The 143,727-nt window shown below is 47.5% G+C and overlaps 1 protein-coding gene, 1 long non-coding RNA gene and 1 other non-coding gene across 3 annotated transcripts; 1 reads left to right on the top strand and 2 right to left on the bottom strand.

The window, feature by feature from the left end:
* Positions 1-60,691: 60,691 nt before the first annotated feature.
* LOC141580957 (uncharacterized) lies at positions 60,692-64,888 on the bottom strand. The gene is made up of 4 exons (XR_012513385.1): positions 64,660-64,888; positions 62,269-62,394; positions 61,582-61,669; positions 60,692-60,816 (listed from the first exon to the last, which is right to left on the bottom strand). It is a non-coding gene; the product is annotated as an uncharacterized LOC141580957 (long non-coding RNA).
* A 388-nt stretch (positions 64,889-65,276) lies between these two features.
* On the top strand, positions 65,277-126,115 carry LZTS1 (leucine zipper tumor suppressor 1). Its single transcript, XM_003935589.4, has 4 exons — positions 65,277-65,505; positions 116,474-116,952; positions 118,507-119,310; positions 121,959-126,115. Exons 2-4 carry the CDS (start codon positions 116,608-116,610, stop codon positions 122,595-122,597), a joined length of 1,788 nt encoding a protein of 595 aa, XP_003935638.1. The 5' UTR covers positions 65,277-65,505; positions 116,474-116,607; the 3' UTR covers positions 122,598-126,115.
* Positions 126,116-142,958: 16,843 nt separating this feature from the next.
* LOC120360644 (U6 spliceosomal RNA) lies at positions 142,959-143,065 on the bottom strand. Its single transcript, XR_005577095.1, has one exon. It is a non-coding gene; the product is annotated as a U6 spliceosomal RNA (small nuclear RNA).
* Between the last annotated feature and the right edge of the window lie 662 nt (positions 143,066-143,727).

The raw sequence follows: 143,727 nt of genomic DNA, 5'->3' as shown, positions 1-143,727 counted from the left end.
CTCTTCCTCATTTCCCTCCTCCTTCTTCTCCTCCTCCTTCTCCTTTCTCTTCCTCCATTTCCTCCTCCTCTTCCTCCTCCCCCTCTTCCTTCTCTTCCTCTTCCTCCTCCCCCTTTTCCTTTACTTCCTTCTCCTCCTCCTTTTCCTCTTCCTCCCCCATCTCCTCCTCCTGCATCTCCAGTGCTTTCATTCCAGGGTTCACCAACACAGGCACTCTGCTGCCACCGTCACTGGGAGAGGACTGAGGTTGCTATCACTGCCACTGGACAGGCCAGGAAGATCAAGCCTAGTGGCCCCCTAGAGTCCTATAAACATGCCCAGAATAGAACCTGCTCAAATAGCAGCTGTTTCATGAAGCTATCCTAGGAAAGCTCACTTGACAGAGCCAACTCCTCCCTGTGGGTGGTGGGAATGTGGAAAGAGGCTGGACTTGAAGAGGGGAAGGGGGCGCTGAAGGCCAGGTCTACATGTGAATCTAGAAGGCCGTGTGACCTCGAATCACTTCCTTAACTCCCTAGACCACAATTTTTTTTCATGTTCAAGGTGATGCTTGGTTTTGAGTGTTAAATAAGGAAATATAAATATAGGGCGCAGTACAATGTCTGGCCAGGAGCTGGCACACGACACATGTGAGCTAAATAAAAGAGTGGATGAATGACCCTCAAATCTCAGGATCAGTCAAAATTCAGCTTGGGGCAAGCCAGAGGGTGCTCCAGTAAGCACCATTTTCAATTCACTAATCAGGGATTACTTGTCAACCCTCTACACAAAACCAAAAACAAAAACAGGGAAGAATCACTGAGGCACGAGGCTTGGTTGGGAAAGGCAGAGGACAGGTGACAGTGGATAGGAAGACGGAAGGAATAATCTAGAAGCTTTTGTTTGCCAAAACAAACAAAAAATTTCACCCCTCTGCTCAATATCCTTCCATGACTCCCACTGATTGACACCTGAATTACTCCATCAGCATTTGAGATCCTCCCCTTAGCCTGACCTGATTTAACTTCCACACTTACTTATTTCCCTCCCAACACCTATCCCTCACCTTCTCTAGACTAGTCTTGCCTTCATGTATGCTGGAAGGCGAACCTGAAAGTCTTTGCAGCTTCTCACCTGCACTCAGCCCACAGAGGTCACTTTTTTTTCCCCCCAAACAGCACTTTGGAGCTGCACTCATTTTTGTCTCTTAGTTATACATTAACTTTTTCATGTCACTTTTCAAATGTCAAGCTGAGTCTGTTTAATTAGACTACAAATTCCACAGGGAAAAGATGACGTGGCATGTATTAATATAAATATTTATATATAGATGCTCCTTGACTTATAATTTTAACTTAGGAGGGGTTTATGGGGACATAACCCCATTGTAAGTCAAAGAGCATACTGAATGCCTATTACATTCACACCATTGTAGTCGACAAATTGTAAGTTGAACCGCTGTAGTAGGGAATGGTCTGTATTCAAAAATATAGATCGGCCAGGTATGTTGGCTCACACCTGTAATCCCAACACTTTGAGAGGCCGAGGCAGGAGGGTTACAGAAGTCCAAAAGTTTGAGACCAGCCCTGGGCAGCATAGGGAGATTGTCTCTCTGCAAAAATAAAACAATTAGGACATGGTGGCATGTGCCTGTGGTCTTAGCTACTTGGGAGGCTGAGGTGCGAGGCTCACTTGAGTCCAGGATGTCAAGGCTGCAGTGAACTATGATTGCACCACTGCACTTTAGCCTGGGCAAGAGAGTGAGACCCTGTCTCAGAAAAAAAAAGAAAGAAAAAAAGATCTATCCACCTATCTCTATCTATACATCCGTGTCCAGATATATAAATATATAGAGAGAGACTGTATGTAGATATGTTATAGATAAAGAAATAGACAATGAGCATGAGAACAATCCCTCCTGCCCCTGTGGGCATGCCTTTAAACATGAGTCTATGGCTGTATCTATCAAATAATGGAGTCTATTTCCACTTTCCTTGAATCTTGGCTTGCCCTGGGACTTGCTTTCACAACCAGACATGACACCTAGAATGTGGCAGAGGTGGCACTGTGTATCTTCCTAGTCCAGGTCTCAACAGGACTCACAGCTTCCACTCTTCTCCTAAATCAGAACTCTTCCGCTGCCGTGTGAGGAAGGCTGGGCTGGCCTTCTGGAGGATGGGAGATCGTGGTGGGAGAGAGGCATGGAAAGCAGTCAATACCAACCACCAGATGCAACCAGGAGGCCACCTCAGACCAAGGGGCCCAGCTGAGCCACGCCATGAATACACCCATGTTAGTGAACTCTGGAGAAAGTATCCCCCATGGCACCATCTGCTCACCTTCTATTTCCTGCAGGGATATTTGTCCAAAGCTGAGCCCTGCCCAGAGTGAGAACCGCAGACTTGTGAGAAAATAAAATGGCTGTTGCTTTAAGCTACCAAGCTTTGGGGGTGGTTGGTACAAAGAAAAGATTATCATACGTGTGTAGGTATATTTGTGTGTTGCATGTATGTGTGCATGCATATTTGAATATGTACATATTAGCATCAGTACATATGTACACTTCACATCATATTAATGAAGTGAACAATTAGTGAATGAGTTCAAAGCTTTAATATGCTTGACTTTCAGATTTTTGCTTTCTAAGCCACTTGGCATAGAATTTGTTTAGTGGAATTGATTTTATTCTTTCTTTTCTTCCAATAAGAGAGAAAATTAAGCAGGGTCAGAAGGAAACTCACATAGTTCTTAGCAATGTCAAGGATATAGAGGAAGGCCCACTCTGCTAGTTTTTCTTTGATGCACCAAAATAAAAGTAAATAATCAGAGCTGTTGACAAGAATTCTTAACTTGACCAGTTGCACTGGCTCGTATCTGTAATCACACTACTTTGGGAGGCTGAGGCAAGAGGATCACTTGAGGCCAGAAGTTTGAGACCAGCCCTGGCAACATACTGAGACTACAAAAACATAAAAATTAGCTGGGCACAGGAGTGCAAGCCTGTAGTCCCAACTACCTGGGATGCTAAGGTGGGAGGATCACTTGAGCCTGGGAGGCTGCAGCTGCAGTGAGCTGTGATCACAGCACCGCACTCCAGCCTGGGCAACAACAGAATGAGACCCTATCTCAAAAATGTTTGTGTGTGTGTGTGTGTGTGTGTGTGTGTGTGTGTGTGTGTTAACTTTACAGATGGTGAGTCCCTCTGAGGCAGAAAATCAGACTCAGAGAAGGGAGATGAGACCACTAGATCATACCATAAGGCAAGAAAACCAGAGGCAGAAAGAGGCTCCACAGCTGCATTTTGGAGACTGGCCTGGGACACCTGGGCCACACTGGGTCTCATGTGCCTGATGGATCTCAAGTGACCTGACTAGCACATTTCAGCCGGAATTTGCAGGAGATGATGTTTTGTAGGATGACACTGAGCCAGCCTCAGAAACAGCTATGGAAAAAGATGACGTTTCACCTTGATGTGAGTCTGATTGGAAAGAGCAAGGAGCAATCACATCTGCTCTCTCTGCCCTCCATGTAAAGTCAAGACTGTGCCACTGCTCTCCAACCTGAGCAACAGAGTGAGACTTCATCTCAAAAAAAAAAAAAAAAAAAAAGAAAAAGAAAAAAGATATAGAAAGGGCTATAGAAGCTTGGAGTTTTTATCCGAAGCCTCATAAGATACTACTCATTTCCAGTCTCTCCTCCCAAACTAAAAGCAGCCAGACGACTGCTGCACATCAGGCATTTCGACAAGGGAGCATAAGACATGGTCCTCACTGTAAAAAAGCTTAATCTCTAGTCACATAAATACACACAAAACTAACAGCACTGAGCTTTGTGGTACCAACTTAATACAACAAGAATAAAGAAAGAAAGATCCCACTCAGGTACAGTGGCTCACATCCACAATCCCAGCCCTTTGGGAGGCCAAGGCAGGAGGATCACTTGAGGCCAGGAGTTCAGACCAGCCTAGCCAACATGGCAAAATCTCATCTTTAAAAATACATTTTACAATAGCTGGGTGTGGCGGTGTGCACCTGTAGTCCCAGCTACGCAGGAGGATCACTTGAGCCCCAGAGTTAGAGGCAGTAGTGAGCTATGATCATGCCACTGCACTCCAGCCTAGGTGACAGAGTCAGATGTTGTCTCAAAAAACAAGAAGGAAAGAAGGAAGGAAGGGAGGGAGGGAGGAAGAGAGGGAGGAACGGAAGGAGGGAAAGACCCTGAAGGAGAAAGAATATTTTACAAAACATAGGGAATTTGAGCTGGGTCTTGAAGGAAAATGTGTTTGGGCCAGAGAAGGAAAGGTGCTTCTGGCAGAGGGAACAGCAAGAGCAAAGGCTGGGTGGGAGGTATGGGCGCCTTCTGCAAAGGGCGGTGAGGAGACAGACCACTGTGGGGACTAGGAGGCAGAGAACCAAATAGCCCCATAGTGAGCTGGAAAGCCAGAGGTCAGCAAAAGGGAGACATCTGCTACCTCAGCCCCTTCCATCCCACTTTCCTGAAGACAGAGGCATGTCCCTCTACCCACGCAAGAGTGACAGACAGACGTACGCATGCGCGCCCTACTCTGTGTTTGCTCTTGTCAGAAACCAGCCTGCGAGATGATTGTGGATTCCAGAGGAGGGTGGGGAGGGCCAGGATAGCAGATTGCAGAGGCTCTAATTACATATCTTTGAGGTGGAAATTTAGTAAAACCACAGACTTGGAACAACATAAAAGTGCATAAAACAGCCTCATCCGTTCATTATGCAAAGGAATTGCTCATTTATGGAGTTTGGATTACAGTAGAGAACTTATAAAGCAGAAAGATGGTGCTTTATAGAATCCATAAGCAGCAGCATGCTAGCTTCACGGAGGCACACCTGTTGGATGCAGCCTAACCAAGGCACCTGGTGGCTCCCCCGTCCACCGAGGGGTGGCCCCAAAGTGCCACTACCACCCCTTCCTCCAGGAGTGATGAGAAAAGGCAAAGTTCAAGAGAAGCTTCCGGAGAGGACAACTGCCTGTCACAGTTCTGGGATCATAGGGAAAGGGATCCATTTATTATGAGAAAAATTAATGTAAATGTTGAGGTCATATTGGGGGCAAAGGACTTAGAAAACTATGATAAGTTTGGGCATGGTGGTTCTTGCCAGTAATGCCAGCACTTTGGGAGGCTGAGATGAGGGGACTGCTTGAGGCCAAGAGTTCAAGACATGCCTAGGCAACATAGCGAGACCCCATCTTTACAAAAAATTAAAGATTAGTCAGGTATCATGATGCACACCTGTAGTCCCAGCCACTCAGGAGGCTGAGGCGGGAGGATCACTTGAGCCAGGACATTGAGGCTGCAGTGAGTTGTAATTGTGACATGCACTCCAGAGCCTGGGTAACAGAGGGAGACCCTAGAAAGAAAGCAAGAAAGCAAGAAAAAAATAATAATAATTATGTGGGATTAGAATCCCCTATTGAAGGAAAAAAAAACTGAATCTAATTTGCCTTAATTTTTACATTTTATTACCTACTTTCCTTTTCCTTCAGATTAAAATTTCTTTAGAGATGATTAAGTCCCTAAAAGAGCGTTTCCCAAAGTGCGTCCTTAAGAAATGCTAGTTAACAAGGGAAAAAAATGTTCAGTGGTCAAATACATTGAGGAAATTTCAAATTAAATGTAACCGTCTCAGAATTTATAGCAAACGTCATTAAACTGATAAAGACTCTGAGAGGTCTTGTAATAAAGAAACTTGAATTTGTTTAACTTGGTATTTCTAAAATTTAAGTAATAAAAAAATTCTAGGGCTTTGTTTTTATTTGCAAAACATCTATTAATCATCCTGAGGAACAAGTGGTTTTCTAAAACGGGTTTTGGGAAATAATGATTTCTGTTAGGCTGTTTTGTCGGTTTCTGTCTTTGGAAGTAAATTTTGGAAACCCTCCAGTCATTCAAGACCTATTACTTGATCCTTTTGTTTTAGTTCAGCATGCGGAGTTCTGTCTCCTGTAATTCTGTCCTAATCGCTTATATAGGGTTGTATTATTTACTCTTAAGGAGATTTGATAACCAGGTTTCTAGGTAGAATCAGGGGACTCTTCATACACAGGCTTTCTGGGACTTGGAAAGTCATGTTCTGGTGCCTGGAGATGGAAATGAATCACGGTGCTCTGGTCAGCGGCACTCAGCCATACCTGGGTACCAGAGGGAAGATGCATGAGAGTGCCATGTTAAAAACAATGGTAGGGCCAGGTGCGGTGGCTCACACATGCCACCCAGCACTTTGGGAGGCTGAGGAGGGCGGATCACGGGGTCAGGAAATCAAGGCCATCCTGACTAACATGGTGAAACCCAATCTCTACTGAAAATACAAAAAATTAGCTAGGCGTGGTGGCACTTGCCTGTAATTCCAGCTACTTGGGAGGCTGAGGCGGGAAAATCGCTTGACCCGGGAGGCAGAGGTTGCAGTGAGCCGAGATTGTACCACTGCACTCCAGCCTGGGCAACTAAGTTAAACTCCATATCAACAACAACAACAAGAAAATAGTAAACCTGAAGACAGCCCCAAAGTCCATCAACAGATAACAGTATAAACAAAGTGTGGTATATCCATACAATGGCATGCCACTCCTAAACTAAAAAAGAATAAACTGTCAGTACAGACACCACCAGGAATAAATTTCAAAATGACTATGCTGAGTAAAATACTCCAGACAACAACAAAAAAGAATACAGATAATACGATTCATGTATACAAAACTCTAAGAAATGCAAACATGGCTGGGTACGGTGGCACTTTGGGAGACCCAGGAGGGAGGATCAGTTGAGCTCAGGAGTTGGAGACCAGCCTAGGAAACATAATGAGACCTCATCTCCCCTCCAAAAAAATTTTTTTGGAGAGATGAGGTGGGCAAGTCCTTCTTATTCTGACCTTTGATGATTCTTTGAATTTTTCTGTGCTGGTGAGAATGGCATGTGAACCCTCTAAATGAATAGATACAAGTTTGAGGAAAGAGTGAAGATGGAGACAACAAAATGGAGAATTGGCTGCATGTCTTGCTCTGTCACCCAGGCTGGAGTGAAGTGGCGCAGTTTTGGCTCACTGAAACCTCCACCTCCTGGTTCAAGATATTCTCCTGCCTCAGCCTCCCGTGTAGCTGGGATTACAGGTGTCTGCCACCATACCAGGCTAATTTTAGTATTTTTTAGATGGGATTTCATCACGTCAACCAAGCTGGTCTCAAACTCCCAGCCTTAAATGATAAATGATCAGGCCGGGTGCGGTGGCTCAAGCCTGTAATCCCAGCACTTTGGGAGGCCGAGGCAGGTGGATCACGAGGTCAAGAGATCGAGACCATCCTGGTCAACAAGGTGAAACCCCGTCTCTACTAAAAATACAAAAAAATTAGCTGGGCATGGTGGTGCATGCCTATAATCCCAGCTACTCAGGAGGCTGAGGCAGGAGAATTGCCTGAACCCAGGAGGCGGAGGTTGCGGTGAGCCGAGATCGTGCCATTGCACTCCAGCCTGGGTAACAAGAGCGAAACTCTGTCCCAAAAAATAAATAAATAAATAAATAAATAAATAAATAAATAAATAAAAATAAAAAAATAAATGATCCCCCTATCTTAATCTTCAAAAGTACTGGGATTACAGGTGTGAGCCACCGCACCCAGCCAAAAAAATTGTTTTAATTAGCCAGGGGTGACAGTGGACAGTGTGCTCCTGTTGTTCCAGCTGCTTGAGGCTGAAGTGAGTGGGTCGCTTGAGTCCAGAGGTGGAGGCTTCCATGAGCTGTGATCATGCTACTGCACTCCAGTCTCAGTGACAGAGCAAGACCTTGTCTCAAATAAAAAATAGAAAAGCAAACTGAAGTAATCTACAGTGACAGAAAGCATATCAGTAGTTGCCTGGGGATGGGAGTAAAGGGAGAGAAAGATTCTAAGGGGACACTAGAAAGTCTTTGGGGGTGGATGATGAAACTGCCTGGCATCTCACTTGCGGTGATGGTTTGATGGGTGTATACATGAGTCAAAACTCATTAGATGGTGCTTTAATGTACCATCATTACATGGCACATTATGGGTGCCATTTATTGTCTATAAGCAATATCTCCAAAAATGCCAAAAATAAAATTGGAAAATTTCCTCTGAAAAAGAATGGTGAGAAATTGGGCCTGGCTTGCCTCTCATTCATGATTTCTAAATAATCAAGGCTTGTAAGCAGGTGAGTGAATGTGCTCCGCGTCGTCTTGGGTTCCATTTCTAGGCACTGTCTTCTGTATCCTTTTATCGACCATGTAGGCAGAGATAACTATTCATCTTTGTTCTTTCATCAAAGGAAAGGACTTGAAAGAATTTCATCTGATTCTTAGAAACTGCAAGGAGGCAGAAGAAGGAAGCTTTTCATTTTTCATCAGCTTTTCTTGGATTATAAAGTTTTGCCAAAGCTTGTGTGGTCTAGGGGACTAACAAAGCTGAATCTCTCTGTCCAAACCTGGGCCATCCTCACTGGCCATATGTGCGTGACTTCTCTATGTCTTTGGAGAATCAGACACTTCAGAGACGTAACAGATTTTTTTAAGACACTAGATCTGACTATGTTGCCCACGATGCTCTCAAACTCCTGCCCTCAAACAATTCTCCTGCCTCAACCTCCTGAACAGCTGGGATTGCAGGTATGAGCCACTGCACCTGGCTGTAAGAGATTTAAAGGATTAAAAGAACAGCTCTCTTTGATGAAACTGAGGCAAGAAAAGAGTTTCTTCATTCCTAAAATGAAAAGGTGGGCAAGTTCCTTCTCATTGTGACCTTTTATAATTCTTCGAGTTTTTCTCTGCTGGTGAGAATTGCATTTGAGCCCTCTGAATGAAGAGATACAAGTTTGAGGGAAGAGGAAATGTGGAGACAACGAAAGAAGAACTGGCAACATTGAATGCTAAGAACCTGGTTTTTCATCATTTCAGGTTTTTTTGAGACAGAGTCTTGCTCTGTCACCCAGGCTGGAGTGAAACAGTCTTGCTCTGTCACCCAGGTTGGACTGCAGTAGCACAATCTCTGCTCACTGCAACCTCCCCGCCTCCCAGGTTCAAACAATTCTCCCACCTCAGCCTCCTCGGTAGCTGTGACCACAAGAGTGTTCCACCACGCTCAGCTAATTTTTGTCATTTTTGGTAGAGATGGCATTTCACCGTGTTGGCCAGGCTGGTCTGGAACTTTTGACCTCAGGTGATCCGACCACCTTGGCTTCCCAAGGTGCTGGGATTACAGGCGTGAGCCACTGCTGCAGGCTGAGTCCAGTCTTTGAAGTTAGTCGGCTTCATCCCTGGCTGGATCTCTGGTAAGTCATCTGACTGAGCTAATTCCCAGCTCTGAGTCTCATCTGTAAACTGGAGTTCTTAGCAACTACCATAGTTACTCTAAGGAGTAAAGTGTTTTTAATCTGTAAAAATTTCCAGCACAACAGTCAGCATACAGAAGGCATTGCCTTCTATAGCCTCTTCTAGACCACGTACGAAGAGGCAACTATTCATCTTTATTTTCTCATTAAAGGAAAGGACTTGAAAGAATCTCATCTGAAATTCAAAACATAGTTCTTTCCTCATCTTCCAGAGACAAATGGCTTATTAAACATTATGCCCTATAAATTCACTCACAAATTTAGGGCCAAAGAACCCCAAATCCTCAGACCTGATTCAATGGCAAAACCTAAGCCCTCTCCAAATCACAAGGCTCCAAGACCTTGATTAACTGAGCCCCTTATCACCTCAGTCACTTATGACTGAGCCTCAGTGACCCACTGCCTCTGAGAATGGCCCCACAAAGGAAGCAGGCCCTTCTCCCTCCGCTCCAGGCTCTTCATTCCCTCCCACCTTTCCAGACTCTAGGAAGTGCTGCTTCTGCCACCTTGCCCTCTGTTTCCACCACCCCACCTCATCTTCCACCTGACTTCCTTTCCTTCCTTTCCCTCTTTGCGTTTTAGGGGACAGGCCAGGTCTAAAGCACCTTCAGAGATCAAAGTGGTGAAAGTCGGCGGATAATGTCAAATGAGGAGACAGGGATTTCTGTGTCCCAGGAAGTTAAGAATAGCAGAGCTGGAAGCCTTCTTAGGGTCTATATTAGTTTCCTGTGCCTCCCAAAACAAAGTACTAAAAACTGGGTAACTTAAAATAACAAGAATTTATTATCTAACTGTTCTGGAGTCCAGAAGTCCAAAAATCCAGGTATCAGGAGGGACTTGCTCTGTCCGAAGGCTCTAGGAGACTGTACCTTCTTGCCTCTTCCAGCTTCTGCTAGTTGGGAATGCTTGGTGTCCCTAGGTTATAGACCCATTATTCCTGTCTCTGCCTCTGTCACTGTGTGGCATTCTCCCTGTGTCTTTCTGTATCTGAATTTCTGTGTGTCCTTTTCTTTTCAAGACATCAGTCATAGTGGATTATGACTCACTCCAATCCAACATGAACCTGGATTACCTCTGCAAATATTTCCAATAAGACCACATTCTGAGGTTCTGGGTGGACATGCATTTTGCCGGGACACCCTTTAACCCTTTAACCCAGTGCAGACTCCTCCAAGTTTAATTCACCTGAGGACAGTAAACCCTAAAGATTAAATGACTTGGCCGCGGGCCGTGGTGAACCTGTAATCCCAGGACTTTGGGAGGCTGAGGTGGGTAGATCACTTGAGGTTGGAAGTTGGAGACCAGCCTGACCAACATAGTGAAAACCCATCGCTACTAAAAATACAAAATTAGCTGGGCATGGTGGCATACATCTAGAATCCCAGCTACTTGGGAGACTGCGGCAGGAAAATTGATTGAACCCGGGAGGCGGAGGCTGCAGTAAACCGAGATAGCACCAAGCCTGGGTGAGACAGAGTAAGACTCCATTTTAAAAAGAAAAAAAAGATTAAGTGACTTGGCCTTCACATGACCAATGAATGGCAGAGCTAACACTAGAGTTCAGGCCTTTTGTTCCCATATCCAGGGTGATTTTTAGAGCACCAATCTGTTTCTAAAGAGGACAAATTTGACAACAAGTTCACGGGGGTGGGGGGGTGGCAATGCAATGATTTTTGTTTTGGGAAGTTTCCTGTGCTGAACTAGGCTTATAATAGTACTAGCTACTGTTTACCAGGCTTTAGATGTAATCTCTAATCTCCACCACAATGGTTACACCCAGAGAGCTTACTACGGGACAGCCATACCACCTAGCACTGAAATGTATACAGAATTCTCCCCTCATCTTTGGTTCCAATATTTTCAATTTCAGTTACTGCAGAAAACATTTTGCTTTCCATGGGTTCAATGTAGTCAATTGCTGTCTGAAAATAGTAAAGATATTTTGAGAATGAGAATACATTCACATAACTTTTATTTTTATTTTATGTATTTTTATTCATTTTTTTTTTAGATGGAGTCTTGCTCTGACACCCAGAGTGGAGTGCAGTGATCTCAGCTCACTTTAACCTCCACCTCCTGGGTTCAAGTGATTCTCCTGCCTCAGCCTCCTGAGTAGCTGGGTTTACAGGCACGTGCCACCACACCTGGCTAATTCTTTTGTATTTTTAGTAGAGACGGGGTTTCACCATGTTGGTCAGGCTGATCTCAAGCTCATGACCTTGTGACTCGCCTGCCTTGGCCTCCCAAAGTGCTGGGATTACAGGCATGAGCCACTGTGACAAGCTCACATAATTTTTATTACAATATATTAGTATTAATTTATTATTAATTGTTGTTAATCTCTTGCTGTGCCTAATTTATAAATTAAACTTTATTATAGCTACATATGTGTAGAAAAAAACATAGTATATAGGGTTCTATACTATTCATGGTCTCAGGCATCCAAAGATAAGGGACGACCTACTGTATTAACTTAGTCCTCCAAATAAGCCAAGGTCGGTCTGAACCCAAAGGGCATGCCCTTCCTCCAGCACCAACCTGCCTTAAATGAGAATTTAGGAGTGAAAATGGTACTTCAGGCAAACCCTCCCTGACTCCCTCCAATTACCTATGAATAATTTAAAGCTAGTAGAACTTTGAAAATGTCCACCTAGGCCAGGAATGGGATAACCACAAAGGACAGTTGTCTATCCAGAAGCCAGCTGGTAGCCAATTAGCTGGGAGCCTCCCAAAGCCAAATCTTTAGATGTCCCTACAGATTGAGACAAGGCATGAGCCATTAAGCCCATTTCAGCTGATTGCTGTGGTTTCTGGCCAGGGATGGCCAACAGATGTGCACCAGCAGCCTCTACAGATCCATCTGCAGATGTTAGGCAAATCTCCCCAGCATAACATAGCTCTGAGACAAGGAGGGACCGGGGGCGGGGGAGAAAGAGAGAGGGAGAGAGAGAGAGAGAGAGAGAGCAGCTCAGGCTACTCATGTGAACAGCTCAGATTTTTAAGGCCTGCTGGTTAGACCCTGGTGGCACTGGCTCACCACTCATTACATGCTGGGGAACTGTAGGCAGTAATTAAGAATTACCCAATGGCATCAATTAGTGCCAACGAGAGGGCTCAGTTGGATGTGTTGACTCTCCAAGAGAGAATACAGAGGAGGGGAAGGCCATCTCTTACTGGGCATTTGGAGAGAAGAAACGTTTGGGGAGGCCATAGGGAACAAAAAAAGAGAAGTAGAATGTCCTCTGCCTCTGCCACTCCCTTTATAATGATAGATCTTATTTGAGACAAGGCACATGTGAGCAATTTGGAATCTGAACAGGATTTATTTTGAGGACACATGCTGTGTTTCTAGACCAGATGTTTTTTAACAGGGTCTTGCTCTGTCCCCCAGGCTGGAGTGCAGTTGTGCCATCATAGCCTACTGCAGCCTGCGACTCCTGGGCTCAAGCCATCCTCCTCCTTCAGACTCTCAAGTAGCTGGGACTATAGGTACTTGCCACCACTAATTTTTTTTAACATTTTTTTTTTTTGCAGAGACGGGATCTCACTATGTGCCCATGCTGATCTTGAACCCCTGGCATCAAGCGATCCTCCTGCCTCAGTCTTCTCAAGTGCTGGGATTACAGGAGTGAGCCACCACACCCAGACTGGACCAGATTTTCAGAGGAGTCTGAGCTCATTGCCACTCTGGGCTGCTTTGCTCATTAAGAGGACGGGTGTGCCCCTTTTCATTTGTAAGGATGCTGAGGAAGCAGCAAAGAGCACCAACTCCGAACATTGAGACCTGTGGCCCCATGACAGTTCCATCCCCATGACTTTGGATAAACCAACAACCCAGCCATGGGAAACTGGAAAAGTCATCACAAAACTCTAATAGCAAAGGGCAGTCTTGGGCCATGAAGTTTTTTTGCAGATCTGTTCAAAGCAATGAACCCAAGGACCCCCAGGAAATGCCCATAGAAGCAATAATATTCGCAGATGACATCAGAAGCTTTTGTGGCCCTCTGCTAAGTCCATACACCCCAAGATTGAAAGCACCTGCACATAGGAGCATGACAGGAGCTGCCTAGGGCTCAGCTAACACATCTTGAGAAAAAACATCTCAATGTCACCAAGACCACTCTCAGCAGATTGAAAGTGAGAAGACATATTATTTCTTATATCTACCATCATTGTCATAAAAGTAATACTGCATATGGTGTAAATATTTTTCACGCAGTATTTGAGGGTAATCTGCTCCCACGTCGCCAGCAGCACTTTCCTGATCATGTTCTAAACTGTAGGTTGTTCTTCCATATGTTCCCTTCCACTTCCGTCTTTCAGAAATTCACCAGAATCTCTGGGCACAGAAGGCCACCCCTGCTGTTCTCAGCACAGTTATGAATTGATTTCCTTTTTATATCTTTGCTGTCATGTCAGTAGGATTCGGGAAGCAAAAGAGGGAAACATGCAAACTTGGGCTTGAGCCAGAATTTGCTAATTTCTTTTAGATTATGTAAAGGACTTGTCTTCTCCATCCCTGAAAGCTGGGATGGGAGGCACTGCCTAGGCTTGCTTTTGTAGGGTCATGTCCAACCATCTACTTCATTGCCCATCAGCAGCTCCTGAGTGCCAACATCCATGCAAGACACAATCCCAGCCACAGTGGCCTGGGGAAGAAGCAGAAGCAGGATAGGTCTCAGTTGCTACAGCTTCAGCAGGAAGGTCATAACTGACAGGGTACCTTTCCCAGAAATCTACATGTCCCTCCTGTGGCCAGAGGACTGGTGCACTCACCTGAGAGGCTGTATTGTCTCTGTTCTTTGGATAGGTGTAAACACTTGTTTTACGTTCAGGTACATGGGTTTGTACCCAAGAGGCAACACAGCACAGAGGTCAAGAAAGTAGACTCCTGGACACTCAGCAACTGTGTGACTTTGAACAAACTCGCCAAGCTTTCTGTGCCCCAGTGTCACCAACTGTAAAACAGAGACAATAATACTCACTTTTGGTTGCATATGAAATGTGTAGAACAATGGCTAGTAAGCACAGTAAGTGCTCAATAAATGAGAGTTATTTGAGAATGGGAATAACAGGGTGTTAGAGACTGAATGCTTGTGACCCCATAGAATTCATATGTTGAAACTCTAACACTCAATGTGATGGTATTTGGAGGTGGGACTTTGGGAGGTAATTAGGTTTAGATAAAGTCATGAGGGTGGGGATGCCATAAGAGGATTAGTCCCTTTGTAAGAAGAGGAAGAGAGACCAAAACTCACTTTCTCTCCATCATGCAAGGACACTGTAAGAAAGCAGCTATCTGCAAGCCAGGAAGAACCAAATCTGTGGGCCTCTTGATCTTGGACTTCCCAGTCTTTAGAACTGTGAGCAATAAACATCTGTTGTTTAAGCCACCTAATCTGTGGTATTTTGTTATAACAGCCAACACTGACTGATACAAGGGGGGTATATTAGTCAGAGTTCTCCAGAGAAACAGAACCAATAGGATATGTGTATTACATGTTCAGAGAGAGAGAGAGACATTTTAAGGAATTGGCTCCTGCAATTGTATTGGCTAGAAAATCTGAATTTTGCAGAATGGGCCAGCCGGCTGGAGACCCAGGGAAGAGTCGAGGTTGGAGGTCAAGTCCAAAAGCGGTCTCCAGAAGGAATTCCATCTTGGGAAACCTCAGTCTGTTTTCTCTTAAGGCTTGCAACTGATTGGATGAGGCCCACCAACGTATGGATAGTAATTTGTTTTACTCAAAGTCTGCTGCTTTAAATGTTAACCTCATCTAAAAATTATGCTGACAGAAGCATCTAGTTTGTTGTTTCATCGATTAGCTAGGGCCTATGGTATAGCTAAGTTGAGACCTAAGATCGGCCATCACAGGGGGTGACTGAAGGTTCACATGGCATATCAGGTCCACCTCCGTGGCAGGTTTAACCTTATTTTAACTTAATTACCTACTTAAAGGCCCAATCTCCAAATATAGTCACATTCCGAGGTACTAGGGATTTGAGGTACATATAGATTTGGAAGAGACACAATTCAGCCTCAAACAGGAACCAATTGGTCTCAAGGGTCTTTCCATGGACTTCAAGTGCCACAAGGCCCAGCACTGTTTCTGGAACCAGGGCTCCTGTGTCTAGCTCTTCCATGGGTAATTGCAGAGGCCTGCATAGGCCTGTGTCATTAGCACACACAGAACAGCGGGGATTCTCGAAGCCAGATGGCATACACCTGCTCTGAGGGCAAGTACAGACCTAGAGCCCTGTGTCCTGGATGGCATCCAGCAGGCTTCTCTGCAGGCCCCTGCCATCCTAATCATTATGCTTTCCACTTAGAGCTTGGCCTGCACTTTCTCCTTTGGTTCTCATGGCCACCCTTGGAGAAGGCTGGATAAGGATCACCGCATTTCACAGAGGCCTGAGGAAAGCTAGAGGCAACGCAACGATTAAAGACAGAGTCTGGACTAGAATTTAGCTTTTTTGGCCCCTGCTTCAGGATGCTTTACCATTACACCAAGCTTTCCTCAAAGCCACACACTGGGTCAGCCTGTAATGTCCCCTTTGGCAAGAGGAACAAAGGAATGAAGAAGAAATAGGATGTTAAGATCTCAAGTCAGCTCAGCCATCTGAGCCTCAGTTTGTTGATATGCAAAATGGCACAAGAAGCCCATAGGTTTCTAAATGATGGAAAAAACCTCATCTCTTCCCTCCTAATATATCCTCAACCCAGTCTGTCATGTATTAAGCATTCAGCAAATGCTTGTTGAACTGAATGGGTAACAGAGGACTGCATTAGTCTCCTTGGGATGCCATAAGAAAGCATTAGACTGGGTGCCTTCAACAACAGAAATGGATGCTCTGGCAATGCTGGAGGTTGGAAGTCCAAGATTGAGGTGTCAGCAGGGTTGGTTTCTTCTGAGGTCTCTCACTCCTTGGCTTGCAGAGAACCATCTTCTCCATTTGCCTTCCCACCGTCTTCCCTCTGGTTTATATCCTTACCTTAATCTCCCCTTCTTAGAAGGGCACCAGGCATCTTGGATTAGGGCCTGCCATGTTGACCTCATTTTAACTTAATTACCTACTTAACTAATTGGCCCAATCTCCAAATACAATCACATTCTGAGGTACCAGGGATTAGAACGTATACATTTGAAAGGGACACAATTCATCCCCAAACAGGGACCCACTGGTCTCAAGGGTCTTTCCAGCTCTAACATTTGATTTGCAACTTTGGCTAGGCCTTTCTCCCTGCAATGAACAGTTCCTGGTGAGAATGAACTGATTAGAGCACTGCAGACAGAGATTGGTGTGAGGCTCCAGACATGGCTAGAGTGGGCCTGGGTGGTATGATTGGGTAGGACATCCATGCAGTGGAGCAATCTTCACTGATAGGTTTGAATTTGTGTCCCCACTCAACTATCATGTCAAATTGTGATCCCTAATGTTGGAGTAGGCCTGGTGGGAGGTGACCAGGTCATAAGGATGGATTTCTTCCTTGCTGTTCTTGTATATGAGTTCTCATGAGATCAGGATGTTTAAAAGTGTGTAGTGCCACCCCCCACTTCTCCCTGTTCCTCCTTCTCTGGCCATGTAAGACATGCCTGCTTCACCTTCACTTTCCATCATGATTGTAAGTTTCTTGAGGCCTCCCCAACCATCTGGATGTGTGAGTCAATTAAAACTCTTTTCTTTATAAATTACCCAGTCCCAGGTAGTTCTTCATACCAGGTGTCCCCAAACTTTTTACACAGGGGACCAGTTCACTGTCCCTCAGACTGTTGGAGGGCCGCCACATACTGTGCTCCTCTCACTGATCACCAATGAAAGAGGTGCCCCTTCCTGAAGTGTGCTGGAGGGCCAGATAAATGGCCTCAGGGGGCCGCATGTGGCCCGCAGGCCGTAGTTTGGGGACGCCTGCTTTATACCAATGCAAGAGCAGACTAATGCACTCAGCAATCACAAGGAGTGAACTATGCATGCATACCACAGTTTGGATGGACCTCAAAGGCATGTGCTGTTCTTGGCCAGCAACAATCACAATAAGAATGATACACAGACACAAATTTAACTTCTTAGCAACTAAATGGATACGTTGTTTGCTTCTGCTTTTTATTATAAATAGAAAATTGTTCTAAACCTAAAATATTTGAATTGTCCAAGTAATGAGTGAGGGAAGCTGACCAAAAACATACCCTGCATATCCTATAATTCTATTTCTTTTTTTGTTTTGCTTTTTTGTTTTTTGTTTTTAGAGATAGGGTCTTACTCTGTCACCCAGGCTGGAGTGCAATAGCACAATCATAGCTCACTGCAGCCTTAAACTCCTAGGCTCAAGCAATCCTCCTGCCTCAGCCTCCCAAGTAGCTAGAACTATAGGTGTGCACCACCATGCCCAGCTAATCATTTATTTATTTTTTGTAGAGATTAGGTCTCTCTATGCTGCCCAGGCTAGTCTTGAACTCTTGGCCTCAAGGAAACCTCCAACCTTGGCTTCCCAAAGTGCTAGGATTACAGTCATGAATCACCATGCCAGGTATGTATGATTTCATATATGTACATCCTAGAAACTGCCAACCCATCTAGAGACAGAAAGCAGGTGGTCACCTGGAAAGGAGGATGTAGGAGGGATGGGCAGGGGGTCATTAAATTGTATGAGGAAGCTCTGATGGTGATGGACATGGTCATAGTTGTGATTGTGGTGATGGTTTCACAGGTGTATGCACGTGTCAAAACATATGGAAGAACACCCTTTAAATGTTAATTACACCAAATAAGCAGACACTTTTCAGAAGAAGACATTTATGTGACCAACAAACATATGAAAAGAAACTCATCATCACTGGTCATTAGAGAAATGCAAATCAAAACCGCAATGAGATACCATCTCATGCCAGTTAGAAAAAGTCAGGAAACAACAGATGCTGGAGAGAAGGTCAAGAAACAGGAGTGTTTTTACACTGTCGGTGGTAGTGTAAATTAGTTCAACCATTGTGGAAGACAGTGTGGCAATTCCTCAAGAATCTAGAACTAGAAATACTATTTGACCCAGCAATCCCACTCCTGGATATAGACCCAAAGGATTATAAATCATTCTACTATAAAGACATATGTATGTTTATTGCAGCACTATTCACAATAGCAAAGACTTGGAACCAACCCAAATGTCCATCAGTGACAGACTGGATAAAGAAAATGTGGCACATATACACCATGGAATAGTATGCAACCATAAAAAAGGGCATGGATGAAGCTGGAAACCATTATTCTCAGCAAACTAACAAAGAAACAGAAACCAAACACTGCATGGTCTCATTCAAAAGTGGCTGTTGAACAATGAGAACATATGGGCACAGGTAGGGAGACATCACACACTGGGGCCTGTCAGGGGGTAGAGGGCAAGGGAAGGGATAGCAATAGGAGAAATACCTAATGTAGATGATGGGATGATGGGTGCAGCAAACCACCTTGGCACATGTATACCTATGTAACAAACCTGCATGTTCTGCACATGTATCCTAGAACTTAATTTAAAAAAATGAGGCCAGGCATGGTAGCTCATGCCTTTAATCCCAGCACTTTGAGAGGCCGAGGCAGGTGGATCACCTGAGGTCAGGAGTTTGAGACCAGGCTGGACAACATAGTGAAACTCCATCTCTACTAAAAGTACAAAAATTGGCCAGGTGTGGTGGCATGCACCTGTAATCCCAGCCACTCAGGTAGGAGAATCGCATGAACCCAGGAGACGGAGTTTGCAGTGAGCTGAGTCCATGCCATTGCACTCCAGCCTGGGTGAAAGAGCAAGACTCTGTCTCAAAAAAAAAAAAAAAAAAAAAAAAAAAAAATCAGCACACAAAAAAAAGAATGCCTGGAGGAAGGGGAATTGATTTATCAGGTGACAAGTCTTACAATTCAAGGCCTTCTGAGATGAAGTCCAGACAGATAGGAAACAATTTGTCAGTAGATCGCTGAGAGGTTCCTGAGACCCAGGAGGCACAGGTGACTGGAAAAGGCAGCAAACAGGCAGAGTGGATGAAGTCTACACACAGAGCACTTGCCACTCAGTTTCCTCCCTGTCCCATCCACAGGGGTGACTGCTCCTCCAAGATTGTACTAAGGACAAAATGACTCAGCCTAAAGTCCCTGGGGGCTGGATTTAGGTATCCGGACTGAGGAAAATCCCTCCGATACCCACTGTCTTTTCCTCCACGACACTCAACCAGCTGAGTATGGCCCCTAAACCAGCTCATCTGCTTCAAATACAGGATCCAGCTATGATCAAGAGAAAGTGTCTTAACTCGCAAGCTCTGAGTCCTCCACAAAGCAGGCACAATCTTTGCAGCATGAATAGCTTCTGGCTAGAAGATTTCAGTGACATCCACTTAGAGCACTGCCTGGCACCTTGGAAGGATCCAGGTCTTTGTGGCATGAATAGCTTCTGGCTACAGGACTTCGGTGACATCCACCTTGGAAGGATCTGTAGCTGCTGGCACTTCCGTCTTAAGAGATTTACACAGAGGAGACTTAACATTTGTTTTTCTTTTCAGTCTTGTTGAACTGCCTGTTCTCTGGTAGATCTTCAGACCACAGGGCTTCCTTGTGGCTGTCCTCAGGATACTCTTAGCTTTTGAGTCTGAATCTATGTTCCATGCTGTCTCCTGAACTCCATGAAAGAGTGCCTCAAGGAACTGGCCACCAACCCCAAGCTCCAGCACCATAACCCACTGAGGGTAGGATTCCCATCCCCAGGCCCCTGTGGAAAGGGCAGGGCAGCTGGCTCTGCTGGGGGCACTTCTTAGTTTCTTGTCATTGGCATATCCAATGTCCAATTGTATTCTAAGTACTTCACTTTCATGGAGTTTATTATTTAGTTTTAACCTGCAAGATTTGCAGAAAGATCTTTGTTTTCATGAAATCCACTATCATCTGCAAATTAGAAACAGTTGCTGTCAAGTATGCAATCTGAATGTGTATGCAGGATGTTACCTGTTATGTTCAACAGGGTGTGAAGGATGGTCATAGGGGTTAGCGATTGCCTTTCACGAAACTGTAAACACTCTTGTCTAGCAAATGGCCCAGCTCTAGCTTGTGTGGCTGGTGGGTGGGGAGAGGAGAGAGAAAAGGGAAGAGAGGGAAAGAGATGTCCCGTGATGGGTCCCCAGCAAATTTTTTCCTCAGCCCTTACCCTACCCCATCCCAAAGCTCTTCCTTGTGATGACACAGGATTGTTTTTTGGGGGGAAATGTGAAAGGGAGGGGCTGAACGGTGTGAGGTAGGTAAGATGCTGGCATCATACTGCCTGAGTTTGAAACCTGGTCCTTAGTAGCAACTGACCTTAGGTAAGATACTTGACTTCTCTGGGCTTCAGTTTTCTCATCTGTAAAATGGTGCCATTAATAGTACTTTTCTCATAAAATTGTTACAAACTGTATAGGGGATAAATTATCTAGTCCAAAATTTTAAATTTAGGGACCAATTGGAGAGTCTAAGCAGACAGAGAGAGAAAGAGATCACTTCCGGGGGCGGGGGGCGGGGAGGGGGGCAGCAAAGGGTTAATTGCAGCTTGGGGACTAAATCCAAATCTCCAGACTGCCAGCTCAAAACACATCCCCCCACCAGAGCCTGAATGGCCCTAAGCATACTCTATTAAAATGCAAATGTTCCCTAGGAGGTCTAACTCCAAGTTATTAGCACCTTAATGTTAGGGATGTGAATTGAGTTGACCTGCTTCTTTTTTCTTTTAATTGAACTCGATCTGGTTCAAAAGGAAGGAGTACAGAAGGGGAGAGGAAGGGGAGACATTAAGCCCATGATTTTGGCAGGCTCTCATACTACATCTTGCCTCAGGAAAAGGCATCCCCTTGCCTACTCTCAGGGAACAAGGTGGAGATTCAGGCTCCAGGATCAGGCACACAGTAAAAAACACTGCTCCCGAATACTCTGCATCTGTGTCTTTGACTACCGCTGAGGAAGAAACTGGGATCAAAAACTGGAGTTTTAGATGGCCCTGGGTGTCTATGCAGAAGGAGAGGCTTGGGTGCCCATACAGAAGGAGATAGAGATCATTCCAGAGTCCCCAGCAGCTGTCTTGGAAGTGAGATGGCATGGGCAAGACAAGGCGTGAATTATTCATTCAGTCACTCACTCATTCATTCATTCAGCCGCATACTGTGAATGTCAGAGGCGTGCAAACCAGGGCAACTCCATCTTGAGTAGGGGTTGGGTAAAATGAGGCTGAGACCTACTGGGTTACACTCCTAGACAGTTAAGACATTCTAAGTACCGGGATGAGACAGGAGGTCAACACAAGATACAAGTCATAAAGACACTGCTGATAAAACAGTTTGCAGTGAAGAAGCTGGCCAAATACCGCCAAAACCAATGGCAATGAGAGTGACTTCTGGTCATCCTCACTGCCACACTCCCCACCATGACAGTTTACAATAGCCATGGAAACATCGGGAAGTTACCCTATGTTAAAAATTCATGCTTTGAATGAAGAGATTCCCCAAACAGGCTTTGTGTGAGCAACATGGCTGTTTATTCACCTGGGTGCAGGTGGGCTAAGGCTGAAAAGGGCATTAGCAAAGAGCAGTGGGATAGGAGTTCGTTTTATAGGTTTGGGGTGGGCAGTAGAAAGTTACAGAGTAAGATCAGTTACAGTGGTTGGGGTAGGGGCAAGGAGTATACATTACCATAAGTTCAGTTACAATGGAAGGTGGGCTAAGAGTAGTTAAGATGGTAGGGTGGAGTGAGGAGTATTCACATTATCATAATAACAGGTAAGATGGCAGGGTGGGGTGAGGGGAAGCCTTTGTCGGGAGAAGCTCCACTGGGCGATCTGGGATAAGGGCAAAGGCAGGTGGGGCTGGGGGGTGATCAGCCGAGGCAGGCAGGACTTTAGACTTTCTGGGTCTGGGCTTGCACATGGAGGCCTGACACCCTACATGTTTTAAAAGGGGGAGGCATGAATAATCTGCCCCTTGTTTAGCATATACTGAAGAAGTAACTACAAAAATAAGCAACCAGCAGCCCTGGGGGCTGCTCTGTCTTTGGAGGAGCCATTCTTTTTGTTCCTTTACTTTCTTAATAAACTTGCTTTCACTCACTTTATGGACTCGCCCTGAATTCTTTCTTGCGTGAGATCCAAGAATCCTCTCTTGGGGTCTGGATCGGGACCCCTTTCCTGTAACATGAGCATCTGCTCTATGCCATAGATCAGGCGTCTCCAAACTTTTTACACAAGGGGCCAGTTCACTGTCCCTCAGACCGTTGGAGGGCCGCCAAATACTGTGCTCCTCTCACTGACCACCAATGAAAGAGGTGCCCCTTCCTGAAGTGCGGCAAGGGGCCAGATAAATGGCTTCAGGGGGCCGCATGTGGCCCATGGGCCGTAGTTTGGGGACGCCTGCCATAGATGAATGGCTATCCCAGACCTCAGGGAATGGACCCTCTCGTAATCCTTAAGCACCAGCAGCCTCATGAGCTTTTAATGGTGGAAGTGGTGTCTAATCCAGGCATTGAACCCTCAACCCAATAACCAAGATGTAGCCCAAAAAATCCACTGGCAATCCTGAAGTCCCCTCCTTCAAGGAAGGCAAGGCTACAGTTAATTAGTTGAAGTTCCTCAGCTTCCTCATTTCTTAGAGAGAAAATATAAATAACAGGTTTTTTTTTTTTCTTTTCTTCTTAATTAAACCTTCTAAGCTTAGACATGCTTCTCTGAGATTGTTATGTAGGGAACAGAGAACTCAAGAAAATACAAGGAGGGAACTATCTTGTTAAAGAGGGTTGCCATCTTTTCATTATTCAACTCAAATTTACAAGGACTTACTATGGCTTTAAAATAATATTTCTTTTGATCCTCATGAATTTTATGAAGAATAAAGATTTTAAAGGGTGTGTTTGTTACCCAAGGCCTATATAAGGAGCAGAACTGGCATTTGAAGCAAGCTCAAGCTGACCCCAAAGCACAGGCTCTTCCTGTGTGTGGCTTCAAGCTCCCTCTCCATGGTGCCCCTCAGGCCCCCATGCATTTGTTCCTTCACCCTTTCGCTACTCAAATTCATTCCCTTTCTTTTCTTTCTTTCTTTCTTTTCTTTTTTGTAACAGAGTCTTGTAACTCCAGCCTGTTGCCCAGGCTGGAGTGCAGTGGCGTGATCTTGGCTCACTGCAACCTCCACCTCCCAGGTTCCAGCAATTCTCCAGTCTCTGCCTCTCCAGTAGCTGGGACTACAGGCACACACCACCACATCCAGCTAATTTTTGTATTTTTAGTAGAGACAAGGTTTTGCCATGTTGTTCAGACTGGTCTCGAACTCCTGACCTCAAGTAAACAGCCTGCCTCAGCCTCCCAAAGTGCTGGGATTACAGGCGTGAGCCACCATGCCCAGCCTCAAATACATTCTCTACACAATTTGCCCTGCCCTACACCGGTGGTCCCCACTCATCTTGCAGAGCTAACAAACCATCCAGCATCCCTACCAAGTCATCTCTGTTTAAGAAAATTCCTCAAACCAAAAGCCACAACGAACTCTGTGATGCTTTAAAATTAATCCATATTTTAATAATTACAACAGTATCTATACATATTTGAAAAATAGTCTGTTAGGGAAACATGATCTATTTACTCTGTCTAAAATGCTTCGTATGCCCAGGAATTAGAAAAATCCCTAGAAATAATTCACCATGAAGTCCCCAGAAGTTGGGACTGGCTCAATATACTTTCCATCCCATAGTCTCTCTACCTACTGGACCAGGGAGATCGGGTAGTTGAAAGTAGGGTGCATGTTTTTTCTTTCTTGTGTATTCTAAGCTGGCACCCCCCTTCCAGCATGGTCAATGCTGCTCTACCCTCTCCTGGCCTGGCGGAGCTCAGAAAAAGCCCACATTTGTTCTGATCATATCTTCTTTTGATAACTGTAAACAACTCAACAGCAAAAACATTTTATAGTACCTGGCGATCTACACAGTACATTTACCAATATTTACTCAATGTATGCTCAAACAGACCACGTGGAAGTGGGTGGTATGCCCGCCATTTTGTCAACAAACAGGCTGGGTGGGATTGAAGCAGCTAGCCCAAGGTTGTCAGCTAGTGAGAGGGAGAACAAGATCTCAAACCCCAGGTGTGAGTGTGACTCCTCCTCTTTCTACCTCTACTAGCTTCCCCTCCCAGCCACTCCCTCTCACCCTCTCCCTTCACTTCTCTAGTAGCTGTGGCCATGGAGTTTCCAGGCTGTCCCAGAATAGGCACCCTGCTTGGGAGCACAGGCAGAGCTAGTTGCCTTTATGGCCCACGCGTGGCCTCACTCTCCAGCCCTTTCGATGTCTAAGGCTCCACGCTGGCATGAAACGACAATCCTATTGGATTGGTGGAGACTGTTCCACACTTCACTTCCTGCCCCAAGCACCTTCGGGAGGCTCAGAACAGCCTGTGTGTGGTGGGAATGGCTGCCTCAGACAGCAAAGCCTGCTGGGAAGAGAGCAGCTGCCAAGCTCACTCTGGCCAGCTAAGCCTGACCTTGGCTCAGGAAGGTTTGCTCTGCAGTACTCCGAAGCCTTGGACCACAGCACACAGAGACTGGGAAGTGCCGACATCATTCTCTCTGGACCTCTGTCTTCCCCTCCAAGGCTCCCCTTCCAAATGCCCCCCTCACTCATAGCTTAAATGCTACCAGTGGTGACCAGGGTCTCAGCATCCCAGACCAGCCGTTGACACATTACAAATGTACGGACGCATAAAGTCCCATCTCTGCAATGAAGACTCCCCAAGAATGCTACAACACTCATCACAGTCTCTCTAAACTCCCACTGTGGTTTGGGATCTCATTTTTTGCTTTGTGTCTTTAAACAGGACTGTAAGTTTCTAGAGGGCAGAAATCATATCTTGTTTTCAAATTTCTTCATGATCTCGTGAAGTATATATAATATATAAAGTATATATATATATATATATATATATATATATATATATAAATTGAGGGATCAGTTTGCAAAAGACCATTTTTCTGTACTCTCACTCACGCTAAACTCTCTTCTTATAAGTTCTATGTACAAGCAAAATGAAGCTGTAACTCCAGGGAGACGCCACTGCCTCTCAGAACTCTTCCCCACCCACAAAGATCTCAGCAGCAGAGACAGCTGCCGGGCTTCGGCATCAATCTTGGGTGCCTTCCAAGCCCCTTGGGTTAATCAACAAACAAACAGCTGCCTAATAAAGAGGTGTTTCTCCTCCTGTACCCAAGATGACTGAGGTTGGGACAAAATTCGCACCTTGAGGCCCAAAGCCTGTGGCCCATCTGGTCTTTCTCCCTCCCTTTTCTATACTGAATGGTTTTGGGCAGGAGCTGGCCAGCTGGGCAGGGGCCTCTGGAGATTCCTCCCCCTAGACTTACCAGAGTGAGAACCCGTGCCCCTCAACTAATTCAAGGGCTGATGAAGGCCATCTGTGCCTGAACTCTGAGAATTGGGCAGGCAGTGCCCCAGGCCTCCAGGGGCCTCCAAGCTGTGAGGAAATTCTGCCAAGCCCCCAGCTCCTCCCCCAGAGTCTCTGACACTGAATATAACCAGCAATTTCCCTGCCTTTCCCCACTGCCAGAATCAGAGAGTAAATGCCCAGCAGTCTTTTCCTATCACTCACCCTGAGGAAATGCAAATGAAGCTTTTGGCTGCTGGTTCTACAGCTCTAGTAGCAGGCAGGCTATAGGGCTGGGGACAGAGGAGTGATGTAAAGGAAGGGTAAGGACCAAAACCCTGGAATTTGGAAGGAAACCATTGACCTCATAAGTCATCTGTAAAACATGTGCAGAAAAAACAACTTTAGTGTCATTGTGAAGAATATGAGATAATATCTATTTTTAAAATACTGTCTTGATAACTGTTAGTTAAATCTGTCTTTTACAGTACACTTAAAATCTGAGAATTTTTTAAGAGTTCTCTATTATCCTATAGACCCACACCCGGGCTGGAGTGCAGCGAAATAATCACAGCTCACTGCAGCCTCCAAGTCCCTGGGCTCAAGCTATCCACCTCACCTCAGCCTTCTGAGTAGCTGGGACTACAGGTGCATGCCACCACACCTGGCTAATTTCTTTTGTATTTTGTAGAGACAGGGTTTCACCATGTTGCTCAGGCTAGTCTTAAATTCCTGGGCTCAAGTGTTCCACTTGTCTTAGCCTCCCAAGTGCTGGGATTACAGGCGTAAGCCACCAGCCCAGCCCAGGCTTCTTATCTACCCAAATCTAAGAGGAAGGCCTGCAGGTGAATAGAATGGATGCATCTTCCTTTGGTTTGGGATCTCCTTGAAAGGTAAAGTAGCTTCCCCTGGGGCTCTGTCCATGGATAAATAGGTTATGCTCATCCTTACCTTGATGTCTGCCCTCCTGCTGAAATGATTCATGAACTCCCATCTCTGCAAGGAAGACTCTCCCCAAGAGTAGACCATCCCTCATTGACACTCTCCTTCTCCATGCTCCCCTGCGACTCAGCACCTCATTTTAAAATCTTTTTTCTTTTTTTTTTTTTTGAGACGGAGTTTCCCTCTTGTTACCCAGGCTGAAGTGCAATGGCGCAATCTTGGCTCACCGCAACCTCCGCCTCCTGGGTTCAGGCAATTCTCCTGCCTCAGCCTCCTGAGTAGCTGGGATTACAGGCACGAGCTACCATGCCCAGCTAATTTTTTGTATTTTTAGTAGAGATGGGGTTTCACCATGTTGACCAGGATGGTCTCGATCTCTTGACCTCGTGATCCACCCGCCTCGGCCTCCCAAAGTGCTGGGATTACAGGCGTGAGCCACTGCGCCCGGCGCAGGTAGTTCTTTACAGCAGTGTGAAGACAGACTAATATAAACAGTATGTACTACTTGAGGGTCTCAGTTTGCATAAGCCATTTTCCTGTGCTGTCATATGCCCTAAATTCTCTTCTTGTGAGTTCTTCTATATATAACCAAAATGAAGCTGTAATAGCAGGGAGATGGGCACAAAGGAGGACTTGTTCACTTGCTGGAAGATCTGAGGCTTTCTATCTTCATTAATTTATTCATTTTTAAAATTTGCTAAGGAGATGAGAGTGCCCACACCTGCCAAGCATAATTCACATGAAAGGGACTCTGGCCAGAGGTGGGCAAGTGCCTGGGAGGCACCATCAGACCTCAAGACAGAACCAACAAATCCTGTGAAGTCGTTTTTATCAACAGTACGTGCTACATGTTTTTCATGCGTTAACAATTCTAAGAGCTTTACTCATTTACACATAAAAGCCTTATAACTGTCTTTTGAAGTGGGGACTCTGATGACTCAATTTATATGCAACTGAGGCACAGAGATGTCAAGTCACTTGTCCAGGGTCTCATGTTAGGGAGTTAGAGTCAGGAAGAAAGCCAGGCATTCTGGCTCAGAACCCGTGTGCTTAAGCACCCCACTGAAATGCTTCTCAGTGGGGAAGTATTTCTTCATACAGAGTGTGTGAAGTGGAGGGACACTCAGGAAGGGGAGGACATCACTGAGAAACTGCAGAGTCCGAGTGGGCTGGGGGCAACTGGAGGGTGCCAGCACCTTAGTTGGAGCCACTGAAGATGCCTGGGTCCTGCTCTGCCTCTAACCCCTCCCTGTGAGACCTCTCCTTAAAAGGACATCCTGAGCCTCTCCAGGGAGCTGCCTTTGGGGCTTAGCTGACACAGGTTTCTTTTTTTTTTTTTTTTTTTTTTTTTTTTGAGACAGAGTGTCGCTCTTGTTACCCAGGCTGGAGTGCGATGGCACGATCTCGGCTCACCGCAACCTCCGCCTCCTGGGCTCAGGCAATTCTCCTGCCTCAGCCTCCTGAGTAGCTGGGACTACAGGCACGCGCCACCATGCCCAGCTAATTTTTTGTATTTTTAATAGAGACGGGGTTTCACCACATTGACCAGGATGGTCTCGATCTCTCGACTTTGTGATCCACCCACCTCGGCCTCCCAAAGTGCTGGGATTACAGGCTTGAGCCACCGCGGCCGGCCAGCTGACACAGGTTTCTTAGGGGCAACCCAGCAGTCCTGTCTGCTTGAGATTAACCTGATTTCTCAAAAACCCACCCTTTGCATTTCTAATGCAGTTTTTATATAACATCCTGAAAGACCTCTCCTCCACCTTCAGATCATCAGTGACAGCCACAGTGTGTACTTCCTCAGTCCTGTGGGCATGGGTGACAATGCAACGGGAAAGGTACAGCAGGAACATGAAAGATCACTAGAAGATGTCAGAAAGGAATGGATGCTCACAGCATTCGCTTCTGAGAAAACTGGGGTGGCAGGCAAGGCTTTCACCATCCCTTCTGCAGGTAGGGAACCAAGACCCTCGGGGTATTCTTAAAGGACAGAAGCTCACAGTAATTTGCAGTAATGCTTGGTGCAGGTACGGCTGTGCACTAAGACAATGTGAAGACACAGACCACCACTATTACTTAAGGCCAAACCAATGGCAAGGCATGACATGAACTGGATATAAGAATAACAAGACCAAAGGCAAACTTTTTGAGAGTGGAAATTGCCGACATTGCCCAAGTAGATTTTCAAAAGTAAAAATTTTTTAAGAAAACTTCACCAGTTGTTGGTAACGATTGTCACATGTGGAAAATCAGCGTTTTATTCATGAAGTCAAAGACAAGCATAAGCCCAGAAGCGGTGTAAGCCCCAGCCAGCTTCATGGCCTGTTGGTGTGAGATGAGCCCACAGGATAGAACAGTAGGAGAAGTGGGGCTTTCCTGAAAGAGATTTCATGTGAAAAAAGGAGCTGGAGCCACAGGCTCCCATGCCATCAGGCCATTTTGGGATTTGATTGCAGCCAGCACAGCTCACCCACGGGAATCACTAACTGCAGTGGAGCATGGATTGCAGTTGGTAGTGCATACGCTGGTACACCACATTAACTATTTTCCTCTGTGTTTTCCGAGGCCTCTCAGGATCTACCCTCTCCTGTGACTTCTCCGACTTTTTCCCCTGCCACTCTCCATTCTTCCCAGCCCAGATCATTTTCTTTTTCTTTCTTTTTTTTTAACACAGAGTCTCACTGTGTCACCCAAGATGAAGTGCAGTGGTGCCATCTCGGCTTCCTGCAACCTCCACCTTCAAGGTTCAAGTGATTCTCGTGCCTCAGCCTCCCAAGTAGCTGGGATTATAAGCACCCGCTAGCATGTTGCAAATTTTTTTTTTTTTTTGAGACGGAGTTTCGCCCTTGTTACCCAGGCTGGAGTGCAATGGCGCGATCTCGGCTCACCGCAACCTCCACCTCCTGGGTTCAGGCAATTCTCCTGCCTCAGCCTCCTGAGTAGCTGGGATTACAGGCACGCACCACCATGCCCAGCTAATTTTTTGTATTTTTAGTAGAGACGGGGTTTCACCATGTTGACCAGAATGGTCTCGATCTCTTTACCTCGTGATCCACCTGCCTCGGCCTCCCAAAGTGCTGGAATTACAGGCTTGAGCCACCGCGCCCGGCCTAAATTTTTGTATTTTTAATAGAAACAGAGTTTTGCCATGTTGGCTAGGCTGGTCTTGAACTGCTGACCTCAAGTGATCCACCTGCCTCGGCTTCCCAAAGTGCTGGGATTACAGGTATGAGCCACCTCGCCCAGCCCCCAGCTCATCTTTCATCTACCACACTGACCAACCAGTTGTTCTATGAATGCCCCACATGCTTGTGCCTCCGGGCCTTTGTACCTGCTGTTTCCTCTGCTTAGATGACACTTTCCCTAGATATCCAAATAGCTCACTCTCTTCCTTTTGGTTTCACTTCTCAGCAAGGTGACCTGATCTCCCTTCACACCCCCGATACACTGCACACTGCCCTGGAAGCTGCACTCCTGACTCCTGAGTACCTTTCCTTGGCTCCATTCCCTTTTTTTTTTTTTTTTTCTTTTTTGAGAGGGAGTCTTACTCTGTCACTCAGTCAGGCTGGAGTGCAATGGCATGGTCTTAGCTCACTGCAACCTCCATCTCCTGGGGTCCAGTGATTTTCCTGCCTCAGCCTCCTGAGTAGCTGGGACTACAGGCACGTGCCACCACACCTGGCTAATTTTTGTAATTTTAATAGAGACAGGGTTTCTCTATGTTGGCCAGGCTGGTTTCAAACTCCTGACCTCATGATCCACCCACCTCAGCCTCCCAAAGTGCTGGGATCACAGGCAGGAGCCACTGCACCTGGCCCCCTGGCTACATTTCTGCAGATGCCCATCACCACCTGACATCAATGTGTCTACGTATGTGTGTGCATGTATATATATATCATCTATGTGAACCTCATAGAACATAGCTCTATGAGAACAGGCTATGTTTTGTTTATTGCTGTATCTCTGTACCTAGACCAGAATCTGCAAAATCACTTATTGAATTGAATTCTCCTCCTTTGGTTTCCAAATGATTCCCACCTAACTGGGTCTAGTGGTTTTCTTTCTTGATGTACTTTGTTTGTTGGTACTTCTAAAAAACATTTTAAAAATGTTTTTTTAATGTTGTTGTACTTCTAAAAAACATTATTATAATTATTATTATTATTATTTTTAGAAATAGGGTCTCGCTCTGTCAGCCAGGCTGGAGTGCAAATGGTACAATCAGGGCTCACTGCACCCTCGAACTCCTGGACTCAGGTGATCCTCCCACTTCAGCCTCCCAAGTAGCTGGAACCATAGGCTTGTGTTACCATACCCAGCTCATTTGTTTGTTTTCTGAACCTATAAGCAAACTGTGGAAGGGCATGCCAAGCCATCAAGGCCCTTGAAAACAACGCTTCCCCTCTATTCCTACCACTCCCCCATGTGAACCTGATGCCCCAATGACAAATACATTTCCAACTTGTTCTTAGCTCTGGGTCCCAACCTGTGCTGGGTTGTACACCAAATATGAACCCCCTTCTGCTTAACTAAATCATACTCAAGCTTTCATACTCTGTCTCCCACTTTCTTTTTATCTACCTGTTCACCGATTTCTCCTTCCTCTGAGTCTCTATGTCACTTTGACATTGTTTAGCACTAAAAGTTAAAAATATGCTAGTCTCTTCTTCCTAATCAGACTATTGTTGTTTGGGGCCAGAAACCATGGCTTCCACAACTTACACATCCCCCTGCAGATACATGCCATGCACGAAGACTGTGCTTCCATGTTGACTGATATTTCAAAATATTAATAACATCATAGGGCAGTGTGGAACGGCACTGCTGCTTCTTGCTGATGTGGCTCCTGCTACCTCCATGTGGGTATCTCCGATCACTGAGTGAGATAATGAAAACCTCAGCAAGGGGAGAGTCTGAGACAGGGATCCTGTGGCCTCTTTGGTCACTCAATAAGTAAGCATTAATTTAGGGCCCAGCACTGCACTAGCTGATCTAAAGATAAATTCTAGAATTGCAGAACACTGAGCTACAAGGAACCTTGGAGAGCATCTGATCCAAGCCCTGGTGTTAGAGGCAGGAGGCAGAGAAACTCTAGCAGACAGAGACAGGTCTCCAGTGGAAACCCCATCTTCAAGCCAAAAGTAGCCTGAAACCTGCAGCCCAAAGTGAGAACTTCTATTCTTGTTTGCCTGCTCTCTCGCAAATGGTTCTTTCTGAATAGTCTTTTTACCAATTGAATGTTGCCTTTTCTAAAACTGCCTATTCCCCACCCCCTGCCCCCATCCTGTGCCTATAAAGACCCCAGACTCGGCCAGTAAGAGAGAAGAAGTAGCTGGATGTTGCAAAGAGGTGACTGACTTCAGAGAAGCAGCTGGACTTTGGGGAGAGGTGACTTGACCTCAGAGAAGTGTCTGGATGTAGGGAGAGGTGACTTGACTTCAGAGAAGTGGCTGGACATTAGAAAGAGGTGACTGGACTTCAGAGACAATGGCTGGATGCCAGAAAGAGGTGACTTGACTTTGAAAGAGAGAGGCAGTGAGACGACTTGACTTCATGGGAGAGTGACCTGCCCTTCCCAATCCAATTCCAGCTCCCTCTCCATTGAGAGCCATTTTCATCCTTCAATAAAATTCTCTGCATTCACCATCCTTTGATTTGTCCACATGACCTCATTCTTCTTGAGCAGTGGACAAGAATTCAGGATCCACTAAGTGCAGATACCCAAAAAGGCTGTCACACTGGCTCTTTGTCCTCACTGGTAGAGGACAGCCACCCCATGCAACAAGTCAAAGGACCCACTGAGCCAAAAACGCATTGCCGTCCACAGACTGCAGAGCTAAGAGCACTGTGACACACTCTCTGGGGACTCAAGGTTACAGGAAACTCCCCTGGATGCTGCCACAGGGCCTGCACAGAGTTTGCTCCTGCCAGCACCTAAGCAGCTGGCCTGTTCCTGCACTCATTCACTCACATGCTCCCTCCTGTGAATGGTCGAGCACTGCAGGCTAAGTAAACAGGCACCCCTGTCACAAGTCTCACGAAAAGGTCAAGAAAATATCCTGCACTGGCAGCAGTTAAGGTGCTTAGTAGCAAGCAACAGAAACTGGGAAGGCTTACATTACCAAAAGAAGGAGCATCTTCAAAGGACAGTGTGTGTGGTAGGGGAGCTAGAGTACCACTGTCCAGGAGCAAAGCCCAACATCAGGCCATAGTGCAGGCCAGGTGAAAAAGCAGGTGCCACTATCATGGACTCTGGGCTTTGCAGCTTGTACTGCAGAGGCACAGCCCTGTTTGGGACAGCTACCACCTGCAAGAGGACTCGCCAATGTCCTCAGTTCCTTCTGACTCATACTCTGGCCAATGGGCTTCTAATCGGGAGCACCGAGTTCACCAATCTCCACCGGAGCTTCAAGGAAGGGCAGGAAACAGGCATATTTCACATTCTCACTGAGACATGGACTCTTTCTCTGACCTAGAATTTTTAGATGGAGGATTCCTTCAATGGAGAAAGGGATTCAATGGCAAATGTCCTCTTTACCTCTCAAAGCACAACACTCACATCTGTGGCTAATGCTCAGATCACATTGGAAGTTACTAGTAGCTGGGATGAGAATCCAGGTCTCCTGACTGAATGACTCAGATTCTTCCCACTCGCCTGTGCCTGCAAGAAGCAACTAGTGAAAAAGTTACAGAGGTGAAGTAGGACAAGTCGCAGGGAGCAAAGGATCAATGATCCATGTCTCCGGCAGCTATTTTAGGTAAGAACTGCCTCTTAGATTTGATCACCACTCTCTTACCCTTCACAACGCCTTAGCTCAGACATCACCTCCTCTGGGAACCTGACTTCACTGGTTCAGGGACTTGGCACTGCTGCAGCGCTTACCATTTACATTGTGATTGTCTGCATCTGTATCAGCTTCCTCATTAGGCTGTGAGCAACTTGAGGACAGGCATTAACTAAAGCATATTTATATTTGAATACTGAGTGCAGAGAAATGGGAAGGATGAAGTTTTGTGCTGAGACAGATCCTTGCAAGGAAGCCTAGTGGTTGGCACTCATATCGCATTCCACAATTGATACATTATGTTCATGCTTAACCTTTGTGCCTTTCTTCTACCTAAAATGGACTTCTACACCGCCAAGGTCCCTCTAAGAATGGCCATTATGTGTGTGTATGTTTGCGTATATGTGTGAGTCTGGGGTCCTGAGGCTTTGTTAATTCATTTATTCAGACTAGAAATAGTATGGCATATAAAGGGTGTTCAATAAATAAGGATTGTTAAACTGGAGTGGGGAGGGCACAGTGTTAACATCTCCATTCAACAGATGAGGAAGCTGAGGCTCAGAGAGATTGCACAGGGTTCCAAGGCCTAAGACTGCATGTCATAGCAGAGCCTGCTTTCAATCCAGTGCTCCTTCCATGGTCACCACTGAGCCCTGGCCCGTGGGTCCTGCAGGACTCAGATCTGCCTACAATGCTCCCAGTGAACATTCATAACAGTATCCTCATCTTCCAATACATCCTGGGTTAGTACTGCAACTGTCATTCATCTCTTCTATCCAGAGCTCCTAAAATCAGCTTCTCAAAGCATCTTGTAAAGGATCCCAGCCACATGTCACAAGTCACAACTCATAAATGCTGGCACTTGAGGTGGCCTCACAAAGTCATCACCAAGGACTCTTCCTGGTGGGTGGGAGAGAGCAAATGGCAGTGTTGGCAAAGAAGGTGTGTGAGGTCAGGAGGCAGAGGTGAGCAGGGCAGCGCCCAGTTGGGTAGAAAGTGCAGGCAGATGCCTGACGGCAGGAATCAAGCTCTTGGCATCTAGGCCCCTTGCAAACAACAGGAACAGCCCTGCAGAGAAGCTGAGTCAGCAAGACAAATGTCACAGGGATGAGCTATGAGCTCCTGGAATGAGATGTGGCTTCCTTCACCTTGGAATGAAAATACTTCAATATCTGTTTGAAAACCTTTTCAAGTCCACTGTGGCACCCCCTACTCTTGATTTCAAGTTTGCCCAACCTCGGCCCTGGCCCCCACATGACAGGTGCATGGCCATGTGCTGTTGCCATGCTCAAAAAGGCCTTCCTCTGAATCCTCACATCATTTAAGGTCCAGCTTGGGTGTGATCTCCTCTAGAACACTCCTTGGACAAACTTATTTTCTTGCTGATATCTCAGGGCCATACTTGTCTCCTCCACTGGGTTTGCTGTTTCTTCCTGGTGTATTCTACCCTATACTAAGTTCTGAAAATAAGACATGTGTCCTAGACTACAGCATTAGTCTCCTGGTGGCTGATCATCTCAGACCTTTCCTTTTCCTCTACAAGCACCCTGCACAATGTTGTGCACATAACAAATACTAGCAAAACAACCAATTAGAATCATATTATCACATTCTGTACTCTACAGTATTCCCCTGGCCTCCATTAAAATAATCTATTGATTATTAGCAACCTCTTTTTTACAAATATTATTTTGTTGTCATTTAATACATACTGGAGCAGACGTCAGAGGTTGACTCTACCAAACAATCCTAGACATCTCTCTGTTGTCAACGCTGGAAAAACTAAGATACTCAGGTTGCCAGCATCTCTTGGAGAGAGGAAGTGGGCACAGGTTCCAGTTCTGATTATAAGACAAAAGTGATCTGCCATGTTGTCACTTCCTCCTTGAGAGGAATTCTGCCTGGAATGCAGGCATGATCATGACCTCTAGAACTGCAGTATCTTCTGGTTCATGGGACAAATGAGAGGAAAAGGCACTAAGACTCTCAGAGATGCTGGTGACATGCTGAGCAGAGACCTCAGGATAAGGAGCCGGCCCTTTGGGAGCCTTGGGGGGAGGAAAGGGCTCCCAGTTCCCCCAGTGACATGCTCAAAGTGCTGAGACAAGGCCAGGTACCATCCACACTCAGATTTCCAGTAAATGATGGGGTGAATCTATTTGATGAGCAGCTGAAATCAGCTTTCTGTAATTTGTAGGCAGACAAACATTCCTAACACACACACACACACACACACATTGTCAAAAACAAAAAAACCACAAAGATGAAAAATTCCGGCTTGGTACAGTGGCACCAGCCTCTAATCCCAGCACTTTGGGGGGCCAAGGTGGTTGGATCACGAGGTCTGGAGTTCAAAACCAGCCTGGCCAAGATACTGAAACCCGATCTCTACTAAAGAATACAAAAATTAGCCGAGCATGGTGGCATAGGCCTATAATCCCAGCTACTCGGGAGGCTGAGGCAGGGAAACTGCTTGAATCCAGGAGGTGGAGGTTGCAGTGAGCCAAGATCACACCACTGCACTCCAGCCTGGGAGACAGAGCAAGATTCCATTTCAAAAAAAGAAAAAGAAAGAAGAGAATGAAAAACCCCCTGTCCCCTACCACCACAAATAGTTTGTTGCATATGATTCATTATTTTTGTAAATGTTACATTTTTATAAAAATGACATGTTTTAGTCACATGGTTTTCCACAACTATTTAACATATATTATAAAACTTTTAAGCCTTGTCATCAAGAGTGCTTCACAGCATTATTTTAGATAATATATACTATAATTTGTTTTATTGATCTCCTTCCACAGTAAAATTGTCCGTATCGGTAAACATGAGGTTCTTCCTAACACATCATTTTTATGAACGTGATCCTGCTAAGTTTTTACACAACTTGTGAATGATTTCAAGATTTTCTTCTAGTAGTAAAATTGGTAAAGATGTGCATATCTTAATGTTTTTGCTATTCGATGTTAAATTTTCCTCTATCAATATTATATTATTTTTCTTCATAGCACAAATGATAAATTACAAAATATTTAACATTCATAAAGACCCAAGAATGTATAAAAAATAAAGAAAAAATCAACACCTAAAATAACATAAAGCTAAATAAGCAAGTTTACACGTATGTAAGAGTTTAAGATGTCTGCATAGGGATTCAGAAACTTACCCCTTCACACCACCATCACCACCACAATAGCCTCTTGCCCTTTTCCTTACTTTAAAAGAAAAAAAAAATCCACACATTTGGATTCTAGAAATTAAAAACAGTCAAAGACAATGAAACACATTTCATAGAGAGTTTTCTATGATGGGAGGTTGGGGGGACAAGTATTTGGAGAAGAGTTTTCTGAAGAACAGAGCCAGATTGAGAGATGATAGAAGGAGAATGTAAAGACAGAAAAACATGGAGAAGAAGATCTTTTGGGTTAGAGGTGTCCAGGAGTTGTTGAACACTAGAGAATAAGTGAAGACAGAGCATGTTAATAAGAGAGTCTCTAGACTGTACCTCTATTCCCTTGAATGAGTTTGGAAGCCATCAGTAATAATTTGACTTCCCGTTGAATTGTTCTTTAGATGCAACATAGCTCTATGTCTAGTCTATATCAGTTAAGGCTTTTACATGGATCATGCAAGATACAGTTTACTCATCTTTAGCTAGCAACCACTGCTGTCATTCATCCTTCTGCTCTCAACCTGCTCCCATATGATGGCAGAGACCATCCAAACACCATTCCAGGTAAGCTCATCAGGCCTCCAGCATCCATAGTGCCTAGACTCAGAAGCAAAGCAAGTGAGAAAGAGAGCAGAGAGCTCTCTTTTTTACCGTCACACCCTTTAAAGGCCTGCCATTCTGTTTTCAGAGAAGACCCAAGAGAATTTTGCTTCTCCCAAAGAATAAGCACTCACTGCAGGGGATGATGCCAGACCTACCCAAAGGGTGTAGCCTTCCTCAACAGGCCTAAATTTTAAAAATCAGAATGGAATATCACACAACCACTCCAATATTCATGCCAGGGACTACCTAGATTTTTTTTAAGCATTATTTTATTTTTTAAATTGAAATTATTTTGAAATATGTACACATTGTGGAATAACTAAATTGAGTGTATTATACGCATTTCCTCAAATACCATTTTTTGTGTGTGATTAGAGCATTTAAAACCTACTCTCTCAGCAGTTTTCAAGGATATAATACATTGTTGTTAACTACAGTAACCATGTTGTGCAATAGATCTATTCCTTCTCTTGGACTGAAATTTGGTGTCCTTTGACCAGCATCTATCGCCCCAACCCTTCCAGCTTCCATAGCTGTTTTTAATTCCAAGCCACCCTTCTCTTGAGAGGGCCACCTACATGGACCAAATTAATATTTTTTCTACTCTTCCTTTATCTCTTCACCCAAAAATCCATATCCTGAGTTTCTTACCTCACCTCCATCACAAAAGCAGGGACCTAAGTCTGTTTTGTCTTCTTAATATATGAGCATGTGTAGTAATATCTCTTCTTTCATTTCTGACATTGGTCATTATGTCTCTCTGTTTTATTTCTTGAGATCAGTCTAGCTAGAGATTAATCATTTTTCTCTTTTTAAAGAAAAAGGTTTTGTTCTTTTCTGTTGATTTTTATTTTCTCTAATTTTACCTTCACTGAAATAAATTAAAATGTCTGCTCTTTATTTTTCATTCTAGGCATTTACTTTGGGTAAGATTTACTTTTTTTGTTTTCCCTAGCCTCTTAAAGTGAAAGTGTAGCTCATTTAGGATAGTTTCTATTGTTATGTCTTCAAGCTCATGAATCTTTTCTTTTATAGAGTCTAAACTTCTATTAATCTTATTCAGTGAATATTTCATTTTCGATTTCTAATTTTATTCCATGTATTTATTTTATATGTGTACATTTCTTTCTTTTCCTCATATGTTCCTTTGAATTTTTGAGCAATTTTATGCTAATTTTGAGGTGGGAGGATAGCTTGACCCTAGGAATTTGAGGCTGCAGTGAGCTATGATCACACCATTGCATTCCAGCTCTGGGTGGCAGAGAGATAATCTGTCTCCAATAATAAATAAATAAAGTTCTTGTCTACTGATTTTATCATTTCTGTTATTTCCGTGTCTACTTCCACTGACTGATTTCTCTTCCCATTATGGTCTCATATTTCTGCTTTTTCCCATGTCTAGTAATTTCATATTGGATGCTAAAAATCATAATTTATATTTTGTGTGCTGAATTTATATGCATTCCTTTAAAAATTGTTGAGAGTGTTGCACTTTATTCTGGCAGACAAGTAAGTTCCTACGGATTGGCTTGCTCCTTCCAAAGCTTGTTTTTAAGCTTTATAGGGCAGATTTTAAAAAGCCCTAATATTAGCACTAGGTTAGCCCCCCTATTATGACAAGACCCTCTGGAGTTTTTGCAGAGACTGAAGGCTCAGTAAGGCTCTCCAGTCTGGCTGGTCAGAACTAAAACATCTCTAGACTGTGTAAGCTCTGGCAGCTATTCAATCTCCTGTTCCTTGGTGGTTCCTTACCTGGCCTGTGAGAGTTTTACCCTGTGCTGTATAGCTTAGTATCGAGCAACAAATTTAGGAGAACTCCTATGTGGGTTTCTGGATCTCTCTCTCTCTCTCTCTTTTTTTGAGACAGAGTTTTACTCTTGTTCCCCAGGCTGGAGGGCAGTGCTGTGATCTTGGCTCACTGCAACCTCCGCCTCCCAGGTTCAAGTGATTCTCCTGCTTCAGCCTCCTGAGTAGCTGGGATTACAGGTGCCACCATCACACCCAGCTAATTTTCATATTTTTAGTAGGGACAGGGTTTCACCATGTTGGCCAGGCTGGTCTCAAACTCCTGACCTCAAGTGATCCGCCCACCTCAGCCTCCCAAAGTTTTGGGATTATAGGAGCGAGCCATCGTGCCCAGCTGGATCTCTTTTTTTTTCATGCAGCTCCCTCATCTCCTACACACTCCTCCAAAATTTCTGACTATCTATGACTTCCCAAATTCTATCCTCTGTTTGTACCACTCAGAAAGACTGCTGACTTCTGACTTCCCTTGGGATCACCTCCCCATGCTAATGTCCAGAAAGTGCTCCAGGTAGAAAGCTGGGAAATCTTAGGGCTCACCTCATGTTTCCTTTCTCTTGGGACCTTTGTCCTATGCTACCTACTTTTCAATGTGCAAAATCTATTGTCTCTATATTTTTCCAGTTGTTTATAGCAGGAAGGTATGTATAATCTCAGTTATTCCAAAAAGGACAGATGTGGAAATCTTGTTCTGTTTTGTAAACCACACCACAAACCCTCCTAGATTTGAACAGCAGAGAGCTCCAGACATAAACTATGGCTCTGCTAACAGGACTAAATGAAAACTACAATATGAAATATAAGGGAGAAAATTCAGGGCGCTTTTATTGCCACTCTTTTACCTGGAGAGCTTTTCTTGGCTAAAACTTCGAAATTCTCTGCACAATGTTTGGTTGTCAAAGATCTGTCAAGCATCTGATTTCAAATGCCCACGAGCAAACAGAAGTGAGCTGAAGCTTCATTTGGTTAAAGTGAGATAAAATGAGTCCAACAATTCTTATTTTTCTTTGCTTAAGTAAGTCCTTCGGACTGACTCCTTGCTTCAAGTTAGTACAAGCTGGCTGCCTGTTGGAAGCAAGTCATTGTAATTGCCTTCTCTGTAAGGATCTCATAGAATGAAGGCAGTATCACCAATCTTCACTTCTGAAATATCAAAGAGAATTCACACCGTGTGGTTATCTTGGCCTGGTATGACCAGACCAAATCTCAAGAAATCCTTGCAATGCTTTTACCCTACTTCCTCCTCATCACTTTAGTCCTGGACCATTGCCGCCAGTAATTCCCACTCCAATTCAACCTTCTCGTGCTGTGTGATCAAGTTTTCTACAATTCAACTCTAATCATGTTATTTTCTAGTTGGAAAACCTTTGTTGTTCCTCATTGCTATAAAATTCTCCCTAAATTTGGCCACAACTTTCTTTTCCAATGTTTTCTCCCATGATTCTCCTTCACTGCATTTCTGCATTAATTTCTGCTTTCTGGGCATGAACCATAATTTCCCAGCTTTCTTCCCCTCTCCCAGCTCATACTTTTTTCCACCTCTCTGGAAAACTTTCCTTATATTGAAATTTTCAACCTAAAAACATAAAAGTCCCACTCTAAGAGTACCACATTCATGAAACCTTTCATATGCTTAGCTATCTCTCCTCCTCTCTCATAGTACTTAATTTTATTTATTGTATGTATCATTATCTACCTTATATATTAAAACCACCCCAGAAAACCCCTTGAGCATCAAGTATATATCTTACTCTGCTTTGTGGCTCTGTATGCATCTAATGCACTGATCTTCACATAAGGGTGCCCAGTGAAAGGTTTATTGGGAGTGTGAGTCAATGAATGGTAAACTGAATGCTTAATACAGTAATGAATCACTAAATGATGAGGATACGTTCTGAGAAATGCATCTTTAGGTGATTTTGTTATTATGGGAACATAATATATCACTGAGTACACTTACACAAACCTAGATGGTATAGTCTGCTACACACATAGGCTGTGTGGTATAGCCTGTTGTTCCTAGGTTACAAACCTATAACAGCATTGTATTGTACTAAATACTAAAAGTAGTTAGAACACAGTGGTAAGTATTTGTCTATCTAAACATAGAAATGGTACAGTAGCTGGCCGCAGTGGCTCACGCCTGTAATCCCAGCACTTTGGGAGCTTGAGGCGGGTGGATTACCTGAGGTCAGGAGTTTGAGACCAGCCTGGCCAACATACTGAAACCTTGTCTCTACTAATAACACAAAAATTAGCTGGGCGTGGTGGTGTGCGCCTGTAATCCCAGCTAATCTGGAGGCTGAGGCAGGAGAATTGCTTGAACCTGGGAGGCAGAGGTTACAGTGAGCCAAGATTACACCACTGCACTCTAGCCTGGGTGACACAGCAAGACTCTGTCTGAAAAAAAAAAAAAAGAAAAAAGTACAGTAAAAATATGGTACAAAAGATAAAAAAGAGTATATGTGTATATGGCACTTAACATAAATGGAGCTTGCAGGAGCTTGCAGGACTGGAAGTTGCCTGGGTAAGTCCTGGAGTGAGTAGTGAGTGCTTATGAGGGCCCAGGATATTAGTGTACATTACTGCAGACTTTATGAACACTGTACACTTAGGCTACACTAAATTTATTTTTTTAAATGTTTCTTTCTTCAGTAATAAAGTAACATAAAATAAAATAAAAATGTTAGTAAAATAAAAATGTTAGTCTATACTAACATTTTTACTTCATAAAACGTATAAATTTCTTTAAATTTTTAAAAGAGTTAGGGCTCTCTTTTGTAATAATGCTTAGCTTAAAACACAAACATATTGTACAACTATACAGAATATTTTTTCTTTATATCATTATTCTGCATCTTCTATTATTTTTTACTTTTTAAACGTTTTGTAAAAACTAAGACACAAACACACAGATTAGCTTAGGCCGATACAGAGTCAGGATCATTGCTATCATTGTCTTCCACCTCCATATCTTGTCCTAGTCAAAAGTCTTCAGGAGTGGTAACGGGCACGGAGCTTTCTTTAACCTTCTAGGCTAGAAATGCCTTCTCCAGAAAGACTTCCTGAAATAACTGCCTGAGGCTGTTTTACAGTTAACTTTTTCTTTTAATAAGCAGAAGTACACTCTAAAACAAGAATAAATAGTATAGTGTAGTAATACATAAACCAGTAACATAGTTGTTTATTAGCATTACCAAGTATTATGCACTGTACATAACTGTATGTACTATATTTTCACGTGACTGGCAGTGAAGTAAGTTTGTTTACATCAGCCACACCACAAACACCTGAGTAATGTTTTGCACTGCAGGAGGACAGCTACAGTGTCACTAAGCAGCAGGAATTTTTTAGCTTCTTTATAATCCTAAGGGATCTCCACTGTATATGAGATCCACTGTTGACTGGAATGTCATTATGTCACCCATGACTATATATTCCTTGCTGTTCCTATCGGTTAACTTGAGATACATTCATCTGAATCATATGAAATTGCTCTAGGTAAGAAATAGTCAAATACCAGGAATTTCAAACAGTTCAACCTGATACCTCTTCTATTCTGTTTTAATGCAAACGACTGTTTAGCAAATTGATTACATTACTAAATTCATAGGATATCTAAATTAATCAGGGGCAAAGGATGCTCATGAATTAAATTAGAATGTTGTCATTAAAGGCATGAGCCACTACGCTCAGTCTTGCAGTTACGGAGATAACCGTAAGAGGAGAACTGAGTACGAAACAGACACACATATCTGTCAAAGGGGATGTATGTGCAGGACTACATGCAGTGGCCTACACCTGTAATCCCAGAATTTTGGAAGACCAAGGCAGGAAGATAGCTTGACCCCAGGATTTTGAGACCAGCCTCAGAAACATAGGAAAAAACAAAAGAAAAGAAAGAAAGGAAAAGAAAGAAGAAAGAAGAAAGAAAGAAAGAAGAGAGAAAGAGAAAGAAAGAAAAAGAAAGAAAGAAGAAAGGAAGGAAAAGAAAGAAAGAGAGACAGAAAGAGAAAGAAAGGAGGGAGGGAGGGAAGGAAAGAAGGAAGGAAGGAGGGAAGGAAAGAAGTTGTATGTGCAAAAGAATAGATCAAATCAAGCTAGCTTAAGTCTGCAAGTGAAGTGTCAGCAGGATGTTGGGGCATCTCAGGGTCTGAACAAGCGGCACTAGTAATGGTGGAGTCAGGGCAACTTTGAAGCCCTGAGCACCAGGTCTTTCTGGGTTTTTTCTTTCTAGAGCTCTGACTCCCAATCTGTTTCAGTTTGAGTTCCAAATTCTTGATGGAGACCACCTGAATGACTCAGCCTGCTAGAGGGGGCCACTGGTGTATTAGAGAAGATGAGAAAGCTGTCTGGAGGTTGACCCTATAACCCAGTAGCTAGAGAGGTAGAGTAGATATCCAGAGGTAGAGAGACATGAATTTTTTACAGAAAAAGCACACTGATTAAAAGAAATGTATGCCACTCCTAGGGAGACATGCGCTCTGCTTTGCTACCAGGAGAAAATATTAGGGAGCATCAAGCTAGATGATCTCTGTGGTGTCTTCTAACTCTAGCTTTTCTCACTCATTCAGTCTCCATAGTTAGCCCAAAACTTCCTTTTTTGTTCTCCAACCTAGTTCAAGGTTTTAAAATTTGGTCTGTAGGTGGCTGGTCTGCTGTTCAGAATGTCTGAGGTAGAGAAAGATAAGGGAAGTGGAACTATTGGCACAAGTTGATAGTGAAACACAAGACAGCTCATTTCAGCTTTTTCTCTCTTGTTTGTTGTCTACTTTCTTTTTCCAAGACAGGGTCTTACTCTGTCCCCTAGGCTACAGTATACTGCTGTGATCACAACTTACTGCACCCTCAAACTCTGGGCTCAAGTGATCCTCCCACTTCAATTTCCTGAGTACCCATGACCTCAGACACACACCACCATGCCCAGCTAATTTTGGGGGTATTTTTGTAGAGATGAGATCTCCCTATGTTGCCCAGGCTGGTCTCAAACTCCTGGGCTCAAGTGATCCTCCTGCCTTAGTCTTGCTTCATTCTTTATAATCCATTTTGTTCATATTTTTAAAGCATCTACTGTATGACAAAATCTAGCACTTGACAATACAAAATCGTATGGATATTGTGAGAAATACAAAGAAACCTAAGGAATAGTCTCTGCAATACAGAAATTTGCCATCTGATTAGGAAACCCAGATCAACATGCTGGAAATGTTAATAACCATGCAAGCTTAGTGGCTAGGCGTGCAAGTGTGTTTCCTCAAACGTAAGTGCAAACATACACGTTATTTCATCATAAAATATGATATAGACATGAACCAAAAGAATTATTTGTTGCATGGGATTAATTGCTACAGAAAATTGGGAGCAACCAGACCAGGAAAACCCTGCATGAGCTATTTGCCAAGACTTGGAAATAGAGCTTCAAAGCTCACCTTGAAAGGTGATTGGGATCGGACGTGGTGGCTCACACCGGTAATCCCAGCACTCAGAGAGGCCAAAGTGGGCAGATCACTTGAGCTCAGGAGTTCCAGACCAGCCTGGGCAACAAGGTGAAACCCCATCTCTACTAAAAAATAAAAAATAAAAATAAAAAAAATTGGCCGGTTGAGGTGGCATGCACCTGTAGTCCCAGCTACTTGGGAGGCAAAGGTAGGAGAATTGCTTGAACCTTGGAGGCAGAGGTTGCAGTGAGTAGAGATCGTGTCACTGCACTTCAGCCTGGGCAACAGAGGGAGACACCATCTCAAAAAAAAAGCAGTTACTAGATCTTTATTCCTTTGAGCCTGTTTCATCCTCAATGCCGAACAACACTGAGTCATGTCTAAGGTTTAAGCTGCCTCATTATCCACTACCCATTAAGGAAAGACCAGCAAGCAATCCATAATTTCAACACATAGGCTGTAGACGGGAACTAAGGCCCGGACAGGGAGGAAATGACAAGAGTCATGAATTAGGAACCAGAAAACCTTGTTTCCGGTCTTACCACTGACCCTAACTTACTGCAGTGCATTGAACAAGTCACTTAATCTCTCTCTGTCCTAGTTTTGGTATATATGTGAATCAAGGTGTGTAGGAAAAGCTTTAAATTCAAGCTTAAATTCGAGCTTAAGTGTAAAGCCCTTTGGGGCTTTAAATTCAATTGTAAACCCCCAAGGAAATGCCTTGTTCCATTAAATACCTGTCTGCAAAATTGCAAACTGAACTTTGAATCCGGAACCTCCAGACTGTCTAATCCTAGACAATTAATGATGCAACATCTGCTCCATTTTTCTAATCCCCAGACCCATATCTGACTAGACAGAACACATGCCACCACTCTGATGCAGGAAAGTGTGTCTGAAAATAAGCTAAACCAGATCATTTGGGGGACTTGCTCATGGCTCCCACTGAATTTTAACTTGTAAAAAGCTCTCCCTTGCGGAGTCATTAAGAGGCTCTAAAGTGATACTGTACATGAGAGCACAGAAACCAGTCTGGCCTCAGAAGTGTTTCTACTGGAATTTTATTGTTCAAAGCTGTGGGTTTTGATAGAGCATTACCCAGGGACAAATCCCACTGCTCCGAACCCTCCTCCTCTTCCTCCTCTGTTTACGCTCTAAATTCCGGTGCCTCAGTCAATGACAAAGAAGGGTCAGTGCTGACTCACAACAGCGCTGTGAATATCATGACCCTGGTGGGCTGCAGAGCCTGAGCTGTTTATTTCATTTCCCTTTCATTCCGTACTCAGCTGGGCTCTCAGGGAAGGAGAGGGAAAGTAGCCCACGCTGACTAATCAGTCAAGAAATACTTACCGAGCCCTAGTCAAGTACTGTGCATTATGAGAAAATCTGAGAACACATCGAAAGCCCAGGGCTTTAGAGCTGTGAGGGGACTCGATGAGAACTCCATGGCCCCGTCTTCCTTAAACAAGGTCACCAGCCCTGAGAAAGAAAACTTTGGCTGTGTTGGAGTGTGTGGGGGCTGGGAGAGGCCTGGGATGGAAGCTGCTGGAAAGTGCCTATGACCAAAGGGGCCTCAGTGCATTCATGCATTGCATTTCAACATGTCAACATGTTCCCAATCTGGGCACAGCAGCATGCACTTATAATATCAGTGTCTCGCGGGGTGGAAGTGAGAGGATCTCTTGAGCTCAGGAGTCCAAGACCAACCTCTAAAAAACAGCAAAATAGAGAGACCTCATCTCTTAAAATAAAGAAAAAATATATATCTTACTAACATCAGTCATTAGTCAGTGGATTAACTTTTCTCCATATTTGAATGCTTTGGAGGGTATAGCGGGGCAGAGGGAAGAAAGGAAGTGGTAGTTGTGAATACCTTGCTCCTCTCCTTAGCCCCCATTCCAGTAACAAATCCAGAAGCCCCAAACTCCAGGGGGCCACAGTTACTGTTTTGCCTATTTGTGCAATTGGGTGAGCTGTCTCTACCCTATCGAAAGAGGCAGCTCGCCCAATTGCACAAATATGCAAAAGAGAGGCAGCTCGCCCAACTGCACAAATATGCAAAACAGTAACTGTGGCCCTCCAAGGGGTCACAGTTACTATTTTACCTATTTGTGCAGTTGGGCGAGCTGCCTCTACCCTATCAAAATGTGCAGGTAAGATGATTCCTCAAAAAGGGGAGGAAGATGTTACAAGTCCAGCCCCATGGGACCATGCCTGACAGCAGAGCCAAGAGGCTGGGGGTTCAGCACAATAGGATGCCTCCACATCAGACTATCTAAGGTGAACCTTCTCCCCAGTCCAAGGAGGAAATAAGAACAGCTGCTACCAATTTCAGACCACTCACCAGGGGCCAGACACCATGCTAAATGCTTTAGTTGCATTATCTCGTTAACTCTTCACACCACCACCACCCATGCCCTCCAGGGAGCTATCATTCTCTCTAATAAAGGTGGAGAGCAGTGAAGTGACTTGGGCCAGTTAACACAGATAGCAAGAAGAGGAGAGAAGATGCTGATCGGGTTTGTCTAACTTCAAATTCTGTGTTGCTCTATTCTGATACTGCTTGCCAGGAAAGAAGCTGGAAGCTCTAGGAAGCGGGTGGAGGAGGGGAGATGATAATGCCAGAGGCAGGAAGAAGTATAAGGGAGAAGGCTGATGATCCAGTCTCGGTTCAGCAAGGGGAGAGCTTCAGCTTTGGAACAGGACAGAGCTTGTGTCCCAGAGGTGCCCTTTAAGTGAAGGAATAGCACAAAGCGGTAAGATCTGTCTTCTGGATCTGCATCTGTAGAGGAAGATCTTGGGCAGAGATTCTCCAGGAACTGAGAGCAATTAGCAGGCTCTCTGAGAACTCGTGCTCAGAGTTCATGGAAGCTTCCTAACTTTTCCAGACATGATTGCAGATCAAGGTGCTCCTACAGTGCTCCTACACTGTGGGGGGCAATGATGACAATAAGAAAGGATCACCAGGAAAAGGGGCAGGTTTGTGGGGCAATCCAATAGTGACAGAGTATCCAACAGCCACAGGTACAGAGAAAAGATGACCAGCTTTCCAGTGCCTGTTGTTCTTGATATTTTTGGACCCAGCCTTCCCCAAGTGCCTTAAGAAAACTTCCTGCGGAGGTGAACTCTACCTCTGCCCTGTGCAGTCTTCAGAAACATCACTGAGAAGGAGACCCTTTTACTGTTTTCAATGCTATCAAGCCTTGAATGGCTCAAGGACCTCAATCAAGTGCAAAATCAGTGAGGTACCTTCCTTTATTCATTCTCATTGCACAAAGAACTGTGAAACATGATCTCCACCTTCAAGAAGCATTCATTTTTGTTTTGTATCATGTTTTGTATGCATGTTTGTTTTTTCAGAGATTTACTGAGATGTAATTCACATACCTTATAATTCATCCAACTAAAGTGTACCATTTAATGGTTTTTAGTATAGTCACAGAATTGTGAAGCCATCACTATAATCAATTTTAAAATATTTCATCACCCTAAAAAGGAGCCCTGTACTCATTAGCAGGCCATCCCCATTTCCTGTCAAATCACCCCTTTCCCTGGTCTTAGGCAACCACTAAGCCACTTTCCACATGGATGAGGGGGCACATCCCCCTCATTCTAGATGCTCCTTCCATGGGAAGGTGTGACACTCCTGGTCTTTCTTGACTTCTTACTTTCCAGAAGAAAAGGTATGTTTTAATAGGATTCATGAATTTGAAGAGAAGAAACAGAGGATGCTCAGCTCAGCTCAGTTCTTCCCTTTTTTATCTTGGGAGTGAGCCACCTATACAGAGCAGCAGTTTTTTAATTTAAGGAGTTAGGAAGCATACCTGCCCAATTTGGTAAAACCCCATCTCTACCAAAAAATACAAAAATTAGCTGCGCATGATGGCATGTACCCATAGTCCCAGCTACTGGGGAGGTTGAAGTGGAAGGATCATTTGAACAAGGAAGCAAAGGTTGCAGTGAGCCAAGATCACACCACTGTACTCCAGCCTGGGCAACAGAGTAAGACTCTGACTCAAAAAAAAAACAACCAACCAACCAACCAAACAAACAAACAAACAAAAAAAAAAACACATTAGTTTCAGGCCTCAGTTGGCAGAGCCAAATTTGCTTTCCCAAATACCATTCTGCATTCAGGTTCAAGGAGGAGCCTATGGAAGAATTAATTTTGTATTCACGAGGCTAATCCTAAGGTGCAAAAGAAGAATAAAATAATAGTATTTCCAGGTGACTTTCAAGGTAATTCATGTATTGTAGGTAGACACTGGGCACTGCTCAAGCCCTGTGGCCATGTCCAAGATATGTATAGAATTTAGAAGTCAAGGAAATGTAGTCCCTGGAGAAGTCAAGGTGAAAGAATTGGTTCTTTCTGGGTCATGGAGGATATAGTTTAAAAGCCTATAGCAGCTCCTCACCAGAATCATCAGAGGGTAATTTTTCCAGCTTAAAAAAATGTGGACATGAGATAAAAACCTCTAGCAGGTTCTTGGTCTTAAACAATTCCAAAACAAGAATCAGTGGCAACTCTTGCTGTGGCCCAGAACTGAAAATATCCACTCACTTGATAGAACAGATGCCACGTTACCAGTCAGGGCTCACCCCTCAATGAAGCACTGAAATTCCAGAACTCAGGGCCACAGGGACAATGCAAAAACCAATTTGCAAACTCCACAAGTGTCTCAATGTCCTTCTCATACAGTGCAGACGGTACACACAGATGGAGTCCCACCCCAGTTTAGGTAAATTTACAATGCTGAAAATAATGCACAGTGCCAAAATTAACCTTTTGCTAGGAGATTTCTTCCAAATGAGGTTAAGTTCTTCAGCTGTGGATCCCAGACAACTGACATCCACTCAGAGGCATGATGGTGAAGTAGAAGTCAAGGTCTCCTTTGTCCATTCGCCTGTTCTCAGAATGGCCCTGGGACAGCACTAAATACTGGAGTCTGAGAATATAATTTTACCTGAGATGAGTACTAAAGGCTGGCTGATTTTCTTAACTGGGGGTGTAGCAGTATAGGAAGTCTGCAACTGTGATCATCTTACATGTCTTGTTAAATGATCAGGCGTTTTAAAAGTGAGGTGACACTGGGAAACGGTGGCTCATGCCTGTAATCCCAGCACTTTGGGAGGCTGAGGCGAGTGGATCACCTGAGGTCAGGAGTTTGAGACCAGCCTGGCCAACATGGTGAAACTCTGTCTCTACACAAATTAGCCGTGTGTGGTGGCGGATGCCTGTAATCCCAGTTACTCAGGAGACTGAGGCAGAAGAATTGCTTGAACCCGGCAAGCAGAGGTTGCAGTGAGCCAAGATTGTGCCACTGCACTCCAGCCTGGGCAACTGAGTGAGACTCTGTTGCCTCAGTGTGAGGCATCTAAGACAAAAAAGTGAGGTGTCTAAGACTTGACACTGCATTAATAAAACTCCCCAGCAATCCCATTACTGGGTATATATCCAAAGGATTATAAATCATTCTACTATAAGGACACGTGCACACGAATGTTCATTGCAGCACTGTTTACAATAGCAAAGACCTGGAACCAACCCAAATGCCCAATGATGATAGACTGGATAGGGAAAATGTGGTACATATACACCATGGAATATTACGCAGCAATCAAAAACGATGAGTTCACATCCTTTATAGGGACATGGATGAACCTGGAAACCATCATTCTCAGCAAACTGACACAAGAGCAGAAAATCAAACACCGCATATGCTCACTCATAGGTGGGTGTTGAACAATGAGAACACATGGACACAGGGAGGGGAGCACTACACACTGGGGTCCGTTGGGGGGAAATGGGGAAGGGACGGGGGTGTGGGGAGGTGGGAGGAGATGGCATGGGGAGAAATGACAGATACAGGTGAGGGGACGGAAGGCAGCAAACCACACTGCCATGTGTGTACCTATGCAACAATCTTGCATGTTCTTCACATGTACCCCAAAACCTAAAATGCAATAAAAATAAATAAATAAATAAATAGAACTCCCAAGGCCCTGCAAGAATTACATGACCTAGTGAGAATCCAGGTTGAGGCTGCTGAAAGAATCCCAGCTCGATCCAACCATCCTGAACTCTTCTGGCGGAGTCTGAGCAGAATAAGAAATCGAAGAGGATGAATTTCAGACTTTAATTTCCTTGAACTTTAACTCACACAAGCAAGTGAATTTGATTATGGAGATTAGCTTCTTTGAACTTTGACTTGGCGAGGGAATTTAGACTTTGAGCTTTGAATTCTCCTTGGGAACTCAATAATGAGAAGGCATTTATATTTGAATCTGGAGTGTTCAGAAACTGCTGGCATTTTATTACTGAATTGTCTTCATGTGGTTTATAACGGGAAGATCTTAGTGGATCCACTCAATTTTATTCAAGATTTTCTGATGTACTATGTTGAAAAATGGAGTTGGACATAATTTGGGATAGGAAAGGGAGTCACTTTTAACCATGGGTACAGAGTGGTTTGGGGGTTATTTAACCAGATAACCTTAGCATGTTTCTAGTTCTTGCAAACATATCTTTGTTAACAGAAACAGAGACAAGAGGAGATTGTTACAGACTAGAATCTTGGCCCAAACCAAAAGGATGAAATACAATATGAATAAACTGTCAATTGCTTCATTGCCACTAAAAGCATTAAACAGATCTGACTGGACAGTAGATCACATAGATTTTAGGTGAACTCAGGGTACTAGAAGTCAGCAGTATACTGCATCTGAGGAAAATGCAAACTCAGCCTTAGCGTGCCTTAACAAAAGTATAGTGTGTGCAAAAAGAGAGGAGAATGGCTGCCCTCTGCCTTGAACAATGTTTGAATTGACACAACCTTTCCAGGGGCCCACACATTAAAGAGACCTTAATGAGACAGCCTGTGGGTACAGAAGCAGCAAGGATGGTTAGCAGCAGCACAGATTGGGTGCTTTCCCTAATATGACTCCTAGATGTCCCCGTTCCTCCAACAGCCTAACACTTGCCTTGCCTAATCTCCTATAGCATTACATTCCCACATCTTATTTTATTTGTTCAATGACTACGTTCCCCACCAGACTGTAAGCTTCATAAAGACAAGGACAAATCTGTCTGTTCATTATTCTGTTTCTGGCACGTAGCACATGTTGAGCAGAGTTGGTTCTCCAGAAGTACTTGTTGAATGAATAGGAAAATCGCACCACACAATCAGGGTGAAATCAAGTGGGAATACTTGAATTTGGAAAGGAGGAAACTACAGTAGATGGGATTGTCACAGTGCTGTTCACAATAGCAAAGACATGGAATCAACCTACCTGCTCATCAATAGTGAACTGGATAAAGAAAACATGAAATGTGGTACCTAGACACCATGGAATACTCTGTGGCCATAAAAAATGAAATCATGGGAGGAGCGCAGTGGCTCACACCTGTAATCTCAGCACTTTGAGAGGCCGAGGCAGATGAATCACAAGGTCAAGAGATCGAGACCATCCTGGCTAACACGGTGAAACCCCTTTCTACTAAAAAGACAAAAATTAGCTGGGCATGGTGGCGCATGCCTGTAGTCCCAGCTACTCGGGAAGCTGAGGCAGGAGAATTGCTTGAACCCAGGAAACAGAGGTCGCAGAGCCAAGATGACGCCTCTGCACTCCAGCCTGGGTGACAGAGAGAGACTCTGTCTCAAAAAAAAAAAAAAAAAAAACCATAAAATCATGTCATCTGCAGCAACATGATGTAGCTGAAGGCCATTATCCTACATAAATTAATGCAGAACAGAAAATAAAATGCCACATGTTCTCACTCATAAATGGGAAGTCAACATTGGGTATACATGGAGAGAAGCATTGAGTACACATGGAGCTACTTATTGTTCCCAGGAGATAGGAACAATGGGCACTGGGGACTACCAGAGGGCAAGAGAGTTGGGGACAGGGTTGGAAAACTACCTAGTGGGCACTATGTTCACTGTTAAGGTGACAGGTTCAACTGAAGCCCAAACCTCAGCATCACACAATATAGCCATGTAACAAACCTGCACATGTACCCCCTGAATCTAAAATTTTAAAAATTAAAAAAAAAAGGAGATTGGATTGTGGTTTTCTTTGTTTTTTATTTATTATTATTATTTTTTGAGACTGAGTCTTTGCTCTGTCACCCAGGCTGGAGAGCAGTGATGCCATCTCGGCTCACTGCATCCTCTGCCATCCTGGTTCAAGAGATTCTCATGCCTCAGCTTCCCAAGTGGCTGGAATTACAGGTGCACATCACCATACCCAGCTAATTTTTGTTTTTTGTTTTTTTAGTAGAGATGGGGTTTCACCATGTTGGCCAGGCTGGTCTTGAACTCCTGAACTCAAATCATCTGCCCACTGCAGCCTCCCAAAGTGTTGGGATTACAGGCATGAACCACTGAGTCCAGCCTGAATTGTGGTTTTCAACTATCTCGAAGACTTCCAGGTGAAAGAGGGAGTAGGCACATCAGGGTTGCTCAGGTGGGCAGAACTAACCTGGTGTAGCTGGGCTAAGAGGACTGGACTGGCAGGCAGAACACTGAGCTCACCCACCCACTCGCCATAACCCCATGACTTAGACCTGAGCCATCACTGCATCATTTCTAAGATCTGTTCCAGCTTCAACATTTAATGTACCACTGACTGATGGGTAAACATTACTAGGAGAGAGATTTTTGTTTTATTTCGTCAAAACTCCCCAACATTTACAGATGTAAAATGTAGACAGAATGATCTGTCTTATAAAGTAGTGAGCTATTTGTTAACATAGATCTTCAAGCTGAGTTGGAACAACACCTGCTATGTGCCTGGTAGTGAGGATTCTTGCATTGGGTGAGATGTTGGATAGGAAGACATTTAGCCTTGTCAGATTCTGTGAAGTTCTAATTACTGGCTGGGTGTTTCAGTTTTGGTGACAGGAATGGGAACCAAAGAAATAAGTGATTTCTGCCTCATTCTGTGACTTAAAGGTATGTGACTTCATCTTACTGAGCCTCAGTATTCTCATCTGCTAAGTGGGAATAGTAACACCTGCCCCTCTTACATTAAAAGATCGGCGAAGATCAAATGAGAGACTGTTTGGACTTTGAACATATAAAGTACTCTACAAATATATTAAGTCTCTGCTTCTCAGGGAGAATAGAAAATTCACAGTGACACATCCCCTGATATCCAGGCCAAGATTCTATCAGTCCAAAACAAGAGTATTTTTTTCCTTACCTCTCTCTGTTTCCCTGCTTCGTGATAATAGGGCTGTTAACTTGTTTTTTCAGTTGTGGTGACTTAACTTGTTGCATAAATGTCACGTTCCATTTGACTAGAAGTTAATATATAATATCTCCCCTTCCCTCATGAGTACAATCCTGTTAAATTATCCCTTTATGCTCACATTGATTTTTTTTTTTTTTCAGTTTTAAGTCCTAAAATAGCATCTTCTACCCAACTGCTTTACTGCTTTCAAGGCAATGAGGATGGTGCCTGGAAATGTGGGAGTTTAACACAGATCAGAGTGAAGTTGGCTGCACTTCAAGATAACAAGAGCACCGCCAAATGGGCATTTATCAAGGAGAGCCTGACAATCCCAGGAGCCTAAATTACCTTACATTTGCAGCATTTCATTCACAGTCTCCTGTCACCCTCATGCAAGCCAAATGGAAACAGGAGATGCATTTATTATCCCCATTTTACCGGGAGGAAAAGCCAAGATACAGAACCCTGAAGAGCCTGCACAGAGGTCACTGGGCCAGATCTGTGCTGAACCTAAGCTTGGCTTCCTCTTGGTAAATTACTCTCGCTACTAAATCTTCAGAAGCCACTGGAAGAGTCTGCCTGTCCTGGGGGTCAACTCTACCCCCAATGCACTCTCAGAATTGTAGCATGCGGGTCTCTCAACCACTGGCCAAACTTGCTAAGAAAGTCTGGGCCCTTTTCCACAATACCTTCACAGACAGAAGCAGATCCAGGTAGATCTTTGTCCGCAAAAGAAGAGGAAGAAACAAGGACAGCAAGTTTTGTCTCTGTTAACATTTCAGTGTTTGACCCTTAGAGCAAATGGGAATTATTAGGAAAAAGTATCAGCCAGAGGCTTAAAATCTACAGAAGGGAGGAGGCGATTCTCCAGTGAAAGGGATGCATCTGGCATGCAGCACAGTGACTTCAGGAGCAGCGGGCTTCTCTCCACGTCACAGGTAAGTCAGCTCACAGTAAATGACTTATCCACCGTGATGTAGCTAGTCAATGTCAGAGCTACCCAAGAGCTCTGGTCTTACCCATAAATGAACCCCAAGCATTAACTATCAACTACAAGGAAATATTTAGGGGAAAAAAGTCTCTTTTTGGCCTCTCAGAAATAATACCATGGAGGTAAATAGTGTCCACTATTCTTTCTCTGAGAACGGAGGCCTCTCCATTATTCTTCACAAGTTCCCTCACACATTTTCCCTTTAAGATGAGGGAGGCCCCATTTCCCTAGATCTGGCTCTTCCAGGAGAACCTCAAAGAGGAAGGCTGGGAATACTTGTTCTTGGTTTTAAAACCAGCTAGAGACCTCCCCATGCCCAGAGGGAGAGGGAATTTCCCAGAAAACACTCTTGCACAAAATGCCCCCCTCCTTTTTTTTTTTTAAACCACTCTCCACGGGCACTTCCATGCAGTCACCTTTCCCCAATATCCTTTTATCACCAGCCGACAGGCCAACTCACACCTCCTGCCTTCTCCACAAACAGCCTCTCCCTCAACAAAATTCAGGGTCAGGGTCGGGCCATTCAGAAGCAGGTCTGACCTGAGGGGATGCGTAGGCAGCTCTCCTGAGGGGCTGTCAGAGCCAGCAGCGGTGGTCCCGAGAAAGCCCTCTGCCCCTCCCAGCGCTGCGCTCAGCCCAGCATCCACAGCAGAGGTTGTGGCAGCAGGGAACCTCACCTCTGCAAGTTGAAACAAGACTCCCCGCCTCCCCTGTCGGCAGCCGGGCTTTAAATAGGATTAATGAGAGAGAACATTCTAAACACTGCTCCAAGAGGTTCCAGAACAGGCAGCCGGCTACTTCCTCTCAAGCTGCCATTTTGGATCGGTTCCCCTGGCTGTCTCTCCTAACTTGGAGCCAAGGCTTTTGCACTCTGCATTGCAGCTGTGCTCTGTACCTGACCTTGGGATTTCAAGGATGAGATAAAGTCCCACTGTCCCACCAAGAACCTCCTCTGCCCACTGTGAATGCCGCAAAGTTCAATGCTGCCTCATTTAGATTAATTGATTACCTCCATTTATAAAATGAAAGGACCTCGGGGAAGGGGCGGGTTTGGAGCTGGGAAGGAAGTGGCATTGCCCTGGCACTGTCCTTCAGTGGCAAGTGCTCTATTGTGCAGCAATCACTAACCCATCACTGAGAATTGTGGCAGCTATTAATAGACTGTGGTAGAAGTTGATCTAAGTGCTCTATGGTATAGCAATCACTATCACTGAGAATTGTGGCAGATGTTAGTCTGTTGTACTTTTTTTTTTTCTTTTTCTTTCTGAGATGAAGTCTTACTCTGTTACCCAGGTTAGAGTGCATTGGCATAATCTTGGCTCACTGCAATCTCTGCCTCCTGGGTTCAGGCGATTCTTCTGCTTCAGCCTCCCGAGTAGCTGGGATTACAGGTGCCCACCACCACGCCCTGCTAATTTTTGTATTTTTAGTAGAAACGGGGTTTCGCCATGTTGGCCAGGATGGTCTCCCATCTCCTGACCTCCTGATACGCCCGCGTCGGCCTCCCAAAGTGCTGAGATTGCAGGCGTTAGCCACCACGCCCGGCCTGTTGTACATGTTTTCCTGTGTCCAATCCTGTGGAGTATTATTGTTAATATCACTCAAAAGGACACAAAATTAAGCTTATGGGGTCCAAAGACTACGCCAAGGTCGCTCAGCTGCTTAGTGCAGAGTAGAATTCCAGCCTTGCAGCCTTGCAGGCCTTCCACTCCAGGTCTATAGACTCGAAATGCTTTTTTCCCACTGCGTCATGCTGAATGGGCTTCAGGCCAAATCATGAGACCATTTCCAAATGGAAGAAATAGGCTAGAAAAGACTCTGGGTTCATGATTGGGGGAGTGGCAGCAAAGAGAACAACCACGACGAACACTTAAGAGATTTCCTATACATTCTCCTTGTCCTGAGCACTGCACAAGTTTAGCTCATTTCACCCTTGCTGCAACGCTGTGAGGCAGGCACAATGACTGGGAAACCTTAACCAAATCCATGCTACTTCACAATTTTGCTTCCATTGAACCCCGAAGGCAAAATTAGTCAGCATTTACCAAGAGTGCTTTCTGGATAGACCACTCAACCTGGCTGCCGTAACAAATCTTTTTTGGCCATTATTAGAAACTAGGAAAAAAGAGTAAGAAATTCTGCTGGCCGGTCACAGTGGGTCATGCCTGCTATCCCAGCACTTTTGGGAGGCTGAGGCAGGAGGATTACTTGAGGTCAGGAGTTTGAGATCAGCCTAGGAAATAAAGCAAGACTCCATCTCTACAAAAAATTAGCTGTGTGTGGTGGTAAACACCTGTAGGCTCAGCTACTCAGGCTTAGGTGAGAGGATCGCTTGAACCTGGGAGATCAAGGCTGCAGTGAGCTCTGATTGTACCACTACATTCCAGCCTGGGTGACAGAGGGAAATAAATGAACGGGAGGAGAGAGAGAGAGAGAGAGAGAGAGAGAGAGAGAGGAAGGAGGGAAGGAAGGAGGGAAGGAAGAGAGGGATGGAGGGAAGGAGGAGAGACAGAAAGAAAGAAAAAAGAAAAAGAGAGAAAGAAAGAGAAAATACTGGAAATGACCTCAGAGACGACTGTGTGCAAACCACCTGCTCCCTTATGCCCCTCCCAAATTTTTTGAGTGATTAGATTGAGTCCAGCTTACGGAGAGTACAGTCAGCCTTGGGAATAAAAGCAAAATACATGATCAGCACCTAGAAAATCTGATATGCAGAGTAAAGGGAGTGTAGTTAATGGTAGAAGACATGAAGGAAGAGTGGAGGTGCTCATTGAGAGGGGCAGTGATCTGCAGGATTCAATCAGAAAACCAAGCAGGCAGCAGGGCCCCAAGTGCAGGGCCGCCCTTGTCTCAGACAGACAACCAGTCTCTAATCTCCCCAGCCCTTTGTGGGCAGCATCCTCTTCTCTAGGACTCCAGGAGCCTCTTCCTGAGAAGCCACTGAGTAAATGTGTAAATTAAATTGCAGCGCACATGGTTTCCAAAGCCTCTGCTATTTTTTCCTCCCCCCTGGGGAGAGGAAATGAGATGCCAACATTCCCCATAGGGGAACTAAATGATTTCCCAGAAGTCATGATCTCATATGCTCTATTTGTTTAAATTAGTTTAGGGCTACAAGCAAACGTGCGTTTGACAGGGCCCATTTCCAAAAGACCTCTCTCAGAACTGACAAGGGCCATGCCAACTTCTTTGTCTGCGTGCCATTCCTTAGCGCTGGGGAGAAATTAGCCCCAAGTCAATTAGTCCATTAGTCACCAGCTATGTGCCAGCAGCAGGCAGAGTATTATTAAAGATATAGAAAAATAAGAGGTGGTCTTTGTCCTCATTTATTTATTTCATGTTTGTTGAGGGCCTATTATATACTGAGCATTGAACAGGGCACTTAAAATCCAGTAGGAAAATGAGATTCACTTACCTGAAACAATAGCACCGAAGTTACAAAGTGCGCAATAAAGAAATGAATAGTAGGACGGGCACGTATTGTTCGTGAGACTTCATTCAATGGGTTGGGAGTGGGAGATTAAGGAGGGTGGGTCAGGGCCTGGTGAGGGCCTTGAAAGACATTTCCATCTGGCTTGAAGGAGGGCCAGGTCCTGGACGGATATGGACATGGCCTTGATGGTGGGGAGGCAACGTGGAGCTCTGGGCTGGTGGTGACCTAGGAGTTGGTCAGGTTGGGGAGGTCGGGGTGTGGGAAAGCTGAACACAGCAGTTTCAACTTGATGGTAAGGGGAGGCTATTCTATGCCTGGTGCTTACAGGCATCCTAGAAGGCTTTCATTCATTTATGAGGGGATCTCCAGCCTTGGGTAGAGCTGAAGAGAGTTGACTCTGGAGAGACACTGGAAGACTAGAGAGAGCAAAGGGTGTGGATAAGCCTGAATTCCTATTCTTTCTCCTCCGCTACTAGTGGTGGGATTTAAGGCAAATTGTTTAGCCACTCTGAACTGCAGTTTCTTCATTTGGAAAACAGAGATAATCATTTCTGTGATTGTTCAGTAAGATACTGTAGGTAAAATGTCCAGCAAAGGTATGGTATGTGATAGGCAAGCAATGAGTGTTAGTTTTCTACAGGGCTTCCCCCATTTTGAAGACAAAGGTGAGCTACACATGTGTGTTCCAATATCTGTCTACCACCACTGGACCAGTCAAAGCCCATCAGGGTAACTTTACTGAGTGTGCTCATGACCACTAGATGATGGGGCCAAGCTGTTTAGTGTCAGCTGAAGGCCTTCTGGGAAAGGTTTTCTTGCTCTTGAAAAAGAGATGCAGCAACAAGGGTCCTTTATTGCTCAACTCATTGCTAGTTCTGGGTGTCCAGACTAGACCGAGAGATTCAACCTGTGATCATGAAGCAACCATCCCAAGGGCAAGCCAAGCCCATGCTCTGAGGATAGCAGAACAGGGACATGGTGAGGCCTGATTCCTGATGCTCCTGAGAAGCCAAGGTACAAAGGAACCTGGGGCCTGATCTCTGAATTTATTAATTCATGAGGTTTTTGTCCTATTGTTTAAGGCGTTTTGAGTCAAGCTTTTCTGTTACCTGTGCATGGAAACATCTTCCTGATTTATAATTTTGGGCAAACTTGTCAAACCCATAGAGGAGATAAATTTCAGAACAAGTGATAGGCCAGACCTTTCAGAGATTGGATGTTAACTTAGAAATAGTCTGTTGGCCGGGCACTGTAGCTCACGCTTGTAATCCCAGCACTTGGGGTGGGTGAGGTGAGTGAATTGCTTGAGCTCAGGAGTTCAAGACCAGCCTAAGCAACACGGCGAAATACTGTCTCTACAAAAAATAAAAAAATTAGCCAGGGGTGGTGGCATATGCCTGTAGCCCCAGCTATTGGATTGGCTGAGGTGGGAGGATGATCTGAGCCCTGGGAGGCAGAGGTTGCAGTGAGCCAAAATTGCACCAGTGTGCTCCATCCTGGACAACAGAGTGAGTCCCTGTCTCAAAAGAGAAAAGAAAAGAAAAAAAAAAGAAGAGGAAAGAAAAGAAAAAGTCTGATACATACTATTGAAAAAGATAGAGTGAGGGAGTCAACTCAAAATACTTCCTTCTCATTTCTCTGTAATTTAGTTCAACCCTGAGTTTACGTCAAAGAGCTTGCTACATAATTTTCAGATGAGCTTTGCCTGCTGGTACCTAAACAAAGCCAATTCACACCACAGCCTGTTAGTGCCATTTGAGCCCTTGCATTGCATTAGCCAAGTTGGCTGTCTCACTATTCGCTGCTCAGAAGGCTGCCTGCTTGTGGTCAAACCTGCCCAAATCAAACCACATTCAGGCCTGTGTCAGTTACAAGGTTTCTGAGGCAGGTAGGAGTCATATGCCATTAATCCCTGATGTCCCAGCTCCAGTGAAGGGTCAATTTCTTGTCTTGCACTTTGACTCAGTTTTCCTTTCACTTATAGAGTAGGGTGGACATATTTCCTGATGTAACTTGAGTGTCTTAGTAGGGAGGGGTCATCGTTGAATAGGATTCGTTATGTCAGCAAATTCTCCCAGGACATCTGAGGGTATCTGTTCTCTCTGCAACTTCTCTGGTCTCCCTCACCTGAATACAGGTGAACATTTAGAAGGAAGTTATAAATAAGAAAGCTAGTGATGCTAATGATAAACGATTTATTGAAGTCAGGCAAAACTTTCAAGGAAAGTAGAAATACTACTTTCATTTTATCTCATTTGTCTTTGTAACACTCAGAGAAGACAGAGAAGAGATGGTCCTTCCAATTCAAACAAGTTTCCTCAAGGCAAGAGATAAGAGATTCAAGGTGCTCAGAGACCTACAGGTAAGGAATGAAAATTCCTGCTGGGTACAGTGGCTCACACCTGTAATCCTAGCACTTTGGGAGACCAAGGCAGGCAGATCACGAGGTCAAGAGATCGAGACCATCCTAGCCAACATAGTGAAACCCCGTCTCTATTAAAATATAAAAATTACCTGGGCATGGTGGCACGCATCTGTAGTCCCAGCTACTCGGGAGGCTGAGGCAGGAGAATTGCTTGAACCCGGGAGGCGGAGGTTGCAGTGAGCTGAGATCACGCCACTGCACTCTAGCCTGGCACCTGGCGACAGAGTGAAACTCTGTCTCAAAAAAAAAAAAAAAAAGAAAGAAAGAAAAGAAAATTCTTGTTATAAAAGCAACTCCATGGGAACAGTTTTCTACCCTGGAAAAAGACAGGGATGATGAGATACCTTCTAAGGTCATGAGACCATTGGCTCTGGTTGCAGAAAAACTGGTCTTCCCAGTTCTTTCCTGGGGTCACTGGGAAATCAGTAGTGATCTCAGTTGATTCCTTAAAGCTTTGCTCAGTGGTCTAGGCTCATAATATTTTCCCACCTATTTTTGGAGATTATCCAACTTCACTTAAATAGAGTCAGCCTTTCCTGTCTCTCAACACAAGGCTCCGGATTTTTAGACTTGACATAATATTAAACAATTATTTGATATTTTGTGTTTTTCATACCACGTTTGACTTTGTTAGTTCTTTTCATTTTGTACTGTTGCCAAAAGATAGATAGGGAAAACGTTATTAGGCCTCTTTTACTGATAGCAAACTAAGCCTCCAAAAGGTTGTGAGAAGACTGCAAATTGGAAGAAGCAGGAATATATGCGGATTTTCTGAATTTGAGTTCATTTATCCCTGTGAAACATCATCTTGCTTCCCTACTCTCAGAGCCTTCATTCTAGTATTTTTTGAGTGCTTGCTTTGTACCAACAATGTGCTGTGCTCTGGGGATTCAATGCTGATTAAGACAGACATGATCTTTAAGCAAGAAACTTACAGAAGAGTTGAAGAGACAAACAAGAAGCCAGGCAATTCATTACATTGTGATAGGTGAGAGTACCTTGAGGAAGGCAGAGTTGTCTGTAATCCAAACAAGCTGCTGGCTTAAGTGGTCCATAGGTCTGGTCCAGTGCAGCCAATCTTAGGTCCTAGAGATGAAGCATGATACTCTATATCTCAGGTGATGAATAGATGAGGAGGGTAGGTGATTTTTACAAGAAATGTTTTGTGACCCAGCTTTCTAGACGCAACTCAGGCAAGGCTGAGCCTGAGGGATGCAGTTTCACGTGAGATGCCTCTCAGGAACCCAGACACTCAGGAAGGGCAGTGCCCCTTCACTAGACAAGGAAGAAAGGCAGCCATACTGAGAACCCACCGGTGGTGTTGGGGGTAGACACACCCAGCCATTGCATTACCGTGCCCAACTGCTGAATCAGGGAGCTAATTATGGCTTTGTACTGCTGGAGACCGAATTCCTGAGGCTTTCATGCACACACACGGAACCATAACACATACGCACATGCTATGCCATCCATCACTGTTCCCCTCCTCCATTCTGCTTTCTAATTTCCTCCCCCACTCTCAATGCATTCTACTCTATCTCTAAAGTATCCCTTTCCCCAGGGTGTTTCTGTGGTTCCATAGTATATCCCACTTCCACCCTACACATGCAAACCAACACACTGCTCAGACCCTTTGCCCGACTCACTCATTGCAGGAAGGCTACACGTCATACCCAGACTTTTACCTAGACATTGCTGACAAAGATGTCGGTGCTGAAGGAGGGTCCTCACGAAGTATATTCTCATCCAAACCATCCGCTTTCCAGATGAGGAAATTGAGGCCTCGTCAGGGACATGGCTTATCCAAGAGCCTATAGTCAGCAGTAGGGCCAGAAAGAAAAGAGGACTCTGGAGTCTTTTTGCCTCTTCCACGGAACCTCACCTCTAAAGACACAAAAATGAGTTTGAAGTCTGGAGCCCACCTGATCCCTTAATCTACCTTCCAAGAATCTGCCCTTTCTTTAAAGTGCTGGAATGTTTGATCGATATTAACTCATTCGGCTAAAATTCTTGAGGTACTCTCGCCAGCAAACAAGAATACATGTTCTCTGTCAATAAATGGAACACAAAGAAGCATGGGGCTGTAGAAAAAGGAGGCATTATTTTGCCTGGGACTGTAAGAGACAGTGTGAGTAAGTGTTGCACATTTTGTCTCAAATTTTGAGAGGTAGAGTTAGAAAAGCAAGAGAACAGTTTTTCAGACTGAGGACCAGGTATAGACAAAGGTGAGGAAAAGGAGTTGATGTTCAGGAAAAGGCCAAGTAGGCTTTAGGGTTGACACTTAGAAGTTGTAGTATTGCTTGTAATCACTGCCGTGTGTCTTCAGTTACCACAAGCCAGTGAGTTTCACTTATTCCTCACAACAACCTATACATGAGAAATCCATTCATTTAACAAATATATATTGAGTGCCTACTATGTTGCCTGGCAAGTTCTAGGTGTTAGGGATACAGCTGTAAATAAAACAGACCAAGTCCCTTAGCCATTGACACAAGAGAACAAGTTCCTGCCTTCCAGGAATTTACATTCTGGGACTTGTTACCTCACTTTACAAAAACAAAAAACAAAACAAAAACCAAAAAAAAAAACAAACCTGAGATAGAAGAAGCACAAGGTACTAGCTCAAATAAGAAGCAGCAAAGTCTGTCTTGGTTCTTAAACCCCTTGCTGTGCCACCTTTCAGGTAGCCTAGATTCAAAGGTCAGAGTTTTCAGGGTCAAGACCTGAAGGCAGTGAGGTTCCCCTACAGGGTTTTGAGCAAGGGTGTGGCAGAAACCAGATGACTTATTTTCCTTTGAGCTGTCCCTACCACCATCTCCATTTTATTTAACTTTTAAAATTTATTATTATTATTATTATTATTATTATTATTGAGACAGGTTCTTGCTCTGTCATCCAGGCTGGAGTGCAGTGGGTGCTATCTGGGCTCACTGCAACCTCCACCATCCAGGCTCAAGCAATTTCCATGTATCAGCCTCCCAGGTACCTGGGATTACAGCCTCCTGCCACCACACCCAGTTAATTTTTAAGTAGAGATGGGTTTCACCATATCGGCCAGGCTGCTCTTGAACTCCTGACCTCAAGTGATCCACCTGCCTGGGCCTCTCAAAGTGCTGGGATTACAGGCATGAGCCGCAGTGTCTGGTCTCCATTCTATTTATAATCAGAGATCAGCTAAGTCAATCCTACTCCATTACACCTACCCCCCCCACACACACACAGACACACACACACACACACAGACACACACACACACACAGACACATATATACACACACAGACACACACACACAAGCAGACACACACACAGACACACGCAGACACACGCACACACACACAAAAACACACAAACACACAGACACACAGACACATACACAGACACACACACAGACAAGCAGACACAGACACACACACACACACAGACACACACACAGACACATATATATACACACACAGACACACACAGACACAAGCACACACACAGACACACAGACACACGCAGACACACGCACACACACAAAAACAAACACACAGACACACACATAGACACATACACAGACACACACAGACAAGCAGACACACACAGACACACAGACACACACAGACACACACGCAAACACACGCGCACACAGACACACACACAGACACAGACACATACAGACACAGACACACACACACACAAGCAGACACACACGCAGACACACGCAGACACACACACACACAGACACAAACACACACACAAGCAGACACACACGCAGACACGCGCGCGCACACACACACACACACACACACGCTTCTTTCAAGCCGAGGCTAACACTCCTTGGGCACAGCTGCCACCTTCCCGCCAAGCCTGGTTTTAGCGGATTCGCCTCAGGGCGCCCTCAAGCCCCCAAGCCTCAGGCAGCACCTGGCACTCCGGTTAACTGACCGTTTCTCCTACAAAACTCTGTAAGCTTGAACCCTCTCCTGGCTCAACCGCTGGACGTGAAAAGTGAGGGTGGTGGGGAACACGGCAGTGTTGCAGGGGACTGGGTGGGACGCACAGCTGCAAACCTGAGACCGGCCTCCGCGCTTACCTGGGGCTCGGCTCCCTCCGAGCTGGGGAAGTTTGCTTTGGGAACGTTTCGGGGGCGGGGGTGTCGGCGCTCGGACCCTAGCCTGTCATCCCGGTGTGGTTTGCAAGGCCCCTCACGTGGGTGCTAGTCCGGTCCTTGAGCTAAAAACACGCCCTTTCGGGGGGTCCGGAGTGGGAGAGACGGTATTCGAAAAAAGAAACTGGCGAGGGGTAATAAAGCAGGGAACAAACTCAGGAGAAGGAATGGCTAAAAAAAATGGAGTAAGAATTTCAGGTAATAAAAGGGAGAAGAGGATGAGGTAAGAGCAAGACACGAAGAGTCGGAGAAAGGGGGCCCGGCAGGAGAGGAGGACTGAGCGGGCAGGGTCGCCGCTGGGGCTGGTGGAAGCGAGAGCGGAGAGACGCGGCCCGGGACGCCGCGCAGGCCGCGGGCGCTGAGGAGCCGCGAGGTCTCGAGCAGCCCCAGCTGTCAGCCCGGAACAAAGGCCTCCGAGCGGCCCCGGCCGGGCCGCCGGCAGCTCCCGGCCAATCAGCGGAGCCGGCGCTGGCCCCGCCCCCGGCCGGCCCCGCCCCGCCCCGCCCCGCCCCGCCCCGCCCCGCCCCGGCTCCGGGACCCGCGCAGAGGCCGGCGCGCCGGGAGCGGGCGGGCTGGCAGCGGCCGGGCGGGGAGGCCGAAAGTTTCTCAGCCCGCCTCGGCCAGCGAGTGGGAGCCGGGAGCTGCATTCCGCGCGGTGGGGCCGGCCCGGCTCGCTCAGCAGCTCTGGAAAAAGAGAGACTGGAACACACCGGGAAACACTGGGAAGAAAAAAAAAAAAAATCCCAATTGCGTCCGAGGCGCAGGGGCCAGGTAAGCGCGGTGGCCGGGGGTCTCCTCGCCCGCGGAGGGTCTGCTGCCCCGGCTGCGGGACACCGCGCTCCCCGCGCCGGGCCGGCCCGTCCGTGCGTCCGCGCGTCCGTCGGTCTTTGTCTGTCTGTGTCCGTGGCTGTCGAAGTGTCTTTGTCTCCGCGTGGAGCTGTCAGGGTCTGCCCTCTGCGGGGTGGGCGCCGCCGCTCCTGCCCAGGGGAGGTGACGGTGCGCCCGTCCTCCTGTCTTTGTCTCCGTGTCTACCCCCAGCCCCGGTGCCGGTCCTGGCGGGGACGTCAGTGTTAGGTGACACTGGTGTCGGAGGTGAAGAAGTGGGAGGTGGGGACGCGAGGCCGCAGGGGCCGGGGCCGCAGGAAGACGATCCGGCGGTCGGGCCGGGCCGCTGAACTTCGTCGCCTGGAACTTTGCAGATGAGCTGTGTTCACACCGGTGGGGAGGACACCGGCGCGAGGCAGCGAGAGATCTGGAAGGTTTTCCCCGAGGAATAAGTCACAGGGGCGGAGGTGGTGAGAGAGGAATTTGGTAAATCGGGGTGTCTAAGTGACCCCTGAAGCTGCAGGCTCCTGGGGTCGGTCCTGGATGTGCAATTCAGGAATTTGGTCAAAGCACCACGCACACGCAGACGGAGCCACACACTACTGCATTCACTTCTTCCACGGCCACCATAGGCAGCCAGACCTCACCCCTCCACCCGGTCACAGGCTTTGCTCTGGCTGGAGAGGCTTCAGAGGTCGCGCTTAGCAACAGGCACCCCCGAGACACCAAGGGCCAGGTGATGTTTCTCTTTCCTGGTCCAAGTGGAAAGGTTTAAACTGTGGAGCAGATGAGTGTTGTGCTCGCCCACGAGTATGTCAGGCCTGGGAAAGTGCTCCAAGTCCTCCGATTTCTCAGGAGTAAGAGGTGCTTAGGGACCTGACCTCCTAAAGCGTTTTCTATCTCACTTATTCCCTCCATACCGTCCCGCTGCCATCAGCCCCTCTGCTCTCTGGTCCTGGGCGCTGGCAAACTAGTGAGGAGGCACTGAGTGCTGGAACGTGCTGCCCAGGGGATGCTCCTAATAAGGATTCCCCACGCTGCTGGAAGTGCAGCCTAATAGGAATCCTGGGAACCCAAGAACCAAGCCACAAAGAGATGAGCTATCTGCTTGGCAGTTCCTGCACCAAGACCCTGAGAGGAGTCTGCGGGTGCGGGCAAGAGGGTGTTTGTAACCTGAGCTTTCTCTAAGTTCAAAAACAATTTTCTGCAGGCATCCAGAGGGAGGATGGAGATGTCAGAAGAGTGTCTGCATATGGGTGTTAGAGATAGCATTTACAGACGGGAAAGGTGTTTGTGTTTAAGAGTGGAGTGGAACATTGTGGGCAGGAATCTGTGGGCAGAGCATACAAGCTAATCAGGCGTGGCGTTACACCTTGTATTTATCTAGCGCTTTTCTTTGGAGGCACTTTCTGTGCATCATAGACATTATCTCATGTGTTATCTCCTTTATCCTCACAACGTAACTACCAGGTTGGCACGGTGGGCTCTCTGTGTCTGCCAGTGAAGAAATGGAGGCATCAGGAGGGAAAGGCATTCCCTGAGGTCCCACAGCTAATGGGAGCAAAGTTGGAACAGCTGGGAGTCCTGAGGTCTCAGCTGGGTGGATGTGAGTGTGGGGCACTCTCTCTGCTTAAGAAAAGAAGAAAACTAGTAGAAAAAGAAATGGGCATCTCTTGTGGGTGTCTATATGCAAGCAAAAGGGAGGATGGGACATTTGATGTGCTGAAGATGATTGTTATTTAACATTGATGACACCCACTGTGTGCTTCACGAAGCAAACCTGTCTCAGCAATTCAGCTTGTGCATTTGTGTGTCTGCAATAGGTGCCCCTGACTATGTGTGCCTGGATCGAGGTGGGGCAGGGGTGCTGCCATAGAAGAAGTGCTGCTGTGTGGGGTGTGCTGGGGAGAGCCAATGCTTTGGGAGTGTGTGAGGGAAAGGTATACCTTTCAGTTTTGAGAAGCCATGGGTCTGCATGTGTAGCAAAGCTATACATGGGCTCCAGACATATAAAAATGGCTTTCTAATCCTGAAAACTTATTTATATGCCTTTGCGCTTATTCAACACTCATTTCATAAATATTCATTGGGCGCCTACCAAATGCAAGGCTCTGAGCTAGGCAGCGAGGCTAGGAAGATGAATAATGTAATGATGACAAACCTGTGGGTAAGAACCTCATAGACTAGTGTCATGGGTGATACTGTAACACTTAATGGCATTTACTACATACACTGTGTGCCCTGGACTTTTTATTCATTAGCTCATTTAATTTTCACTGCAGCTCTGCAGGTTATGTATAATTATCAGATGAGGAGAGTTAAGCAACTTAGCCAGGCTAGAAAACAGAGGGGCAAGGATTTGACCTCAACTTAGTGAGGTTCTGCACCCTGGCTCTGTCCATATTCTTCTGCTACCTTTGAACATAGGAACACTATTTCTTCTGCATAGGATATTCTTGCCTGGTCTCTCTATGGCCCTCTCTGCCTGGTCTCTCTGCTTCCTTCTCCAACTAACTAGCTCCCACTTTTATGTGGTTGTTGCTTTTTTTTTTTTTTTTTGCTTTTTTGAGATGGAGTCTTGCTCTGTTGCCCAGGCTGTAGTGCAGTGGCATGATCTCCACTCACTGCAACCTCCACTTCCTCTGTTCAAGTGATTCTCCTGCCTCAGCCTCCTGAGTAGCTAGGACTACTCAGGAGTCAGGCACTTGCCACCACACACAGCTAATTTTTTGTATTTTTAGTAGAGATGGGATTTCGCCATGTTGGCCAGACTGGTCTTGAACTCCTGACCTTAGGTGATCCGCCGGCCTCCCAAAGTGTTGGGATTATAGGCGTGAGCCACTGTGCCCAGCCCCACTTTGTGTTTTAACCAAAGGGATCAACTCCTCCAAGAAAGTTTGCCATATTTTTTCCTTAATTCTGGGTCAGGTACCTTCCTTAGAGTCCCTGTGATCATACCAGGATATTATAGCATTTACTCACTGGCTCCTGAAGAGTCAACAAAATTCCTAGAAGCAGAGATTGCATTGTGAGTTCCCAGCTCAAAATACAGTGTTGACTTTCAGTAGATACTATGAGTAGGCCCTTAGTAAATGCTTGTTTAATAAAGGAGAAAGAGGAGAGCTCTCAGAGACCCTTGGCAGGGAGCACCTTTCCCAACAGTGGATTTCAGCATGGGTGCACTTTGCTGGTGTGGCCACTGACTTCCTTCCTCTGTTACTCCGCCAGCTCCTTAAAGGCTTCTCCCTAGATGGAGCCATCTCACGCCCTATCAACAGTTTGGGAGCCCAAGGGAACCCTGGCCCCCAACCACTCTGTCTCCAGGTCATAGAAGGGGACCATTCTAGGTGTGATCTAGACCTGGGTTTTAAAACCGTGCACTTTGAGCCCCAGGGGCCAGATGGTTCCAGGGCAATGATGAGTTTCTGGGATTTTGCCAACAAAGAAGTATCCAACCACCTGGGGAATCTTGAGGTAATTTACATATTAGCTCTTTGAGTTTGCTGTTGAATAGATATTTGTGCTGCTACAGTTTTGAAGCCCGAAATGGTGCTCCTAGACCTGCGGTTGGGAGTGTGAATCGCTACCATGTTTGGGGAGGTCATTTGGCCATGATTTCTCCAAGGCCACATGGTCGGGTGATTCTCCTGCCATGCCCTTTCCATCGGCCCGCTATTTCTTATGTCGGAATTACTACATATGTTCTCGGGGGTCCACGGTGATTTTAGTTTTCCTATTAAAGGTGATTGATCAAGTTGGAAAAACTCTGCACTTCACTATTTATTAAAGGTCTAATCTGTGTGAGGTGCCAGGGAGTGGGAAACAACAGCACAAAAGGCTAAATAGTGCTTTGAGAATAAAGTTTGTAATGACAATTGGGAAGAAGAATTGGCACACCTGAACCAACGACAAGTAAGTTGAAAATTGAATTTGAAAATTGAATTGCATTAGGCTGATGCAAAAGTAACTGTGGTTTTTGCAATTAAAATACTAACTTTGAATACGGCAGTTTCTCAGCAGGAGGCAGGTGATCTAGAACCTTCCTCACCAGGGAGGAGGTGGCCGTGAACTGAACCTTGAAGTTGAACCTGAGAGGGCGTGAAGGGAGTCAGAGAAGCAGGAGCCGAGTTCATGGCTCCAAGATGCAAGCTGAGAGCTGAGGAGACAGGGCTCTCTCTTCCAAGAACCCTAGCCAGAGCCTGTTGTCTCCTTATGCCGGGCTTGGCCAGCCACCCAGACCAAACAGAGATGGTGCGTAAAAAATGGGAGGTTTGCAACCTCTCACCTCTCACCACGGCCTCCAGCCAGTGTGTAGATTGGCCTCCAGATCTTCAATCCTCCAAGGGTTGAAGAAGTTAATGGGGATGTGTCAGCTACAGTCAAGCATAGCTGGTGACCTTCAGCTGGTTACCTCCTTTGCCATTTGGCAAAGCTCTCTGTATTGCTGCAGTTTTCATTCTGTGTCTCTCCCACTGGATTTTCTTTTGTTTTTTAGAGACAAGTTCTTGCTCCAGCGCCCAGGCTGTAGCGCAGTGGTCTGGTCACGGCTCAGCTCACTGCAATCTTGACCTCCTAAGCTCAAGTGATCCCCAACACACCGGGCTAATTGTTTTTAATTTTTGTAGAGATAGAGTCTCGCTATGTTGCCCAGGGTGGTTTTGAACTCCTGGCCTCAAGCGATCCTCCCACTTTGGCCTCTCAAAGTATTGGGATTCTATGTGTGAGCCACTGTGCCCAGCCTTGCACTCTTGCTTCCTGCTGGACACTGACTTCCACCATCCCTAGACTTCCTTAATAATGATTTCAATATCACTTTTTACTTGTACAGGACTTTACGCTTTAAAAAGGGGAATAAAATTATCATTATTATTGTTTACACCTCACAACAACTCTGTGAGAAGATTCCTTTCCCCGTTTGGCAGATTAGGAAACTGAATGCAACTTTGAAAGCTGAAGGAAGGCCAGTTGCCTTGGCTCACAACTGTAATTCCAGCACTTTGGGAGATTGAAGCAGGCTTATTATTTGAGGTCAGGAGGCCAGCCTGGTCAACGTGGTGAAGCCTTGTCTCAACTAAAAGTACAAAAATTAGCCAGGTGTGGTGGTGAGCCCCTGTAATCCCAGCTACTCAGGAGGCTGAGACAGGAGAATCTCTTGAACCCAGGAGGTGAAGTTTGCCGTGAGTGGAGATCGTGCCGCTGCACTCTAGCCTGGGTGATAGAGCGAGACTTTATCTCAAAAAATTTAAAAACTAAGGAAAGTGAAGGAGTTCACCCAAGATTTTTAAGAGGAATGCTGAGATTTGAACACCAGCTGTTCTGACTTCTAATCTTGGGCTGTAACTACCAAGTCATCCGGGTTCATTAATTAAATGGATTTAGGCTCATCGAATTATTGGCAAGTGTTAATATGCAGGAAAGAAGAGATTTTTAAAAGTATAAGAATGCAGTTACTTTCCTATTAATTATAACTTAAGCATGATGAGGGCATTCGAATCTTCTTCGCTTTTCTGTGCTCACTTCACCCCCTCATCTCCCTTTTCCCTAAGTGCTTGTTACACCTATATATTAAGGTGTACCAAGGTATACCAATAAACAATAAACTAGGTCCTGGAGTGATGGTTCACGCCTGTAATCGCTGCAATTCAGGAGGCGGAGATGAGCCGATCACCAGAGGTTAGGAATTCCAGACTAGCCTGGCCAACATGGCAAAACCTCATCTCTACAAAAATACAAGAAATTAACCAGGTGTGGTGGTACGGACCTGTAGTTGCAGCTGCTTGGGAGGCTGAGGCAGGAGAATCTCTTGAACCTGGCAGGCAGAGGTTGTAGTGAGCCAAGATTGTCCCACTGTACTGCAGCCTGGGCTCAACAGCAATAACAACAACAACAAAACAATAAACTAGGATGTAGCTGGGATAATGGAATGTCTACTTGAGATTTGATTTAGAGAATGAAATTTATCATGTCAGTTCTTTATAGCTTCTCAATCCAAAAGGTATAGTCCACTCTACAATGAAATGAGAGCAAACGTTGCCTCCGCAGAATTTGGATTGGAATACCAACCTTAATTGCATATTGTATTTCAGTGTTTCCACCTTGTTCGTAAGTTCCAAACTAAAATGGGATAGCAGTCTCTTCACTGGTAGCTCAAGCAGTGTGTGGAAACCAGACTTCACTGGCAATCACACATGAAGGCTGCCTCCAGGTGAGAAGAGAATTGGATGGAGCATCATGGGAAGGTGGGAGCAAAGGGTGGTGGAAGATGGAGACAGAAGACAAGCAGAGAGGGAATGTGTGTGTTAGCTAACAGCTAAAGCTAATTGTTGTAATCAATCCTGCGGAGAGGTGATTTTTCTTACTAAGTGACAGGCCAAATTGGTGTCTAAACAGATGTGATGTGGGTTGCATCCAGCACCTGGAACAAAGACAGCAAAGAACTGCCCCATGGAGATCACCCATAGATGTGCTTTGTGTCAGTTCATCATTGTGGGAGAAGATAGCTGCCTGTGGGCCAGGGCCAGAGCACACGTACACGCGCACACGCACATGTGCACACACACGCACACGTGCACACACACGCACACACACACGTTCATCAGTTTCATTCATCTGATCTCATCATCTTTCCCTCTGAGACATGCTTTCCTGTGATACCCAAACTCACAATGCCAAGCACATCACATTATGCAAATCTTCAGAGACTCCCAAGATGTCAGGACCTGGGAGATCCACACCTCTGTGTACCTGGGCTGGCCAATCTGTGGCATGGTCTCAGGTGAGCTCTGACAGCCCCTCCCCAAAGCCATGCCGCGGGCAGTCTTTGGGTGGCCATGAGCCGGTCAGAGTTACAGATCATCCTGAGGAAGGGGATGGACAAGTCTAGGTGAGACTTTCAGCCTGAAGGGGGTACAAGAGCAGGGGCCTCTTAAGGAGACTGAAAGTAGAAGTGAGATGGGTTTGGGAGAGGGCATTGTTCTCAAACCCTGCCCATTCCTGTGAATGAGTCTGACCTCACTGAATAACCTCGCAGGTGGCCGAGGCCATTCCTGCCTGAGGCACCAGGGTTGAGCTGTGCACTTGGCTCCCTGGCCTGTTGGCTTGGGGGGCATTTTCACTCTTCTTGCTGCTGCAAAGCCATTTGCTGCTAAATCACCCTCCTCCTGGCACCCTGGACTGCTAAATTGGTCTCAACTTGCTGTACTTCCACCCACCACCTTAGTCATTATTCGCTGGCAGCATTCAGAGAGTGGGTGTAAGGCAGCCGAACATTATATTCCTGCTGTAAAGAGAGAGAATTGAGTATAGACATGCAAGGAGAGGGGAGAGAGGGAAGGAGGGAAGACAGTGTGAAGGAGGCAGGAAAACAAGGCATGGGATTTGCCAGGACCTTTTCCCTGGTGACCCCAGTGACAGTGGATGGGGGGTGGCGTTATAGGTGAGTGGGTCCTGGCTCAGTGGGAAGAGACACAGGGATCCACTTGCTACTGAGTGGCTGCCCACGCCTGGTCTGGAGGCAGGAAAGGACATTAGCCGTGGGAAGAGAAGGGTTCTGCCCTCCGTGAACTCCCTGTTCCTTGGATGTTCCTTGAGTGTACTAGTGTACAACGTACTTGTCACTTCCATTTGAGCATTCCCATGCATTCTTATTTACCTTTTCACCTCTATCCTCTCTCCCAGCGTAGATTTTAAGCCCCTCGAAAGGGAAAGTGTGTCCTGTCTCTGATCTATATCAAAAGGTCCTGGGGATGGTTTAGGGTTCGGTCACAAATGGCTGACATGGATGGCGCTAAGGCCCATGGTGCTTCTTTCTACCCAGCCACTTCAGATCTCCCTGTGCCACTCAAGGGGCACAGAAATTGGAAAGCCAGGCAAGCAAGAGGAGACGGGATCACAAGGGAACTTAGAGGGCTTGGTCTGCAATTTCAGTGGGAATCTCCAGGGAGGGAAAGGGTTACACTGCTGAACAGACCAGCCAGGAAAGCAGAAACTTCAGAGACCTGCGGTCCTCGTGCAGAAGGCTTGGAGTGATCTCCACCTGGCACACGGGCTCTCCTGATAGCTCATCTGAGGCCCAGTGCCCAGGCATGGTGCCGGGGCTAGCAGGAGGTAGGAAGCAGAATTACTTCTCACATCGCGCAGCAGTGACAGCATCAGGCAGGTCAGACTGACCTTGACAGTTCTCTGAGTCACTGATAACATTTGTTTGGGCACCCGGGGAGAGGTTAGAAAGGGAACTCAGTGCCAACCCAAGCAGGCTTGGGACCTGTTGGGATCCCCAAACCAGATTCCTTGCCTCCCACCCTCTGCTTGGGGGAGATAATAGGAAAATGCTGAGAACAGAAGCCTCCCCAGCTAGGGAGGCAGGGAGACTCTTGTGGGATAGGGGGATGAGCCCTGAGGCTGCTGCCCTTGACCTTCCAGAGAGGCAGTCCCATGCCTGGTGTCTGTAGGTACCTGTGTGGGGTCTGCCCTCCCCTCCGTCTCCCATGGTCAATGGCAGCAGAGGTACAGAAGGACAATCTGTGCACTCAGGGTAGCTTCCCTTATTTATTGCAACCTTCAGACACTCCAGCTTCAGCTCTTCCCTGCTCCCCGCCAGCCCCAAACGGCTTTTCTGCAAGGCAAGGGGAGGAGGGCGGGAAGCATGAACTAGACGGTGCTCACATCTTGAGGAGACAGCCTCCCCCTCCTTGCCGATCAAATTCCCCCAGCCCCAACGCCTCTGTGGCGCCAGCAGACAAACCGCACTGTGGGCAGGTGGGGAAAATAAGAGGAGCCAGGCGGAGCCCCCAGCCTCCACCTGCACTGTAAATCGACCCGGCCCCCGAAGGAGGCCCAGAAAGGACTCTCCAGCTGTCGTCGGCTCCTCCCCTTGCCAGGCCTGCAGCTGGCCCTGCTCAAAGGCTCTGCAGCCGGCTGGTGGCTGCTGGGGCAGGTGTGGGCAGGATGCATGGCTATTCCCAAGACTAGATTTCTTCATCTATCAAACTAGAAGCACCAGGCATTCGGCTTCTCTGGGCCTCTACCAGCACTTCGGACATCTGTTGACTTAGAAACTTTTTGTTGATATTGGACTTACTTCTGTACTGGAGCCACAGACAGGACCTCCAACTGTAGGGTCCTGAGATTTGTCAGGACACAAAAGAGCCTGTGCTGGAAAAACTTAAGATATTCTACATGAAAACACAATTCTTCAGGGTTGAAAGGATGCTTAAAAACTACTGTATCCATTGGCGAGGTGCAGTGTCTCGCACCTGTAATCCCAGCACTTTGGGAGGTCGAGGTGGGTGGATTGCCTGAGGTTAGGAGTTTGAGACCAGCCTGGCCAATATGGTGAAATCCAACCTCTACTAAAAATGCAAAAATTAGCTGGGCGTGGTGGCGGGCGCCTGTAATCCCAGCTACTTGGGAGGCTGAGGCAGGAGAATCTCTTGAACCTGGGAGGCAGAGGTTGCAGTGAGCTGAGATCATACCACTGCATTCTAGCCTAGGTGACAGAGTGATACTTTGCCTCAAAAAAACAAAAACCAAAAAACTACTCTATTCATGTCCTCTTTCTGTCTCACCGTACAGACACACAAATGTTCACTGCCAAGAACTTCTGTTTCACACTCCAGGAACCCAGTTCTTTTAAAATTCTCTTTTATTTTTGTTTTTTATTTTTTATTTTTTTGTTGTTTGTTTATTTATTTATTTATTTATTTATTTATTTATTTGAGACAGAGTCACACTCTGCTGTCCAGGCTGGAGTGCAGTGATGTGATCTCTGCTCACTGCAGCCTCGAACTTCTGGGTTCAAGTGACCCTCCCATGTTAGCCTCCTGAGCAGCTGAAACCACAGGCAGGCACCACTACACCTGGCCCATTTAAAAAAATTTTTTGTAGAGATGAGGTTTTGCTATATTGCCAAGGCTGGTTTTGAACTCCTGGCTTCAAACAGTCTCCCCAATTCAGCCTCCCAAAGTGCTGGGATTATAGGCGTGAGCCACCATGCCCCATCTCTTTCTATTTCAGCTCTATTCTTTTAAAGTCACAGAAGGAGAGGTTCAGGTCCAGCCTTGTGCTACATTCTGGTGCAAGATGAGCAACCACAGACTTGCCACCATGAGTTACATGACTGGTGGTGGGGATGAGACAGAATATCCAGAAAAACATCACTGTACAAAACAGAATCAGCACTGAGTCTTCATGGAAGATACAGAGCTGGAGAAGGGCCCCGAGGGCTGGGTGTGATTTCTAGGCAGATGAAGTGGAGAGGTGGCAAAGACAGGGAACAGCAGTTGGTGGGAAAGAAACTTTCTAGAAAGGCACATTGGAGTCAGATTGAGGAGGCCCTTGCATACCCAGCTGGGAGAGTGCATTCTATATGGTAGATAGCAGGGAACCACCGAAGTCAGAGGCAGAGGGGTGGCCTAGAGCAAACCCTGGTTTTAAAAAGTGAATCTAGCAATGGAATATAGAATAGATTCAAGGGTGGAGAGACTTCTTTCTAGAAATACCATTATTAGAATACCTATCTTCATCTTGTATCTCCTGGTTGATAGCACAGGTTCCCAGAGACCTCATGCAACCTGGGAATAGTTGGGGTGGCTGAGGCTTCAAGGAGAGAGAAAGTTCCTAATCCAACGTCAAGATTCTTGGTCCAGGGTTATTTATTTAGCAGGACACATGGATAATACCTCCCTGCTTTGGATCTAAAAGAAATCACTGAGAACTTTTTTTTTTTAAGAAGAAATCTTGCTCTGTCACCAGGCTGGAGAGTAGTGGTGTGATCTCGGCTCACTGCAGCCTCCGCTTCCCAAGTTCAAGCGATTCTCCTGCCTCAGCCTCCCTAGTAGCTGGTCCTACAGGCACACACCATGCACAGCTAATTTTTATATTTTTAGTAGAGACAGGGTTTCACCATGTTGGCCAGGATGGTCTCGATTTCTTGACCTCACAATCCACCGGCCTCAGACTCCGAAAGTGCTGGGATTACAGGCGTGAGCCACTGCACCCAGCCGGGCTTTTGTTTTTTACGTAGTTGAAGACACAGAGCCCCAGAGAGGGGAAGGGACTTTCTCAGGGTCCCATGGTTGAGGGACATGGCAGATCCTGGATCAGTGGTCCATCATCAGGACTCTTTCTACTAACGTGCTGTGGGGTCAGTGGATGAGGACTGAAGAGCAAGTAGAATTCAGACCATCAGACCTCAATGCTACTCAGGTTTGCCCCAGGCAGCATGTGAGAACACAGCAATATAGAGATGCTTTCAGTCTTGGTGGATTTTTCTCCCTACCCAAGTCAAAGGAGCCCCTGGATTTTTGCAACAGCTGATACAGTGCTCTGTATTTTTCTCACCATTCTTCTGTCTTGTTCCTCAGTGCTTGAGGCATCTTATTTCCTTCTGTTCTGCTGCCTTTTCTGTCCTTCCAAGGGTTCTGTGACAGCAAAGACTGTGCTGTTTGCAGTTGCTAACAGTCGGTACTTGGAAAACTGAAAAGCAAGTTCTCTGCCTCTCTCATATGTGCACAGCTGAAGCCAAACCCAAACAAAACGGGAGGGTTGTTGGGTGCCAGTCAGCAGGGCTAGCCACCCAGAGAGTGACACCACATAGGAAGAGACTTCCAGACAGGAGGCAGTGTGGGTCCTGATGCCAGGTGGGATGTCAGTGACAGGGCAGGAGAAGTGGGACATCCCTCAATCTCAACACACCGGGTGCCAGGGGTCCCTCTGCCTGCTCCCACGAAACTCTCAGAAGCAGCATCTCCCATCTTCCTCTGGAAGGTTCCTCAGCCTGGTACCTGCTCAGGCGTTTTTGCCTTGCCTTCTAAAAACCCAGCGAGCCCAGAGAGGGGACAAAGCTGCAGCAGTGCCCCATGAGGTTTCCAGGGAGGGGACCCCTGGAGGCAGGGCCTTCCTCAGGAAACACCCCTGCCCATGTCAGGCTCCCCTGGCCTTCCAGAGGAGCTCACCCTGCCCTAGCTGGCAGTCTCAGAAGCAGGCAGAGAGAGCAGGTAAGTTCTAAAAACAAGGCATGAAGTTTTTCCTGTTTGTTGATCCTGAGGCCGAGTTTGGGAGTGGACAGTGGGGGAAAACAAACAAACAAACAAACACATGATTTGGGGAATCAGACAGATCAGTATTCAGATCCTGTCTCTGCTACCTGTTAGCTGTGTGACATCAGGCAAGTCACTTGGCCTCTCTGAGCCTCAATGTTCTCATTTGTAAAGTGTGTCTCATATAGAATTTTTATGAAAATTACACAGCCAATAGAAATAAAAGCACATGAAACATAGTAAGAGCTCAGCTAATGTTAGTCTCACCCCCTTCACATGAAGCATAGTAGGAGTTCAGTTAATGTTAGTCTCACCCTTTGTACATGAAGCATAGCAGGAGCTCAGTTAATATTAGTTTCAACTTCTGCACATGAAACATAGTAGGAGTTCAGTTAATGTTAGTCTCACCCTCTGCACATGCACATAGTAGGAGTTCAGCTAATGTTAGTCTCACCCCGTACACATGAAGCTTAGTAGGAGTTCAGTTAATATTAATCTCACCCTCTGCACGTGCCCCTAGTAGGAGCTCAGTTAATGTTAGTCTCACCTTCTGCACATGCACGTAGTAGGAGCTCAGTTAATGTTAGTGTCACCCTCTGCACATGAAACATAGTAGGAGCTCAGCTAATGTTAGTCTCACCCTCTGCACATGCACATAGTAGGAGCTCAGTTAATGTTAGTCTCATCCTGTGCACATGAAACACAGTAAGAGCTCAGTTGATACTGGTCTCACCCTCTTCCCCTCAGTTCCAAGGGGAGGAACCTAGGCATGAGACTGAGTTGTCTGTAGAGGAGGGTCATGAGTGCCTGATAGAGGCAGGTGTCCAGGGAGAGTCAACTCATAGCAGGTGGTGCTGCCTCTGGAGCTACCTTCTTGCCCTCTTACCTGCTTACTCTGGCAAAGGGAGACAGTTCAACTGGAAACAGTATAGGAAGGAGTCATATCTACCATGACCACTGTGGATCTCCATCTATATTGTCAATTTGACTGTGCTAAAATAGATTGAAAGCCTACGAAGTTATGTAGAACAGGCGGCTGTGACACCATTCAGTGTCCTGAGCTCAGGACCCAGCGCTAAAAGTGGGTCTCGTGCTCAGATTAGCTTATGCCAGATATAGTGCAGGAGAGGAGGTGAGGGGAGAAGGCTGGGAGGCCATCCAAGTCAGCTGGCCTTCTGTTCTACCTCGGGAGGGACCCCGCAATGCCATCTTGAGCCAGTGCGTGGGACAGACTTTAGGGGAGGAAGATTTCTTCCCGTGGTCTGCGGCTGGACAGAAGTGGGGTTATTCTCCTTTCCTTCCTTCCTTCCTGCCTCCTGCTTCAAAGCCAATGTCTTTCCCATCTGGATCATTTTCTGGATCATGTAGCACGTAAGGTCAGGAAAGGGAGAGAAAGAAAAACAAATAAAATGAAACTTCTCTCTCAGTTCAGTTTATGGGGGTTGTACACATGGGAGAGGACCTAGATTCAGCTGAGTCTGACATAGGAGAATGCAGACGTCAAATTAGAGTGTAATTCTGCACTGAAAAATTGGAGAAATAGTTATTCTACCTAAACAGCATTAAACAAGATGGGGGCAGCCTGGGTGGGCTGAGAAGAAGATGCTGGTGTCTTGGACACACATTCCCTACCAGGAATACATATACGCGTCCTCCCACATAAAACAGGCAGGCTGGCATTTAATGATTTAATGTGCCTTCCAGGAGAGCTCCACATTGTCTTCCTTCTCTTCTTTGTCTTTTTCTTTAAGTAGAGGAAACTTTTCCCTGTTGATGATGTAGCCCAGAGAGTTGAGACACAAAGCTATTAGGCCTCCAATCTGATGTTAAAACTTGATTTTTAGGCTGGGTGAGGTACCTCACACCTGTAATCTCAGCACTTTGGGAGGCTGAGGCAGGTGGATCACTTGAGGTCAGGAGTTTGAGACCAGTCTGACCAACATGGAGAAACCCCACCTCTACTAGATATGAAAAATTAGCTGGGTGTGGTGGCATGTGCCTGTAATGCCAGCTACTCGGGAGGCTGAGGCAGCAGAATCGCTTGAACCTGGGAGGCAGAGGTTACGGAGAGCTGAGATTGCACCATTGCACTCTAGCCTGGGTGACAAGAGTGAAACTCCATCTCAAAACAACAACAACAACAACAACAACAACAACAACAACAACAAACCTCCATTGTCAAAGTGCTAAGCAGGCCTGACCTTGCTTAGCTTCCAAGGTGAGATGGGATCAGGCGTGTTCAGGGTGGTAGGGCCATAAACAGTTTTTCCATTCTAACATGTTGGTGTCTACTGGGGAGAAGGCAGTATCTCCACCAACACAGGGCTCGTGTGTCTTGTAGAAACACCTAGGAGAGGGGATGCTGTGTTTGTTACTTGTGCTAGTTCAGTTGCAGAGATGTCAGAATCTAGGACCAGGAATGCTCCAGGAGATATCAAAGAGCTGCCTGGAACGGGGGAGTCGTGGGACTTCCCTCCAGGCAGTCTCGGCCCTCCCTCTTGAAATTATGCTGCGGTTGGGAACCTCCCACCTGTGGGATTGAGACACTGAGTTCAAAGAGCTGCCCTCTGCACAGTCCCAGGAACAGCTATTAAACTCCCACTTGACCTTGCTGCAGGGAGTCAGGAGCTGATGAGAGGTGTCGAACCTGTTAAACACAGGCAGCGTGGAATTCGGTCTCACTTGCACTGGCACAAAATGCTTTCAGGCAAGTCTGCCAAGAGCTGAAAATCATGGTGTTGAGATATGGTCCCTGCTTAGTAAGTCTCCACGCGGGAGGATCTTAGGGAGGACCCAGGACAGGAGACGAGGAGATGGCAACACAGATCCCTTCCTGCTTTACTGCCCGCAGCTGAGAACAGTGCTCCATTGCCTGACCCCAGAGCAGTTAAGGGATCAGGAGGTGGGGGAGGATCTCCTGGTAGCTGCCAGTTGTGGATGTGATGTAATTGCAGTGCTCGTCTCGGGGTCTTGCCCAGACCTGTGCTTCTGAAGACGCAGGACAGAACTCCGCAGGAGGGCGTGGCAGGAGGACCCCACCATCAGCCACCTGTCTGCCCAGCCTACTTCTCCTAAGGATCAGGGAGGGCTCAGCCTTTACAGGCAAATCTGTTTCCATACCTAGTGATAGAAGGATGCCTCTGGAGGGGAGGCTCTGTCCTCAGGAAGTTTTTCCTCTGTTAGGTCAGTGACTTCCAAACACCTTAACAGCAATTCCTGCAAACAATGGATACATAATTATGAACCTGTTTTTCTAAATCTAATCTCTAAAGGTCCCAAATGGAATTGTTGTGCGTTCTTTAGATAATGAGTGACAAGAAATAAAGCCCAGGGCCCTGCGAAGTTGGAGATAAATACATCAAGAGTTTGAGCCCGGGCCAGGCGTGGTGGCTCAAGCCTGTAATCCCAGCGCTTTGGGAGGCCGAGGCGGGTGGATCATGAGGTCAAGAGATCGAGACCATCCTGGTCAACATGGTGAAACCCCCGTCTCTACTAAAAATACAAAACATTAGCTGGGCATGGTGGCGCGTACCTGTAATCCCAGCTACTCAGGAGGCTGAGGCAGGAGAATTGCCTGAACCCAGGAGGAGGAGGTTGCGGTGAGCTGAGATCGTGCCATTGCACTCCAGCCTGGGTAACAAGAGCAAAACTCCGTCTCCAAAAAAAAAAAGAGTTTGAGCCCCCGCAATCCTAGGTGTCTGCAGTCACCAAGTCCCATATGTCTAAACAACAACAACAACAACAACTAGCTGCTATTTTTAAGCTCTCAATTGTATCCTTCTTTTACAAATAAAATTGCACTCGATACTTACCAAAATCCTATGCGGTGAGTCCTAGCAGGAGCTCCAGCGTACAGACAAGGACATTGAGGTAGTGGCCCAAGACTTCCCAAGGGGAAGAGGATGAAATGAAGGGATTCCCATAAGGCATGGAGGTTGGAAGACGCAGGAGAGGCAGAGGAGGGGTGGTGTTGAGGGCAGAGTTGGGGTGAGTTCTAGAGGAGCATGAGAGCTGTGGGGAGAGGGGCGCCAGGGTGCCCAGTGGTGGGAGAGCCATGTGCTCGATGCCACTATGTGTATTGCTGGAATGCTGTTGACTGCAACCTAGGTTTGAAGCCAGATACCACCGCTGGCCAGATATAAAACCCGAGGCATCATTTTCAGATGGGGCAGGAACAGTGCCCTCTCTCGGGGCTAGGGTGAGGCATGCAGCAGATCTTCTGTGCATTGTACATTGTCCCATACCTACTGCAGCAGGACATGCGCAGTGAATGGAAGCCTAAGAGGAAGCTGTATCCCCCAGTAGACTGAGCACTGCTGTTTCCACTTGGGCATCGCCTCTGGCCAGAGGTGATGGCGAGGGAGGGAGGCTGTCTCCATGCAGCTTCTCCCGGGCAGTGGCCACCCCCTTCCCTGAGACGTGGGATGCTGGCAGTCAGCCTTTGCAGAGGCTCCTAACAACATCCAGGTCTTGATTTTGCAGCAAGGCAGTGATTTCAGAATCCCCCAGCTGTGTGGGGGAGGGAGGGAGAAAGTGGGAAGACAAGCTCTGCTCGGCTGAGCTGACACCACCAGGAAAGCTTCACTCCTCTTAGAGAAGAAAGAACTTGTCAGGCTCAGCAGGAGTCAAGATTGCACCTGGGGCAGGGAGAGGCAGGAGGTGGGGGCTGAGTAGACCCACAGTAGGGATTCCCCACCCCCAGCAAAGGAGTGGAGGACCCCATTCTCTGCTTGGGGGTGGCCCAGCTGTAGGTGGGCTGGCCTGGGGGAGGGGAGGAACAACAGGCAGCATTTTTTTTTTTTTTTTTTTTTTGGCTGCAGTGAAACGGCACCATTGGCTCACTGCAACCTCAGCCTCCCGGGTTCAAGAGATTTCTCTTCCCTCAGCCTCCCAAGTAGCTAGGATTACAGGCATATGCCACCACGCTTGGCTAATTTTGTACTTTTAGTAGAAACAGGATTTCGCCATGTTGGTCAGGCTGGTCTCGAACTCCTGACCTCAGGTGATCCACCCGCCTTGGCCTCCCAAAGTGCTGGGATTACAGGCGTGAGCCACCGCACCTAAGCCCAGGCAGCATTCTTTCTCCCCTTCACTCACTCTTCTCCCTCTGGACTGAGTTCTGGGAGCATTGCTGTAGCCTTCCTGCCCTCAAGACAGCACAGATTCTGCATAGGAGCAAGGCAGGGTCCAGAGCCAGGGCAAGCTCTAGAGCCAGGAAGGGAAAGAAAGTAGAGGGTGGAAGCGAAAGAAGAACAGGTGGGTGAGAGTTTACATTTCACTCTCACCTTTTACTTCTTGCTGAGCATGCACTGAGCAGCAGTGTCCATCCTTGTGCTAACAGCAAAGATGCGGGAGTTTAGAGTCCCTGCCTTCGAAGGCACAAAACTCCAGTGAGGAGCTGTGCCGCATGAAAGGGTGGGCAGTACTCCATGTAAAGCCGGGAGATGGTGTTTAGGAACTCACACAGCAGGGCTTGAATCCTGGCTCTGCCTCTCATTTCCAAGTGACTGACACTGAACACCTTTCTTGTCCTCTCTGAGACATGCTTCCTGACTGGTAAATTGGGCAGAAAGAACCACCTCATAGGATTATTGTGATAATCTTTTAAATAAATGTATTGAAGTATAATATACATGCAGAGGTGTGCACAAACCAGATAAGTCTGCAAATTTTTCATGTAAATAGAAGCCTAGTCAAGAGATAAAACATTAAAAGTACCCCCCAGAAACTCCTTGTCTTCCCCCAGAAACCCCTTGTCTTCCTCTGCTAATCCCTGCTACTTCCCATTCTGACACCATCATTTTTACCTCTTTTTAAACATCTTACCGAATGGAATTCACAGAACACGTCCCTTGTGAAACTGGTCCATGTCGTGGTTGTAGCAGCAGTGCTGTCATTCATGCTCATTGCTCCCTGGGATCCGCTTTACACATGAACCCCAGCCCATTCATTCTACTGTCATAGGCATTTAGGTCTCCAGGCATTTTGAGTCTGGGACTCTGACGCACAAAACTGCTAGATCTTTAAGTGAACACATTCGGTCATTTCTGCCAGGTATACATCTAGGAGTGGAATTGCTAGGCTTATGTTCAACTTGGACAGACACCGTCAAACGTTTCTGTAGTGTGGCAGAGCATGTCTGCACTCCCTCCAGTGGTGTATGAGAGTTTCACCTGCTTTACATCCTCCCCAGCACTTGGTATTGTCAGAATTTTTCATTTTACCATCGAATGGTGGCCTAGCAGTTGGTATTTAATTCTGATTCTAATTTACATTTTCTTAATCAGCACTCACAGTGAGTACCTTTTTATACATTTTTGTCGATTAGCATATCCTATTATATGAAGTGCCTGTTCAAGTCTTTTGCTCATTTGAAGTTTGGTTTCTGGTTTTCTGTTAGAGATTTACAATACTTGTTTTCTCTATTCTGATACTAGTTCTTTCTCAGGTGTGTGTATTGTAGATATCTCCTTCTATTCTGTGAGACCTTTGATGAAGAGAAATTCTTTTTTTTTTTCAGACAGAGTTTTTTGTTCTTGTTACCCAGGCTAGAGTGCAATGGTATGATCTCAGCTCACTGCAACCTCTGCCTTCCAGGTTCAAGTGATTCTTCTGCCTTAGCCTCCCAAGTAGCTGGGATTACAGGCTTGTGTCATCACGCCTGGCTCATTTTTTGTATTTTTAGTAGAGATGGGGTTTCTCCATGTTGGTCAGGCTGGTCTTGAACTCCCAGCCTCAGGTGATCTGCTCGCCTCGGCTTCTCAATGTGCTGGGATTACAGGCGTAAGCCACTGTGCGCGGCCGATGAAGAGAAATTCTTCAATTATTAATATTTTTCCTTTAGAATAGTGCTTTTTTTATGACCTGGCCAAGAAATTTGTGCTTATCCAAGGTCATGTTTTCTTCTAGAAGCTTTAGGGTGTTACCTTTTGCATTTATATCTACAATCATCTGGAAATATTTGTGTGGTGTAAAGTAGGAGTCAAGATTCACTTTTTCCTAAATGGATACTTGTTGACCCAGCAACAATTTTTTTTTTCTCACTGCCCTACCATGTCTCTTTTTTCATAAATCAAGTGATCTTATATATTTGGGTTTCTGAATTCTACTGGTTTCCATTGGTCAATTTATCTACCTGTATGTCAATATCACATTGTCTTAGTTCCCATTTAGCTTTGCTGTCTGTTGACATACACCCTCCAGGTTAGTTCTTTACCAAATGGTCTTGGTTATTCTTGCCATTTGCATTTTAATATCTAAGCTGCTAGGATATTGATTGTGATTGTAGTGTCACTAGGTCAATGTGTAGAAAATGCAAATCTTTAGATTATCAAGTCTGTGACCCATGACCCTGGCATATCTCTGCATTAATATAGATTTTCCTTAATTTATCACAATAATATGTTAGAGTTTTCAGTGTAGAGGTCATATATAACTTCAGTTATATTCACTCCCAAGTATACACATTTTGTACATCATGTGTTTTTAAATGTCTTTTTTGATTTATTTGTTGCTAGTATATAGAAGTGCAGTTGGGTTTTGTGTATGAATTTATTGTGAGAAGTAAATGAGATGATGGGTGAGCCCCAGAGACACAGTGGGGCTCACTAACTTGTGTCTATACATGGAAGAACTGAGGCAGGTCAGGGTGGCAGGCTCAGTCCTAAAGGATATGGCCAGTGAAGGAAGGTATCAAGATGTGGAAGTTGTTGAGCTCACAATGGCAGGATTTTCCGGATGAGTAAAAGGAGGGAGAATCTCTACAGAGGGAAACAAGATGAGAACCACAAGAAAACCATCTTGCAGAGACTTGAATGGATGGGAATGTTGGTGCTGCACTTTAGAGTTTGTAAAGCCTTTTGCATCCATTGCATCGCTGATCCTCACTGCATGCCAATGTGGTCACCACCTGTGAGCTCTTTATGTCATTTTCAGAGATAAGGAACTGGGTTAGAGAGTAAAGAGGCTTGGCTGAGTTCTCCCCATGAGGAACTAGTTGTAAGATCAGTTTCGATCACAGCCTTTTCATTTCACTTAATGGAGAGGTTTTCTAAGATTATCAGATGGGAGCATGGGTCTTGATGAGATAGGCTATGGGAGCAGGAAAAGGTTATCAAGCAGATAAGTGACCTGTGTTGAAATCTGTGTTTAGAATGATCTTTGTGCAGAATGGGTTGGAGGCAGAAGAGGTAAGCCGGCCGCCTTGGAGGTTGTCATTACACGCTAGGCATGAGATGATGTAGGCCTGAAGGTAGGGAGCAGAGAGGGTGAAAATGAGCAAATGCAGAGGGGAGAACCACAGAGCATGGCCAGGTACCCCGAGGTCAGGTCTCCAGGTCTCCACGGTCAATGTACACTTGCGAGTGAAGAACACTGACTTGGGCTTTTGGTTTTCAACTTTCTCTCCATTTAAAAAGAAAAGTGAGATGTGCATGCCTTTACCCTCTCTTAGCTGATCTTCTGACTGAAACAAAAACAAACAATAAGCTCCTTCTTTCTCACCCCCTGCTCTGATGGCTGCGGGCTCCCAGCTCTTATTCCACACTGACCTGGTTATCTTCAGAAGGGCAGCTCTGCTCTGGTCTCCCACAGATGGTCCACCTTGGTCTGTGCTCATCCTGTTACCCCAGCCCTTCAGCCATTGAATCCCTTTTAAATGGCCCTGACTTGGCCACTGCTTCTTCAGCATGAGGTTGAACTTGCTGGGTGGGCATTTGCCAACAATCCTTTCTTTCTTCTCAAAGCATGTTTGTTTGCTGATCCAACCAAAGCCTCTCAGTTGGAAAGAGCGGTTATGATGCTGCCCATGGGGAGATGATGAAAGGAAGCCCCAGAGAGAATGACTCACTCAAGACCACACAACTAGTCAGTCAATGGCCCAGCACAGCAAGTTCAAGTCCAGAATGCCTGACCTCCAGTCCATTGTCATTTCTACTCCATGATCAAGAAATAGAGGTTGGGGCATCTACAGCTTAGGCAGCCCTGAGGTTTCCTAGATTCAGTAGGTTTTGCCTCTGGTGCAAGCCTGATTTGCTGACTTAGAAGATTTCCATTGATCCTAGGCCTGAGGGAATAGAGAGGGCTGGATTTGGGCAGGCAGGTCATTGTAGCTGCTCAGGCCAGATGTGCAGTGGCCACAGCTGATTAGTCTCTCTTCTGTGACCTGAAGTTGCAGCCAGAAGACCCTGAGTCTTCCTTCCTCCTTCCTGCACTCCAGCCAAGCTGACATCTCAGCAGTGTCTCTCACACTTTCTCCTTGCTGGTAGGAACTGCTACTCTACATAACTCACATTCCCTCCTCTAGAATGGACCATCTGTCTCCTCAGAACAACCAGGTGTGGAGGAAGAACTGAAGTAGAAACGGGCTGTCTTCTTGGAGATGGCTCTCTGTGTAAACTGCTGAAATTTCATCCCTCGCTGGGTGTCCAGAACAGACTCCAGTCTGTTCAGGCTGCTATAAAAAATATATATATATCATGAACGAGGTAGTAGATAGATACCAGAAATGTATTTCTCACAGTTCTGGAGGCTGAGAAGTCCAAGATCAAGGTGCCAGCTGATTCAATGCCTGGCAAGGGTCCACTGTCTGGTTCATAGAAGGTGCCTTCTTGCTATGTCCTCAGATGGTGGAAGGGACAAGGTAGTTCTCTGAGGACACTCATTCCATTTATAAGGGCTCTACCCTCATGACCTCATCACCTCCCAAAGGCCGTACCTCCCAATACCATCACATTGGTGACTAGGTTTCAACATACGCATTTTGGAGGGACATAAACATTAAGACCATAGGAGGTTGCAGAACATCCCTTTCCCATCAGACAGTTCCAGAACACATCTGAGCATCCATGAAATGTCATCTTTTCAGTCCTGACCAGTGAAGCCACTGGGGAGATCACTGGGAGGGGATACTTTCTCCAGACCTCTTCTCAGGGCCAGTCAGGCCCCATCCCACTTCCAAGCCCCCAGGGATTCTCCATGGTAGATGAAGATGGAAGAGAAACTGTCCTATTTTATTCTATTCTATTCAAATAATTCTATTCTTAAAATATCCAGTGGGACCAACATGTATGAGTATCTACTGCCATATGCTAGACACCATCAGAAACTCCATGTGCTTTCACATTCTTTGATCTTTAAAACAACTCCAAGGTGTAAAGATCAGTGATTTTTAACTGAGAAAGATTTTGCCCCCTACCCACCCACCTAAGGAATATTTGCCAACATCTAGAGACATTTTTAAATGTTACCGCTGGTAGAAGAGGGGAGTGAGTGTAACTGATGCATAGTATGTAGGAGACAGGGATGCTGCTAAATGTCATGCCATATACAGGACAGCCCCTTACAACAGAAAATTACCTAGCCCTTGTCAATAATGCAAAGGTGGAGAAACCCAAGTACGACTTAAATGCAAAGGGAAAAACTAGAGTTCAAAGCAATTAGGTAGCAGTTCTTAAACAGCTAGTCAAAAAGGAGCTACATCGCAGTCCTCAGCTGTCTGACCCTAGAGACTATGCTTTTTTGATTACCAAATGCTCCTGGTGCTCAGAAGCAACTGCTCCAAGGTCATATCTGTCATATCTGTCATATCTGTGAGATAACTCATTCTATTGTTTTCCACAAGGCCAGCAAACACCATTCTGCATCTGCCAGATGAAAAGCCCAGCAAGCTCAGAGTGCAGCTGCTCAAAGGCAAACCTTTCTCACCAGTGCTCTGGAGGGCTACAGAGGCAGGAACTACCACCTCTTCCTCCCTGAAACTTGAGGTCTCTAATGCAGGTGTCCCCAAACTTTTTACACAGGGGGCCAGTTCACTGTCCCTCAGACCGTTGGAGGGCCACCACATAGTGTGCTCCTCTCACTGACCACCAATGAAAGAGGTGCCCCTTCCTGAAGTGTGGCAGGCGGGTGGCGGGGGGGGGGGTTGGATAAATGGCCTCAGGGGGCCGCAGTTTGGGGACGCCTGCTCTAATGAGTCATTTAATGAGTCATTATGATGTGTGCACATGAAGGGACCTTGTACGTGCCAGTAAGGGTATTGCCAAGAAGCCCATGGCTGTCAAAGGACTGTGGACCCTAGTGGTGACTAGGGAAGGCCCTCTTCATGGAAAGGCAGAACTAGAGTGAGTCTTGGAAGTCCTGGTGGTGGGATTGCAATACTCAGGGGAGGAGTTCAGGTCCTAACATCAGAGAGAAAGGAGCCTGCACCCGAAGGTCCGGGGGCGGCCAGGGGCTATCCTTTCGGAGGATGGTAGCAGAATCAACTATAATGATAGCTCCATCCTTCCACCAGCTCTTTTCTGTTTTATCTCCTCTATTCATCTATTTTTTTTTTTTCATTGCTATAAAGGAATACCCAAGACTGGGTAATTTATAAAGAGGAGAGGTTTATTTGGCTCACAATTCTGCAGGTTGTACAAGCATGGCCCCAGCATCTGCTCGGCTCTGGCAAGGCCTCAGGAAGCTTTTATCCATGGTGTAAGGCAAAGTGGGAACAGACATATCACATGGTAAGAGAGGGAACAAGAGAGAGGAGGAGGTGCCAGCATCTTTTCAGTTACCAGCTCTTGTGCAAACTAATTCATCAAGAAGTCACTCATGACTATGGGGAGGGCACTAACCTATTCTTGAGGGATTTCCCCCCCTGTGACCCAAATGCCTCCCTCTAGGCCTCACTGCCACCATTAGAGATCAAATTTCAACATGAGATTTGGAGGGGACAAGCATCCAAATGATATCCTCTCCTATCTCACAATCTTATTCTTGTTCTGCTTCTATAATGATTTTCTTCGGCCAACTTGTTAACCGTTGCATTAAAAAATATTGAGAAGACACCGTCTTTGCTGAGTCGCTCAGGGAAAACAACTATTTTTGCTGCCACTGCAACCACCCAGGCCCTGGGCAATGATTTTTTTGAGACAGAGTTTTGCTCTTGTTGCCCAGGCTGGAGTGCAATGGCACAATCTTGGCTCACCACAACCTTCAACTCCTGGGTTCAAGTGATTCTCGTGCCTCAGCCTTCTGAGTACCTGGAATACAGGCATGCACCACCACACCTGGTTAATTTTGTATTTATTAGTAGAGATGGGGTTTCTTCATGTTGGTCAGGCTGGTCTCGAACTCACGACCTCAGGTGATTGGCCAGCCTCAGCCTCCCAAAGTGCTGGCATTACAGGTGGGAGCCACCCCACCCAGCCAATAATTTGAACGAATATATAAGCAAAATGTGAGCTGCAGAGCATAGGCGTAGACGTGGCTGGTTAAAGAAGAATTCAACCTTGGGAGGAGGTAGAAGGTTAAGTCTGGGAGGCATTTGTAAAGCATTTTTTAGAGAGCCTTGAATAGCAGGCTAATGCCCAGGTGGAAAGTAGGGAGTATGGCTCCCAGAACTGGCTGGATCTAGGGAGGACAGATGGGAGGAGGAGACCTGAGTCTGGCTGGAGTGATGTATCTGACAGTGCTTTAAGGAAGGGAAATATTAGGACCACCCTGCCCCTTCCTCCCTCCCTTCTCTGCTGCGCCCACCAATTTTCCTGGTACTTCTTGAAATAACATTAGCGCAATCAACTCCCCAGCTATTAAAGGGGAGGGCAGTTCTGCATTCGGGCGGTGCTGCTTTTTATTTCAAGTGTCCTCACTTTAATGGGACATGGGGTCTGAACACATGTGCACGCGCCTCTGTGCATGCGGCGACGGGAGAAATTATTCCCATGAATATCAATGAATGGGCAGGGACAATGAGGTACAGTGAATGAGCAAGTTAGAAGGGGGCCTTTCACAGAGGCCTGAATTACAAGTGAACTCTGAGGAAGGCTTCCAGCAGGAGCACGAGCCACATCCAGAGAATGAGAGAGGGCTGTTATGCCCGACAAAGCCAGGCTGCGGGAGGAGCCGAAGTCCTTCCAATTAGCGCTATTACTGGGCAGATGAAAGCAGAAAGAATGGTCCACCCTTACTGTGGACTACTCTAGAAGATCAGGGCCGATTCTTTGAAAGAAAGAACTGAGAAAAGAAGGGAAATCCAACCTCCTCTGAGGTTGGGGCGGTGCCTAAAGGAATAAGAGCACTTTCACTGTCTCCTGTGTAGGAGGATGGTCTGAGGTCTCCTTTTCCTCTCTTTTCTCAGTCAGTAGCAATTCTACTTCTTGGGATGGAAGTGAAGTCAGGAAAAGAAAATTCTGTGGCCATTTCAGCAGTTTATCTTTTTAAAATTATTATTAGTATTTTTTTTTATTTTTATTTTTAGACACAGTTTCTGGCTGTTGCCCAGAGATCATGGCTAACTGCAGCCTCAACCTCCTGGAATCAGGTGATCCTCCCACCTCAGCCTCCTGAGTAGCTAGGACTACAGGCATGTGCTACCGTGCCCTGCTAATTTTTTTGTTTTTATTAGAGATGGGGTCTCACCATGTTTCCCAGGCTGGTCTCAAACTCCTGAACTCAAACGATCTGCTCACCTTGGCTTCGCAAAGTGCTAGGATTACAGGCATAAGCCACCATGCTCAGCCTCTGTTTTTTGTTTGTTTGTTTGCTTTTGTTTTTGTTGTTCAGGCAGGGTCTTGCTCCATCACCCAGGCTACAGTGCAGTGACTTGATTGTAGCTCACTGCAGCCTGGAACTCCTGGGCTCAAGCAATCCTCCCACCCAGCCTCCCAAGTACTGGGACTTCAGGCACATGCCAACATGTCCAGATAATTTTTTAATTTTTTGTAGACACCGGGGTCTTAGTATGTCACCCAGGCTTGTCTCAAACCCCTGGCCACAGGCAGTTCTCTCACTTCAGCCTTCCAAAGTCCAGCAGTTTCTAAGGCAAATAGCTAGATGTCTGTTATTTTTTATTTTCCTATCACCAGCGCACAAACACTTCCTCCAACCTCTTTGAGCCTCTCTGATTTCCCTCCCTCCTTCCTTGAAGGGCTGTTTAGCTGGGTAAATGGAGACAAATAAGACAGTGTTAGTCTTCAAGAAGCTCAAAGACTAGTAGAGGGGATAGACAGAAAAGAACAGGCTACTTAAGAAACAGAATGAAATCAGTCCTCAAAGGGTTTCAGTCACCCGTCGTACAATGACAGACACAGCAGCAAGGAAAATGTAGGATGGCTTCTTGGAGGAAGTAATATTTGAGCTGGACCTTGAAGGATGAGTTTTCACAGGCAGAAAGAAGGCTAGAGATACAGGGGCAAGTTTTGTAAAGAGATTCTAGATTGTGCCAGTGGCACATGAGAGCATTATATGCTGAGTGATATTTGGAAGAAATGGTGAGAAAGCAGTGATAGGTGACGGGACAAAGAAAACTGGCAACTGGGGTTGAGACCCATGAAGGGTCATGAATGTAATGCAGGGAATGAGTACAGATCTCAGAGCAAGGAAATTAAGACAATTATTGGAGAGAGGAGAGGCTGGAAAAGAACCTGAAGCTGTCCAGTCTGTGTTTTACAAAGGCAATGGCTAGTCGCTGCCGTGTGGAAGATCTGTTTGAGCTAGGAGACACCTAAGGCAGAAAGTCCATTCGTTCGTTCATTCATTGATTCATCTGATGAACATTTATTGAGCGCCAGCTGTTAGCAGCAGCAAATCCATCCAGGCCTGCAGCAGCCCCAATTCTTGCTTCCTCAGAAGAAAGAATTAGACAGAGGAGGCATAAGACAGATTGAGAAACTGAGGCAGGTTTTAGCGCAGGAGTGAAAGCTAATTAAAAAGTGTCAGGGCAGGAATGAAAGGAAGTGAGGTACACTTGTAAGAGAGCCAAGTGGGAGGCTTGAGAGGGTCAAGTGCACGGTCTGACCTTTGACTTGGAGTCTTATGTTGGTGTCTTCCCAGGTTGCATTATTTCCTCCCTAATTCTTCCCTTGGGGCGGGCTGTCCACATGCATAGTGGCCTGCCAGCACGTGGGAAGGGCAAGTGCTGTATATCTACACTGTGTTCACTGAAGTTGTGCATATGCTCATTCTCCTCTTACCCATCATGTTCCTAGAGGAAGGTCATATACCAGTTAAACTCCACCATTTTGCCTCTTAGTACACATGCTTGAGCCCACTCCCCTGATTCCTGAGATCTCATCAGGAAGCTGCTGATCACCAGCTTCAGGTGTTTCTACCTTCCAGGAGATGGTCTTTCCCTGGCACCAGCTGGGACCAATTATTATTTTAACGAGACAGTGTAACAACCACCTGACCATCTGATGGTCACCTGACCTTCCTAAGTGGAAAGCTCTCCTGCCCTGCTCATTACTGCCCAACTACCTACTGTAACACAAGCATGTGCCCGGTGCTGTGCTAAGTGATACAGTGGTGAGCAAGAGGTTCCAAGGTGCTCATAGTAGATGGGACTGTTTCTACACACACGTTCTCCTGTTCCCGGCTTCCTTCCAGTCCCAGAGTTCCCAAGCTCTGCACCAAGCCAGAGTTGGCAGTAGACACAGCCAGTCCTACTGGGAAATGGCCAGGAGGCTGACAAATCCTGCTGTTTGGGATCTTGCACCAGATTCTTGGCACTATGGTGCATAGAAACAGAGAAAATGGTGCTTTTAGGACAGTTCGCCCACCTGGAGTGGCTGGAATTTTCTAACACCCCACCCTACTTCCTCCAACTCATAGATGAGCCTACAAAGTGAAAATCCACAGTTAAAGGCCCAGTTCTTAAACCTTTTCTTGGTTTGCCCGGTTGAAATTAATACCAGCCTTATATGCTTGTTACTGGAAAGAGGTCCCAGTCAAGTCCCCAAGAAAGGGTTCTTGGACCTCACTTAAGAAAGATTCAGGGTGAGTCCATAAATTGAAAGCAAGTTTACTAGGGAAGTACAGAAACAAAAGAATGGCTATTCCATAGGCAGAGCAGCTGCATGGGCTGTTCAACCGAATATACTTATAGTTATTTCTTGATTAAAGGCTAAAAAGGGGTGGATTATTCATGATTTTTCCAGGAAAGGGCTGGGCAATTCCCAGACCTGGGGGTTCCTCTGCTTTTTAGACCATATATAGTAACTTCCTGACATTGCCATGGCATTTGTAAACTGTCCTGCTGCTGGTGGGAATATCTTTTAGCAATGCTAATGCATTATAATTAGCATATAATGCACAGTGAGGAAGACCAGAAGTCACTTTCATCGCCATCTTGGTATTGGTGGATTTTGGCCGGCTTCTTTACCACAAGCTGTTTTATCCCCAAAGTCTTTATGACCTGTATCTTGTGTCTCCTTCCTATCTCATCCTGTGACTTAGAATGCCTTAACCTCCTGGCAATGCAGCCCAGTAGGTCTCAGCCTTATTTTATCCAGCCCCTATTCAACATGGAGTTGCTCTTGTTCAAATGCCTCTGACATGCTTACCCTTAATCCTAATGTTCAGTATTGGGAACATCTTTAGTAAATACTAAGTGGAAAAACACACAAACCATTTTCCTCTGCTCTCACACCATGACAATCAACACAGGAGACTTCTATTCCCACATGTGTGGGGTTTTCTCAACCAACAAGCCAACAATTAGTTATGCAGAGGACCCTCTGATGTCCTCTGATTCAATGCACTTATGACACTACCTACCCGGAGATTATTTCACCAGGTTTTTTCCCCGGTATTTCTGACTGGCTATAAATTGGAGTTCTCATGACCCCAGCCTTGAGTTTGATTAATTTGCTAGAGCAATTCACAGAACTCAGTGAAACACACTTACTGGTTGATTATAAAGGATGTTTCAAAGGATGCAGATGAAGAGATGCATAGGGCAAGCCCAAGGCATGGGAGAAGAGGTGAGGTGCTTCCATGCCCTCCCGGGGCATGCCACCCTCTAAGACACTCCAGGTGTTCAACTATCCAGAAACTTCCTGAACTGTCTTTCTGGGTTTTCATGGAGGCTTTGTTACATAGGCATGATTGATTAAGCCATTGACCATTGGTGATCAGATTCAGTCCTCTCTTCTCCCCAGAGGTTAGGGACAGGGGCTGAAAGTCCCAACCATCTAATCCTGCCTTGATCTTTCTGGTGACCTGCCCTATTCTGAAGCTACCAGCCATCAGTCAACCATTAGCATACTTCCCCCCCTGCTTTGCCCCCTCTCTGAAGATTCTAAGGATTTTAGGAGTTGTATTCCAAGAAATGGGGTCAAAGACCAAATATATATTTTATAATATCATTGTCATTCATTCATTAAACCATTGTATCTCAGCATCAATAAAACAATCTATCCCAGGATGATATTATAATGGGAGCTAGGGGGCCACTAGCTTTATAGATTTTTCCTCCCATTAAAATGTGCTCCAGTCCCAAAAAGCTGCCTTCATTTCTGCAGGCTACATGATTTCTTCTGCCCCTGCTCAAATGCACTCAACCACATACCTCCTTGCTTGCAACCAAGCCCTGACTCCTTTTAGTTAATAACAGCTCACCCCAGCATGTGACATCTGCAAAAAGGAAATCCGATCCTCATAACCAGCAGCTATGATACAGCCTCTGCATTCAGCTCCTACTGCTGCCCTTGCCCTGCACCCCCACCCTTCCCCACATGGTCCCTTCTCTCTGCCCAGCCGCTCATTTACATCACAATGGAGGTGCTCTCCAGAGTCCAGGTCTCACTCCTTCTGCTGCTGCTAGGGCTGGACCCACCAGCACTTTCCATCTTTCTCGCCCTTCCTTGTCTCCTTCTCTTTCTCCTCTCCTACCCCTAGGTTACCCCTTACCCTTTAGGATTCCCTCCGTATGCCTTCTTGGACTTTTCCTCCAGCTCAGGCCCTTCCGCAACTCCCAGCCCACCTCTCTCTGGGGTTAACAGGAAAGCTTCTTCTGGGTGGGGGAAGGTAAGGCTGGGAGCTAACCCATATGCATAATTCTTTTTCTTTTTTTTTTTGAGATGGAGTTTTGCTCTGTTGCCCAGGCTGGCGTGCAGTGGCACAATCTCGGCTCACTGCGACCTCTGCCTCCTGGGTTCAAGCAATTCTCCAGCCTCAGCCTCCTGAGTAGCTGGGATTATAGGCATCTGGCACCAGGCCCAGCTAATTTTTATATTTTAGTAGAGACGGAGTTTCACCATGTTGGCCAGGTTGGTCTTGAACTCCTGAACTCAGGTGATCGACCTGCCTCAGCCTTCGAAAGCACTGGGATTACAGGTGTAAACCACCACGCCCAGCCACAATTCTTTCTGTTCCCAGTTAATGACTTAATCCATCTCTTCCACACACATTAGTCTCTGTCCCCAGCCCACTGCCCTTCAGACACTTCCCTCCAGGACCCCAAGATCATTAGCCCTGAGAGGTAATCCTGTGGAGACACACACACACACACACACACACACACACACACAGAGAGAGAGAGAGAGAGAGTATCCTGGCAGCCACTCTATCTTTGTTTTTGATCATAGCACTCCAGGGAGCCCACTCAGTGAAGGACCAAGGGTTAGGTCAAGGGGTCACTGAGAACTAATTCAATCTTCTTTTGTACAAATCCTAACTTCCAGTTTAGGTGGGGCCACCAACACATCCCACTTTACTAGGAATTTTTTGGTGATTTATTACTGACATCTGCATCTCAGGAATTCTCACAGTCCCAGGCAGATCAGGACAGTTGGTTGTGCTCTGTCCGAGATTATTTTCACAAAGTGGAGCTTGGTTTGCAGAAAAGCCCAATACCAAGGGAGTGTGGATACTGGTACATGCATCTATGCACCAGTGGGTTACATCGTCCAGCTGTAATCTTATCTCCCCATGAGGAGGGTCTAACTCTTAGGCCCACAGACTCCACACGCCCACTGCCCTGGACCCGATGCTCAGGCTAGGGTACTAATGAGGCATGAGTGCCCACTTGGAGAAGCCTCCATCACACCCTGGGATGGAGGTGATTGCAGCTGTGCTCCACGCTACCTAGTGTATTCCAACTGGTTCCCTAGGATAGGGAGAAGGGATGAAAAGTTCATAAATACCCACTGTGTTGAGTGTTTTATGGTGCTGCAGTTGGGAAAGCTGGTCGAACCCAGACACCATAAAATACAATATGAGGCATAAACACACGCCTTATCCATTCATTCGACGAACATGCACTGAGTCTTGGGCCAGGTACTGTGTTAGAAGCTGGAAGTACAGTGTTGGGTGACAGTCTTGTCATCTACTGAGAAAGCGCTTGGAGTAGGGAGCAGGAGCGCCACCATAAGAACACTCAGATGGGGCCTCCCAGACACAAGAAGGCTTTATAGCTGAAGTGACTTCTGAGCAAAGTCCCAGAGGCTTTGGGCTTAGGGACAAGCGTGGGAAAAACTGGGGCAGGGTCTGAGGGAGAAAATGACAGATTTGCAGAACTCCAGTCTCAGAATAGATGGAGGGCAGGATTGGTGAGGTGGGGAGAGGAAGTGGTGGCGGGTGACATGATGACACAAAGATACACAAGGTGCCAGTCATGAAGGCCTTCTCTGCCATGTTAGGATGTTTATGCTTTATTTTTGGGGCAATGGAGTATCCTTGGGAGAACTAGGAAAAAAAGCAAATAACAGGTCTTTTAATATCGCAAGGAAAGTATGATAGCAACTTAGACTAAGACAGTGGCAGTGGAATTGCAGGGAAATGCTGGTTTTGAGGAAAAGCAATAGTGAGACAGGGCTTGGTGGTTGGTCAGATGTAGGTTGAGGGTTCAGTAGGAATCAGAAGTTCCTGGTTTGCTCCGGTTTCTTGGGATCTGGCTTGGTCACAGTTGTGCTATTCACTAAGACTAGGATTCCACAAGGAAGTGCATGCTGAAGGCAGATGGGTCCTAGCAAGGAAGAGAGAATGAAGACTTCCACTGTGGATGTGCTGAGGGTCAGATGTGGCCCCTCCCAGGGAAGAGCAGTTGGATGTTTAGGGCAGGTGCTTAGCGGGGAGGATTTGGCTGCAGATACAGATCTGAAAATCACCTCCATGTGGATGCAGCTGAAGCTGTGCAGAAGGCTTCAGCAGAGCGGAGTAGAGGTCAGGGTCTCAGACACAGCCTGAAAAGCATCCACATTTAGGGAATGAAAGTGGCAAAGCTGACAGAGAGGGAGAGGCTGGGCAACCGGAGGAAAGCCAGGCGATCATAGTATCAGATAAGCCGAGGAAGCAGTGTTTCAAAAAACACAGAATGAAAAAGAAAGAGGCAGAGCCGCTGACCGATCAAGTTTGCCAACTCTTGGGAAGGTCCATTGGATTTAGCAACATTCCAGAGAGCTGTTCTAGTGCATTGGTGGGGTCAAAAACCAGATCCTTTGTGGATTGAAGAGCAAGTGAGAAATGAGCAAGTGGCAGTAGTGAGTATGATGTTCTCTCTCTCTAGAAGCCTGGCTGTGAACAGGAGAAAAGAGCAGTTCCTGGAGAAAAAAATGGAGTCCAGGAGCTTGTATGTCATTTTTGATTTGGGAGACTTGTGCACGTTTAGATGCTTTTGGGAGAGAAGAATAGAAAACTGGAAGTGAAAAGGTTGGCGTTGATGAGTCACGCCGTGGCTGGAAGGATCAGTCTGAGATGAAGACAGACTTCTATTTCCTGGTGACAGGCACAGAGGAGGCAGCAATCCTGTCAATTGCAGGTTTATGAGTTCAGGGAATTGAGGGAGTTTCCTCCCAATGATTCTACTTATCTCTGTATTATAGAGAAGAAGTTGTCTGCAGGGAGAGTGGCAGCACAAGTGGGTACAGAGCTTGGAAAGTGCCAAAGGATTGAGAGGATTTGAGAAGTACAAAAGGGAGCAGGAGAAGCACAGGCCAGCTAGGAGGCCTTGATTTTTGGGTACCCACTGGCATCTGGGCTTAAAAGGACTTTCCTATCTAGTGGACAAAAGCACCACTTCAAAATACAAAGTCCACCCAGCAGGGAAAACCAATGAAGACCTGATCTGGGAAGGGAGTCAAGCTCAGAAGAGAGAATTTGGCATGAGCAAAGCCACAGGAGAGGGAAAAAGCAAGACGGGCCCTTGAGCGAGGTCAAGGGATACCAGTAAGGTCACTCTGGAGGTCACATGCAACCCTGAGTATCAGTACCTGCACACTGTGGATCAGTCAAGAAGCAGGCCCAGTCGTTCTAGCTTGAAATAGTGGGACATGACCTGGGAAGACAGGGCAGGCTTAGATTGCATGGGGCCTTAAATGCCAAGTTAAATTCATTCATTCTCTGATGTGATTTTACTGTCTACAAAGGCAGATTCTGTTCTTCTCACTGCTATATCTACAGGGCCCTGACGGAGACTGTGCACAATGAATGTTCAATGAGTATTTGTGAATATTGAAAAAACAAAAATGCATGGGTGCTCCCAGCCACTTACCTCTCCAGTGGCAGCTCTCTCTACCTGTCAAAGCTAGTGCTGACACACTTACTGGGTTCAGCTGCTCCTGCCCCACCCGACACATCAAGCCAGGCCCCAGCCCTGCTTTCACCTTTCTTGCCTATGGCTATGCTGTCCAGCAGCCATTGCACACCCACCAAACCACAGGCAATGGAAGTGCACAGTCTTGGGTTCGATTTCTTATCGGAGAGTAGGACTGGCATTGCTTTATTCAGACACAGCCACGGAAGGCAAGGGGGAGGGAGAGGTGCTTCTCCAGGATCCCCTGCACTGGTAAGGCAGTCATGGTCAGGGAGGTTGCTTCTGGCAGAGGGAGGAGTAGGTGAGAAAGCACCAAGAGGATGCCAAGTGGGGGCCTACAAGCCACTCAGCATCACTGGGGCCGGAAGGGCAAGGAGGTTCAAGAGCGAAGCAGGAGTGGTCCTGACGTCCTGGCATCTACAGGTGGCCTCTTTAAGCACCTCTGGCCCTGTTGGCTGGTAACACTCAGCAGGAAGGTTTACCGAGACAGAGAGGGCACAGCTGATGAAGGTGGCAGCTGGGGGTCAACACTGCAGGAAGCCTGGGCTTCAAACAAGAGGTTAATTATGTCACTGTCAGGGGCTGTGGGGTCTGCAGGCTCTAGTGGGGTGGAGAGATGGCCAGATGCTCAACCCAGGCTTAGAGGCTCCTGTGCTAAATGAGGCTGTAGTTCACTGAGGAGCCCTGGAGGAGGAGGCAGGGAGCTTGAGGAATCAGGGCAGAGGTGACACAGGAGTCAAAATTCCTCAGCCAGACACATCAAAGGGTACCAAGAGAGCTTCAAGTCAAGACAGGTAGGGACTCGTCGGGAATGGCCACAGGTGTCCTGGCTTGTGCACACAGACTCCCATGCTGTTCAGCACACAAAAATACACTCAGGCACACACAGACAGCGCCAGGCACCCAAAGCTGACCTCCCTAAGGGACCAGGTTAAACTCTTCATGCCACACCAGGTCATTTCCAGCACGCAAAGGTAGGAATCTGAGCCTTGCCTCCTGCCAGGGCTTCCTCAATTCCAATCCCTTCTGGGTTCCAAAACCCAGAAATCTGAATCAACCAGGTCTCCCTGCTCCACACCTCACCTCACTGCCTCCCCCCGCCCCCCTCCCCCACACAGACACACACACACTCAGTGCATCTAAAAGAAGAGCCCTAATGCAGTAGGGGTGAGGGTAAGGACAGAAGGGGAGGGAGCATCTTTAAGACTTCTACTGTGTTTCCCCTGCCCTTCATCCTTCTCCCACATCTGCCCACCTCCTGGAGGAGTCTGTGCCTTTTGTCCTAAATTCTCCCTCTTTCCTGCCCAAAGCAGAGCCCTCCCAGGGGTGTCAGAGGTGGCAGAGGGCTTTCCAGGCTGCCTGCTTCTATCTACTCTTTGTCTTGCCACCTCTGTCTCTTGCCCCATCCAAACTCAGAAGCTCCAAATTGCCCTTGATTTTCCATGGAAAGACAGCACTTCGCACCTACCTTCAGCCGCTGTTGGTGGCTGATGACACAGGGAGCCACAGGTTGCTGGGGTTTGGGGAGGGAGACGGCTTCATCCTTGGTGTGGTGGGAGTATTTCTGTAGCAGTCTCTCAGCATAGAATGATCTTCCCCCTCCACCTATGCCTCCTTCCTGCTCTATTGTGAAAGAACCAGGTAAGAGGAAAGAGCCCTGGGGAGAGAGCCAGGAGGTCAGTCTTCCAGCCCAGCTCTGCCCCTGCCTCGCTGCATGTCCTAGGACACGTCACCTACCCTCTGTGGGTCTCATGGAGCACTGACATGCTTCTGGCCTTAACAGCTTTTCTCCATTCTGTGGTTCCATCTGTGATCTGGTGCCAGTGTGTTTGACTGCCTGGGATGCCTGGTCCTGCCCGCTCAGGAAGGGCCTCGGTCATAGGTGGAATAAGGAGGCAGGTGCCTCTGTGATGCCCTGAAGGGTCCCAACGCCCTCTCTCTGCTCGAGGGTGCCCGCTAGTGAGAGGCTCCCATGTCCACCCCATCTCCTGGCATGGAATGGAGAGTCGCACACCTGCAGCATTTCCCTCATGGAAGACCCTGTTCTAGAGTAAAGAGGACGACAGTGTGGAGCTGGGGATGGTGAAGGAAGATCAGAATTTTGGAGAGAAGGAAGCCACAAAGGCATCTCACAGTGAGAGATCCGTTGAGAGAGTTCCCATCCAATTTGGGATTGTCTGATTTGCCAAAGGCTAACCACCTATCAGCCTGCCTAGGGAGCTCACAGCATCTCCACTCCCTCCCCCTTGCCCACGCATGCCGTTGCTCAGTTTCCATGGATTCTTCCCTCCTGAACCTGAACTTGGCCTCAGCATACCGAGTTGGTCAATGGGTAAAACCTATGCTTTAATCCCCATCCAAGGTTCTGTTGGTTCATGTTGGTTCATCACTCAGACTCAGACCTGGGATCTTTAAATTCACCTTCCAAGGGTGCCCACTTAGTTTTTACTCTGGGTGTTAAAAACTTGGCAGGCAGGGGGCCACCTGCCCCCAACATTCTGGCCTCTAGAGTCCCATCTGCTCCCAGGTTCAGGTCTGTCTGTCCAGGTAAGATGGGAGGGAATCTAGCCAGATGCCCAGGCCTCCGCTGCACCCACTCCCCCATTTAAGATCTGTATCACGTGTCTTCAGAAGACGCTCCCTTATCCGCGGTGCCCAGCTTTACTTGGGCCCTGGTGTTCAAGTCATGAATGTGGATAACCCTGCCTTCTGCTCTCTCACGTGGGACCAGCTTCAGCACAAACAACAGCAGGGTGAAATTTGCATGAGCTTTGCATGTAACTGTGGCTTTATTTTTGGAAGGGGGAAGGGCAGGTTGGGATTGGTGGGTAATCTTGTTCCTGGGGAGAAATGTCAGTCAACGCTGCTGAGACACAAGCTGCCCACCGGGAAGGAGGAAGGCTCCCGGCAGCTGAGCGCTGACGACCTGCGCACAAAAGCCCGCCCGGCAGAGTGGCTTTTGATTCCTCCAGAGCAGTGGGAAGCCGAATTGCTTCCGATTGTTCGACTCAATGGAATGACTCAGCCTGCCAGCGATTTCCCTTTCACTTTCTGCCTTTCCATGGAATCCAAGTGCACTTAATTGAGAGCTGCGTGGGCCCCTGCTCCCAACCCACCAGCAGCCTCTTTCCCCAGCACCTCAGCAACCTCAGACCTTCCTCATGCTGCCCACGCTCCCCCACCCCCTTCCTCCTCCATGCTCGCCTCTTTTTCATTCATGCATTCACTCAGAAAATCTGTATTGAGCTTTGCACATGTAGCCCTTTAGGCGTCTGCAAACCGAGCACCGGGAGGTTTGCAGCCTGGGCTGAGATGATTAACTAGCTCAAAGGCTCACCCCTGCCCCAGCCCTGGCCCCCGACCCCTTTCCCCCTCATCTAGAGCAGCAAATGGGAGGAAGGGTCAAGGACAAGGAATACAAACAGGAGGAGGAATTCAGATAAGGAAAGCTGGATCGGGCAGAGTATGTATGGGGGGAGGGGGAATGGGGATAATCATCGTAAAAGGGGAGTCAATTAGCCCTGGGCACGTGCCCCATTCAGCCCCAGAGAGACTTCTGCTGGGGAGCTGGCTGGAGGCCCGCCCACCAGTCTGGTGCAGCCTGGGCCCCCCAGCCCCAGCTGGCAGATGCCTGGGGACTGCTCTCAATTCTCTGCAAGAGCAGCTGCCCTCCTGGAGGCAGGTCTGGTGAGATGGGAGTGGGGGTGGGGGAGGGGAGTCCTTCCTAAAGGACCTGCTCTTTTAACTTTAAGACAAGCTAGGATCTAATTCTAGCATCTTTCCATGCTACTGCGCTATAATTTCACATGCACTTTGGTTTCGATGCATCCGACAGGTGCTGTCCTCACTGTGGTCAAGCATTTTTATATCTGTGATTTCATTTAATCCTGACAATGGCTGGGCCTTGATATCAACTGTGCTTATCTGACACACGAGGAAATGGAGACCCTGAAAGATTGAATCATTTGCCTGATGACACAACAGACCCATCAGTCTGGGATCTTTTGTCGAGGGCGTAATGCGAACGTGCCAATGAAGTGTGTGCCAAGTGTGAGGTCTGGGCTGGGTGCGGTGGCTCACGCCTGTAATCCCAGCACTCTGGGAGGCTGAGGATGCGTGGATCACGAGGTTAAGAGATGCAGACCATCCTGGCCGACATGGTGAAACCCTGTCTCTACTAAAAATACAAACATTAGCTGGGCGTGGTGGCGCACATCTGTAATCCTAGCTACTCGGGAGGCTGAGGCAGGGGAATCACTTGAACCCGGGAGGCAGAGGTTGCAGTGAGCTGAGATAGTGCCACTGCACTCCAGTCGGGCCACAGAGCGAGACTCCATCTCAAAAAATAAGTAGTGTGAGGTCTGATGAATGATGCCTGATGGTTTCGTCCTAAGGACCTGCAACTGTGCCAGCTACATGTAACAGTAGGCAGGGCCCAGAAAGTGAGATGAGTGTCTCCGAGCAGGATTGAGGTGGCAGCAGAATTAGAGCTCTCATTTCCTGACTGCAGCTCCCCTCAACCCCTGCTCTTCACTGTTATCCAGCCCCGTACACGGAGAGCAGGTCTGAACTCCTGGGCTCTCAGCACCCTGGGGACAAAGAAGCAGGAGGAAAACAATACAAGGACAATCCCAGAAACCAGGGGACCTGACAGCCCAGACAGCATCCTCCACCAGGGTGCCTGAGAGGGGAGGCAGGTAAGAGAGTAACTTTTTTCTTTTTTTCTTTTTGAGATGGAATCTCCCTTTGTTGCCCAGGCTGGAGTGCAGTGGTGCGATCTTGGCTCACTGCAACCTCTGCCTCCCGGGTTCAAGTGATTTTCCTGTCTCAGCCTCCTGAGCGGCTGGGACTACAGATGTGTGCCACTATGCCTGGCTGATTTTTGCCTTTTAAGTAGAGACAGGTTTTCACCATGTTGACCACGCTGGTCTTGAACTGCTGACCTCAGGTGATCTGCCTGCCTTGGCCTCCCAAAGTGCTGAGATTACAGGCGTGAGCCACCGCACCCAGCCAAGAGAGTAACTTTCACCTTTTCTGTAAAAGAAAAAATTAAAAACCACTTACATGCTAGGGGCAGAGACGGACTGGCTCTAACTCGGCAAATTCCTAAGAAAGCTGCATTTTCAGTTAAATTCGTACTACTTTTTAAACCCTTTTTTTTTAGGTGTACATAGCTGTCAGATCTCTCAACCAGATCCTCAGAAGCAGAAACTCTGCCTTGTGTTTTTTTGTCTTGGTTCAGAACTCCGAACAGGATTGGTTGTTGAGGAAGAAGATGGACGCATTTCCCCCCGGGTGACCAATTGACTCAAAGTCTAAGTGATGAATCTTTGGGTGAAAACCACATTTGGGTTCTGGTAGTATATAGACTTGGCTTCGGTATCTGCATGTGTGGAGACTTCAGTTTAAGTCACATGCCCTCTGTGGGTCTCAGCTTCCCTTCTGTGAACTGGGTCAGTAGTCCCTGTGCCTCCTTATGAGCTGATTTTATTAAAAATATTTATTGAGGGCCAGGTATGGTGGCTCACACTGGTAATTCCAGCATTTGGGGGGCCAAGGCAGGAGGATCACTTGAGCCCAAGAATTTGAGACTAGCCCGGGCAACATAGCAAGCCCTGCTCTGTCTCTACACTAAATTGGACAGTTATGGTGGCATATACCTGTAGTCCTAGCTACTTGGGAGGCTGAGGCAGGAGGATCTCTTGAGCTTGGGAGGTTGAGGCTGCAGTGAGCTATGATTGTACCACTGTATTCCAGCCTGGACAACAGAGTGAGACTCTACCTATTATGTTCTTAGCACTGTGTTTGAGCCTATGTGTGATACAAATAACCTTTAGCCCTAGCTCTGCCTTTAAGGGGGTTTAAAGATAAGTGGGGTGATAGACTTTTACCCCTGAGAAGTTAGATGAGGCAAGAGCTGTCTGCAGGCTATGCAGGCTGAGGGCCAAGGGAGCTGAGCACCAAGAAGCAACTGTGGCCAAGGGGTTTGGGCTCTGCCCAGAGCAGGGAGATGGGAGCCAAGCCTGAAACAGGGCTGTATTCTTTCTTAGAAAGGAAGCTGAGGTTTCATGATGAGATTCAAGGGTTGTTTTCTCCCCACGTTTTTGTTTTTTGTTTTTTGTTTTGTTTTTTTTGTTTTTTGTTTTTTTTTAAAGAGAGTCTCTCTGTTGCCCGTGCTGGAGTGCATGGCATGATCAAAGCTCACTGCAACCTCCAACTCCTAGGCTCAAGCAATCCTCCCTCAGCCTACTGAATAGCTGGGACTACAGGCATTGTGACATTGTGCCTGGCTCATTTTTTAAAAAATCTTTCATAGACATGGCAGGGAGGGTCTCAGAATGTTGTCCAGACTGGTCTCGAACTCCTGACCTCCTGCCATCCTCCTGCCTTGGCCCCACAAAGTATTGGGATTATAGGCATGAGCTACCACACCTAGCTGAGATTCAAGTTCTTTATGAGAGGACTTGCTCCTCTTCTCTGTAGTCGACAAGATGTTTGCCATGCTGTCTACCCTGGGGGACAATGTGAATGAATAATAGTGAGTGTGAAGTTCTCCAGGTTGCACAGATGGAACTGAGCATGAAAATGCAAAGGCGTGGTTCCCATGGCTAAGATTAGAAATTATCCTGGGCTGGTGATGCCGGCCCAGTGGGAAGGAGAGAACTACAGGCAGAGCTCTGATCCCTGCCCCACAACCACCCATTCTTGGAGGCAGCTTGCTCCCCGACCTGGGACTGAAGCCATAGCCTCCTCTGCCTTCTGGGCACTTGAACCCACAGGGTTGAATCAGAGCAGTGCTGCAAGTCCAACAGGCTGGACTCCCATTTGTATCAGACAACCTGACACACACACGTACATACCCCGCATTTCCCCTTTCCACACGCCCTCAGGTAGATCAGGGGCTGCTCTTTCTCCTCTCTCCCTCTTCCGCTCAACTGTAAATGAAACCCACTTAGTCTTGTCCTGTTAGTAAAATAGACGATACAGGGTTGGAGCCTGGAATTCATGATATGAGCTTGGCAAGTCCCTTTTCTGCTGTGGCCTCAGGGTGTAGTGAAGCAGTTGGGGCACAGGATGGCTGAAGTCCTGCCTGGCTGGTTATGCCTCAGGTTCCAGGCTACCGAAGGGCAGGGAGCTCCTCTGTACCTGCAGCAGGTCAACCCCTCTGCTTGGCCAAAGCTCCTTTACCCCACTGGTCACAGGGCTCCTCCCTGGGCTTCAGCTCTGTCAGTGCCCCTCTTCTGAGTAACAGCAACTTCTCCTCCCCACCCCCAGGGTAACACAACCAAGTCTGACTCAGGGCTCTCTGTCTCATTGCTGCTGCCTTCTTTTGATGTCTTGGCTAATAGCAGTTCTAGATGTCACCTCTCCTGGACAGTTTTAATTTAAGGAAGGGGGCTTTGAAAACTAGACAGCTTCTGAGACCCCAATAAAATAAATCTTAGTAAAGCTTCCACATGTGGAAAAATCATCATATAAAAGAGGGTTTTTGCAACAGAACGGAAACATCTAAGTAGTGTAAAAGAAATGAGATGGAGCCTGGGTGCGGTGGCTCATGCCTTTAGTCTCAGCACTTTGGGAGGCTGAGGCGGAAGGATCACAAAGTCAGAAGTTCAAGACTAGCCTGGTCAATGTGGTGAAACCTTATCTCTACTAAAAGTACACAAATTAGCTGGGTGTGGTGGTGCGTTCTTATCATCTGAGAGAGGGAGAGAGAGAGAGAGAGAGAAGGGAGAGAGAGAAAGGAGAGAAAGAGAGAGGAGGGAAGGAAGGAAGGAAAGAAGGGAGGGAGGGAGGAAAGAAAGAGAAATAAAGAAGGAGGAAGGAAGGAATATTACACAGCAGGTAAATAGGAAGATCTAGCTCTACACACTGTCCACATGAATGGATCCCAAGTATGGAATAAAAGCTTAAATAAAGCAATCAAGGTTGCAGAATGATACATATGCCATTTACATAAAGTAAAAAAATATAGTATTCAGAGATGTTAATATATGTTTAATGATCCAAAAATGTTCCCACTCAAATCGTGAGAAATTTCCTCCTGGGGAGAGAGATTAAGGGTGGGAGTGGGGTGAAGAAATAGGGAATGGGGACTCCAACTCTGAGATGTTTGTTTCATTTCTGAAACAAATATGGTAACATTTGAACAACTGTCAATTCTGCATGGGGTACTTGGGTTACTTTTGTACCTATTTCCATATCTTAAAACTTGATTAAACAGAAGGTAAAGGAAGCTCTGGTGTGGGATGTCTGATAGGCACCGTTCCCTGAGCCCTGCTTGCCAGTCTAGAGAGCCTGCCCATCTGACTGCCCAGACCCCTTCTTCCACCTATCACCCCCCTTTGAGTGGTCTAAAGTCTGCTTGCCTCTTGGGGATTGGATCGGCTGCAGCCTGGAGTCAGTGTGGAGGGACGGGGCTGCCTTGAGAGGATACCACACATTTGCTTTGGTTTCACTTCCAGGGGTCTCTCCAGTTCCTGAAGGGAAGCAGGGAGTCATTCAAGTGAAGTCAGTAATCCAAGACCATGTTATTCATTCCTCTCCAAAGTTCATGTTCGATCCCCCAGAGCAGGATGTATTAATGTTTTTAAACTAGGTCAATCAAGGGGCATTAGGGGTCAGGGAACCCCTAAGAAGTCAGAGCCAAAATGTTGGAGGAGGGTGCATTTTTCTGAAGAGGGGGTTGACAGCTCTCATTAAATTCTTAAGAGATCTCACACACACACACACACACAGACTGAAATTAATCCAGACCCTCATGTTGTAGTTGGAAACTGAGCCCGGAGGGGGCTCGAGGCTCTGCACCAGTGAAGGGAAGAACCACATCTCCCATCCCAGCCTCTGCCTGTTTCCAAGTTCAGGGCGATCATGGAGCAGGCAGTGGCACTAAGAGCTCTGTGGCCAGGCCAGCTTCTGCTCTCGGAGTCCAGCCCCACAGTGCTTCTCAAAACAACAGAGCATCTCAGAGAGCTCTCCTGGGGAATAATAATGAGAAAGAATAACAATAACCAGCACTGAGGATTTTGCAAAATGTTTTCTAAGCTCCTACTTCCTTTCCTTTCCATAATGAAGTCCTGTGGCAGGGCTAGCGTGGTTACCTTCATGTTACAGGTGAGGAAACTGAGGCATAAAGAGGTTAACATAGCATGCTCAGAGTCATACTGAATCAGTGACTCAGTGGGGTTTTAAACTCATATTTTCCTTCCCTTCCTCACAAACCAGGTTTCTTTGTTTTTGTTTTAAGACAGAGTCTTGCCCTGTCACCCACACTGGAGTGCAGTGGCGCGATCTCAGCTCACCACAACCTCCGCTTCCTGGGTTCAAGATGCTCCTGCCTCAGCCTCCCAAGTAGCTGGGATTACAGGCACGTACCACCATGCCCTGCTAATTTGTGTATTTTTAGTCGAGACGGGGTTTCAGCATGTTGGTCAGGCTGGTCTCAAACTCCTGACCTCATGATCTGCCCACCTTGGCTTCCCAAAGTGCTGGGATTACAGGCATGAGCCACTGCCCCCAACCCAAACCATATTTCTTAACCACAGAGCTATTGACAATTTGGGTGAAATCATTCTTTGTTGTAGGGCTGTCGTGTGCGTTCATCGTAGGATGTTTAACAGCATTGCTGCCCTCTACTCACTGAGTAACAGGAGCACCCTTGTCATGACAAGCAAAAAATGTCTTGTCTCCAGGTCCTGCCAAATTACCCGCATCTGAGAATGGCTGCTCTCACACGAAGCCCAAATTCATCCAGACCTCTGCACCTTTGCACATGCTGTTCCCGATGATGGGATCATTTTACAAAACCACTTTATCAGGCTGGCTTTTCTCTAATGTCACCTTCTCAGAGGCTTTCCTGGCCATTCCACCCAAAGTAGTAGACACGCATGCACATATGTACACACACACACACACGTTCACACATGCACACACAAAGACTTGCACACATGTACACACACACTTGTCCCTTCCTGTCCCTTTCGCTTTTGTTTTCTGTACCATTCGCTGTTCTCCTCCTTTCTTCCCTCCCCTCTTCCCCACCTGATCCTCTGCATTTTGCATAGTACTTAGCCCATGTCAGATGCTGAATGTATATTTTTGAGTAGATGACCAAATGAACCCTCACACTGCAGCCCCGCAGCTCAGTCCTGCCAGCAGGCTACTTGGCAGAGCTGGACACACTTGGCTGGGTGGGCTTGGGAGTGAGCAGTGTAAGAGTTTGCATCGTTGTGGGCCTGCAGAGGGCAAAAGTGTTGGGGGGAATGGATGGGGTAAAGAGGGGCAAGTGCAGAATGCAGAGATGCCCGCAGTGCAGCACAGCCTTGAGTTCACTGCTGAGTGCTGGCCAGCCCTTCCCCCTGCTCCTTATGCTTAGGGGAGGAGGTGTGGGATGGAGAAGGAGGAAGGATGTCAGGGAGCAGGAGGGGAAATAACAGAAGCTGAGTGGGAGGGAGGAGGCAGGAGGCAGGGTGGCTGGAGACTAAGCATCTCCAGCTTGGGGAGTGACCTCTGCATACTGCATGGTGGCAAAGGAGGAGGAGGGCGTGGATGAATCCTCCACTCCTCTTCCCAGCCAGAACCTTGGACTTGGTGTGGGCCAAGGCAGAGCTGCTTCAATTCATGGGAAGGGAAACTGAGTTCAGACAGACCCTTTGCAACCCCATGCCTCTGTCTCCACCTTCCAGAAAGGGACCATCAGAGGCAGGTGTCACTTTGTCTTGAGCCTTGGTTTCCTTTGGGAAGGGAAGTACAGAATGGGGTTGCAGAAGGGGCAGCTCATGTGCTCTCACTACTTTTGAGTAGAAGTCACTCAAAAGTGAGGGCTTCCTGCAATATCCCGGGCCTTTCCCCGTCCTGGTGGAGTAGCCACCCACAGTGCAGGTGGGCTAGGGGAGGAGACGTCGTGTCAGGGAGGGGTGCGAGGGCTGGGACTGGTTCTGGGGCTGGTTTCTGAGAAGGGTAGGCAGGGTGGTTCCTTTCCACCAGCTGCTTTGGGTTCTTCTTCTCTTTTTCTCTCTTCTTGTCTCTCTCTCTCTCTTTTTTTTTTTTTTTTTTTGAGATGGAGTCTCTCTTCACAAGGTGAGAGTGCAGTGGCACCATCTTGGCTCATTGCACCCTCCATCTCCCAGGTTCAAGTGATTATCCTGCTTCAGCCTCCCCAGTAGCTGGGACTACAGGAGCCCACCACCATGCCTGGCTAAGATTTTTGTATTTTTAGTAGAGACAGGGTTTCACCATGTTGGCCAGGATGATCTCGATCTCTTGACCCTGTGATCCACCTGCCTTGGCCTCCAAAGTGCTGGGATTACAGGCGTGAGCCACTGTGCCCAGCCTCTCTCTTCCTTTAAGGCCTAAATCCCAACTCTAGCTAGATTCCTTCAGGAGGAACTCTCTTAGTAGGTCACTATGCCATGTGGAGTGTGAGGCTCTGCAGTTCCTTTACCTTCTCTCTGTTCTTTTCTTTTCCTCTCCCCTTCCCAAATGCCCAGCATCTATGTGATTTCTTGTTTTCACCCCAGGGAGGTACTCCCAGCCAATGGGAATTTGATTCCCAGAAATAAAAATGTGTCTCTTCACCCTGTTCTTACAGAGGGCAGAGACAGCAAGTTGGATGGGGGCAGGTGAGAAGATAGATTTGGGAACCAGGATGGAACACAGCCGAGTTTTGTGTAATACTCTCGCCAAGTTGACAGTAGAACAAGTCTAGACACTTAAAGGTGATTAGCTTAGCTTTAAGTGGATCCCAAAGTCACCCCAAACTTCAGAGCTCCTCTTTGTGTGGAGACCTGGGAGTGGCGAGCTGGGTGTCTGGGTTGAGGGACAGGAATGCTCTCAGGAGGACTGGAGCTGGCCGTTCTTCAGCCACCCCTCTCCTGGGCTCCTGGCATCACCTGTCTTCTTCCTCCTGACCCTCTAGGACACAGCACAGGGCTGCTGTACAGGTGAATGACAGAGCTGACGAATGCCTGCAACCTTGTTGGCATTCGCTTACAACCTTGTTGGCATTTGCCCAAAAGGGAAACGAAGCTCCGCTAGAGAAGGCTGCCTTGATTCTTCCTCTAGGCTTCCTCTTTCCTAACCCAGGAAGTTCCCTTTGCTATCTGGGACAGGAACCCTAACATCTCTGGGCCTCACCTACAGTCCCCAGCAATGTGCGATTTTAGCATGCAGATTGTGGCGTTTGGGCCTGGGGTCCAATCCCACCTCTGTCACTGGCCAGCTGAGTGGCCAGGGCCATCATCCCACCTTCTGATTCTGTGCCTCATTCTCCCCTTTTTGTTCTAGGAGATCTAGATACAAAAAACCTTTGCTCTCACCGTGCTCGTATCCTGGTAGAGATAAACACAATGAACCCTAAATATAAGAATAAGATATGGCCAGGTGTGGTGGCTCACACCTGTAATCCCATTGCTTTGGGAGGCCACGGTTGGGAAGGACAGCTTGAGGTCAGGAGATTAAGACAGAATGAGCAACTTAGCAAGACCCCGTCTATACAAAAAAAAAAAAAAAAAAAAAAATTCATTAGCCAGGAGCAATGGTATGTGCCTGTCACCCCCTCTACTCTGGAGGCTAAGATGGGAAGATCACTTGAGCCCAGGAGCTGGAGGCTGCAGTGAGCTTGATCACTGTGTCACCTACTGCACTCCAGCTGGGATGACAGAATGAGACTCTGTTTCTAAAATTAAAAAATAAAAAAGAATAATAAGATTAGTACAGGTGAGAACAAGCATTACCTAGGTAATAAACAGGTTGGTAGATAGTAACAGGGGAAGGGTGCAAGGGTTTCAAGGGTAACTGGAGAAGCCATCTTACAGAGGTGAGACTCAAGTTGAGAATTAGAAAATGAGAAGGACTGATCCGTGTGAAGAGCGCAGGGAGAATTCCAGGTAGGGGCAGCAAGCGCAGCAGCTCCTAGATGGGTCAGGGCTTTGTGTTCACCCACCAGGAAAGAGACGAGTGTGGCTGTCCCTGTGGACAGGCAGGGCAAGGTGAGGAGTGCACATTGTACTCTAACACGGTGGGAAGCCTGGAAGAGTTTCCATCAGGAAGTCTTATGACCTGGACACTTCAGATGATTCTGATGAACAGACTAGGGAAAGACACTTTGGGAGGCTCTTTCAAGGCCCTGGTGAGGGGGGATGGAGGTGGAGCAGGAGAGCCATGCGCGGATCCCTTTAGCCCCAATGTTGTCCATAGCCTCCAGCAGTGTCAGGCTTGAAGGCAATACATATCACACACACACACCGGTAGAGTGCCTACCATGTGCCAGGTGTTGTACTTTACTTCCGTTCGTTTCATCTCCCTAATGTCCCTATTTAATATTTTCATTCTGTAAATTAAGAAACCTCAGAGAAACTGATTTTAAAATCAGAATCCTACCAATGCTGCAACCGATGGTCTGGTCTGCACAGCTCTGCAGGTAGAGCGGCTCATCAGTGTGTATTGCATGGCAAAAAAAAGGAGCCCCTGGTCTGAGGAGCCTCTGGTCTGAGGAGCCTGTTGCGCCGAGCATGGGAGGATCTTTTGGCCCAAAATGATACCCCTGCCTGTGAATCAGAGGAGAATTTTCGCCCTATAGGACCTAGAAGTCTCAGCTAAGCTAGAGATTAATGACCTTGGGGGATGAAAACACATTTTGTCAGTGTCAGGTTTATATCAGCAGGGCCCACCCTGTGCTCCTAAGTCACACCTCACAGGAATGGGACGCAGAAAGGTTGCATTTAGAAGGAAGGGAATAGTTCTAGAAAATGAGTGTGGACATTGAAGATCCCAAGATCCATAGGGATGATGGATGCTGGCAAGGACCATGGTCACAATATAATTAACAGATACCAATAAGAATGCCTAGCATTTATTGAGTGCCTACTGTATACTAAGTGTTGAGTAAATGTTCCAGAGCCATTATCATATTGTGGTATTTCTTTTTATTTTTTTTATTTTTTTTTTATTTTTTTTTGAGACAGAGTTTCGCTCTTGTTACTCAGGCTGGAGTGCAATGGCGCGATCTCGGCTCACCGCAACCTCTGCCTCCTGGGTTCAGGCAATTCTCCTGCCTCAGCCTCCTGAGTAGCTCAGATTACAGGCACATGCCACCATGCCCAGCTAATTTTTTGTATTTTTAGTAGAGACGGGGTTTCACCATGTTGACCAGGATGGTCTTGATCTCTTGACCTCGTGATCCACCCGCCTCGGCCTCCCAAAGTGCTGGGATTACAGGCTTGAGCCACCGCGCCCGGCCCTTATTGTGGTATTTCTTAAATTTCTCATAACGATCCTATGAGGTAGGCTTCACTGTGTTTCCTTGAGTCTATGAAGCCATCAGTTTAATAAAAGATTTTCATGTAAAAATTGTATTAAACAGAGGCGATGAAGTTTCATTGTGCTGTGCTTTTCCTAAAGAAATATAGAACATATTCATTCATAACATAACCTCTTTATTCTTCAGGATAATAATACAAGTTTGAATCAAAGCCTTGATATTCAGAGTCACAGAATCTCCATGCACTACTGCTAATTGTAAAAAAAAAAAAAAAAAAAAGTATATATATATATATAATGAAATTAAAATTTAAAAACAGAGTCAGAGGGTTTCTGGCTCCCTTTTAGCTGTGCCCGTTTGTTCTCCATGCCCCACCTGGGATTTCTTTAGCCCCTTTATTGTTGATGGTTTAATTTAGAGCAGAGCAAAGAACAGGGGCTCCTTCCGCATCTCCTGTTTTATTAAATGTGTGGTTTTCCCCCTCTTAATTAGATTGCCTGCCTTTTGACTAAGAATTACTTCACGGTGCATGGCAATCACAAAACCTCTCCTAGCTTTGAAAATCAGGTGATCTAAACTTAGAGATTTGCCTGAATCTGCACATGTGCAGGTATTGACATCCCAGTTTCTTCTGTCTGGTGACTGACAAGGTTATTATTGTTTTAAGCATTGATTACAAGATGCTATACTATTACTTGAAAAAAAAAATGTGTCCAGTATGGTGGCTCACGCCTGTAATCTCAGCACTTTGGGAGGCTTAGACAGGTGGATCACCTGAGGTCAGGAATTTAAGACCAACCTGGCCAACATGGCGAAACCCCATCTCTACTAAAAATACGAAGATAAGCCAGACATGGTGGTGTGCACTTGTAATCCTAGCTACCTGGGAGGCTGAGGTGGGAAAATTACTTGAACTGGGGAAGTGGAGGTTGCAGTGAACCAAGATCATGCCACTATACTCCAGCCTGGGCAACAGAGTGAGACTCCATCTCAGGAAAAAAAAAAAAAGTTTAAGGATATCTTAGAATTAGTTCTTAACACTGAAGGTTAAAGATGTTAAGCAGTTTACCTTCCATGTCACAGCTGGCAGGTGACTGGAATGCACACCAAGCCAGCTGGCTACTTCTAAACAACAAGGCTGTGATGGCTTCCTCCTTCTTTCTCTCTTGAATCCTCTTAATCCACCGTTCCTCCAAAACTGCTCGTCTTGGTTACCAAAGGCCTTCATATGGCCAAATGCATTGACTAATTCTCAATTGTTATCTTACTTCAGCAGCACTTGACACCATTTTTTTTTTTTTTTTTTTTTTTTTTGGAAACAGGATCTCATGGTATCACCCCAGCTGGAGTGCACTGGCATGATCTCAGCTCACTGCAACCTCTGCCTCCCGGGTTCAGGATATTCTCATGCTTCAGTCTCCCCAGTAGCTGGGACTACAGGTGCATGCCACCATTCCCCTTTTTCCTGGCTAACTTTTTATACTTTTAGTAGTGACTGGGTTTCACCATGTTGGCCAGTATGGTCTCGAACTCCTGACCTCAGGTGACACATCTGCCTAGGTCTCCCAAAGTGCTGGGATTACAGGCATGAGCCACCACTTCTGACACCATTCTTAGGAAACAGTTTCTTGACTTGGCTTTCTTAGGTCTTTTACATCCGGATCACCCTCAAAACCTCTACTACTCTTCTTTGTTTCTCCTCACCTGCCTTACCTCCAGATGCCAAGTGCTCCGTGTGAACCATCCTCGGGCTTCTCTTGTCTTTTCTGCATTCGCTCTTTGGTGATCCCATCTAGTCTTATAGCCACTTCCACACTCACAGCTCTGCCATGTACATCTGCAGCTGCCCACTCACCCTCCTGCCTACTCTCCATCACTCCCTAGATGCCAAATAGGCTTTGCAAACTGAATGCCTTCAGCCCAGCTCCTCTCTTTGTCATCATCCCTGATTCTGCTCTTTCTCTCACTCCCTACTTCTGATCCTTTAGCACATCTATCAGCTCAACCTCAGATTACATCAAAAACTGTTTTGTAGAGACAGGCTCTCGCTGTGTTACCCAGGCTGGTCTTGAACTCCTGGCCTCAAGTGATCCTCCTGCCTTGGCCTCCCAAAGTGCTGGGATTACAGACATGAGCCACCGCCACATCTAAAACTCAATCCACAGCTACCACCCTAGACTAGATCTATTAGTCATTCTGCAACCAGCTCACCACTTCTATCCTGGTCTTCCCCACCAGAAGCCAGAATGACCTTCCCCAGCCTAAGGCAGAACAAGGTGTCAACTGTTAAAAGCCATTGAGGGGCTCCTTGTCTCAACCTAAGCAAAGCCGGAGCTCTTAGAGCTGCACAGCCTCCTTGTTGTCTGGGGTCTGCTGGCTCCTGGCTTCTGTTTCTCCTTCCCAGCCTTGCTAATTGTTCTCCAGCCAGGCTGCTTCCCATGTAGGTCACACAGCCAGCCCCCTCTGCCTCATGGACTCAGGCTTTTATACTTTGGCCTTCTTCTGGTAACCCCTCCCCCCCAGATTTCCACATAGCTTACCCCTCATTTTCTTTTCTTTTCTTTCTTTTTTTTTTTTTTTGAGACAGGGTCTCCCTCTGGTTGCCCAGGCTGGAGTGCAGTGGCACGATTGTGGCTCACTGCAGCCTTGATCTCCGGGGCTCAGATGATTCTCCCACCTCAGCCTCCCAAGTAGCTGGGATTACAGGCATGCACCACTACGCCCGTCTAATTTTTGTATTTTTAGTAGAAACAGAGTTTCTCTAAGTTGTCCAGGCTGGTCTCAAACTCCTGGACTCACACAGTCTGCCCACCTTAGCCTCCCAGAGTGCTGGGATTACAGGCATGAATAGCTGCCCCCTCTTTTTCTTGAGGCCTCTTTAAATACTACCCTAACAAAAGAGACCTCCCTGCATAAAAGAGCCACTTCCCAGAAATCTGTTCTGTTCCCTCTCTTCCAGTTTCTCCCCCAGCACTGGCACCACTTGCTATGGTACACATTGGTTTGCTTCTGGCCTCTCCACACCACTGTACCCCTAAGTTCCAGGAATGCAGGGACTGTGACTGTTTTAGTCACTTGCTGGGTCCTGAGTGCTTAGAGTAGAGGCTCGCCTGAAGTGGGCTCCCGGAGGATGTTTGTTTAATTATCAGACAAAGGAAGAAGGAATGGGGCACCTAGGAGTGGAGACAGAGCTGACCGCTGATACGCATTTTTCTACTGCCCGGATTTGGAAGTCGGAATAAGCACCCCTTAAACCACTGTTAAGGAATGTGCCATGACCACTCCCACCCAGGCTGACTTCTGTCTTGTGTCTCCTTCCAGGTCTACGGCTCTCGCAGGCTCTATGAGGGCTTTGCTATGACCGCAGTCCCCTCGCGGAGACAAAACCGCCCCTTGCTGCCGCAGCCTCTCCAGGTCCCCGCCCCGCCCTGCCCCGTCCTCAGCCCTGCGTCACCATGGGCAGTGTCAGTAGTCTCATCTCCGGCCACAGCTTCCACAGCAAGCACTGCCGGGCCTCGCAGTACAAGCTGCGCAAATCCTCCCACCTCAAGAAGCTCAACCGCTATTCTGACGGGCTGCTGAGGTTTGGCTTCTCCCAAGACTCGGGCCATGGCAAGTCCAGCTCCAAAATGGGCAAGAGCGAAGATTTCTTCTACATCAAGGTCAGCCAGAAAGCCCGGGGCTCCCACCACCCAGATTACACGGCGCTGTCCAGCGGGGACTTAGGGGGCCAGGCTGGGGTGGACTTTGACCCGTCCACACCCCCCAAGCTCATGCCCTTCTCCAACCAGCTAGAAATGGTAAGCGGGGGTCTCTGGCAAGGGTAAGTGGGTTGGAAAGGCAGGAGAGAGCAAAATGGGGGTAGAGAGCCTGGGGGCACAGCGGGAGTGGTGACCTAAGCATTTAGACTCCAAGAAACCAGAGCAGCAGGAGTTCAGGCGGAAGCCTTTGGCCACACCGCAGAGATCAAAGGTTGCCCAAAGGATTTAGAGCATTGCTCAGCCCCCCTGAAGCAAAAGTCTCGGGTCAGCCCATAAGCAAAGAGCACAGGGGGCATGTAAGCTTCCCGAAGCCACACTGAAATGTAGCTGGATTGGCATTTGCCAAGCCTTGAGAAGGAGAGGGAGCCCTGTTCTCATTTGGAAGCGCAGATGAAGAGGATGCAGGCAGGAAGCCAGCCGCTTCTCTCCCCAGAAGACTCATGGGGATGGGTCGAGTGTTCTCATTTTCTGCCCTGATGTGCAGTAGCTCCTTGTTCAAGCTGTGCCCAGGGGCATCTTTGAATATGGGCTGGAATTTTGTCTTCCATTTAGCAGAACTGAGGGCAGAAGAGGCCCAGGCACTCAGAACTCCAGCCCTTACACCAGCTCAAGCCCTTGTGCATCCCACGAGTGGACACTGAAATCAATTTTCCTGTTCAGTTCTCTGCCCCTGCCCTGGGGAAATGAATCTAAGGCTTTCATTTACTAGGAAAGAGCCTCTTATGTTTGCATAGAGCATTCAGTTTTTCAATCTAAGGGGCTTGTAAACTGCAAAGCACTCCACCGGGGAAAATTACAGTTTTTAAAAAAGATTGTGATTTGGAGTGAGCCTCCAAACCCTGTGAGGAGGCCAGGTCAGTGTCTTTGCTCCAGGCTTAACTGAAGAGGCAGCAAACAGGAAGAAGGGATGGAACTAGGAGGGTCACCAAGCTCGGCCGGCCTAATGCTCTAACCTGCCCCATACAGAGACAGAGCAGGAGCCTCAAAATGTGTTTATCACCTTAGGAGGGCTAGGACAAGCTGGTGGAAGGTTGCTATTTCATAGAACAAAGTGCCCAAGTCACCATTGACATTACCCAGGGACAGAGTGTTCTTTCCTTCTTAAGAGAGACCTTTTTTGTTCTTTCTGAGATGGATTCTTGCTCTTGTCGCCCAGGCTGGAGTGCAATGGTATGATCTCGGCTCACTGCAACCTCCTGCTCCCAGGTTCAAGCAATTCTCCTGCCTCAGCCTCCCAAGTAGCTGGGATTACAGGCATTCGTCACCACGCCCGGCTAATTTTGTATTTTTAGTGGAGATGGGGTTTCACCATGTTAGTCAGGTTGGTCTTGAACTCTCAACCTCAGGTGATCCGCCTGCCTCAGCCTTCCAAAGTGCTGGGACTACAACCGTAAGCCACTGCGCCCGGCCTCTTAAGAGAGATTTATCACACTCAGCTGCTTCAAAGCAACAGGAGAGGTCTGCTAAGACAGGTGACCAAGAGGGGTGCTACATGCGTTCTGGGAGCCCAAGTTGGCACACATGCCTGGGGGAGAGAGGGTATAGTGAATGCACAGGGGAGACATGAATCACCGTGGTCCTTTTCCTCTACAGGGCTCCGAGAAGGGTGCAGTGAGGCCCACAGCCTTCAAGCCTGTGCTGCCACGGTCAGGAGCCATCCTGCACTCCTCCCCAGAGAGTGCCAGCCACCAGCTGCACCCTGCCCCCCCAGACAAGCCCAAGGAGCAGGAGCTGAAGCCTGGCCTGTGCTCTGGGGCACTGTCTGACTCCGGCCGTAACTCCATGTCCAGCCTGCCCACACATAGCACCAGCAGCAGCTACCAGCTGGACCCACTGGTCACACCAGTGGGACCCACCAGCCGTTTTGGGGGATCTGCCCACAACATCACCCAGGGCATCGTCCTCCAGGACAGCAACATGATGAGCCTGAAGGCGCTGTCCTTCTCCGATGGAGGTAGCAAGCTGGGCCACCCAGGCAAGGTGGACAAGGGCCCATCGTGCGTCCGCTCCCCGATCTCCACGGACGAGTGTAGCATCCAGGAGCTGGAGCAGAAGCTGTTGGAGAGGGAGGGTGCCCTCCAGAAGCTACAGCGCAGCTTCGAGGAGAAGGAGCTTACCTCTAGCCTGGCCTACGAGGAGCGGCCGCGGCGCTGCAGGGACGAGCTGGAGGCCCCGGAGCCCAAAGGCGGCAGCAAGCTCAAGCAGGCCTCGCAGAAGAGCCAGCGCGCACAGCAGGTCCTGCACCTGCAGGTGCTGCAGCTTCAGCAGGAGAAGCGGCAGCTCCGGCAAGAGCTCGAGAGCCTCATGAAGGAGCAGGACCTGCTGGAGACCAAGCTCAGGTCCTACGAGAGAGAGAAGACCAGCTTCGGCCCTGCACTGGAGGAGACCCAGTGGGAGGTGAGGCCACACCGAGCTCATGGGCTTGGGTGGTCAGCGGTTTGTGCCAGTCCCTCTCCTCTCCTGGTGCCAGCCAATAGCGTGCAAACACAGACCTCACAGGCAAGTGGGGCTAATGTGCTGGCTTTATCACCCGAAGAGGGGCTCCCTGCAAACCATGCTGGGGAATTGACTTACCTCTGAGCTTCCTCCTGTCCTCGCCATCACCCTCGTGGCTCCCAGATTTCTGTTTCCCAAGTGAGCCATTGACCAAGAAGCTGGAAGCCAGGGTACTAAGGCCCAGCCAGGCTGTGGGCCGACCTTCCTCCAATCTGCTCACAGCCATGCCTGAGCTCACTCGGGGCCAGGGGCCCAAGAGAGCACAGAATGTATTTGTTGCTTGGAGGGAGGGGACGGCACCCACTAGTAAGAGGGGCCCCATTTATGGCAGGTTTCAGTGATGGAAGTGGCCACTCCTTGCAGAAGTGTAAAGGGAACTTCTATTGGGTGAACTGAGATGGAAACCTAGGAGAGGAAGGAAAGATTCTCACACTTACACACTCACACACACACACTCGGCCACACTTGGAAATGAGGCATCTGGACCTGACCATGCTGGAGAACCCCATAACCTCTGCATCCTGTTGGTGGGAAAGCAGCTTTTCTCAGCAGCTGGTTGGTCTGGATGACCCGTGAAGCTCAAGTCCATCGTTGAGGCTCTTTACGTGCTTGCACCCAGCTTGGTCTGTCCATGTGCCTGCCTCACCCCCAGTTCAGAGTCCAAACTTCAATCTATGCCCAACCCTGGCTACGTGCAAGTCAATGACCAGTGGTTTAGCCTGCTACTGGCAGCCACATCACCCCCATTTAATACTAATGGTGTTGGTTTCTGTGCCAGGCTGATTTCTGTCATCCATGTTTGTGCCCACACCCTCCAACCTCACCCCTGCATGCACCCAGCCCTCCTCTTTCCTCTCTACTGGGGTAAAGGCTACATCGAATATTCACTGCCGTACCCAGTGATGAGCACCGTGCTGGCGTGGATGCAGAGCCCAGTCCACATCTGCCAAATGGGGAATCACTGTCTTCCGCTCTTGCCTTCCTTCTCTATTTCCATTCCTATCCCCCATCAAGAGCAATGATGAAAGCCGAAGCCACTGTGTCTCTGAATCTTGGCCATTGGGGTCATGGTGGCTCACTGGGAGACCAAAGCCGGGCTGGTTGCATCTTAAAGGTAAATGAAGGCCAGAGCATGTGGCTTGACAGAATGGATTCTTGGAACAAGCTTGGAAGCCACCTTAGTATTTCCTTTCACAGTAGAAAATTCCCCTTGCCCTCAGTGAAACACTGCACAGTCCTAGAGAAAATTCCACCCTACCCAGGATGCCTGGTTAGGATCAATAATTTCATTCCAAGGCCAACCCTGTATTCATTTCATGAAGGGAGTGACATAGTTGTGGCTGAGGTGTGGGCCTGGCTTTGAACCTCAGCCTGACCTCTTATGGTCCAGGTGATTCTAAATACATTAGCTATGGTGGTAATGAGGCATAGTGATTAGACTATTAGGATCAAACCCTTGCTCTTTTTTTCTTTTTTTAGACAGAGTCTCACTCTGTTGACCAGACTGGAGTGCAATGGTACAATCTCGACTCACTGTGACCTCTGCCTCCCAGGTTCAAGCGATCCTCCTGCCTCAGCCCCTCTAGTAGCTGGGATTACGGGCACATACCACCACGCCTGGCTAATTTTTGTATTTTTAGTAGAGACGGGGTTTCACCATGTTGGCCAGGCTGGTTTCAAACTCCTGACCTTAGATGATCCACCCACCTCAGCCTCCCAAAGTGCTGAGATTATAGGCATAAACCACCATGCCCAGCCCAAATCCTTGCTTTCACACTTTGTGTGTGTGTGTGTGTGTGTGTGTGTGTGTGTGTGTGTGTGTGTGTTTTGGCCCTCAGGCTGGTCACTTCAGCTCTTTACTATCATAGCCTCTCCATGCCTCAGTTTCACTGATGTAATAGTACCTACTTCATTGGGTTGTAAGGAATAGATGAGAAAATGTGGGGCTTAGCACTTAATAACACTATACATTATTAGTGAAAGTATGTTTATAATAATATGCTTATATGTGGCCAGGAGTGGTGGCTCACACCTGTAATCCCAACACTTTGGAAGGCCAAGGCAGGCAGATCACTTGAGGTTAGGAGTTCGAGACCAGCCTGGCCAACATGATGAAACACTGTCTCATACTAAAAATACAAAAATTAGCTGGGCATTGAGGGGGCCAGGGCCTGTAATCCCAGCTACTTGGGAGGCTTAGGCAGGAGAATGGCTTGAACCTGGGAGGCGGAGGTTGCAGGGAGCCAAGATCATGCCAGTGCACTCCAGCCTGGGCGACAAAGCGAGACTCCATCTCAAATAATAATAGACTGTGTGTCATTATACATGATTATTATTATTTATCATTTTACTATATAGCTTGGCTCCATAACCTGGGGAAAAGGTCACAGCAATGCCAGCTTAGTTTCAGACTGGACAAAGAAGGCTAGAAGCCTGACACCAGGCCACCGCATCCGGAGTGGCTTGTTTATTTTAGGCAGCTGAACTGTCACTTCCCTGGATAAGGACACTCACCTCTTGGCACTCTGTCTCCACCCCACCCTTGGCAGGTATGCCAGAAGTCAGGTGAGATCTCCCTCCTGAAGCAGCAGCTGAAGGAATCCCAGACAGAGGTGAACGCCAAGACCAGTGAGATCCTGGGTCTCAAGGCGCAGCTGAAGGACACACGGGGCAAGCTGGAGGGCCTGGAGCTGAGGACCCAGGACCTGGAGGGCGCCCTGCGTACCAAGGGCCTGGAGCTAGAGGTCTGTGAGAATGAGCTGCAGCGCAAGAAGAATGAGGCGGAGCTGCTGCGGGAGAAGGTGAACCTGCTGGAGCAGGAGCTGCAGGAGCTGCGGGCCCAGGCTGCCCTGGCCCGCGAGATTGTGCCGCCCACCTTCCCTGAGGACGTGCCGGCCCTGCAGCGGGAGCTGGAGCGGCTGCGGGCCGAGCTGCGGGAGGAGCGGCAAGGTCACGACCAGATGTCCTCGGGCTTCCAGCACGAGCGGCTGGTGTGGAAGGAGGAGAAGGAGAAGGTGATCCAGTACCAGAAGCAGTTGCAGCAGAGCTATGTGGCCATGTACCAGCGGAACCAGCGCCTGGAGAAGGCCCTGCAGCAGCTGGCCCGTGGGGACAGCGCCGGGGAGCCCTTGGAGGGGCTGGAAGGGGCTGACATCCCCTATGAGGACATCATAGCCACCGAGATCTGAGGAGCTGTCTGGGAAGGCGAGCCCTGGGGACCTGGCACTGCGAGGCGGGGCTCTCCTGAGCATCCCCACTGCTCAGCAACTCAGACTCCTCGGAGAGACGCCACTCCCTGGGACACAGACCCAGGAGCCCCAAGGGGTGGACAGGATGGCCTTTCCTTCCCTCTCTGATGTCCCAGTGCTCACCTGCCCTGCAGCCCACCCGACCTCAGGCCCTCCCTCCCCTGGCTTTCCCAGGAAATGGGTCCAGGGGGTCTCTCTGCTTTGGTTTAGGGCTCTCTAATAAACTTTGGCCTTTGTTCAAAATAGAGATATCCTCTCCCCCTCCTCCAGGGAAGGTGGCCACACCAAGTACAGAGGCTCCCCTCCGCTTCTCAACCCAACCTCTTTTTCCTCCTGGACACACTGGAATGTCTTGGAAACAGAAGGAAGCCATATATGACCAGAAGCCTTGGAATCTGGCCCCATCACAACCTGAGCTATTTTCCTCTGGCCGCAGAGATGTAGGGTTGGAGTGAGTTGTGGGGGAGCTAGCTTTGAAACCTCAGGGCTGTCCCAGCCCTGGCAAGCCACAGGAAGGAGGGGAGAGCCAGGCAGTCTGGCAGTGTGGAGCCCTGCCACAGCCTGAGGAGGGCAGAGAGAGAAGCCAGGGGCGGGTGATGGCCAGTCCCTGGGGCCCAGCCCCTGTCTGCTGGTTCCACCAATGAAAACTGAGCAGCTTCTGGACAGCTGGTAGCCTTTGATCTCAGTGGCCACTCTTCAAGCCATAGACCCTAAAGCCTTGGGCTGGGTGCTGGGAATGGAAGGTTGAAGCCACCTTGAACCAGAGGGTGTGGCTTCCCAGCTATCCTCGGCAAGCCTTCCCATCTGGCAGGGAGGCCCTACCTAGTTCAGGTTGGCTGGTGGCTACTCTGGAACGTTTTTCCTTCCCCAGAATTGAGCTTTTGCTTGATCCAGAAGAGATCTAACATGGCACATATGTGATCGGGGCATTTTCCTCCTCTGCCTACGGCCAGGTTTGGTGGCACATCTCTCCCCTTACCACTTCAGGTCTGAGTTCTGGGTTTCTATAGGTCAGGACGGGTCCTCACAATGCCAGGAAGCCAGAGCCCCAAGCAGGAAGAAAAAGAGGCATATACACGACAGTGTGGATAGCCTGGCCACCAGCCATCCCTCCTCCACCTCAAGGCCCCCATTTGTCCCAGACTAAAGGATCCAGAAAGCAGCTCCCTTTCTCAGGAGCTTGGGCAGTGCCCCAGGGAGTCTAGGGTTTCTCTGCAGATATGCAGAGCTGGAGGTGGTGGTAGAGAGGGAGAAAAGGTGGAGTCTCTCTGCTGTTTGATTCAGGGATTTTATTTTTGTTTTTAGGAGACGGGGTCTTGCTCTGTCCCCTAGGCTGCAGTGCAGTGGCATGATCATAACTCACTGCAGCCTCATACTCCTGGGCTCAAGCAATCCTCCTGACTCAGCCCTCCAGCTAGCTGGACTACAGGTGCATGCCACCATGCCTGGCTAACTTTTCTTTTTTTCTTTTTTTTTTGTAGGTATGGAGTCTTGTTTTGCCCAAGGTGGTCTTGAACTTCTGGCCTCAAGCAGTCCACCTGCCTTGGCCTCCCAAAGTGCTGAGACTGCAGATGTGAGCCATTGTGCCTGGCCAGATTTTTCTTTTTTTTTTTTCTTTCTTTCTTCGTTTTTTCTTTCCTGTCTTTTCAGAAGCAAGCCAGGCCTAGCAGGCTGTTCCATGTTCTATTTTTGACTGTAGCCACAGCTGCTGTTCTCAGGACGGCAGCCCTTCCCACATGCCTGCGCCTGCTGCCTGCTGAGGAGGGGAGCCTCTGGGAACTCGAGAGTCCAAGGCCAGTTCCCATGTCAGCCTCGCCCACCACTGGCCCTTAGAGACCCCAAGGTGGGGGTGGGAAGATGCTTCCTTCCTTGCCACCCGCCCTCCTGGGTCCCAGCCCTTCCCTGAGTGTAGGATGTGGGCAGAGTCACCTTTTCTGTGGCTGGCTCTGTCTTCCTGCCCCTGGGGTTAAACAATGCCCATCCTGCCATCCTCAAATGACAGAGGAGGTTTTCTGGAATTTCAAGCCATTGCTCTTAGTCACAGCCTAGGTTTAAACCTGGAATCTACAAGCCAAAAGTCCCTTGCTGCCTGAGGGCGGAACCCTCCATTGGGCACAGTTCAGACCCGAGTCAAAGATGTCCCATTCCTTGCGCCCTCCCCCGCTCCCCAGCCCTCAGTTCCTTTATTTTCCACCAGGCTGTACCTTGTTTGAGTTTTTCCTCCTGGTGAGACTGCCCCACGGAAAGAGAGGAAAGGCTGGCTCCCCATCCCCAGGCTGGAGACCCCCTACACCAAGAAAGAGCAGCCAGAGTCCAGCACTCTGCCCTCCGATGCTGCTGGAGAAGTAGTGGCTGCCACCCCCAGGGACAGGCCCTGAGACATGAGGCTGTGCTCCACTGTGGTGTGCTGGTGCCGTCCATATACAGGAGCACAGCCTTCTCCATATCTCCATGGCCCTGTCCCAGGGCAGCCCAGACATGTCCCCACCAGGCCTTGTTCAGTGTCTGATGTGGCAGATGTCTTTCCCAGGCTGCCACCAGCCCAGGCCCCAGAGTGGCCCATGGTGGCACTAGAATGCAAGTGTCCTGTGACTTACCAACCTCACCTTCCTGTGGGTTTTCTTTCCTGTCCTGTCCAAAAGCGCCCTCGCTCTTCTTGGACCATACCAGATTCCGCCTCTCTGGAAAGAGGCTCTGGACAGCAGAGGCCTCCAAGCATGGAGCCTGGCCCCAGGCCCCAGACAGGGTGGGCTTCCTGCCCTTTCTTCTGGGCACACCTACTGGCACGCTGGCCCACGCGGTCGAACGAACCTGCTGTGGCCCCAAAGGACGTCTGCAAGAGAGAACATCACGCCACACCACCTCACCAAGGATTGCACTCTGCCTCTGGGCCTTGGAATGTCTGGACTCTCCCGGGGTTCCCTCCTAGGTCTCCTGGTGAACTCCTGCCAGGCACACACAGCCCCTATAGCACTGAGCTCAGATGGGACTGGGGTATGGGGGTATCTCTCTCCAGAGAGGCATGTGCTCAGCCTCCTGTGCCTGGCCCGAGCCTGGGCCATCTCTCAGGTGAAACAGTTCCCTGAAACGAAGCCAGGCCAGGCTGTAGAAGCAGCAGCTTTGGAAGAGGGGTTTCCCTGCAGACCCAAGTCATCATGCAGTGGATGCTGCTATGACAGAGGCTGAACCCCTGAGCCAGCGGGACTCCTTACCCACCTCCTGCGCAGGTGGACTTCACGCTTCGCCTGCAGGCAGAGCTGGATCCCCCAACAGGGGCAGGCTGGGACGGACCAGCATTTGGAAGAAGATGTACATAGTTATTTTTCTCTTTGTGGTTTCTGGTTTGATTTGGTTTGCTTTCGACAGCTTCATTTTCTTTCTGATGTCACTTTTTGGCCATGTAAACTATTTGTGGCAATTTTATGTTTTTATTTATGAATAAAGAATGCCAATTCTCACGCCCTCTGGAGCCCTCTGCTCTCCTTGCTGAGGCTTGGCAGCTCCCTGGGCACTCCCACCTTGGAATGGGAAAGATGACATCCCTTCCCCCAGTGAGGGGATGAGGGAGGTGACACAGGGCAGTGGAAAAAAGGGGCCGAGGGGTCAGATGCTTTAGCTGGCCCCTGCCCCTATCACCTACCCCGGGACCTCATCTGTGAAATAGAGGAAAAGAGTGTGCCCCTGTAGAGTCAGAGTATGTCCTCCAAAAGAGAGCTGCTCCCCACCCAAACCGCCTGCCCCGCCGGCTTCTCACCTCAACAGCCAACTCCTGGGTCTACCGCATATGGCCTCTTGGCAAAAGACCAGGATGGCTACAGTTGCCACTGCCCCAGGGCCCCCTGGCGGGGCAGTCATAGTCACCACTGTGGCCATCTGTCCAGCCTTCTTGGTCCCAGCCTGCCTGGTACCCCCTGACTACCTTCCCTACCATCCCGGGCTCTGGGCCTGCTGCTCAGGTGGTGGGAGACAGAAGGGACGTGTTATGAGGCAACTGAAAGCACAAGGCAGCCTAGGGCAGAACCTAAGGAGCCGATGACAAGGCCTCTGAGGGGCAGAAGGTTAGTGTGGGCTTGGGGGATCTGGGGAGGTGGCAGGCAGGAGAGGACCTGGGGTGAGCGTGGGACGTAAGGGGAGTGGGAGGGAGGAAAAGACCAGAAGCATGTCTCCGGGGCAGGTGTTCTCACAGCTCCCTGCCCGCCCCTGATGGGACAAGAGCAGCACCAGGGGTTGGAGATGCAGGAGGGCCAGGGTGCAGGGACCCCAAATGAAGCTAAAGTCACTGAGCCAGGACAGCAGCCAAATTCTTTTTTTTTTTTTTTTTTTTTTAATGAGACAGAGTTTCGTTTTTGTTGTCCAGGCTGGAGTACAATGGCACGATCTCGGCTCACTGCAACCTCCGCCTCCTGGGTTCAAGTGATTCTCCTGCCTCAGCCTCCTGAGTAGCTGGGATTACAGGCATGCGCCAACCATGCCCAGCTAATTTTGTATTTTTTTTTAGTAGAGACAGGGTTTCTCCATGTTGGTCAGGCTGGTCTCAAACTCCTGACCTCAGGTGATCCACCCACCTCAGCCTCCCAAAGTGCTAGGATTACAGGCATGAGCCACTGTGCCAAATTCTGACTAACATCCCCTCGCTTTGGGACAAAGAGGTCATGTCAGACCTGGGGTAACTCTTCCCTGTCTTCCTCCTAGACCTGGCCCAGGCTGGTGACCTCACTAAAACATTCCTCTCACTAATCACACTCTTGGGTCAGCCCTTCCTCTTTAATTGGAGCAGGCCTAGAGACTCACTGTAACTAACGGGATATAGCAGGAGTGAGGCTCTGCTAGTTTCAGCCAAAACCTAGAAGGCTTAGCAGCTTCTACTTTTATTATTTGAGACATCGTCTCACTCACCACCCAGGCCGGAGTGCAGTGGTGCGACTGTGGCTCACTGAGGCCTTGACCTTGTGGGCTTAAGCAGTCCTCCTGCCTCAGCTTCCTAAGTAGCTAGAACCACAAGCATGTACCACCATGCCTGGCTGATTTTTTAATTTTTTGTGGAGATGGGGAGGGGTCTCACTATGTTGCCCAGGCTGGTCTTGAACTCCGTGCCTCAAGTGATACTCCTGACTTGGCCTCCCAAAGAGCTGGGATGGCAGGCATGAACCCCCATGCCTGGCCAGCTTCTGCTTTTATATTCTCGAAAGCCCTGAGCTGCCATATAAGAAGCCCACCCTCCCATCTTGCTGGAAACACCACGTAGGGCAGGAAGGGCCACTTGTCCCAGAGTCTCAGCTAGGTCCTGTGTGCAGCTGAGCACAGCGGAGTGACTACCCAGGACCCAGCTGACCCCATGGGGAGCAGAGTGTTCCCCACTCTGCCCTGCCACAATCCTGCCCCTCAGATCCCTAAGCACAGTAAATGACCGTGTTTAAGCATTAAAGTTAGGGGGATCTATTACAGGGCCTAAAATACATCACCAAAACGCCAATGAGCACGCCCTTTTGCTTGCCACCTGACAAGCCTCTCTCCATCCAAAGGGCTCAGAAAAACATAAAAAAGTACCCCTAGGAAAGCACCAGGCTGCCTGGGGCACAGTGGCTCACGCCTGTAATCCCAGCACTTTGCGATGCCAAGGTGGACGGATCCACTTGAGGTCAGGAGTTCGAGACCAGCCTGGCCAACATGGCAAAACCCAGTCTCTGGTAAAAATACGAAAATTAGCTGGGTGTGGTGGTGGGTGCCTGTCATCTCAGCTACTTGGGAGGCTGAGGCAGAAGAACTGCTTGAACCTGGGAGGTGGAAGTTGCAGTGAGCTGAGATCACAGCACTGCACTCCAGCCTGGGCAACAGAGTGAGAGTGAAGAAAACAAGAGAGAGGAAGAAGAGGGAGAAGGAGGGGAAAGGGACAGGGAGAGGGAGAGGGAGGAAGGAAGGAAGGGAGGGAAACCACAGAGCCATGGGAAAGACTGTTCCAGCTGGAAGAGGAGCGGCGAGGCAAGGGGGCAAAAGAGTGGGGAAACCAGAGCTTTCCTGACCCCATTTCCTCCAGAGCCCTGCCTAGGAAACAGCCTTCCTGGAGCCTCCCAAACATGCTTATTGTTTTATTTTTTATCTTGTTTTGTTGTAGAGACAGGATCTCACTATATTGTCCAGGCTGGTCTCAAACTCCTGGCCTCAATACTCCCACGTCAGCCGCCAAAAGTGCTGGGATTACCGGCATGAGTCACCCCCCACCCCGCACCCCACCCCCTGCCTAATCAGCTCTCTGCTTATTTCTTCAGGAAAAATAATAGAACAAAAGGGAAAGGAGAGAGAGAGAGACAAGAAACAAGGAGAAAGGGAAAGAGGGACAGAGAGAGGCTCCTCCTTCCTTGACAACAAGCAGCTCAATCCTTAGCCTCCACCACATGCAATGCACAATCTCAGAATATTTTTATCGAGCCCCAGACGGACTCACTGCACAACAGAGCCTGTGAGAAGGGAGACAGTCGGTGATCATCCCAGAGCATCCACGGCAGCAGGTGTTTTCTGAGTTATTTAAGGAAGGTCATGCTGTCCTCAAATATCTCCCCAACCCAGGTGCCACAAGGCCTGAAATATCACAATTTCATGCATGCATGTATTCCTTCAATAAATATTTATTGAGCTCCTACTTTTTGCTAGTCCTGTTCTAGATGCCAGAAATACAGAGGTGAGGCTGGGCACAGTGGCTCATGCCTGCAATCCCAGCACTTCATCTGAGGTTGGGAGTTCGAAACCAGCTTGACCAACACAGAGAAGCCCTGTCTCTACTAAAAATACAAAACTAGGCAGGTGTGGTGGCACATGCCTATAATTCCAGCTACTCAGGAGGCTGAGGCAGGAAAATCACTTGAACCCAGGAAGCAGAGGTTGCAGTGAACTGAGATCGGCCATTGCACTCCAGCCTGGGCAACAAGAGCAAAGCTCCATCTCAAAAAAAAAGAAAAGAAATATGGAGGTGAACAAAGCAGTCAAGGTTCCTTCTCCTGGTAAAGTTTACACTTTGGAAGAAAACAAATAGACAATTTTCTATTGTCATAAGTTCTATAAAGAAAATAAACAGGGTGATATAAGCTATCTATGGATAAACTGGAGGTGCTCTAACTGGGGTGGATTGAGTGAGCTATGGAAACTGGTACAGTGAAAGATAAGTTGGAGAACCACAAACATCACCTGGTATCACTATCTTGATAGCCCATGCCAGCCACTATTCTTTTCTAACTTGGATTCCCCACTCCCCATGACAAATTCCTTCTCTCAGAAATCTCTTCTTGGCTGGGTGCAGTGGCTCATGCCTGTAATCCCAGCACTTTGGGAGGCCAAGGAAGGCAGATCATTAGGTCAAGTGTTCAAGACTAGCCTAGCCAATATGGTGAAAGCCCATCTCTACTAAAAATATAAAAAATTAGCCAGGCATGGTGGTGGGCACCTGTAGTCCCAGCTACTCGGGAAGCTGAGGCAGACAAAATCTCTTGAATCTGGGAGGTAGAGGTTGCAGTGAGCTGAGATGGTCCCACTGCACTCCTAAAAAAAAAAAAAAAAAAAAAAGAAAACAGAAAAAAGAAAACGAAATCTCTTCTTTGGGAGTCTCAGTAGGGGTGTGTGTGTGTGTGTGTGTGTGTGTGTGTGTGTGCATGCACTCAAGACAGGGTCTCACTGTAATGCAAGCTGAAGCAGCTCACTGCAGCCTCCACCTCCTGGGCTCAAGCAATCTTCTGCCTCAGCCTCCTGAGTAGCTGGGACTATAGGTACACACCACCATGCCTAGCTAATTTTTGGATTTTTTATAGAAATGGGGTCTTGCTATGTTGCCCCGGCTGGTCTCAAACTCCTGAGCTCAAGTGATCTGCCCACCTCAGCCTCCTAAGTGCTGGGATTACAGGTGTGAGCCACTATGCCCAGCCCTCGGCAGACACCTTTTTATCTTACCAGGGCACTTGCAGCTTTTCTTCCCTAACCTCAGCTTTTCTTGCTCCCCACCCCCTGGACAACTCTACCTTTCTCTCTATCTAAAACAAACCCCTCCTACCACTTCTCAGTAAAGACCTTTGAAAAGCCTTAAGCATTAAACACTGTTCTTTTCACACAAGAAATTAAAGAAAATTTTGTGAAATGGCACAATTCTTATACAGATGCTGAAATTAAAATGGTTTCTTTCTAGGTAACTTAATTAAAAAAATGTTCAGCTTTAATTAACTTATCCACACATATATTTTAGAGACAGCCTCTCTGTCACCAAGGTTGGAGTGTACTGGTACAATCATAGCTCACTGCAGCCTCCAACTCTTGGACTCAGGTGATCCTCTGGCCTCAGCCTCCCGAGTAGCTACTAGCCACTACACCCAGCTAATTTTTTACTTTTTTTTTATAGAGATGAGATCTCACTATGTTGCCCAGGTTGGTCTCAAGCTCCTGGCCTCAAACAATTCTCCTGCCTTGGCCTCCCAAAGTGCTAGGATTACAGGCATGAGCCACCATGCCCAGCCAACTTAACTGTATATTTTTATTGTTGCTTTGTTTTGGTGGGAGGGGTGTGTTTACTGGGGCTCTAAGCGCAAGTTTATTCTGCCTTCTGTACAATCCAGGCTTTCCCCATGCTGTCTCTATCCTACCGTCTCTCACTGCAGTTTGGAGCCCTTGTTGACTCCTGCCTCTCCATCATCCTTTCTGTCCAATCAGATCCTAGATCCGGCAGGCTCTAGCTGCTCCTTACCGCCCTCCCCACCACCCTCTTTTCTTTCTACATCCATTGGCCCATCTGAGGTCATCAAAAGGATTGTAAAACGTCTCAGACATCTTAGACCTTAGACATCTAATTCTAACCACCTCTATTTTATAAAAGTGCAAAAGGGAGACCTAGAAAGACAAGAGGGCTTCCTCAAGGTCACATGGCTAGTTGACAAAAGACCCGGTGTCCTTGACAGCTCTCATAGCCCTGCGAGTTTCTCTGCCCCCACTCTGGCCCATGAAATCCATTCACACACAACACACAGGTTTATACCTCCAGTGTTGCTGGCATCATAACTTGGCCTTGCTCATGACCTTCAGTGGCTTCCTCACTGACCCCAGCATCAAGTCTAACCCACCTCTGCAAACCTGAATCTGTTGGGAGTGGCCAGAGCACATTCCCTAAAGCACCACATGTATCATCACCATTAGCTCCGTCAACAAAGAGGGATTCCTCTTGCCCATCACAGTCTTTATGAAAAGACCCCACTCTGCTGCCCAGTCCCGTGTTCTACTTGAGACCTTCCAAGAGAGGCAGCAGGTTCAGAGGTTAAATGCTTCATCTGGAGAATCAGTTGGCCACATTCATGCCCAAACTCCTCTGCTGCTGAGTGTGTGACATTAAAAAAGTTACTTACGCCACGCGTGGTGGTTCGCACCTGTAATCGCAGCACTTTGGGAGGCTGAGGCAGGAAGATTGCTTGAGACCAGGAGCTGGAGGCCAGCCTGGGAAACATAGGGAGACCCTGTCTCTAGAAAGAATACAAAAATTAGCCAGACAAAGTGGTGCGCACCTGTAGTGCCAGGAGGCTGGGTGGGAGAATCACTGGAGCCTGGGAGCTTGATGCTGCATCGAGCTGTGATGGCGCCACTGCATGCCAGCCTTGGCAATAGAGGAAGACCCTGTCTCAAAACATAAGTAAGCTTCAGAGGGTTGCTTTGACAATTATATATAATACTCAATAAAAGTTCAAGTATTGCTACTGTTTATTACGACTGCCACAACTTAGTGACATGGTATTTATTAGTATTTGTTAACAAAATGTCCCTGCTTCAAGCCATGATGAGCTACAGTTGTGCCCCAGGCTCCCTTGGCCTGGTGAAGCTCTATCCTGTGGGAAACAACTGATCTTATTGTGATATTCTGTCTCCCCAGCTCCCTCCAACCTTTTCTCTCCAGGTTTCAACTCCAGAAAGCTCGCTTAAGGGGGTAAAGCCTCTGGGACAGAGGGTGCAGCTGAAGAAAGAAAGGAACAAGGAGGTATTTGCAGGGGATGCGTTGGAGCTGGGCTGGGCTGGGCCAGCCTGTAACTGTGACACTGACCAAAACCCCTGGCTGAAAGAGAGCTGGTTAGAATCCTTATTCACCACCTATGGTCCCTCTTTGTCTCTCCCTCCTCTTTCAGGTCTGCCACATAGTGTCAGCCTGAGCATACACATATGCACACACACGCACACACAGCAACCACCCCACTGTGTTCTCCTCTGCCCCTTGCTCCTGACTGCCTCAATTATAGCTGAGAGTCAAGTAAGCTCACGACAGCAGTTGTAATCAGTCACATGGGAAGCAAATTAAATTTCTTACACCAAAAATAACAGGACGATTTGCCTGCCACTGCCTGTCACTCTGATGGTCCTCCCTTGGGTTGCGGGGGCCAGGAACACATAGCCTGCGGGTTTCAAGGTCCAGGGTTCCCTTTGCTTAAATGGCTCTTCCAGGCACAGACTCCAGGGGCTCAGCAAAGCAGGCTGACAGTGGTGGGTACTATCCATACCACATAGAAAGGAAGCTCCCTGGCACCCATGACATTGGCTGGTCTGGGTGCTGGCTGACTTCTTAACCCTGTCACTTGCATTTAACCCTCACAGCAGCCCTGCGTTCTGTACCTGAAGAAGCTGTGCACAGCGGATGGTCGCAGCACTGGGCCTGACTATGGCCAAGGCATGAGCTCTTGGTCTGCTGCCAGGCTGCCTCCTCCTCTCAGCCTTGCTACAGCAGTAGACAAAAGTCACACTGATGATAAGAGTAGCCTCACTGTCCTCCTACACTATGCATCAGAGTGGCCAGCTCTCCCAGGCCACCATTTCTTCTGGCCTCTGAAATATACCCATCTGAGCCGGAAGGTGCTCGGCCTGCTCTGCCCACCTGGATTGCTGCCACGCTGGAGCAGGAGGGTTGCCTGGGACCCGCCCGCCCCTCAGAAAGGGGAGAGAAATGGCCTGAGCACCACTGCCCACTGTCAACCTCACCTGCCTCCCTCACCAGCTTTCCAGGCCCCTCCTCTGTGAAGCAAATGCTTTCCAGGGAAATTCTGGCTCCAGCTTTCATCTGGCTGGGCCTCCAAGACTATACTTAGAAAGTGGGAGAGGACACAGCCGTGCCAACGGGCCAGCTCCAGGGAGAGCTGGCATCCTCCAAGACTCACGCTGCAGAAAACCAAAGGCAAGTCCCCCACTCAAAGTCCTGCTCCCCCCACCCAATCCGGTTACCTCCTGCCTCCCCCTGCTTCCTGAGCCCAATTTCCTGCTGCTGTCTTACAATATCTTAGCTTGATGGGGTATTTTCCTACTTTATAGATTCCCAAAGGGCACAGCTATATTATAAAAGGGGTTAGCGTGCGCCTGGGCCAGGAAGCTACCTCGAGCTGAGGGCAAGCCTCAAAGAGGGACACAGCTCTGTACTCTCGACAGTTGGCGAATGAAAGCCTCATCCAGGAGGGGAATCCGGGCTACCCCCAGGTCCCCCCATACCCTCCTTTCTCTCCCCTCTTCTTTGCACTCATCATTGCCGTCCCCCACCTCTGAACCCTGCCCCACAAACCAAAGCCTAATGGATGGGGCAGGGTCTCTCACCCATGCCCACATCCCAAGCCCTCCACAGATGGCATCAAGACCACACCACATGCCCTGGGCCAAGCTGCATTATGGGCCATATTCACACACCTCCCCCTGCCCCACAGCCAACTGTGTAGGTGTTTGTGGACACTCACCACCAGGAAGAAAACTCTCAGGGGGAGGAACCTCGGCTGAATGCCTCCGATATGCCTCGGCGTTCAGCAAGAATCTGGGCTGGTGAGGGAGGAGGGCTGAGGATGGAGGTGGCTGCTTATGGTTGTTCCGTGGGTTGCCCAAGAGCCAGACTCAGTATTACTGAGAGCCAGCTCAGCTGTTGGTGACCCTTGACAGGTGGCCCCATCTTCCCCTTCAATGCATCGGCCCCAGAAGCCAGCCCAGCACCCATTTGGCCCAGGCAGGTGCTCAGGACAAAGGCAGGAAGGGCTCTGGACAGGGAGTCAGACTTCCCAGGGGCCCATGGCCAGGTCTCCTAAATGGCCTTGAGCAAACCCCTTGAATTCCAGGGGCCCGGCTCCTCCTACACAAGAGTCACGGGTGATCCGGAGAGGACTTGGGCTGCCTGGCAAGGCCATTCTAGGCAGTAAATGACAGAAAAATGGCTGTTTCCAGGCTGTTGTACTCTACTGAGAGAAGAGAGAAAAGACTGCAGGGATGGAGGAGGGGGCGCCCGGAGAGCTGAGGGCTTTTCCTGCCACAGCCCAGTGAGGCACATGAGGCCATGAAGACCCCCAGCACCCTGGGGGTGAGGGGTGAAGGGAGCAGGCTTAACACGAGGTGGGGTGTCCCTGCTTTGGGGTAAGGCCTGGGGTGCCCAGGCCTTCCTCAGAGGCCCTGAGAAGAAGGGGAGCCAGCAACTCCTGCCCTGTGGGGAGAGAAGAGGTGGTCTTTGGGTCTAGTCCAATCTGTCCATTTCAGGATGGGGTCTCAGGGTGCTGGTCACTCCTTAATCACTTCAGGGCCTAATTACAAGGTGGGGGGCAGAGGAGGGAAATGGGGAGTGGGTGAGGGGTGGGAGCCCTAGGGCTAGTTACCCCAGCCATGCTTCAGGGTGGGATCATGCTACAGCGAGATCCTTGTGACGCTTTGCCATAAAGTTCAGGGATCTGTCAGTTTCCTAGGGCTGCCATAATGAATCACACAGAGCACGTGGCTTAAAACAAAGAAATTAATTCTCTCCCACTTCCAGAGGCTGAAAGTCCAAGATCGAGGTGTTTGGTCCAGGGCTACGTAGAAGGCTCCAGGGAGATGTCCTCCTCGCCTCTTCCAGCTTCTGGTGGTCCCAGGTGTTCCTTGGCTGGTAGCCACATTGCTCCCATCTCCATGTCTGTCTTCCTGGCTGTCTCTTCCCTGTTTCTGTCTTCACGTGGTGTTTCCCTCTCTGGGTCTCTCTTCTTATAAGGATCCTAGTCCTATTGGATTAGGAGGTGCCTCCTCTTAACTAATTATATCTGCAATGACCCTATTTCCAAGTAAGGTCACATTCTGAAATCCTGGGAGTTAGGACATCAGTATGTCTTATGGTGGGACACAATTCGATCCATAAAAAGGGGCACTGGGAGGAATGAGATTCAAGGAGGCAAGCACAGGGTGGGGGCTTTCTAAAGCCCTAGTTCCTCCTACTCTGTCCAGATAGGAAGAAACCCCACCAAAAGGAGAGCTGCCAGACGGGGGAGGGTCCCGGGGAGTGTCTAGCGAGTGCTCGTGAACTCCAAGAGGTTGTTTAAACTGCCCTCTGTTAAGAAGGGGGTGGAGACCGGGTGGGTAACTCACTCAAAGCAACATGATTTTCCCCAGAATAGACCCAGGTCCCAAGAGTAGGGCACAAGGGCCCGTCCCCCTTTGAAGTGCAAATGCTGGCCCCTCAGTGCAGCCCTCCCAGAATAATCAGTGCCTTGCATCTGCTGCCCCGCCTGAAGTGCGACCCACCAGCTGCTCCCATTCTCTGGGTGCCCCACTGGCTGAAGTCAGGTGGCTAGAAGGATCAGGCCCCAGGCAGACTCGGTAATCAGCACTTAGCAGGGAGGAGGAATTAAGAAAACAGAGTATTTAATGTGCTGGGTGGCAGCTGCGGTCCTGCTCCCTTTTGCCTAGTAGGTATCTGCTGTCCCCGCTGGGCCCTGGGTTGGGGGAGGGCAGCACGAGCAGCCCTTTGTTTAACAGCAGCTTAATTATGGACCCCCAGGCCATCGCGAAGGTTGCAGGAGGACAAAACATTTGGTGGTTTTGATAACAATCGGCAGTGACCTTGGTGATAAGGACACGTAGCGCCAGGCTCCCCCTTGGCAGAGGATCCCAGCTGGCTGCTCTCGGGTCACCAATGAGGCTCCACCTTAAACCCCTGAGCTTTACCACAAGCGAAGTCAAAACCAACACCACAGACAGAAGTACTGCTCTCAGAGCTGGTGCTTGGGAACCAGACGGAGCAGGAACAAGGCTGTGAGACCCGGCGCACCGTGGGACTTTGGTCATGTTATCCAACCCAAGCCTCCGTTTTCTCGTCTGTGAAAGAGGAATCAGCTTTACAGCGTGGACATGAGAAAGTGTATGTAAAACACCTGTCAGTAATACTCAATACACTCTTTCCTCACTAGGATCCAAGGTGCCTCTAGAAAGGGTTAAGCCCTGGCACCGCCACCCCTCCCCCTGCCACCGTCACATTCCCTCAAAATGGGTAAGGTCAGGTGAGAGAAAAACACCAGCTAGCCCCCTCCTGCCTCCTGGTGCTCAGACCTTGCTCAAGAAGGGATGGCTTCTTTCTTCCTTCCTCCCTCAACCTTTTACCTGCCCCTTCTCAGCCTTGACCACGTTACCTCCTGGGCTACCTGCCTCTTTCAGGGCACTAGTAGGGCAGATCTGTCTTGGCTGAGATAAAACAAGGCCAGTTTGAACAGTTCCTAGGCTGAGCAAGACAGCCTAAAACTCAAGGCTCGCTGAGTGAGTGCTCCATATATTCGACCAGGCCAAACCCCAAGCACTGGCACCTGGACCCTGGGGTCTTTAGGCCCAGCCAGAGCTGGAGAAGGTGGGCTCCCTCTCTTGGGCTTGCAAAGCTGTCACCTGAGGGGGATGCGCAGGGCTGCCTCCTCCAGAGCTTCTCCTTGGAGGCGACAGAGCTGTGTCCCTGAGACTCCGGAGCCCACAGGGAAAGGTCTCCTGGAGCTGGCACCTGCTCCTTGTGTCTTCCCGTGCCCCTCGGGGACATCAGTCCTGACCGGCCGCAGGGAAGACCCCATGGCTCTGAAGGGGAGGCACTGGAATTGAAACTATATTCCTTTGCTCGGGTGGGCTGCTGTAACCAAGTACCACAGGCCAGGTGGTTTCAACAACTAAAATGTATTGTCTCACAGTTCTGGAAGTCTGAAAATCAAGGTGTCAGCAAGACTAGTTCCTCCCACAGGTTGTGAGGGAGAATCTATTTCCTGCAGCTCTCCCAGATTCCAGCAGTATGGGGGCAACCTTCAGCATTCCTTGGCTTGCAGCCGCATCACTCCCATCTTCACAAAGGGTTTCTCTCTTCACATGGCCATTTTTAAATAAGGACACCAGTCATATTGGATTAGAATATCACCCTACTCCAGTGTGACCTCATCTTAACTCTATCTACAATGACCCTATTTCCAAATAAGGTCACATTCTGGGCATTGGGGATTAGGATTTAAATACATAGTTTTGGGCAGGGAACACCACTCAACCTGGGCTTAAATGTAGAGCAGGATTTGTTTTAGAATCTCGCTCTGTCGCCAAGGCTGTCGGGCAGTGGTGTGACCTCAGCTCACTGCAACCTCTGTCTCCTGGGTTCAAGCGATTCTTGTGCCTCAGCCTCCCAAGCAGCTGGGGTTACAGGCATGTGCTACCACATCCAGCTAATTTTTGTATTTTTAGTAGAGATGGGGGGCAGGGGGGGTTTCACCATGTTAGTCAGGCTGGTCTCGAACTCCTGACCTCAAGTGATCCACCCAACTCGGCCTTCCAAAGTGCTTAGATAACAGGCATGAGCCACCACACTCGGCTGGATTTTGACCCCAAAAGTAGCACCCTCCAGTTATTTGCTTTCCCAAAGCTAGGGCAAAAGAGCTTTCAAGTATGACTTATTTGGGAGAAGACAAAGAAATGTGTGCTTGGGGCCGGGTCCTCTGGTGCAGGCAGGAGGCTGCCTTCCCTACATAATCACCTTCTCTCCTCTGCCTGTGTTAATGTGATGTGCTGGGAAGAATTAGAAGTTCAGTCTTTGGGCTTTGTCATGAGGTAGCAGAAACTGCTAAAAGTTGTCCTGTGAGCTGACTTAGAGCCCAGTGATTTGGCACAATCTGAAGAGTGGAGTGACCTCGTGCAGTGGTGTGGCTCTGCCTCTGGGGAAACCACCCAGGTAAAGTCCATCATGCATGCATCCCATGAAGCTGCCCTTCATCTCTCCAGGCCCCTTCCTGATCTGTCAATCTGCCTAACTAGTTGTGCCATGTCAGAGAGCTGTTTTGATAAGTAAATCAGATGATTGGTGCAAGCTGGCACACAGTAAATGAATTCTGGCCATTGCTAGCCTGAGTCAAAGAGGGATGCCCTGCAGAGAACACAGAAGGCACCCTGCAGTATAGAATTGCTGGGAATACAAGGACAGACCAAACCAGGGATAGAATGATGGCAGCAGGGGTAGGGGGAGGAGGTGCCTAGAAGGACTCCCACTGAGAGATCCACAGGAAAACGGAGGACGAGCTCCCTCCCCAGGTACCAACTTGAGTACCCCAGCTCTTAAAGCTCCCTCTTCCCATGTGGTATACTGACACCCGATGGTAAATAATGGAAATGCAGCAAGAGTCACAAGGTTTTGTGTGTGTGTGTGTGTGTGTATCCTTTCACTTTTAATTTTACTTTTGTAACAGGATTAAAAGCACTGCTACTATTTTACCAGTATTTTACTGAAGATTTTTGCATCGATGCTCCTCATGGATATTGGCCTTAAGTTTTCTTTTTTAGTTGAGTCTCTGCCTGTTTTTGGTATCACGATGATGTTGGTCTCATAAAATGAGTTAGGAAGGATTCCCTCCTTTTGTATTGTTTGATACAGTTTCAGAAGGAATGGAACTAGCTCCTCTTTGTACGTCTGGTAGAATTTGGCTGTGAACCCGTCTGGACCTGGGCTTTTTTCGGTTGGTAGGCTACTGATTGCTGCCACAACTTCAGCCCTTGTTATTGGTCTATTCAGGGTTTCACCTTCCTCCTGGTTTAGTCTTGGTAGAGTACAAGTGTCTAGGAATTTATCCATTTCTTCCTGGTTTACTGGATTATGTGAATAGAGCTGTTTGTAGTAATCTCTGATGGTAGTTTGTATTTCTGTGGGATCAGTGGTAATATCCCCTTTATGGTTTTTTATTGCATCTATTTGATTTTTTTTTTTTTTTTTTATCTGGCTAGTGGTCTATTTGTTGATCTTTTCAAAAAACCAGCTCCTGGATTTATTGATTTTTTTGAAGGGCTTTTTGTGTCTCTATCTCCTTCAGTTCTTGACAAACCCAACAAAAACAAGCAATAGGGAAAGGACTCCATGTTTAATAAACAGTGTTGGGAAAACTGGCTAGCAATGTGCAGAAAACAGAAACTGGACCCCTTCCTTTCACCTTACACTAAAATTAACTCCAGATGGATTAAAGACTTAAACATAATACCTAACACTATAAAAACACTAGAAGAAAACGTATGCAAAACCATCCAGGACATAGGCATAGGCAAGGACTTCATGACTAAAACACCAACAGCAATGGCAATAAAAGCCAAGACAGACAAATGGGATCTAATTAAACTCCAGAGCTTCTGTACAGCAAAAGAAACCATCATTACAGTGAACTGGCAACCAACAGAATGGCAAAAAATTTTTGCAATCTACACATCTGACAAAGAGCTAATACCCAGAATCTACAAAGAACTAGAACAGATATACAAGAAAAAAACAAACAACCCCATTCAAAAGTGGGTAAAGGATGTCAACAGACACTTTTCAAAAGAAGACATATATGAGGCAAACAACCATATGAAAAAATGCTCATCATCACTGGTCATTAGAGAAGCACAAATCAAAGTCACATTGAGATAACATCTCATGCCGGTTAGAATGGCGATCATTAAAAAATCTGGAGACAACAGATACTGAAGAGGATGCGGAGAAACAGGAACACTCTTACACAGTTGGTGGGAGAGTTAAATTAGTTCAACCATTGTGAAAGACAGTGTGGTGATTTCTCCAGGACCTAGAAAAAGAAATTCCATTTGACCCAGCAATCCCATTACTGCTATATACCCAAAGAACTATAAATTGTTCTCCTATAAAGACACATGCACATGTATGTTTACTGCAGCCCTGTGTACAATAGCAAAGGCCTGGAATCAACCCAAATACCCACTGATGATAAACCGGACAAAGAAAATATGGTACATATATACCACGGAATACTACGCAGCCATAAGAAAATGATGAGTTTGTGTCCTTTGTAGGGACTTGGATGAATCTGGAAACCATCATTCTCAGCAAACTGACACAAGAACAGAAAGCCAAACACCGCATGTTCTCACTCATAGGTGAGTGTTGAACAATAAGAACACATGGACACAGGGGGAGGAGTATCACAAACTGGGGGCAGTTGGTGGGGGTAGGGGAAAGACAGCAGGGGATGGGGAGGGAGTGGAGGGTGGGCAGGGACAACACGGGGAGATATGCCAGATACAGTATACACCTAATGAAAATTAAAATTAAAAAAAAAAAAAAAGCACTGCTGCCTCTTTAGACACACAGATACCTGCGCCTATGGCTACTCGAAGTTTCCCCATATACACTAACTGACGCAGACCTGAAATGTATGAGGGCTTTAAGCCAGGGTCCATGATGGTGCTGTTACTGCTGGGCATCTTCCTTCTGTTCAGGGCCAGGACAATCCCAGAGCAGTCTTCAGAAAAAAGTCAGGCCGGATGCAGTGGCTCACACCTGTAATCTCAGCACTTTGGAAGGCCAAGGTGGGTCGATCACTTGAGGTCAGGGATTCGAGACCAGGCTGGCCAATATGGTGAAACCCTGTCTTTACCAAAAATACAAAAATTAGGCAGGTGTAATGGCACATGCCTGTAATCCCAGCTACCCCAGAGGCTGAGACAGGAGAACTGCTTGAACCCAGGAGGCAGAGTGCAGTGAGCCAAGATCTTGCCATTGCACTCCAGCCTGGGCCTAGGCAACAAAGTGAGACTCTGTCTCAAAAAAAGAAAAAAGGAAAGAAGAGGGTAAGTGGCAAGGGGAGGGGAGGGGACAGGGGTTAGTCCTCTCTGGACCTAAAAATCTCTAGAGTAGAAGCTCCTGCTGCTTGATTACAATACCCCCTCCTCACCCACGTCTTCCAACTAGCAAAAGAACTCAGGCTGCCCTAGCCAACCAACCGTAAGGACACAGCTGTCTCTGTCAGTCTGAGCTCCTGGGTGTTTGGATTTGGAAGAAGGAAATGGGATGGGGAGAAAGAGGAAGAGAATAAGAGAGAACAGTTTGAGAAGGATATATCTGGTCCTTTCTGGAAATCTATTAAAAATTAGCACTTCCTGGGGATGCCATGACATGGCTAATCACCTATCTAGGAATTAGAATTGAAGCCCTCTCTCCTTTTTTTTTGGACAGTGAGTTGAGAAGTAATTCTTGCTCTGGAAGGACTGGTGGCACAATCTCTAGACAATTGTCAATGACCAAACTGAGCAGTAATGGCTGGGCCTTGGGGGTCTAACGGTGTAGCCAGAGCTTGGGAAGGTGGGTTCCCTCTCTTAGCCATGAGCAGCTGCTACCTGGGGGTCATGCCCAGGGCTGCCTTCCCTGGAGCTTCTCCTCAGGTAAGGGTACCCGCTCCTTGACAGGACAGGGCTGTGCTATGAAGACTCAGGGGCCTATAGAGGAAAGGCTGCTGGAGCTGGCACCTCCTCCTTGTGCCTTCCCGGGCCCCGCAGGAGCCACAGGATCCTGTCTTGTCCTCCGGCTGTAAGAGCTCTCTAGTCACTACCCATCCCCATCCTCTCAGATGTGCTCATTGGTGGGTGTCATGTTGCAGAAATGAGAGGTCTTCAGGGTTAGTGGTGCATCAGCCCTCCCAGCTGCCATGCTGACCACCCTCATGGCAGCTCTCTGGGGGACTCTCTTTTCAAATGGTTGGGAGTGGTGGCGGTAGGAGTAGAGAGAAGATAGTACAAGGTCACTAGAGTTTGGTATTTTATTTTGCACTTATGAAAAGGGTGTCATTCCCAAGCCTGTCTTTCCTGAAGTAGTTTTACGTAGGAATACAATTCTGATAGCCCTAAGGTTAGCCATCCTACTAAGAAATTCTGCATACACACATTTATAACCATTGACCTTATTTCTCAGATAACACTCAAAGGCCTGGTCATAACCTTCTTACCTTAAAATACACAAACAAACAAAAAACCATGGTCTTTGGAGAATAAGCCATGAGTTAAAGCCAGGCTGGTCACACACTACCTATGTTAACTTGGGCAAGTTACTTAACATCTGGCTTCAATACCATCATTAATAAAATAGAAAGTCTCTCATCAGCCACATAAGAGACACAATAAAACATGAGCTTCCTCTAGACACTCAAAACCACTTAAGATCACTAATTCTTCTAGGTGACATGGAATCTTACTCTTCTTTTGTTTTGAGATCATGCATTATAAAATAGTCTGCATCTACTTTTGATTTTTTTTCTTCTTTTAAACATTTTTTAAAACATCATCCTTGTGCAGGGGCCATGCTAATCTTCTCTGTCTCATTTCAATTTTAGTATATGTACTGCCAAAGTGAGCACCTACATTTAAGGTCTACGATCACCTGGCAATACAGAGATAATCCCTGCTCAGACTGCTTTACAGATAAGGAAACTAAGGCTAAATGACATAGTCATTGAGGCATGGGACTTGAATGTCTCAAAACTGTGAATTTATTTTATCATAAAAACATAAGGCTTGTTTTTCCTTTTCTTGTAGAGACAGGGTCTATTCTGTTGCCAAGGGTAGAGTGCAGTGGCATGATCACGGCTCAGTGTTAATCTTGAATTCCTAGGCTCAAAAGATCCTCCTGCTTCAGCCTTCTGAGTGTAATGGGAAGACCAGGGGACAGAGCCCATGAGGCAGACCAGGGGAAAAATGCCAGGTCTAAGAAAAATATCCTAGAACTACAGATACATGCCACTAGGCATGGCTAATTTTTATTTTAGTAGACACAGGGTCTTGTTACGTTGCCTGGCTGGTATCAAACTCCTGGCCTCAAGTCATTCTCCTGCCTTGGCCTTCCAGAGTGCTGGGATTATAGGTGTGAGCCACTGTACCTAGACACTAGGCTTTTGTTGTTATATTATTAGAGATGTAGAAATGGAGGCTGGGAGCTTAAATAGTTCTCCAAACACCCAGACGACCTCTCATTTCTACCCTATGACATTTCTGCCATTTGTCATGCAATCAGTTAGAAAAA

Source organism: Saimiri boliviensis, chromosome 13, assembly GCF_048565385.1.
Source record: "Saimiri boliviensis isolate mSaiBol1 chromosome 13, mSaiBol1.pri, whole genome shotgun sequence".
Classification (NCBI taxonomy): Eukaryota; Metazoa; Chordata; class Mammalia; order Primates; family Cebidae; genus Saimiri; species Saimiri boliviensis.
Note: the sequence above shows the minus strand (reverse complement) of the source record. Positions and strands in the feature narration are given on the sequence as shown.

What these genes read in the sequence shown, in the direction of transcription:
- LZTS1 (XM_003935589.4), top strand. Translation starts at nt 116,608, where the DNA reads ATGGGCAGTGTCAGTAGTCTCATCTCCGGCCACAGCTTCCACAGCAAG. An exon ending in TCTCCAACCAGCTAGAAATG is followed by an intron (nt 116,953 to 118,506) that starts GTAAGCGGGGGT and finishes TTTCCTCTACAG; the next exon opens with GGCTCCGAGAAGGGTGCAGT. An exon ending in TGGAGGAGACCCAGTGGGAG is followed by an intron (nt 119,311 to 121,958) that starts GTGAGGCCACAC and finishes CACCCTTGGCAG; the next exon opens with GTATGCCAGAAGTCAGGTGA.